Source organism: Cyrtonyx montezumae, unplaced genomic scaffold (assembly GCF_038088225.1).
Source record: "Cyrtonyx montezumae isolate F1298 unplaced genomic scaffold, pur_monq_1.0 scaffold_17, whole genome shotgun sequence".
NCBI lineage: Eukaryota > Metazoa > Chordata > Aves > Galliformes > Odontophoridae > Cyrtonyx > Cyrtonyx montezumae.
Window position 1 is genome coordinate 11679840 of NW_027071903.1, and position 144179 is coordinate 11824018.

At 38.5% G+C, this 144179-nt stretch overlaps 1 protein-coding gene across 2 annotated transcripts; it reads right to left on the minus strand.

Moving 5' to 3' along the window:
- Positions 1-37110: 37110 nt before the first annotated feature.
- TOX3 (TOX high mobility group box family member 3) lies at positions 37111-109198 on the minus strand. 2 transcript variants are annotated; one of them, XM_065734252.1, is made up of 7 exons: positions 109097-109198; positions 62345-62410; positions 58210-58461; positions 44241-44510; positions 42681-42908; positions 41419-41499; positions 37111-38941 (listed from the first exon to the last, which is right to left on the minus strand). In XM_065734252.1, the coding sequence occupies exons 1-7, from the start codon at positions 109196-109198 to the stop codon at positions 38201-38203; spliced, it is 1740 nt and encodes a 579-aa protein (XP_065590324.1). In that variant the 3' UTR covers positions 37111-38200. The 2 variants fall into 2 exon arrangements, with proteins under 2 accessions (XP_065590324.1, XP_065590323.1); XM_065734251.1 differs by having other exon boundaries at positions 58210-58464.
- Between the last annotated feature and the right edge of the window lie 34981 nt (positions 109199-144179).

Below are 144179 nucleotides of genomic sequence, written 5' to 3' on the forward strand. Positions count from 1 at the left end.
TGGAGGCTCCAAAACCAATGCTCCAGAGTGTAAAAGTTGGAAAGAACCCTGAGAAGATGCACTTAAATATGATATTGTCATGGACTCAGCATCCAAGCAAAGTGAAAGTAAATAATACATTAGAAACAAGATGGCAGAAAAAAATGATTTTATTTTTTAAATTAAACACTCTTGCCTAGTTTTCCTTAGCTAATTAGCATCGTTTCCTAGCGGTTTAAGTAACTGCTCATTTAGATCAGTGAATGATTGCTCTGAGATTAGGGTGTGGGAAAAATCTTTCTGTTGGGAATAATCTACTTATGCTACTGTTTATTTGAAGCAGCGATAAACATAGAGATTTTCCTTCCATATGTGCCAAGTATAAGAGAAAGCAGAATGATTAATGAACCCTTGCATTTTCCAATAAATTACTAACTTCAGACAGAAATTTATAGTTTCTATTAGTACAAGACATCACAAAAAATCATAACTAATTTAAATCTGTTTCATTGCAAGCTATTCTTGGGTTTTTAAGAATGTTTATATTATTTCCATTTGATCTGCTGGGAATGACATTTCGCACACCATTATTTATAATCTACAAAAATTAATTATGCTTCTAATTAACAGCATGCAAATAAATTATTGCTCAAGCAGTTATTTAATCAGTTGAAATGTAGGGACTTTAAGACTGCATATATATACATTCTAATCATGTTTTTAGGGTTTCCTAGTTTGCTTTGTTGTTTTGGTGTTTGTTTTTCCCAGCATTTACTTTTTACTTATTCATCTTAGCATATAGGTTTTACTTGATCATTTCTTCCCAGATTTCTAAGGTCCACTGGTCTTTTGTGAAAGTTTTCAGATGCTCAGAATTGTTTGCTCTTCAATAACCAAGAACAGGAAAAACTTTATATGCCTTCCCTTTCCTGTATGAAGGATAACTAGTAAAAAAAAATAATTTAAATAAAAGTGAAACTGCATTGACCAGCTGATACATTCCCTTCTCAATGCCCTTTAAGAAAACTAGAAGCTGTGGGCTATGCCAAACCTAGCTGAAGAGCCAGATATCTAATTCTCTACTGAGCACATAGACAAAATAACCACAGTACAAACCACACTCTTCTGCTCCAGTGTCTTACCTGGGTGCAGTTAGAAGGGCCCAGACAACCCCTATCCTTTGGTTATGTTGTCCCAGAGATACAATCAGTGGCTTATTCTCACTGGGATTTGGAAGTGGACCTTGGGAGCTTCATTCCAATCCCTCTGTCTCCCCATCTCTTTGCAGACCCCCACCAAATATTAGTTGGCAGAAACTCACAGCTACAAGAAGAGGCTGAGAACAGCCAAACTATTACTCTGTTTGTGCCTGCTTTCCATACATTTACAATTTAATGGTAGAAACAGTCATAACAAATATTTTTAAGTGATGTTGCAGAACATTCAGAGAAAATGCACTTCATATCATAAATATTCATGCTCTCATATGTAAGAAATAACTATTCTGGGCAGGGTGTCAGGGAAATTGTAGGTGTGTTACATTCAGGAAGAAGACCTCCAGTTTAGACATACAAACAACCAGGAAAGAATTGCAAAACTTTTTGTAGAGAGCCATATAAGCACAAAAATGATTTCAAACATACAACTAAAAAACCCCATGCAATTGTGTGCTCACAGACAAACATAGGGTAGGGAAAGAAGCTAACTATCAAACACTTGTAAACCCTGAGATGAACATTTTTTTTTTTTAATGCGATTTATTATTCACTACTAAAATAATTTGTCTAAGTTTCAACAAGTACTTCCCTCATTCATTACTTTTAAATGTAAAGACTAAGCCAGTCATGACAATTGATAACCATACCACTTCCACTCCTCAGGCTGGGATCCCAAATGCTTCCTAAACCCCAGCCAAGGAGGCCAGCTCATCTTCATGCATCTCCCAGAGGAGCCCTGCTGGATAACAGCCCAAGGCCAGTGTCATCCCTGCAAGGCCTCCTACTGCAGAGCATAACATCCCTTCAAAACTCTCACATGGAGATGGGATGTCCCTGCTGGCTTTGTCCTGCCCACCCAGCCATATTAATGGGGACAATGCATGGAGCAACTGAGAGTAAAGCAGTATCTGAGACCCAGGTTCTTGTTAAATCATGGAATTCCATGGTGAGGTACAGTAACTTGAAAACTTAAAATAGTACCACAGCAGTTTTGCTTAAAGTACAAATCCAATACAGTAGGGGAAGCCTTCCTTTTCACCACTGATTTTCATAGAATCATAGGAGCTGGGAGGGTCTTCTGGAAGCTGTCTTGTCCAACCTCACTGCTGAGGTAGGTTACCTATGAGTATGTTACTCGGGAGATTACCCAAGTGGGTCTCCTTGGATATCTTCAGAGACGAACACTATACAGCCTCTCAGTTTTCTCTTTTTCACGCTAGTTGTCAAATTGGGTCATGTTGAAAACATAACGAGTATATCAGAATGTATGTTGGACAGTTTAATAAAGAAGCCTAATAAGCAGATGTAGTAATGAACAGCTTCCAAATATATTAAAATATCTTCATTCTAATAAAACTTAACATAAAGTAGATGGATTGTGATACTCAACAACCTCAGTAGCGGAGTTAAAATTGAATTATATGGGAGAAAAAGCAGCTCTGTTCTGATTTCAAAATTATGATGATGTACTATTATGATCCATCACTAGCAGAGCAGAAGGTGAAACAACAATAAATCACTGTTATTTATAATGCAGCAAATCATAAGAAGTATCATGAGGAGTTATAACTCATTTTCACTTCAGGTCATAATTAGACATCTATTGCATTATGTTTTTGCATAGGTATATCGGTATCATGGCAATTCATAATCCATCACACAATCAAAACAAGTGCAAACTGAGAAAAAAGCTATTTCTCTCCCCAGTATATTTAATTTATGGAGTAAGAATACAGCATAAGTGAAATGCAGGGTGCTTTATCCATTTTACTAATATCTTAATACTTTGTGCAAAATTCACTAATGGTTTAGTGAATAGTTCAGTTTAGTTTCAGGTACAAAAAAACAAAAAAAATCTCTGTTCACTCAAGCACACATTTCCCAAGTTTCTCTTAGCTTTTCATGCTAATATGGGAGATGACTTTCCAGACAGATAGCTGCTGGTTTCCTTCTTGGTTTCTGAATGTATGAATGTTCAAGGGAGCCTACCAGCAAACAGACACTGCTTTGCACTTGAGGGAAGAATTCAGGTATCCCTTTTTTTTCCCCTAAAACAAGAATATTTTTTCTATTGATGGTTCAGGAAATACTGTGTTGCTTAAAAGCAGCAACTGCGCCATACACCTGTTCAGATCAGTGGAGTTTATTATAACAGGGATTAGATTGTCTGAGTTGTCTTTGCAAAGAATTCCTCTCCAAAGCAGAGTGAAGCCCATGCAGTTTATTCATCCTAAATAAATACCTTTTTCAGAAAGCAGGACAAGATTCCTTTGGATATATATAGTGTTTTTTAAGGAGCTCTAAGAGAAGCGCAGCTTGCTGTAGAACAGGAGCTATATCTATAGATGGCAGAGCCAAGCATCTAAGGTCTAGGACCATTGTATGCTTTGTTTGTTTTGCTGTACAACCAGGTTTCTAAAGGCAGGGGTTTCTGATGCACAGGAACTGCTCACTACAGATGAGAACAAGGCACTGCACTGTATATGCCTTGGTAGCCCAGCCTGGCAGTCACAGTCCATAGGCAGAGGCAGCCTGGGTGCCCCAAAGGCAAGTAGAGACCACGCAAAACCGCAGCAAACACAAGCTACAAACTCAGAGACATCTGGAGTAAGTTACAGCAAACTGATCAAACTTCACATGGGAGTGGTGCTATGTCTGCCCTGAGTTACCCATCTGAGTTACTGCCCACCTCCATGCCATCCTGCTCTGACCTTTCTCTCCAGCTCTGCCCTTTGCGCAGGCTTGTGTTGCCCTACACCAGCAGTGCCAAACAGTCGTTTCTGCTGTGATTTACTGCTGGATGAGGTCAGGCCTCCACAACTCAAAGCATTGTCCTACCATGCTGTTGATTACAGATTTATTTTCTGAGAACATCTGTCTTCCACTTAACATGCACTCTGGAATGTTTTTTACCCACTCCATAGCTGGAGAAAGCCACACTTTGTCCTAGCAAGGCAACTTTTGGAGAACACTGCAGTAAACATTATGAGTGCGGGATAGGGACAAGGTTTACTGGTTAGTAATGGTGGCAGATGGATGGATGGTTGAACTAGATGACCTTAGACGTCTTAATGATTCTATGATTCCGTGATATCTCCCCATTATCCCCCAGAGCCATCAGGGTTAACCCCATCCCCCTACGCATCCAGAGGGAGCAGGCTCTACACATCGCAGGTTCAGCAGAGACATCTGTCTGATAAATAGCTCATTTTGCAATCACTATCATATAATTTAGTATTTTGACAGGTGCATAAACTTAACATGAGCTTTATATAAATATTAAACAGCCTTTCTAAAAATGAAAGCTCTGAAATGAACACAGTTCCCTAGGCCTGCCTTAATAATTATTCCAAGGAAAGGTTTTTTCTGAAGAAGGAAAGGAAAAAGATTTATCTAGTGTGAGAATATGGGAGTAATTTGGCTATACTGTATCTAGGTTTTGTGACTATCAGTTTCAGGAGCTATCAGGCTGTATTGGTGACTATAGCTCTGCACAACCTTTGCCTTTGGTGTTGTTTTTTTTCTTGCTTTTTTCCCCTCATACAATCCAGATTTATCTCTTCTACACTGCCCTGAAGGGAGATGTTCACTATAAATCTGCACAGGTATCACTGAACAGCATCAAGGCTGAGTGAACAGACAAAAAGATTTAGTAAGTAAATGATAAAATTAATGAAGTTGTTCCCCTCAATTCTCTTCTGGTGGGCTCTGTTCTCACCCTACATAGCCCCACTCTCGTCCACTGCCTCCTCTAGCCCTGCTCCTGCCCTCACCAAGTATCTCTGTTCCCAGAGAGGAACTGAAAGGATAAAACCCAACTTTTTTGTGCTGCTTTTTTCCTTTTATGTTTTCCAGAAACACACATTGATTTTACACAGAGCGCACTCTACTCTCGGCACTTATTGCAATCAACATGAAAATAGCACGATACCACTTCTGAAGATACCTTTCTCTTTTTGTATCCCATTGTAAAAGATCATTTAAAGAGAATGATACAGCTGAAACCTGCTGTTTAACTTCTCAGAAATATTCTCTTCATTTTTTGTTCTTAAATACAGTATTAAAAATAACATTTTAGGAAGCCTTTCTTTTCATAAAGGAAGAACTGAAAAGTAGTGGTCTAAATATTCTCCACTTGTCCTAACAATACCAAGTGCAAGCTTTTATTTTATTTATATATATATTTTAAGATGATAGAGTTTGGCACTTAAACCCTACCACCCAACCTCTGTAAAGGTAGTTAAGATCCCTGTTACCAAATCCACTCAAGTAAGGAGGAGTGCACCTGAGCAATTAAAAGCAGCACAATTGAAGGAGCTTGTCCAAGGACTGGAAATGAAGAGCCAGGAGCTCCTGGACCCAGTTCTCCATACTTCAAAGTAACATTTTTTCTTGTCCAAACGTGATATGCATTCCTTGAGATCCTGGCAGAAGTACACCACACAAGGCATCAACACCTCAATGAACTCCACTGTGTGAGTCACATCATCTCGGACTCTTCTAACCCCATCGTTTTCTTGTACAGTAGTTTTTTTTTTAAAACATCACATTTGTCTATAACCTATTTACTTATAGATGACAGCTCTGTGAAACCCTATGTATACTATATACTCCTCTGAAGTTCTGGTTTGATATCTTTGTGCTATAATGTTTTTTGAGTAAATTTAGCTAGCTTTGTGATAAGGACTTTTTTTTCTCCCCTCTCTATTTTTTTATTTTTTACACATTGGCACTATTTCAGCCTTTTATGTCCCTATTGTTCCTCAGCAATACACAGATACAAAAAGAAATATTCCTGCATCATTTCTATTAGGGACTGAGTTCTGCTGGGGATGACACTGGAGGTGAAATTCTCAGAAGGCAAACTTTTTCAAAGGAGAGAATGACATAATTCTCAAACAGCTTTTTTAAAACAGCCATTTGTTAATAAGTCTTATGCATACACAATTACCATGGAACTGATTTTTGAAACATATCAGAAGTAAAACAAGCCAATAAAATCAGATTATCCAGAATGCTCATTTAATTTATTCTTCAGTATTCAGACACTGAGTATGCTTTATTGTCTTTTTTAATTTGTTTTAGACCAACCAGAAGATCAGATAAGCTCTGATTCCTAATATTGGGCCAGCAGTCATCTTCCTTGACTATGCTCAGCACTGCTTTGTGTGTAAGCTGGATACCCGTCTCCAAAGCACCGTGCCATCACAGTACTAACACAGAGGACAAGGAGAGCCAGTCTGAGCTGTGCTCAAAAGGCTAGTCAAATCAGCTTCATAGCTAATCAATTTCATTTATTATTTAAAAGAAGGCACTTGTAGCACCTCATCACAAATTTTGGTCTCGTGTGTGCTGGTTGTATGCACGTGAGTGGTCTCGTCTATGGAAAAGAATGAATTACCTGTAAATATGTTTCACTGCAATAAGATAATAAGCATAACTGCTCTTAGCAACACACGCAATATTCCCACACCAGAAATACAGCCACAGGCTCATGAGCTGAAACTCCAGACCAGTATAAAATACTTCTACTTCAAAATCCATTTGATTAAGCGCAAATTCCAAGAACGTTTACCAGAATTTTCAAGAAAATTAAATCCATTTCCTGTGACCACTATATCAAATTGATTCTAATGCCTACAAACCTTTATTTGAATGTTTCTATACCACATTACTTTGCCTTCTTCTCTGCGTGAATAAATCCCCTGAAGACTCTCATTATTATTTTACTAGAATGACTCAAACCAAATAGAGTATTTGGAGAACTGACTCTTTGGGCAGATTTTCCCAGTAAAGGATGGGAAAGCAAGAGAGCTCCCAAAATATTTAGTAGCAGTTATTCTTAAGACCTATTTGAATTTCACTGACAGGTTTTATCATGTGTGATTTCCATTCCATTTTCTTCATCTCTGTTATATCATAAAATTTCATCAAGTGTAAATGTCAGATCTTTTCTTTATTATTTGCTAATGTCATAAAAAGTCGAATTGTTTGCTTTGTTAAAGGGCTTACTGAGCATTGACTTTTCTATATTTGTATTTTACTACCAAAATGCTTTAAAAAATAAAATAATAAGAAAAAATATCCCAGCTGAAATGGGATTTAAATAACAGAGTAAGGTTTGCCATTATCATAAATGTATAAAGTGCTTTGTGAGTAATAAAATGGATCATGGATTCTAGATAATTCAAACTGAAATGTTATGTTCAGTATCAAGATTAGATTACATTAATGTAGTTCATTTTAAATGGTTTAAAGGCCATCAGATGCATGTGAAAAGAATCTGTATCATAACTTAGAATAAATAGACTGAGACATTTGTTTATAATGTCAGCGCTAAACAAATCTATTACTGCATTTCTGCATGTAACATTATGTTACCACTGTTATTAAACAAGAAGAGCATGAAGATAAATTATAGCTTTAATTATAAACATTACCTTTGCATATTTATTAATTTAAAATGAAACAATGTTCACTAACCTTGGATTATTTATATTTGCTAACATTTTAATTAACTTTGTTTTATTTATGTTACCTCTTTGCAGCTACCAGTCATACATAGTTACTTATGCAGGCTAATTTATCACACTACACATCATCCAGGAATCAGATGGCACTGTTTGGGCTAGTTTTGCTACAAGATGCATGCAAAAAAAACAAGCAATGACTGATGAGAAAAGCCCTCTCATCTCACTCTCAGATACTAACCCCAACCTTCCTTTTTTCAAATTGCACACATCTACCCAAGCTGCTGGCCATAACACTAAAAAACCTCTCTGCTTACCCTGAAATGATTCCATTTGACAATACATCCTTGATTTGATGTCACAAGCTTTCATTCTTAACATGATTTGGGAAGAATAAAAGTACTTCAAGGACTCCATGTCTATTGTAGCTCAATAATCAGCAGATAATGGGATGCATAGAAGAATTAAGGCATAACTCAGCCTCAAAATTCTCTTTACCTAGCTGAAGTATATCAGAAAAGAAGCTGCTGAAGTTTCAAATCCCTGGATGAGTTTCAAATCCCTCCAACTACCAGCTAGAAAATAAGAAAACAAACTTAACACTAAACTCCTTACTGCTGCTTTGCAACGAACCTTCTTATAACTTTGCATTAGCCAAAGCCAGCTAGAGACAAAATAAGACACAGCTGACTCCACTGCTTTCAGAAACTTCTCCTTAGGGCCCACCTGCAAGCCCTGATGGTGATGCAAGGGTGGGGGAGCAGGACAGCCCCATAGCCAGCACTAGGGGCTCTAACCAGGCTGGTGATGCTGAGATTTGCATACAGATGGTGATGTAAAGGAGCCATGGAGGCATTCCCACATAACCGCTTTGAAAATTTATATTAAGTTCTGCTATGAAATACTCACACTTACATAAATTCTCTTTGTCACACACATCTGAGAGAAAATGTGTTTAACGCTCTCTGGTTTAAATACTAAAAGAGTATTAATATCTTCAGTGCATTTTGCATAATTAAAGTTATACATTATGAATTTTATAACTCAGTGCAGTAAGTGCCTTTAACATCAGTAGCTATCTTTGACAATAAATGTCTTAAAATTTAAATAAATAACAAATACTTTTACTATGCTACTCGCTCCAGAGCCAGAGTTGCCTTAGTAACCATGAGTCAGTGACACTAAAGGGAACCAAATACATGGGCCTTAGAGAGGAATGAAACACTAATAAATTTTTAATATTAAATTGAAAGCTTAAATTAAGTTTTATAATGGATTTCTACTCTGTGATCCTTATCTATATTATGCTACAGCATCATGTATTCTGAAAACACAGGAAGCTCAGTGTGCCCTATCTTCCCTGCTTATCATAGAAGGACACAATCCTGCAAAATTCTACTCACAAAAGTGGTGAAGATCTCTTGAAATCTGTTTCATCTTTATCTAGGACATCCTACATTTCTGCGTATTTATGAACTGAAAGCCCACAAATATAAGAACCATCCTTACTAATTGTAGACAGCCTGTTTTTAAAATCAGTAATTCTGTCTAAGAGCAGTTGAAACCCTTTAGTGACATCACCTGTTAATTTCTGATAATCATTGCTAGAACTGTCTAATTAATCCAACTCATTATTCATTATGACTACTGAAACCTCCATTTCAGCTCTTTTGACCTGTATAGTTTTATTATTCTTTATATCATTTACAGCATATTTCTTGCCAAAGCTGAAGTTGTAATTAACCTTAAGAGTAGCATCAAATGTTTCATCGAGTTCTTCACCCAAAACTTTAGGAAAGGTTGAGAACAATAAGCAGAACTAAAATAGAGTCTGTCCAAGCAATAAGTGAAAAAAATTTACTAACAAGCCTTGGTGGTGGACTTTGTTCTTTCAGGATTCATTGAGGAAAAAAATAAAAAGGAAAATCAAGGTTATACACAAATGATAAAATCAGAATGATCATCTTTCCTTTATAAGTATACTTTCTTAGTTCCTGCATAAGGCAGTATTTTTAATAATATCCAATTAAATTCAATAAGCCAATTAACATTAACTCTCAGGATAATTACATCTTGACAACAATCATACTTTAACCAACGTGCTGGCAGGGGTTGGAGTTGAAATAAATGTGTGGTACACCTTGCAAAGTCATCTTCCTGATGTTATCATCAATGACAATGGAATCAGCACTGCAAGAGTAGACAGCAAATGTACACACTTGTCTGATCATTCTTTTGCCCAATTTTCTTGATAGGCAAGAAACATCTCCTGGCAAAGCTCAGTGAAGCTCTATACCATTCGAAACGCTCTTAACAAAAACAGAGGAGAAAAGCAATCTAGCCATGCAGAAATAAAGACAGGAAGTGCCAAGATAATGCAATTTTACTTTGTATATGCTGCAAAGGCTGGCAAAGCAGAAAGAAAGCCATCCATGTGTGGTGTACCAGGGGAGATGCTGTAACTCTAAGGCTCTTGTTTCTGCATTAGAAATGGTGAATTACAGAAATCTTAGGCCATACTTCCCTGTACTCCAGCAATGCTATTCCTGAGCAAATATGATAGCAAGAGTTAGATCTATTAAAATCTTCTGACTTCATCCCCAAAAATACTCCGCAAAGGTTATAATACCATCTTCAAACATCTCAGAAAATGCTTCAAGACTAAGCAGCTATTGATTTCACTCAATCTAGTTACAATTTCTAACAAAACCTCTCTGTTTAGATTTGATTTAGTTTGGGTTTTGCTGAATTGGTCTCCTACTAAATCAAATATGCAAAATTGTATTAAAAAAGAACGTCAATTTTTTTTTCTTTTACAGCAAGTAGAAACCCCACAAGAATGATTTATGGCACTAAAATATAACTGTTCTTTTATGCCACTGCTAACAGAATCCTCCAAATGCAAGACTGAAACCAGGTGGTACATATTTGTTATTGCAACATGTAAAATCTGTGGGTCTATTTAAATCAGAAATAAACAATCTAGTTGTATTTTCTTAACTAGCTCACTTCTCCTTCACTTGTTCACATCAAGAGAACCTTAGGAAAAGAATTTGGTATGATACTTATCCTCCTTTGAGATATTTAATTTCAGCCCAGACTTGATAGTTGGAAAAAACAAACAAACAAAAACAAACACACGATATCCAGCATGAACCTTTCCATTGCATTTTAAGTACAGAACTTGATTAAGGATTTATAAAGTTACTTTCAAACCTCAGCAGTGAGACCTTCCTATTTGGGAAAACAGAATAATGGTTCTAGCGAGTCCCTGAACATCCAGGGCTAAATCCTCCTCTGAAACAGAACAAGCAGTGAGTTTTTCAAAGGTTGCTGACTTTTCCCCAAGTTTCCCCTGTGCCCCTACGGACACAACTGGTTGCTTTTGATGAGGAGAGGGGAATAATTGCACATAATCTACTTCCATTTGGTTCTCCCTCCTTTTCCCTTGGTGGCAGCTGGTACAAACAAACAAGATGCTGAGTACCTTTATTGCTAGGTGGGAAAACTTACAGGCCTCCTTCAGCTCTATCTGTGAGAGTAGAATCCCTAATCAGGGCTCAGGACCCACATCTGGACAGCTGGGACCCCAACAAACTTGCTCTTCACTTTCACAGCAAATACCCTTGTCGCTCCACAAGTGTTGTGCATATCATCTCAATAACACACTGATTTAATCAGGTCTGTCACTTTACTTTAGCTATCATTTAATTGGCTGCAGTTTATGTCTTGCATATTTTAATTGTTTTGTGGTTTATCCACTTAACCAAAAAAAAGCACGTTAACAAATTTTTATTAAGTCCAATTAAGAAAGATGCTTTTATTTCCCTGGATTTTTTGTTGTACTAAATACAGCTTACAAGCTGAATTTGCAGACAAAGAAAGAGTATTTGTAATTATACATTTCAGGTCTCCTAGAGGGAAATCGAAGCATCGTTGCTGATACGGCTAAAAAGATCTCATTATGCCTCTAGCACCAGCTCTTTTTCTAGTAGCAGACAGCCTTTTGATCTCCCACTTTTTCCTCCAGGTTGACTTGTCCAAAAGGCTGCATTGTGTCTCGTGACATTTCATAAGCTTTATAAATTCCATTTTTCCCTTTAGCTGTTTCCTCTGGTAGTTTTAAATCAGTTTATCTCTCCCACAGAGCAGAGGTCCTGACCTGACATGGACCTTTGGCCATCAGAGCACTAACACAAGAGCTCTCTTATCAGATCCAAGCACCTTGGAAACCCAAAGGCAGCAGGCACTTACTGAGAATGGGAAGTTGGGAAAATTAACGATGCTGTACTGCAGCGCACAAGGTAAATATTTTGATATGTTAGAAGAGCATATATACCCATAAAATTCATCCATATGGACACCGCACACAAATGGGGGTCAGAGAGGAAGCCTATAAGTTTCTGCTCCTTCTCTGAAGAAGGTTTGATTTTTTTCATCCCATGTTTCTATCCCCTATAACTGAGTTTTAAAGTAGAAGGGAGGTCACTCTCCTCATCCTTAGGCATTCTGGCAAATTGGTGAAAGTCAGAAATAAGTGACCTCTTTCAGACATGCTATGAGAGGGCAGCCAGGTGCAATTCTTTACTCATTTTTACAACTAACCTTTACTACAAACATAATTTGGGGGATAATGCATCTGTAAAGAAATTTTTATATCAAATACTAAGCAGAGGTAGATGTTATTTCACCAATACCCATTTGATCATTTTTAGAAACATTAGCAATATTTTTTAAGAATAAAAATATTCAGTAATTTGGAGTTTACTTGAGGACTTATAAAAGCAAGACGCACACAGCCTGAATGTTTTCTGAAGTTTACTCAATTTATCACTGGAGGAAAAAAAAGAATCAGAATGTTTGGAACAACTCTATTTTAATTATAGCCCTGTGCGGGTTCAAGATTGCTATTGTTGCCACAATATCTGTGTTTGCTCAAATGTTGTGGGGTGGTATGTTGATGATATGAAAGAAAACCATGAATAATTATTGATCTATGCTACAAAGAATTTAAGAGGAAGAAGTCTCCACCCTTAAAATTAGATGGCTCTCAGGAAATAAATCAGAAATGACAAAAGATAATTAATCTGTAGCTTAATGGGATAAATTTAAAGGTATAAATTACATAATCAGTCTTCTTCACTGCATTGCTTTGATTTCATATTTCAGTTCCTGACTTCTTCCAACCTCTCTGGCTATGTGCTCTGGCCAAGACAAGGATGTCAGGTTCAGGTTCAGACTTAGAGCAGAGGAATTACTCTCCAGTCACACTGCACAGCCCTACCCCAGCACAGATGCACTGAAAACCAGAATATCTGTTATCAACAGGGAAAGGGACCTTGGGCATAAGGATCTCATTCCTCATCACATCCCTAGGGCTTTCTCACATACAAATAACTGTGCCATTCTTCATATATCTCAATAGCAAGCAAACTGTTTCTTAAAAGCTGTAATACAGCTGTAGATAATGTTTCCAAACTGGTCCTACAATTGGGAACAGAGCAGAGGCCATGATATTCCACTCAATAAAACACAGTTTGTACCTATACCTGGAGTTACACTGTGATTTTAAGACATTACAGATTACTGTACTTTGCTAATCATTTCTGCTCTTTGATTATCCTTATTATATGCTGTTGAGAAGTGGCACCTCAGCTGGGTCTGAGTTCATCTCCAAGAAGCAAAATGAGCCTCTGGAGGGAAGGGAGATGCAGCAACTCTAACTGACAAGGTTTTATGGACAGATTCAAAAACATCTGCAAAGCAAGCAGAAAAACAAAAACACACACCCTTGGCCTTGCAGATCTGCCCTCAGGAACTAGGCCAGATGACCACTTGAGTGATCATTCCACTAATTCAATGCAATAGCCTGCAATTTGCAAACAAGTTGCTCATATACTTCAGTGGGAGTGTTCCTTTTCCTTAAACACAGAAAGAAAAAAAAGCAGCCCCTGCTGTTAATAGCTAACACCATGTCTTTATTAATGACAACTGCTGTTTAAACCAGTAAAACTAATCACTATTTCAGGGCAGTCTTCTCACACTCATTCTGATTTTCCTTCTTGCTTTTGAAATTAAGCATCTTATAGCTTGCTCGGTACAGTTCATATTCTTTTACAAAGCAATCTTTCAGTGGTGCTGTTCTACAGAAATGGATAAATCTCAATTCAGAACATAAATTATAGGAGCATAAATATGAAAGCTCCACTTTTCTCCACTTGTTCCATTTTCAAGTTTGACTTTGATTAGAGTGGTATTGCCAGTGGTGTTGGATAGTTTACAAGCTGTCCCCAAAATCCTGAATGATGTGTTTCTTGCCGAGTCTATGCCCCACAGGATCCGCCAAGCAGGCATCACACTAATCCAGTATTGAACTAGTCAAGCATGTGGGAGTTCAAGCTGTCAAGAACTGTAAGAATCATATGTAAGAACCTCTGCTATTCTCTCTTTCTTAACCAGTTCATATATGTAACTATGTTTATCAATATGTTAAGTGTTCATCTCATCACAAGCCTATTTTGATTTCTTCCTTTGAAGAAGCCATAATCTAAGCCAATCTAAATCATTCAGAGAATCTCACGTGTTCCCCTGAAAAGGAGTTTCTGTGAATAAATTGTTTTTTAAAATTCCACAAAATGGGAATGCAAGGATAAGCAGCTGAAACCAGAAACATCTAAGTGGTTATAGGCCTTCCCTGTATCCTGAAAGTCTCTTCAGTGTAACCACCAGAGCTGCTCTTTTCTCCTTCACCCAAAACAGATCCAACATGGCCTAAGAAATCAGAAGACAGTTTGAAAATAATGAATTTCTGTAAAGTATTAACAATTACAAATTTTTCCAAAATTCTAAGACCAAGGGAACAAACAGGCTCATCCAACACATTGAGATTCTTGGCTTGGAGCTCCTGTTGAGGCCCGCATCCTTGCCAAACAGTTTGATGCAGTATAATTTGTTTTAAATACAAGGTTTTGTTTGGCTTGAAAAATACAATGAGGTTCTGAGCACCTCTTTAGAAGAATCTTGACACAGATTTGTTCCTAGTTTGCATAGTACTACTCAGCATTTCCAATAAAGATCTTTAAGAAGAAAAAGACCCTATATTTTGACCCAGAGTGAACCTGACTGTTGCATACAGCCTGAAAAAGGTGAAGAAAAGCAGATAAAGAGAGCAAGCACTCCTCAGAGTTAGCTGATGCTACAAATGCAAAAGAGTCCAGTTTGAATTCTCTGTAGCAAAGTGGGCAATATCTATTTCAGGAAAATGTTTTTATCATTTATTATGTCATAAGCAAAAGAGTAAAATAAACAGTTTATTATCATGTCTAAAATGCTTTTGACCAGCCAACTGAAAAACTAATTTCATTTTCTCATTACGTTGCCTCAGGCATCCTTTAACGTCAATTTTTATTACAGACAAAGAAGCGAAATTAAAAAGATCTGTTACAGTAGAAGGAAAAAAACAAATGCTTCAGAATTTTTAAAAGTAAGACTAACAAGCAATGAACCTGCTAATCGTTCTTGGTAATTACCATTAATTTTGCAAGCAATGGAAGACAGATTCTAGGGATCTGTATTTCCATGCCCCAGAAGGAACTCTCTTGAGTAGAAGCATTAAGGTTTCTGAAAAACTAGGAACAGTAAAACCAAGCGTCTCTGCAGAGACTGCTGGGTCCCCTTGCACTGAGATAGCAGTGTTATGAGTTAGTTATGGAGATACTCCCTAAAGTAGAATTAGAGGAAGTTTTCTCACTTCTAGGTGAAACCTTCCATGCTCCTTTGGGTACGATTAAATCATCTTCACCAAGACAGTCACATGGCTTTACAGATTTCATATTTTTAAAGTGCAGAATTGCCACAACTTTCTGGACAAAAGAAGAGAAAGCCCACAAGAGAGGTCCCTCAGACACCCCTGAACAGTCTCAGCCATTTGGATCCACAAAGGAGCTGTGCTAGAATAACATCAGGCTGAAAGGGTTCCCTGCAATGATCTCTAAAAGAATCTTATGAAAAACACTGAAAGAGTAGTCTTACCAGAGGCCCAGTAACACACTTCATGTTGTAGCTGTTATCTAGGACTCTACACTTAAAGAAACATGATCAGAATAACAATCAGGTATCAAAGGCTGGCAAAGTAAGCATCTATTATTTTGTGATTTCTTGTTTTGTTCCCCCCCTTTTCCTTTGAAAGATTCTAGGAGAGCTATTTAGGCTCATCACTATCCAGTGCCCGAGAAATAAAACAGTCACTATGGCTCCTGCAAGAATTTCCACGTGCCCCAGCTGCTGGCAAGGAGCACCCTGGGGTAATCTTCATAACAGTAGCCAAGGTGAAGTACTCCCATCTTCTTCCATGACCTACAACTAAGCAATGTGTTCCAGCCAGACAACAACTTCTCATAGGGAATGAGAATTTCACATCTTATTGTGCAACAGTTTTGCAGACACTTCCAATCCTATTTCCAAGTTGCCCACAGATGTACAAATTCAGGCTGTTCATTTTCCTGGGACAGCTTTAGGAGCCATCCTGTCTTCTCCTTTTTCACTCTTCCCTTCCCATCACTTCTTCCTTTTTACAGGACAGCCTAGACTTCAACATCAAGAATGAGTTTCAAATGACAACAGAATACTACCTTAAAAGATCAACTGTCAGAGACAAGACTCCAAGGCAGTACATAAAGTTTTAACTCACCTACGTATTGAAAAATCATCTCAAGATAAAAGCATCATAACAAACAAAGGAAGAAAAGCAGAAGTTTGTGTTACAAATATAGTCAACCTGGTCAATTTAAGGAGCCAAACTAAATGGATTGATCCTATTTAGGTCAAGTTTACTTTCTGTGCATTTCCCAAGACACCTCTGCCTGAAGCCTAGGTGAGGTTTTCTATGGTCTGTACAGGCTTGATGCTCTGGTATTGTGTTTTGATAAAGCTGCTTCTTCAGTAATCAGGCCAGCTGATATCAGTTCAGAATACAGATTGAACTTCCATTTGCAATGATAGACACTGTCAGAACTGAGACAAATTTAGAGGTGAACCACAGACAGGTGCTTGTCTCTTTTGTGCCCCCAAAATTGTTTACTTATTTCTGGCAGGTGTTTGAATGACTGCCATTAAAAGCTAATTTACCATCTACCTCCTTCCTAAATTGCATGTTGATTTAGTACTGCATGCACAACTGTTATGACGTGACTGAGCCTGTCTTAATTATTCTTTTATTTAAGTCTATGCATTATCATTAGGCGTTTCCGTGCCAGGCTAACACTGAGACTGTGGCAAATATCTTTCACTTAAAAATATTTCTGGATTGTATCAGGCACAAATACTACTACTGAATACTAATATGGTTGACTCTAATAAAAGACAGCAGCAAACAGTTAATGCATAGGGATGATGAGCAATGCTTGCTCTTAAACTTCCAGGAACATACCAGAGGCTAACAGCACCTAACAGAGGAACTGTAAAACAATCCACTCTTTCAGGGCATAAAATATAACATTAGATTAAGGATACAAGAGGTGCTGGAATAATACTGCTAGAAAGCAGGTGAGACAGAATGAAATGCAATGATTATACAGAAGTAAATACAGCAGTTTGAGAATACCTTCTATTGTTCTTGTGAATATTCTCAGGGGGATAAGGAGGCTTTATATCACAGATAATTAAATGCAGTCTCTTTACCATTATATCTGTTGTATTCCAGAGAGCAGCAGGTTATAGGGCAATAGACTGAAATTAGATTTTAGAAGAACATGTGTCCTGACCTTTCTTTAAAGCAGATCTATTTACTTTCTAATGCAGTTCATCTTGTAGAAACTGATGTACTGATAGCCAATGTAAAGGTTAAGACATATATGACACTTAAACCCTCCTGCTACTGACTAACACAATTCTCTTTGTTTATATTGTGCAAACAGATCTTTTAAGCAGCCAGTGTTGAAAATAATCTTTTTTGTGGTGATGTTAATTTCAGGTTTCCTAACATTTATATATGCAGTGGAGCAAAGGCATTTCTAAATTGCAAATCTAAGTGGGCTTGATCCTCTCATAGTAAATCAGAATAGCTCCACTGAATCAAATACTGAAGCCAATGAAATTTCACTGATTTATGTCTAGGTACCTAACTCTGAGCTTAAATGGATTAAAGCCAGATTTACATGATTGCAAGTGATAAGATCTTGGCCTCATGTATTTTGATACATTATGGGCCAGATAGTGAAACCCTTATGACAGTGGCACAACTTGCATGACTAACTGCTCACTGATGTGGCTGTGGGCTGCACAATCTGGCTGCGTATTACACAGATGTAAACAAGTAACCAAAAGAAAGTTATTAAGAGGCTCTGATGATATAATAAATAAACACGTCATGACACTAAAGTAGCTTTAATAGTATCAGAACCACATGAAATATGTACAGTCTTATATTACAGATGCTCTGTGTTGAGGTCTTTAAACATAATGGATGAGAGCTGGTTCAACTATATCATGACATGATTCTGAATACTATTTGATTTGCAGAGAAAAAAAATGCATAAAATAGGACAGTGTTACACTATGCAATGAAAATAGAAGGTTTTGCACATTCCTTGGTCCTACTGCTGCTGTTGACTATCGATCACCAAGATCCTTCTCCCCTTGGCACGTGACCTGTTTGTTTTTGTTTGTTCTTTCCTTTCTTTTGTTTTCATTTGTTCTTACTTCAGATTAACTATTATCCTACTAAGACCTCCACATTCTTTGATATAAGAAAGAAGATTTTTTTTTACAATTAAGATGGTAATGCATTGGTGTGGAATAGACATGTTCCTATATCATCTCACTCAAGTTACTATATTAGCTCATGAACACTACACACCACATAAATTATCACAACCAAGCAGGCAGATATTTATCTGTTAAAAACACCACAATAACTAGATACAGAAACATAATGCAACAGAAAGCATAGCAATAACAGCACAGCAACAAAGTCCCAGGCTGAAGAACGTATTCAAACACAACACTCATAGTCACAAAAACAAATTAAAAAAATAAAATAAAAAAAATGCTGCTTACCTTTGGAAGGCCTCAGGTACCCAGGAATCTCCACTGAAATACCCTCAGCTCCACTGCCAACCCTTATATGAGGTCTGGGAAGAATTGGATCCTGGCTACACCCCCTCCAGTCACTCAGGTACATTGCATGCACCTGAGCTCCCCTGGGTTGGCCCTGCCTTCCCACCAGGTGCTCCATCACAGCTTCAAGCTGTGACAGCATTTCCAATAAAGTAGGGAAGAAATTAACATTTGACTTCAGACAAAGGGAAGTTTCTTAAAAATAGATTCTGTTTGACCATTTGGAGTATTTTGCAACACTAAGATAGTATCTGAACTTTCCAGTGGTGGAAAAACAAAATGTCACAAAGAGCAGTCTCTCAGCAGCTTCCCAAACACTGCAAAACAGCAGAAACCATTCACAAAGTAAGCTTCTAGAAACAGAAGAGCAAAACAGCTGGTAGGGATTAGCTATTAGGGCCACCTGGAGAAGCTTTGGGCTTCAGATTCATCTTACCCCAAAGCCACTTGCTTCCTCCTGTGTTTCTTTTGCCATAAAGCAGAGGGGTGTTAACATCACCAGTGCCATACCTGTGGGCAGGAGTGCCCTGTCTTTCCCAGTGTTTATAGGGAAAAGTACACTTCCATTTGGGTTAAAGAAATTTCCAAAAAAAAAAAAATTTAAGGAAGCTGAACAGATATACCTTTGATGAAGGTATTCCATGGCTGAAGTGTGCAGGGGGAGACAAGAGAAAAGGTGAAGTGTGAGAAACAGCAATTAATGCTAAAATGCCACACGCGACTCTTTTGTTGTTATTTCCAGGACATTGCATGAGATCAGTGTTTTATAAAGATTTTTTTTTTTTTTAAACAGTCACCAAGATCTTTCTTATAACTAAAATAAAGAGCGAACAATGAAGCAGCACAAGAACACAGTATCAGTGACCACTCTAAGTAATGCAATTCTAAGTCCCACAGAAATGCACTTCTATAGGCCTAAATCTCAAAGTCAGAGGAACAATTTCTTCCGGAAGAATAAAAGATATCTGCACTAATTTTAGTATGAATAAAATGGCTTTTGTGGTGTTCTTAGAGGAGGAGAAATATTATGGGAAAGGCCTTTACATAATAACCTTTTTGTAAAGCTTGGATAGCAAGATGATTCTGTAAGACACTGAAGTCACATGTCATTAATCAGAAATGACAGTCTTTATTCATGTATATTTGACTGAAACTGCATAATTTTAGCCTCCAATAGCCCTGGATAAATGACCTTAAGTATAGTACTTCTTCAAATTGACAATGATTGATGAGGGAGAAAAAATTATGAACACAGAAAAAGTAAATATAAGAAACAGACAAAAACCTTTCGTATCAAACAGACTTCTTGTTTTTACTTTTCCAGCTCCTTCCATCTCATTTTTTATCTCTATAACCTCATTCAACATGTTTTAATCATTTTTCTCCTACTGCATCTTTTACATTTTGCCCGCAGTACCCCACACTAAATCCTGAGCTCGCTGAAAGATTCATTCAGATAAATGAGATTGATTTCATATTTTTCCATTCATGAAAAGAGTCTTTAAAGTTGGAAACTTTTTATGCAGTAGAAAAGTAAGGAAACTGATTACTTCAAGGAGGCATTCATCTACATCTCTTGACAAAACCACGGCACGCATCCACAGATGAGCAGCATTACTTACAGGATACATTGTTAACCACCAACACCACTTCCAACTCCCTTTCACAAACAAAAGCCACCTGGCTGCCAGTGGGATAGGAAATTTAAATAATGTGCTTAAGTGATTAAGGCCTCACCCTATTGATCGTTTTGTGCTAATTGATGAAAGAGTAAAGAGAAAACAGTACGTAATTACATTTGTTGGGTATTCATTACTCTTTCTCCATGACAGTACCTATTCCTGGAAGTAATGTGCACTTTGGTTGGATTTAAAAAAAAATAAAAAAAAAGATATTGAATGAGCTTTAAACCAATTCTGGGAGACTGAAATTTTGCATTGTGCCACTGAAGAAACTCCAGTGCGTATGCTGCTTGTCTCCACAAAATTAAAAACATTTATTGTCACTTTTCTCTGTAATGAGAATGACTCTCGTGTTGGATTAATAAAACTAGTATTGCCGTGTGTTATCACTTTATGAAAGTTTGCCCGTGAGATCTTGCTGAATGAAGACTCCCTCATTGTCCCAAACCCTACACAGTGGCTCACCAACCGACAGCTGGCCTGCTGCAGGACAGCAAGCAGTCAATGCCAGGGGAGGCTGAGCCTGACTTTCTCACACACTGCATTGCGCAATGTCATTCCACATCAGGATCCCCCGAGTTACACAATGTCAGGCCAGTTTAGGGCTCCATGCAGCATAACAGACAGTGACACGATTGTAATCCAAAGCAATAAGCTCTAAGGAGTCTGCTGCCTCATTAAGGTTCTTGTGCAGCAGGGCTGTGGGACGCCATGATTGATGCTCCCAGTCTGCTTTGGGCAGGGCCAGCATGGGGCTTGGCTCCACTCTCCAAAGCTGGATCTTCAGAATACACCCCACTCACCTGCCCAGAAGATATCATACAATCATAGCATGCCTTGAGTTGCAAGGGAACTCACAGATCACCCATTTCCAGACCCCTGCCATGAGCAAGGTTGCCACCCACCAGATTAGGCTGCTCAAAGCTCCATCAAACCTGGCCTTGAATACTTACAGGGATAGGACACCTACAGCCTCTTTGGGAAAGCTGTGCCTGTGCCTGTGCCTCACCACCTTCTCAGTGAAAAACTTCTCCCTGACATCCAGACTAAATCTCCCTTCTTTCAGTTTAAAAATGCTTTCCCTTGTCTTATCACTATTTACCCATGTATGAGGTTGATTTCCCTCCAGTTTATAATCTGCCTTTAAATACTGAAGTGTCCCAATGAGTTCTCTGGAGCCTTCTCTTCTTCAGACTGAACAAGCCCAGCTCCTTCAGCCTATCTTCATAGGAGATGATGCTCCAGTACCTTCATTGTGGCCCTCCTCTGGGCCCCCTCCAAAAGGTCTATATCCTTCTCAGACCTGGACGCAGTACTCCAGATGGGCAGAGGGACCCATGTGAGCACCATGGGCAGATCCCATATTTCAAAATAATAATAATAATAGTATTAAAAAAAGAAAAAAGACACAGTAAAAGCAACAAAATCATTTCCTGCTCTTTACTTTGAAATTCTGCCTGTTGGCTTGAAAAGGAATGGCATTCTACCAGATCCATAGTTTTAGGTTTGCTTGCCCCGTTTACTTTCACTTGTGCTGACAAAGCATAGTGATGGTCTGGATGTCTGCAGGAAGGAGCTGATTTGCAAGTGGGAAGATGCTGGAGTCATCTGCTATTCAGAGAGCCCTGGGAGCACTTTGTGACTAGGAGGATAATCACAATGAATAGTCAGACCAAGTCCATGGATTTGAGACAGAGTAAGTAAGAGGAAAAATTCTCTCATAACAATTGCAGGAGGCCATCGAACTGGTCTGAAAAGCAATAAAGCTCCATTTTTTTCCTCACTTCCAGCTGTCACAATTTTCTACTGGGCTATGAAGACAACAAGAGAGAAAGCTGGAAAAGTCTTGATCATAATTCTGCATTCCCTGGCACATTTCTCAGCCTTGAAATTATGCAACAGAGGAATCTGTCCTTGAGTGCCTGCTTTTCTCCTGACATAAGTCATGGCTTTTAGTGCTGCATTTGATACCCAAGGAAACAAAAAAAGCCCTTTTCTGTAGGAGGCATTAGGGCTGACTTTAACTGTGAAGGGCTGTGTGCAGGGAGCGATGCTTGTTCCTCTAGGAAGTGATGAATGCCACTGTTTATCCAGCAGGAATCTGGAGTATCTGAAGTTATCTTTTTTTTTTTTTCTTTACTATCTTCTCAACCAAGTGAAAACCTTCAGGGGAAGAGCCACTGTGCAGTTTAAAAAGAGATTAGTGAGCAGATGTTCTTCTAATCCAAGCATCCACCATGAATTTTTGTTTATTATTAGACCTTGTTTACACCACAAGAATAATGAGGGTGTGAATAGAGTGTGCACATGTGTGCTCTTCATCAGAGCCATCCTGCTGAAGGGTTTAATGCAGAAAACCCAGCCTTGGAGGCACAGCCACAGTGACATTAATAGGTGGTCATCAGTCAAGGTCATCAGTCTACCTTCATAGTAAGCTCCTGGTGCACCAGGTAAGAGTCTCCAACAATACGGGGTCATTTATGTTACTGTAGTCACTGCAAAGTGCTACTATCACACAAGCCTCACTACACAGTACAGCCTTTATTGTACTAAACACATTTTTCTAGGCACTGGGAACAAAAGTTCCCGATAGAAACAAGCACATGGTCATCTGATCCTGGCCAAAGTCCAGCTGTGGGCCATTAGTACTCATTTCCAAGCTTATAGCACAGACCATTTTAGATTTACAGTTTGGTTTCTTTTCATTTCTCCTCAGGCTGATATTATTTCATATAACATCTGGGAAATGCATATACCTTGATTTAACGCTGTGCCAAAGGCAGGTGGAACAGGTTATGTAGCTGGTTAGTCAATCCCCAGCACAAAAAGAATAAGCAAAGAGCTTCAGTGTTAATAAAATATTAAAACAAAGCCTCCCAAACAGTCTGCACCTACTGATCAGGTGAGGAAAACCATGGAAATGAGCAACACCCCAGCCCTTGAGCCAGCTTCTAACAGGGTATTCCAGGCACTTGGAGCTCCTTGCTCTCAGTCACACAAAGGTTACTAAGGCATCACTCCGGCAATGTGAGGATACCACCAAGGGGATATAAATATTCAAACTTTAAGGTCCATTTATATAGCTAGAGGGGGGTAAAATGGCCTTAGGACAAATGAGAATTAAGATAATAGATTTTAAGGCCAGAAGGGATCACTGTGATTATCTAGTCTGACCACAGATTTTTACTCAATAATTCATTTATCAAGTTGATGCCTTCTGGTAGCAGGAGTGCCTCAGTACTAGAGGTATTTGCTGCACAGTGAGCCTTACAAACACTTCACAATGAATACACTGAGGATGTCTGATGCCAGGAAGATCTTGTGGTATTTGGGTCTCCTCTTTTAAGAGCTGGGTTCCTTATGTTTGCTCTGGAAGCCCACAGGCTCATAGCTTAGCTTGAGGTTTTTAGTTGGGATACAGCCACAGAGAGCAGTGGGATCAGTCAAGCAGGGAAACGGCTGCTAAGAGGAACTCTTTCTGTTCTTGTCTAGGCAACTGACTTTACACATGTGTAGAAGTCACAGCCAGAAACCAGAGGGAGTACTTCTATTAATCTCATGTTCCATCATGGTCACGACTACAGCTCCAAGGAGGGAGCAATTGTTCCAGCATGAAACATGAGAGGATATTATCACTGACTTTGGGGCTCATGTCCTTCTGGGGACGCAAGCTCAGACACTGCTGGATCAAACTCTAGATGACCTACATGCAAAAAACTGAGTTCAAAAGTAGGGCCTTGCAGAAAAACAGATGCCAAAAGTTGAACAATCTTATGTAATTAAATGTAATTTAAAAATTGCTTCATTCATTAACTATGGTAATTGACCAGAAAGCAATAGGACACCTGCTATGTTCATTATAACTGCCTTGAAATAATTCAGGGTGTAATCTTCATGTGGAACAGGTCATTTAGGTTTAACATGGCTTCAGATTATTGTATTAAACAGCTCATAAATGTCCTCACCTTTTATTTCCAATGACTGATTTCAACAGTTTGACCAAAGATGAATCCTTAGCCCAGAATATAACTGTTTCACCATATTACTGAGAATGTGCTCATCTTCTTTTGTATTTGTTTCATTGCTTCCAGTTCTTCTAGGCCCTGTCTAGCACGAAATGTAATTTTTACAGGTCTCTCAAATTTCAGTGGATATTTCCTATTTTCTTTATTTATTATTTAAATGTGATAATTTTCCTTCTTATTGTTATTGTTATGTGTTATCTACACAGTACTACTGTATGCAAGTGTCTTCCCCAGGGAATGCAATCTGACAGAGGGATATACTGGAGGTGCAAAAGAAGAATTCTGTTTTTCAGTAATTAAATATAAAAATATAAACATAAAAAAAATAAGTTCTTTCCCTCCCCTCCCTCCCCCTCCCCTCCCAGAATGTATTATGTAATGGCAGAGATGCCAATACCAGGCCAATTCTGTGTTCCACTTAGACAGAGTTCTTACTTCAGTAAAGTACTTACCAAGATTACAACTGTTGTGACAATTGGTTGCAAGCATCCAGCAAAACACAATTCTCTCAGTTTTAATTTAAGTAGTAGAAAGTAACAAGGAAAAGAAAGAAGATGAATTCATATCAAGTAACAATTTTGGTTTGTTTTTGTGCTGTCAAAGCTACCCCAAAGCTTCTAAATTGTGTCTACAGAATTTTAGCCAAAGTTCTTCTTGGCTGTGTTTTGTAAGGGCGCTGCTTATTTTCAGTTTCAGCTGTACAAATTGTACAGCACACTGAATGATTTAACCAAGCAGATTTAGAGTTCAGTAGACAGTGTTCTTTGTTAGATTTTAGTCACATACCAAATTCAATAGACTCTCTGCTGCAGGCGTACGTCAAAATGCCAGGAAGGCATGAGACATTGTTGAATATGTTGGAGTTTATTGTTTAGAAAAAATTAAACTTGGTCTCTCATTAAATCTTTAATTAAATAGTCATACTCCACAACTCAAGGGACAAAGGAAAAGAGAGAATAAAGACAGTTGTTCTGTAAAACACAACACAGATTTCTTTATATCTGTATTGAACGAGTCAGTAGATGTCATCTCCTCTCAAAATAAATACAAGTATGTTGGGTAAATGTGTTCCAAGTAAAAAATTACCAACACTACTTTTAGCTATTACCTACATAAGATCATTAAATAAAAAGACAGCTTTTCTGCATAAATAGAGATGTGTTTGTTTCCTAATAAGAGCTTCCATCATGTCCTCAGCTCATGAGTTTTGGAAAACAAGCCTTAGATCTCTGTGCAAAGACCTTACAAAAACCTGAACAGCCATATGTCATAGCTAGCTAAAAATAAGCCATTTCCATGCTCCCTGTCTGCACATTAGTCCTTAAATCTGAACAGAAAGCAGACTGGGCACCAGTCTTGATTGCTTAACAGGGAAGAGCAGCCAGCAGCTTGCTGAGCTCCCAACTTCAAGGAACTCTTTAAAGGCCTAGTTAGTGCTCCAACCACAAACCCACCCAAAAGGGCTCAGAATGGGAACACTTGAATGCCCCAGGTGAGCGGATCTACACCACAGAAATTTAGGAGCCATCGGTTACGTCAGCCCTGACACGCGGCTAGAATTATCTTCTCCAAGGCTGCACTGGGAAGCACTCAGCAGATTTCTCTCTTAATTTTGTTACATCATTTCAGCAGCATTTTCATTTCATATTGTCCATGGGATGTGGTTCCCTGTGCTATGTTCATCCAAAGAATAAATCATGCCATCAACTTACATTAAAATGTTTTGGTTGCTCCCTGGCACTGACTGAGTGGTTGTCAAAATACCATCAGCTGAAAAGATAAACCTCTTTTACCCCAGTAATTGTTATGAAATTTGTGACATAACTCCTTTATTCCTGCTGGTGTAATGAGAATGGGAAACAGTACAAATTCTGACCTATTTAATTACAATGTTTAAATTGTAATCTTGTTTTGCTCCTTGAAGAGCTTGTTCACAGTAACTTGCAGCAAATCAATCAGTAGCACACTGAACTGGGCTCCTTGACATTCATATTCTTAATTATCTGTTTAATGTGGATAGCAGAAGTTAATTATTCCCCTTCTTCACTTCAAATATTTTTCAATACAAGCTGATATTTACAAGGTTATGACCAAAGGACTGTACGCTGAATTGTGAAGGGCTCTAAAACCATTTGAGCTGAGGTGATCAACCAGCAGTCATGCTTCTATAGGTATGTTTTGTTGTTGTTGTTGTTGTTTTTTTTAATAAAATAAGAAATGACTAGCAATTTACTTACAGACTTCTAAGAAAAAAATCAGAAGAAAAAGAAGAAAGTAGCAGGAGCCTGGCACTATATGAAGTCAGTGAGGCACTGGGATGGCAGGCAAAGGGGCTCTACAGACCAGCAGTGCAGGATCTGATCTTTGTTATAAGCAAGTCAAAGCACGTCTTGAGCTGAGAATACAGTAGTTATTCGGTGATTTTGTTCTTTCATTTCTTTTTAAGTATAAGTTAACCTTTTTATCTAGTTGAACAGGCTTGAGGTAAATTCTGCCAGCTCCCATCTCCAAACTACAATGGCCAATAATCATCTACAATCCAGGTGTTGGGGAGGTGTGCAAGAACCTTTTAAAATGTAAAATAACAGGATTCTGTGACGAATAGAAGTGAAACCATTTTCAATTTAAAAGCAGTTGGAAAATTCATGATGTGTACTCATTAAAAGTGCCTTCAAGATATCAAGACAGGCTTTCTCTATAAATGCAAGATGAATAAAAATGGTAAATAGTAGCTATGATGTATAAAACACTACAGCAAAAGCAGATTTTTTTGTTCTATGCTGGTAGTGGTAGTTTTTTGGGTTTTTTTTTTTAGGCAAATCTTTACTGCTTTAAAGAGCTGTATATGTCCTAAAAGTGAGGTGAGGAGTAGGGCAGATGTGAACCCCACGACAATAGTCAGAGGTGCAGGGAGAGCCTGACAGCACTGAGTGTGCAAGGTAGTGTCACTGGGAGAAAGGGACTGGGCAAATTCAGCAGGGTCAGATTGGCTTTGTGATCAAGTTCCAAGGCAGCAGTCCTTTTTGTAGCAAAGAGCTACCTGCCTCAGAAAGTGACACGTGGCACGAACAGGATGTGAATTCATAGAGTCATAGAATCATTAAGGCTGAAAAAGATCACCAAGGTCACGAAGTCCAACACTGAACCATCCTGTTAAACTATGTCTGAGTGCTACATCTACATGTTTCTTGAAAACCTCCAGAACTGCTGTCTTTCTAACTCTAAGGGAAGTGTGCTCCAACTGTTCTCCAAGAGGAAACATTTTAAGGCACCAACTCTTTCAGCATGAAAGACTCCTTTGAGAACATACCCAGACAGCACTAGCCTCCAAGTTAGGATCATTCTTTTAATGAATAGAAATATTAGACCTGCTCTATCAAGATGTTGTCCACCACAGCCACTGAGAGCTTCACAATGTCTTTACCCCCATGAGACCCAGGAGGATGCCTTAAAGAACAAGCACTGTCAACTGCATATGAGCATCCTGGACTTTAATTAATTACCAAGAACAATAATTATCCTGTTCAGCTTTCCCCAAAGTCACTCATTTATGCTGCTGCTCATTTTAACAAAATCCTCCTTAACAAATTTGCCTTCTCACTTCACTTTCATGGAGTGAAATCTCAATAGAATCAAAAACCTAAATAAGACATAAATCCTTTGGGAATTCTCATTATGTCTCTTTCCGAGTCCTGAAGGAAGATATAACTTCTCATAATCCATCACAGGCTTCTCTACTGTTCCTAAATCTTAATTATTTTTCCTGCTCAGGAACATACTTCAAGAGGATATTACCTTTAAGCACATGCTTAAAAGTCATTGAAGCCAGGAAGGGGGAGGCAGGGTCAGAATGCTGCTCTGAGTGGCCACAGAAATCATTTGCTTCTCCCCAAGCTGAAAAGGAACCAGGGCCATCGATGCCTGAAGGATACTTACATAGGTTTGGTTAGATCTGGGCATTTATGAATGTTTATAATTTTTCTTTAAAACTATGTAACTTACACTGGTTTTTACCTCTAAGGGTTCAAATATAATCACATAAGAGACTGGCATCCCATCCTCACTCCTGATCCCAATGTCCACCATCACATCAGCTGCCAGAACATGCATGTTAGCTATGCCCTTCTCACAAATCCCAGTACACTGGTGGGCAGGGTGGTGGAGATCCACCAGGAACTGCTGCCTTTTTCTAGTCATTTCCAAGCAATTACAGCCAGTACTCACTTTTTCCCACATTCCTTTGTTACCTCTTTTTTTCTGCAAATGGGCACAGAGTACCTAGGACAGACTAGTGCCACATCACAGCACTTGTCAACCCCAGACAGGCTGTCCTTGACCCTCAGACATCTCAGTTCAAACAGCTAATGCTCTGCAACAGAGAAAAAACATTAAACAACCCAAATTTTCGAGAGCATAGGGGTACAGCTACAAATCTCCTCTCTCCTGACATTCCTTTTCCTTCCACAGCTTTTACACCTACAGAGGACACATAGTTTCTTTGCACATTCACTGAACTGGTCTTCTCCAATAAATTTATATTGGCTGTAGATCTGGATATTCTGGTGAGAAGCAAAAAATTGTTACCTCCTGGTTCTTTCTGCTTACCCATGGATATATTGCTCACAACTCTCAAGCCTTCTGGTGCTCCACAGTTTTGGGCTGAGCTCACAACCTGAGAAACCTCTAAATGAACTCCAAATAAGGAGATGCTCTTCTCTCAAAGACCTCCTGGGCCAGGTTTGAAAGACACTGTACCATTGACACTGTCTGGTGGGACTATCTGAGAACAGGCTCTGAAAAATGATAGCCAGGTCTCAAGTCTGGATGAAAACGAGAGTGCTGAACCAATGGGAATAATCAGAAAATAACATCCGTCCAGATAGTGCATGTAGTCTATCCCAAGACACAGAGATGCGAACAGGTGCTCACCCCATGTCACGCCCTGGCCAGCAGCAAAGGCCACATGAGGAAGGTGACCCTCCTTACTGCTGACAATGTGCTGCTGCAACCCGTATTTGTGTCATCCCCTTGTGCTCCCTGGAACATCCCTGGAGAGCTGGGAGCTATCACACCATGGACATAAACCAGACAAGACCAGTGTCATGCCAGCAAGGTAGAAAGGACTCACAATCCACCTTTTCTATCGTTGTATGCTAGATGAAGCTCATCTTCAGTTGGGAATACTCCATGTATTTTGCACTTTTTACAAATAAGGCACCTCCTATAGTTACCAAGGATAACCGCATTGTAGTCCTATAAGATAAAATATAATACAGTTCTCACATTTTCACATTACGACAGTAATTGTGAATAAATTAGCAAAATCTCAGGCTTCTTTATGGCTATTTTTAATACTGAGTTTTCAGTGTATACTATATAAACACCATTGTAGAAAATGCAAGGCACAGCTAACTGTGAGCACACAGATACACAGAACTACCTCAGCAGCTACCAGTGGGCAACCAGTTTGAGATACTGGCTGCATCTTCCTCTAAACTCTTTTAGCTCAGCCTGACCCTTCTGTATTTGCAGTTGTGTTTTGCTGCACCCTGCTCAGCTCCCAGCTTGCCTACAGCCCTGCGCATGTATCCCCTGTCTCTGATCCCACCCCAAACCCAATCCCATTGGCTCTGTTCCCTCTTCTGGGATCCTACACCTCAGGTTAGGACAGAGCAGAGGTTTCCAAAGTCTCACAATGAAAAGCTTTTGAGGTGTTCCAGCAGAAGGCTGCTGGCAGTGAATACCAAAGCAGGAGCTTTTCCCTCTGCAGAGGCCCCTTCTTAAGTATAAAGTACAAACAATGAAAATGAAAAGCAATAAAAAAGAGAGATCTGGGCTTTGAATGCTTCTTAGGGTCAAGCACTAAAACCTCTTTTGACAGCTACACAACCCACACTTGTTCTCCTCAAGAGAATTTGACCTCGAGTAAAGCATTGAACAAAGTGCATATTTTGTCTACACTGGACAAATGTGTTGTTGTAAAGCAACAAACAAACCTCAGATAAAACACACAGATAGCACAGGAAAAAAAATGCAGACCCTCCCAGCAATTAAATCTCACTATAACTTATGCAAATTTAAGAAAAAGAACAAGGCATCTCTGGTTTCACTGACTTTGTGTCGTATGGCAGAAGGTTAATCAAACTAAAGTGTTACATTTCTCCTCTGTTATTGATTAACCAAAGTCAAATAACATTATCATTTTGCTTAATGCATTTAAATTATGGCTGTTTCCCCAGATGCTCTGCACAGCCACACTGCAGATTTAGGGGAAGCTGTTTGCATGCTGAGCCTGGACAGAAACACTTTGCTGTGATAGCAACACTTACCCAACAGTTTTCATTTTCTCAATTCTGGAGGAAAATTGAGGTCCCTCCCTCTCCTCAGAATTAGCTCTCTTTGTACAAGACTCATTCCAACATCATTTTAGGAAATGATAAGCCTGCTTCCACTGGCTGCACGGCTGTGCCCATCTTCAGCTCAGCTGTGACCCAGCATCCCCTCAAATCACTGGAATTATTTCTTCTGACTATATGACCTCTTCTTCAGCCCTCCATAGCTGGTTTTAATTTTTACTAGGTCCAGTTCTCAGTGGAGTTTCTTGTACAGAGAATTTGGCCTAATGGCATAGAAGTGAATCCCTCCCTGTTTAAGTGACCATGGCCAAAAATGGTGGGGCTGAGGAGATGCAGCAGTACAAGGAGGACTGACCTTGTCTCCCTCAAAACCACCACTGCTGTCTTGCTCAGACTTTTAACACTCAAAGGAGGTGAGCAGGGAAGAGCCCAAGCTCAGCACTAGTGCTGCTTTGGGCACCCATCCTATCAGCAGGCACAGCTGGATGGGCACTGATCTGCTCAGTTTTGCCAATCAGCAGTTTTGAAGAAGCTAAGACATTATCAGAACCAACCCAGCCTGGGTTTGAAGCCAAGGACAACTAAGGAAGACTTCAACAGAACTGAACATGAAAATACTACATTTTTGTTACTGTTTTAGTTCAAAGATGTTTAGTTTTTCCAAGCCTGCTAGCAAGGTTTGACCATTTTCCTGAAGAGAATAAGGATTTTATTTGCATTCGGATGAAAGACAAAACAAATCCTAGCTGGAGATTCCTTATAGAAACAGAACAAAACAAATCCTAGCTGGAGATTCCTTATAGAAACAGAAGTGTCTGCAAGTTTATACTTGGAATTATACATATTCCACCAGGAGCCTACGGCCAAACCACTTTTAGATTTATCTGACACAATGTTGTAAGGGACAAAATGTCTATTTATAAAAGGATATTTATTATTAGGATCATCTATATTCTGCCAGTGGCACAGCATGGAAAGCAGTGACCAAATCTGACAGCCCTCACTACCAAGCACCTGGAAAATTACTCCCAAAATCCATACCTCATTTTTACAGATATACATTATTCACATAAAATTATGCATACACATCTGGACATTTCTTGATTTAAACACCTATCACATGTTTAAGCTGCCTGTTTTTTATTCTTTTTCTCGTGACTGTGAGGAATAGGCTGAGGAAGAGGAGCAGCCCCTCAGGAGAAGCTGTCCATGGATGGTGAGAGATGGGAGCCTGGGGCAGGAGCTGTTGTAGCCAGCAAACACAGGCTGCTCCTGAGATTGGAAGGGCAGGGGGATGAGGATGGACCAAGAGCAGAAACTGCTCTGAGAATGTCTGAGAATACCCCACAATGGTGAAACACACATTTGAGTCTGGAATGCATTCATGGACTGCTTGCTATGGTAATTTACACGTATATGCACACATTTGTACAGTGGTGCAGCAGAGAATCCCCCGGTGAACAGCTGGAAAGGCAGAATTTTCAGAAGTAACCTTTGATTTTCAGACACTGAATATTCAGGAGGAGCAAAAAAGAAATTAAGCAATGAAACGACTACTTATCAATTTTTGAACATCCATGCCATGTGGTCGAGTCTCATGATTCATAGAACAGCAGTTCCAAAATTAAGCACCAGCAAGAGAAGTACAATACGAGGGATTTATCATTTCTTTACTTTGTGTTAATGCAGTGTTTATGTTTGTCATCAGTACACCGAGGGACCGAGCATTAAAAATTAAGTCGTCTCAAATAGTGATAGCCTTTAGGTTTCACAAATATTGCCAGTAGCTTCAATGATGCTCTGTTTGCCCACGTTTAATTCTGTTTTGTAAATGCAAACATTTGGTCACAGTATCAACTTAAGAACTGTGACTGCTGATCCAGGTGTAGATTTTTAGACCTGTGCACAGTAGAAAGACCTGTAAAGGGCTGAGTATGCAAATTCCCAATCAGGTGGTTAACTCCTTACACATCTATGATGATGCACAGCTGTTGAACCTGCCCAAAGGTTGGATACCTGTACTTGAAAATAAGCCCTGTAACCTGTTCAGAGTAGAATTTAATGAGACAGAATGCAGAAAAAGTATGTCCAGCTATATTAGTTTTAGGTTCTGATTATTGCTACTTGGAATTGTTTGGGGAAAAAAATGTAATATTTTTGCAATTAGACCCCTGATCTATGAAAGCACTTGAGCAACTGTCCAACTGTAAGCATCTGAGCAGTCACTTTAATGAAATTACTACTTATATTCTTGAATTATCCACTCATTGTAAGTGATTTGCTGGATCAAAGCCTTTCTTTTTCAATTAGAGCAGTAGATTTAAATTAACGTCACAACTCATCTTTGGAAAAAATGACAGACCAAAGATATCTGTATCAATGCAGATATTTCAGAAAGGAAATAAAATAAACAATACCTGTAGGAACAGCCCCTCTAAGTACCACCCTACATCAAATACTGTTATTGGTTCAAGTTGTTTTTTTTTTTTACCTAAAAGATTAAAATACATTTCATTTCAAACGTCGTAGCAAAACTCTGCGCTACTTCAGTTTGTGTAGCAGTAGAAAATGTTAATGTTGAGAGAACTTGGACAAAAATGAGATTTAAAATACAACTTCTTCTTTTTAGCAGAGGCAAACAGTATATTATAAATCTCAAGCACAGCCTATTGAAGTGTCAGAACAGCTCATTCAAAGCCACACATTCTCTTCTGAAAGATTTTAGTATTATAATCGAAAATACTCTCCCTCAGATGCACCTGAGAAGCATTAGCTTCTTGGTGACTTTAAGAACCAAATCCTTTAATACAAACCTAGCTTTTCCCACAGGCACTTGAAAATATTTAGCATTTTTTCAGCTGAATGCAATTTTCATAATAAAGTAGCTCACTTGGCTACCTGACACCACAGACAAAGGCAGCGTGCAGCAGCTCCTGCCAACGTGGGCAGAGCACAGCCTCCCCCGGCACACAGAGGTCGGCCTGAAACACCCAATGGCTGTGACAGTTCCTGCTAGTTATTTGTACAAGCACATATGTATTTTATTCCCTAGCATTCAGCTACAGCTCTCGCATACCGGATGCCTTTCAATCAGCCTTCACGGAGGATACAACACACCCTACATTTCAGTAGCATTTCAGTTCCACTTTGATGGCCAGTTTTAGGACACTGAAGAAGCCCTTGGCTGCTTCGAAACCAATTTGAATGACTCATTTCGATGTCTGTGTTTTAGAGGCTGGTAATCAGAATTTGCTTAATGTAATATCCCTCCTGCTCTGGAACAGATTCCTGCACACACACACAGCCCTTTCAGCACTGCACTGACTCATCTCTAACGAGGCTGCCACCAACTTCTAGGGAACTGTTCACTTACATTTCATTGGCAAACCTCTGAGAAGAGGATGGGAATGAGGTGTTTTGTTCATTTTTTTTTTCTTTCTGTGCCAGAATACCCAGTTCACCCTATCAAATCAGAAACGTTTGTATTTCACTCTATCACTGGCAGTTTTAAGGTCATCGCTTTAAAACTCGGGTCTGTTTTGTTAAATCAAGCTGCACGATGATCCCGTTTTACTTCCATCCACTTAGCCTACTAATGCAGGCTAATACTGCATGTTCTTGTGGCAGCAAAACCTAAAGCGTACCAAGAGACTACAGTGATAGATTACATGTACATGCTGTGTCATATCCAATTAACTCAAATTGACTGTGTACTGCATTATGCTGTTAGTGCATGGAAGATCAATAAATATGGAGGAAATCCAACAAGGCTCTCTCCATTCCTATCCAATTCTAGTAGGTCTGAGACAGATCATGCTCCTATGATGTGTGTGCTGCTGCTGAAGAGGGCAGGTGGTGCATAGACACCATTCAAACTTGGCCTATTCAATCTAAACTCCTCTAACTCTCCATTCATGCATAGCAAAACACCATCTGGTCCTATTTTGCCTCCAGCAATCACAGCTGACCAAAAACGATAATAACAGCTGTTGCAAAACAAAAGCCAAACAAAGGGGGGAGGGAAAGGTTAGAATGAAGTCCAGTGCTGCAAAATACTCCATGAAGTGAGAAATGGAAAAGGAGCCATTCAAATGTCCAATCCCCATTGAAAAGAGTCAGTGCAAGACTACTGGTTAAACTTCAGATATTTAATCCATCTGTCCTATAAACCACAATGGTCAGGTGATAATATAAAATTGAGATTATGTTGCATAAAGGTATTTAAAGCCTTTGTTCTTCAAGTTAGAAACCAATGACCCTGTGTCAGCTAAAAATTAAACCTCCTTATGTTCCTTCATCATGTGTCAACCTGGGTTAATGTGAAAGTAGAATGTGGTTAACTGGGGTGATAAAGCATCTGAAACTTGGGAAAAGAAGGGAGCAGTTAAGTACTTGTAAACAATGCAAAGAAAACAGTCTTTAAAACATGTATGACACTGAAATTGTGGATTCGGCATATTTTCCTGTATAAATTGCATAGTAAGGGATTTAAATTAACACTTTTATTTGTGCCCTATGATTGCAAAGTTATTCACTTAGATGTAGAGAATATGAACTCCAACTTGCACAATTTGAAACTCAAGATGTTCTGCAATATGCTATTGTGGGTAATGGAAAATATAATTTTGTAGCAAGCAGGGGGATGCTCCAGTTTCCCATGATTGAAATAGCGATGTTTAAAATGTTCAGTCTCGCTTGATGATTAATTTTTTTAGCAGTGGCAATTAAAACTTTTTTTTTTCCCTGGAATTGACCATCAGTAGTTCAGCAGCTCTTAATCAAATGTGATAAAACCCAGGATTTATGAAATCATTAAATGAGTATAATAACACCTGCTTCTTGCCACAAATAGTTGAAAACAGACTTCAGTTGTAATTAACTCTTATCACTAGTGACATTTTTCCCAACGATACTTCATAGGTCTTCAAAATGACAATTACAGAACTAATACACAATTACTGTCACATGCAGTTTAGCAATTATTTCTGAAGGCAGTTGTCTAAAGGTTTCAAAAAGACTATAAAATGGTTCTCTTTGTTATGTAACATTGGTTAAAACTGACACAAAACCATCTTTCACAACCAGCCTCTGCTGTGCCATTTCCAATGCACACAGGCTTCCTTGTGCCTCAAAAAAGCCCCCTCCTTTCCAGACACAATTACATATCATACGAAGGCTATTACGAGCATGGGTAGCCGTCAACTAACACATATTATGAAAAGCTTCAATTTATACATGATTTTTTCTGCTCCAAGAAATCTATAAATTTCTAATTGGAATCTCTTGCTGTTCAATATTTGTAGATAATAAACAGAGTACCAGAGGACTGAAATATTGAAAGCTGAATTCATTATTAATAAACTCACACAGTACAGTACCGTTTCCCTCAAGACTGGCTGCAACTTTTGGGGGATCTATATCCCATTATTTTGGTTGGGGCCTGATCGGTAGCCATGGACACGGCCTGAAACAGGATTAGGATTCTGCTCGGGTTTGACACTTGCTGTTCTTAATTTTCATTTTATCATAAGCAGTTTAAGATTGTTGCCAGTGGTAATTTGCAATTTTTATCAAGACCTCTTCATTATAGCTCCTGACAGGACAGATGCTGTAATTAATCATGCAAGACAACTGGGGATAGTGGTCAGGCTGCACCCAGCACACAGATACAGGCAGGGACGGGAAAGAAGAAAGGAAGAGCTTTTTACTCTTTGTCAAGCGTAAAAATGTGGAAAGAACACTAATGTCTTACCAACATGTTGGGTGCAAATGTACCCAAATCTTTCCAGTAAAATAACTCCCTCTCAACCCACTGCTCCCTGCTTGCTCCATTCAGCACGAGCCACAGCCTGCGACAAGCCGGGGGCGCACAGGCCCAAGGCAGCGGTTGGGCCTACAGCAACAAGGGCATGAGGAAAACCCCAATCTGTGCTTATTTTCATCCTTGAGTGGCTGAGACAGGTTCCCTACCCCGTTCCCACCAGCAGATGCAACAGGGGGCAGGATGAGTGCTGTGTGCCATCACCTGCTCTCACCTCAAAGCCATGAACTGCTCAGAGGAGCTTCGTGTCACCCTCCAACCTACAGACACCACAGCTGACCACACAGACCAGTACCTATTTACACAACCTGGGCGATAAAATCAAATCCAGAAAGTGGAATAAAGAGTCCAAGAAAGCAGTTTCATAAGGAAATAGTTCTGTTGTTGTGTTTTTTTTTCCCATCAAAGACTTGTGGCCCATCGGTTTTACTGAAATGTGTTTATTCTATAGCAAGATAAAAGCATTTATTTTAGATAAGCAAAATACAAACAACTTAATTGCTGCTATCGTAACTCATAAAAAAGTATAAAACAGCATAAAAACACAATAAGCAATGTAGCAATTAATAATTCATGTTACCAGTGTTTACATTAAAGCCTCATTTATGAAAACTTTACAACACATGATATGAAAACTTACAACTTTTAAAGAAAATATTTACATTGATTATTCGGTCGTGGAGTTTCTTTTAAATATTCTACTGGTTCTACAGCGTATTAAAAACTTGCATTTTTCATCTTAGCTTTTTGTAATAACAGCCTTAGTTAAGTGCATTTCCCTTTTAAAAATACAGTGTATTAAATCTGAAACTCATCACTTCCACACAGAATATAATATCCACATTTGTTCTGTAATCAGAATTAACGTAATAGGGTAACTGTCAATATATATTTTGTTACAAACTATGGTAGGTTTACTGGGAGAAATGGAGTGAAAGGATGGATCAAATATTGAAGTTCAGTTACTTGCATTTGCTTTTCTGAAGATGTTTAGGACAGAAATTTAAGAGCTTTGGCAAAAATCTGAGACTTACTCTATTTTTTTTCATGACAAAAAATGCCATCAACTAACTCATGTCATACAAGTATGACCGTATGAAATCCAATCATCATTTTACAGGTAGTTACAACTGTGCTTTAAGGGCTTCATGAGTTCATACTGCCTTGAAGTGCATTATTCACTTTTAGAGAAAGTATCTGTAACTCTGAAAGGCCGTGTTGCAGTCATAAGGTCCAGGTATTTATTAGGCCATTTGATTCACATATTGTAGGTAAAGCTTAAATAAATTAAAAAGGCATCACATGAAAGAGAGCACAGCTTTTTTTTTTTAACAAAATGATTTATAGTCAGCTAAAAGATGATACACAGCTACATTGTAGTTCTTTATTGCCTATCTAATAGACACTTTAGAGGATCATTTGATCTGTTATGCATCCCTGCATAACTACCATCAACAATTTACAGTTTTCAGCCAAATATGGTTTACCCCTACCCCCTCCATCAACACAAAGCGATGCTGCAAGATCGTTTATCTTCAGAAAATACTGACCTGTGATAATACTTGAGTCTGTGTCTGAGACTGTATTTGTGACTGGTGCTGCTGAGGTGCTGGCTGAGGGCTCCCAATGGCAGGGATGGGAGAAGTGATCTGAGAGGCTACTGGCGAGTGCTGCTGAGGAGAAGGCTGTGACTGGTGTTGCAAATGCTGCATCTGCTGCTGCTGCATCTGCTGAAGCTGTATGTGCTGAAGCTGCTGTTGCATTTGCTGTTGATTAATTTGCTGCTGAAGATGCTGCTGCTGCTGCTGCAAATGTTGTTGCATGTGGTGCTGAAAATGCTGTTGTTGCATTTGTTGTTGTATCTGCTGATGCATTTGATGCTGGTGTAGCTGCTGTTGTTGCATCTGCTGCATCTGCTGCTGCTGGAGCTGCTGTATCTGGTGCTGCTGGCTCTGCATTGAGGGACTAACTTGAGATGAAGACGGCGTTCCCACCATGTTTGTTCCCATAGAGCTTATCAATGGAGCTGCAATGTTTGTCGGCATGTTTGATGCAATGGTAACAGAAGCCACAATCTGATTCATCGGCAGTCTCATGGTCAGAGGTTTGGGAGCAATTGCTCTGGGAAGGGACTGTTGAAGAGTTTGAGGAGATGCTGATACTGTGGCATGTTGAGAGAGAGAAGTATTCAGAATAAGAGAGGAAGACAAATTTGTGGATGCCAACGTTTGCTGCACAGAACGAATTGTCTGGGCCTCAGCAGACTCTGCAGCAGCCTATGTTAGGAAAAGAAATTAAAAAAACAGTTATTGGTAAAAATAGACATCATCCTATATTGAGCTTAAAAAATCATCAAAATCCATTTCTGCCCTCTCACATCTCACAACGTGCTCAGTGGAAAGACTGCTGTAGAGAATTTGTCCAATTATTACAATAGTCTATTTAGGAAATGCAGTTTAAAACCTCCTTTGAGTTTCCTGTTTTCTTCATCCATTATAAACTTTTACCATCTCAGTTCTTAGTTATCCTCTCTCAGTACCTAAATCTAGCTGCTCAGTATATGCTTAAGAGATTTTTTTAAGAGAGTTTGACCTCATCAAATGAAGTTACTTTGTGCCCTGAATAAAGAAAACTTTGTTACTGTCAACATGGAAAGAAAAGTCACAGCTATAGGGAGACTTTTTCATCTTTTGTTTTCTATCAGGAAACATCAATCAGCAGTATGAAAAAGGTCACTGATCCATTACATTACACCTTCATCTGTCTCAGCACAAGGTACACCCAGCTCTTACTTGGATTCCAGTTCTCATGCAACAAACTAACTTGTGCCCTGGTCCAACATCAGAAATTTGTAGTACCTCATCTGGCTGAAAGAACTTAAACAGTTTCTATTTATAAGTTAAAAAAATAAGATTTAAAACTACCTGTTCTGAGCAGAAGCATATCCCACTGCACTAGTTATGATGACATGAAAGTAATGTACAAGCACCAAAACATCTCAAACAACTTTTAGATTAGTTTATTGTACTTCTTCTACAGCATCAAGTCCTACGTATCTTCAGCAGAAAGAAGTCCCAGGGAACATTGGAAAGGCAGAAGTCCAGACTTGCTGGAAGCAGCATGCCCTGCTTAGGGCGTCCTGCCTAATTCCAGTGCCATTGAGCTTTCTGATGAGACACACCTGCAGGAAATCTTCATTCTGAGGCTTTCTGGTATCCTTGATGATGTAGTTCTATCAGTATGTTTAAATATACCGAGTATGTTTCAATTAGGCACAATTAAGCACCAAAAGTATGGTGCATAGCTTTATACATCTGCAGTGTATATTACATGTAATATAGTTGCCTAGAATTCCGTTAAGGTGACAGAGAGAAAAATTCCCAGTACAATAAAATGACATATTTTAGACATTTACCTTAGAATGCAACAAATCTTTCTCAGAAGTGCTTATTCTGTACCTACTCTCAACAACACCCTTCAACACAAAAGCTACAGTAAGGACATCTTAAGCTAGTGGAGATGAATTCTGGACATAGAGCATAATTTGTACTCAAACTCTTCTCAGAGGTCACTCAGCAGCACAACTCCCACGGATTGGGGGGCTGGGGAGAGGGGGTGGAAATATGATCTCTATTGTTTTTGAATGGGAAACTTAGGACTGACAAGACAAATTCCCTCAAAGGTACTTAGAATTGCTGCTACCACTGAACTTAGCATCATGATATTAAAGACTGAAGACATTATCTACGTCCTAGAGACAACAGAAAAACACAGCTTCTCAACGCAAGGAAAAGAAAGCTTTCAAGAATGCAAGTCTAATTTCTGTTCTTGTACTTCTAAGCATTAATTAAACTATGCAGCAACTTTCTGTACTCTCAGTACTTGTACATTCCAATAAGCACTCCCTGGAACTAGATATCATCGGTTTAGTCTATCGATTTCTTGTAATCAAGGGCATTTTTGTGGTTGATCTTTATGAAGTGTTATTAGAGAAATGACCACCTTGATTTCCTCATGTATTTTAGATGGACACAAGCACGTTTCCATTTGTAGTGCTCAGAAGCAGCAGGCATACAATCAGCCTTGTGCTGCCAGCTAAAAAGGTAAATTCTCAAATCTGAGAGCAGAGCTTTGTTTTCTTCACGTGAGTTTCATGCTAAGCAGGGATCTGCTCTAATACTCAGCGTGGCTCGCTGCCAGCTAGTCCATTTGTAAATACTCTCCAAATTCAGAGCCACCATACACATCTTTTCCCCCTCACCTGCACAAGAAATACTTAAGTTTTGCCATACAATAACTGCTCTCCAAGCCTAAGCAAAACAAGTCTGTCTTTTGGGAAGAAGCACTTGAGGAAAAAAACCCACAAAAACCGAAACAAAAGAACAACAAGAACAAAGAAACAACAGCAAAAACCAAAAAACAATTCTGCAAATAGCCTGTAAGTGTTATTGTCAGAAGCTAGGCATATTTTTCATGACAGAACTTTACTTCTGTAGTGAAGTGCATTATTTTTCTTCCCAAGATAATGGAAGATGTACGTTTAACAAAATTCTTGTTTGGTAATCATCACAGTGCCATTAAACAGAACGAAATTTCTTGGCAGTGGCCACACAGGGTTCTAGCAGCAGCACATCTTTTAGAATTGTATTATAGAAATCTTAGCATTCTACTTTCATGCACTCCTACTCCCATATTTAAGAAAAAACATTGCCAAAAACTAACTTGTATTCATAGAAAGCATTATCAGGCTTACCTTGGAAACAAGGCTTGCTCTATAGGCCGCAAGTGCCTTTAGGTATTCTTTTTTGGCAGCTTCTGTTTTTCTTTTATATACCTATTAAAAGAGACCATAATTTCACAAACTTCAATTATCAAGAAGTTTTTGCCAGAATGCTCTCAGAATCACTTGCAACAAAACTGAAAGCACGGATCAAAAATCTGAAAACATTTTATGAGGGCTTTTTCTTCCCCGGAAGTTTTAAATATTCCTGCAGGTGGCCACAGACTTTCAGGTCCACTTGCTGGAATGTCACCACAACATTTGTCCATTTGTCATGCAGAAAAAAAACTGCTAGAGCAGCCAACTGTTTGACAAGACCAGTTATGCACACTTCATCTTCCTAGGAAATGATATTTTACTGTCACTGAGTATTTCAGGTGCTGAAAAGTATTTGAAGAACTACAATGTGACCAAAAAAAAAAAAAAAAAAAAGGAAAACGTGGTTTGTAGAGTTTTGACAATTCACTCCCCAGTGTCAGAGAATCCCACAGAGCTTCAGCAGAGCAGTTAAACAAAAAGTGAATAAATCTGTATTTCTAATCAACAGTACATTTAAAGTTCATCCTTAAATCATGATCATCATCTGCTAGATATCATCATCTGTCAGACTGCTAAGTATGACTGGGAGCTGCACAGTCAAAAATCAACAGGCAAAGAGCCCCAAAGGATTTTTTTCCAATCTACGTGTAGGAGTTACATGTGTATAGCAAGAAGAATAACCCTCAAGGAAGAACAAAACTCATCATTCTGTACCAATTTTGAGTTGGAGATAACATTTCACACACAACATTGTAATGAGGCACAGAGGACTGGCTTCAAAGGTTTGAAATCAACACGCTTTGTAACAAATTCATAAAGCAGATCAAAGGAAATGGTAAATGTGCTGTACCTTCCCCTTTTCTATTCTAACTTCTGATTAATAGGAAATAAGAGCTTTGAAACGAGAATCATCAAAAGGTGGTCTTAAACAGGACTCCAGGACGGTATCACTTGAGCCTTTTATAAACTGCCCTCTAAAATTTAAAGACAAATACAGTAACTGAATACAACCTACTGACTCTCAGAACAAAATGCTTTTAGATGTCAGATCTTCAGCAAGTTCAAAAATAAATGCAGCTCTGCAGAGCCAGAGGTCTATATCAGCAACCGGTGTGCTCACTCTGCTCCAAGGATTTTATTTTACAAGGAATAACTATTTTACTTCTTGTAAAACACCCCAGCATCCATTTTTTTACCTGTTTTTGTTCTTCTCCTAAACTGTCCCACATAGATGCCACTATTTTTGAAACCTCTCCAAACGTAGCATTGGGGTTCTGCCCTTTAATTGCAGCTTGTGTATCCCTGAAGAAAAGGGCATATGCTGACACTGGCTTTTGTGGCTCGTTGGGATCTTTCTTTTTCTTCTTCTTCGGAGTCTTGGGCTTCTTGCCAGAATCTGGGGCAGCTCTTTTTTCTCCAGTAGCCTAAGAAACAAGTAGTAACAGGAACAGTCCACATATGTGTGAAATGTAAGGTAGAGGAATTCTGAATAATTATTGTCAATCTGGCTTATTAATGTATGGATAAAAATTCCTGTGTAGGTAGCATTTTGGAGAGTAATGTTGTGCGAGTCTTTCTCCCACGAAATAGCACTTACTCTCACTCATTCTCATCAGAACCACTGGAACTAAATACCAAAACTATTACCACTCACTATAAGCATAGCTCAGGATCATTCCTAGAAGCCTGACCTCAAAGAGTACACCATAACTAATTTCTATTTAATATATACATATATATGTATTCAATCTGTAGTGTGCTTTGAGGAGGTAATCTACGTTTTCCCATTAAAATGCAATTTTGGCAGTCAAGACTCAAAAGACAAGAGCTTGGAGGCATTTCCTTATTCCCAGTCTAAGGCTGTCAGATTAGGCATGGGTCAGGGTTTAAAAAACCTTGCCCTTTAGGCAAGAAGCAGCACCAGTTCTGCAGTATCTACCCACATGCAATGAACCACCCCTGTGCCCACCACCTTCTTCCAAGGCTCCTCACAGGGGGTTAGGTGCTCACGCAGCAGCATCCCCACACCTACATTTCCTTCCACACTGGGAAGGGGAAACCTTTAGAGCAGCACTTCAAGAACAGCCAATACCCCCAGTCCTCATTTGCTCCTCATGCCCCATACCCTTTTCTTCTGGACTACACATAGATTGTTGCAGCAAGGGGATAGTGTGGCTGTAACTACATTTCTGTGCTCGTTTAACTCTGATATTTTAAGAATCCTGTATGGAATCTTCTTTCCTTATACACGACTTCCATTAAGGTAACGAGAAAATCTTTCATAGAGCAATCTGAATTACCCTGTATATATATGCTATAACATTTTCCTTTTGTAACAGGTTAATTTGAAGTAAACTGTAAATTAAGTAAGCTTTCAGAAAGAGGAAATTTTTTTTTATTTCTGTTTAAACACATTTATATTTTAAATGACTCCAGAGAATATAAAAATGAATAAATTCCCAGATTTGAAGAGTAAAGAGATTCGCCAGATCTATAAAGTCTAAAATGAACTGTGAGTGTATTCAACTGCAAACATGTGAACAGATATGTATGTTATAATATCTATTATGTTGGAGATATCATGGAAGCTTCCTAAGTCAGAAGCTAAACAGCAAATAAATCACATAGCTCACCATATGTTAAAGCTTACATATTTTATATGACCACAATGCAGCTGGGACACTATTGCTACATCCATGAAAATACAGCATACAGCTGTGTAAAGCTTATTCACTGCTACGCATGGAATAACTTACTCTATTTGATTCATCTGCATCTTCTTCATTTATAGAGCTGGAGGGGGAAGGAGTGGCTGATTTACTGGCAGGAGGGGAGGGAGAAGTGTGTGGCAAGTTGGTGCCTCCCAGATTTAGCCCCAGCTGCGCACTTAGCTGGGACTGGTTAATGGTGGTGAGCTGAGAGGGAGTCATAATTCCCGAGTGAGTAGCATCCGTCATGTGGACAATGGATCTCATAATCAAAGAGTGGTCTTGGCGGTACTGTGACACTTGGGTGTGACTCTGATCCTAAAAGAGAGTGAAACATTATTTAGTCATTAGCATTAGCAAGACATTTTCAGCGACTCACAGAACTGACACTGTCAACTTCCATTTTGTTTGGTCTCTTTTTAACAGATCAATAAACGAAACACAGCAACAGTTACAGACGCCTCAGATTTTGCTTCTCCCTTTGCTGGCTTTTGTTGGGTAACAAAAAATGTTATTTCCCTCTTTTTAAGTATTTTTTTTTCTCTTGATGCTGTGCAAATATCCACAAAAACAACTGGTTGACTGATGACACAGGGAAAACATTGCAACAGAGTAGAGACAAACTGCTGTCAAATGCAGAAAGCAAACAAAATGGGGAGGGAGCCGGGAGAGAAAAGGCATCTTCCTCTGACATTCAATTATTCACAGCTGTTACCAGTAACAGTAGTAGGTATAAAACAACTCTCTTTAAAATAACTTTTAAATCCCCTTCAGACAAAGAATGTTGCCCTGACACATCTTGAGTGCAGACACAGCAGCACACTGGAGAACTGTTCAAGTAATCCTAATCACTCCTAAAAACCCCTTTTTGCCAGCACCACACAAAAGTATACATTTTTATCTTTAATCCAACAATCAAACACATGTGGAAGTAGCACACTATGCACCCACTTTATTTTTTGTACTTCATGCCTCAGAAACTCAAGTGTTTGCGTGTTTTTGTCTCTGCTGCTTCTTGGGGGCTAAAACTAAGTCATCTTCCCCACCTACACAACGTTTATCACAGTTGTAAACAAAATGAAGTCAGACCCCAAAGGTAGAAGTCAACTAGAATCTTACTACGAAGAACTCAGTTTTGTTATTTTAAACCACACGCAGATCAATAGACACATAAAGAACATTTAAACAGATTTTTAAACCAGCCAGTAAGTAGGGAGAATAATTAGCTCACACATTGATTGAGCAATTTGGCCAATCTATATCCACTGTTCAAACAGTCAGAACCATGGGAAATAAAATAGATTTTGAAGACTTTTGTTATTAATAACCCACAATGCAATCAGCATCAGGTACAATAATCCTTAGTGAAATACCACAGTAGAGAATTTCAATGCCCGGTTCCAGCATAGAGCCCAACTGACCTCCACAAGGCATTGTGCCTTTTCCAATGATCTCAGATTTTAGTTAGAGTGCTCAAAAACCTGCACCAGCATTGAGGTTTGTCCTGAGTGACTTTCCTCTTGATCCTACCCCAGCAGAGGCAATGGGCTCAGTGCTCCTAATGCCTCCTAGCCAGGCCCAGTGCAGCAGTATGGAGGTGCAATGTACTTGTAAAGGAAGATGCATGCCCTGCCTCATCTATATATTGTTGTCCCTGTTTCCTGTAAAGAGCAAGTTAACTGTACATGTTCATAATCCAGATCCTATACTGGGTCTTATCCTCATTTTCCCCTGCCTGCCAAGACACTGCCAGCTCAGTTCATCATCAATACTGCAACCACATCCCTTTTCTTACTTTAGAGGCTTTTAATATTTTCAGCAAAGGAGTGTAGTTCCTCAGAGATGAATGCCTGTGCCAAAAGTGGAGCACTGATACAGAAAGATCAAAACATCAGACTTACTGGCTGAAATATCCATTTGCTTCAGGGCACCCTTCTGTGAAAATTTACTACCGTTAACTAGAGGGTCATTTTGATTCAAAATTGTATTGGCAGCGGCATCTGGAAGTCATTCAAAGTATTTTTAAAAGGATATCACTTTCTGCATATTAGCCCATTCCTTTCTAGTTTACAGGCATTGCTTTATTGCATTAAGAAAAAAGTGTGCTGCTAAAGCAAAGGTGGAGATCATCAGAATTACCTCCTCTCATAACAATCAACTTCGATGTTTTGCACACAGCACTTTCATAGTGGTGTCTGATGCCTAAAAGGCCTTTGCCCTCTATTGTTACACAAAACAGGCCTTTTTGGCCTTTACACTGAGGCAAAAAAATATGATGACACGGGTTACAAGCGATTTACTCCAAGTCTTGTCATTTTGGTTGCATCTGTGATTTTATTGAGACTAAATTCTCTTGACTTGTACTGACCCAGAATCTAATTTTATACACAAGCCCATGAATTCTTAACTGCCCCTTATTCTGATACAATTTGATGCTTCTGTGTTTATTTTAATTCCTGTTTTTCGTTTCTATATTTTTTCCTAATTTGTTAGCTATTTCATAAATCTTAAAACAATTCACTGAAGTCTAGACATAGAAACAACAGTACTTTGTAACTGACTACCTAGCACCACACAGATAAAACCTATTATTTATATATGTGAAGAAAAAGATTAATATAATTTCCAATCTCTTTTCATTTACATCTATGTGCATATTATAAATATTAATGAGCTGTTTTCTGCATTATGAATTCGAGTTGTTTGATTAATCAATATTTAAAAAAAAAAATCACAATGAAAAGAATAGGAAATTCATTTTTATTTTGTGGCTTGGTGGTGTGGGCCTCTGTAGCCTCCAGAACCTGCAGTAGACCCTTCAGACATGGAAGCACAAGTTGTTCATATCTGTATAGCAGTGCCTAGCAAGAAGGCATGGGAGACAGTCAGTGAAGTTAGATAGTCACGGAAGTTCACAGCATTTGTGTGGAAACTCTGAGTATTCAAAATCTATCTAAGGAGGAACATACAATCAAATAAACAAGTTTTTCATTCATTTTCTCAATACTTATTTTTTCCCTTCTATTACAATGACCAGTAATGAACCAAAAAGAGGAGCATTTCATTATTCATGAAATGTTTAGCAAAAGAATGTTGAACACCAAAAGCATATCATGGGTACGAATGGAAGTACAATTGCACTAAAGCATCTGCTAGACACTCTAATTACATTACCACATGAAAATTGAAAACTGAAAAGGCAAAGCTTGTCCAGTCAAAATAATCCACCAAGAATATTGTGAACATTTTAGCGAATTTGGCATACTCATTTCTTACATAAGCTTAACTGGAAGTAGAAGGGATATGTAAGTATTATACGCGTTTAGGATTTTCATAGCATAATGCAGAAATGACAGATCAGTGCTTAAACAAATTAATGAGCTTCTTCAGTGAACAGAATCATGTGTTGAGTGTGCTTGATCTGCTTTATTGTTTTGAACTAAAGTTAGGCAAAACTTGGTGATTTTCACATAAAGCCAGCCAAAACTCAACCTCTTGTTTACTCGACTTAACCACCTAACAAGGACATAAAGGGTGGAAAGGAAGAAAAAAGAGAAATTACTTTCGTAATTCCAGTGACTATTTCAGATCTCTGCTGTAATCCTACACGAGTGAGACAGTATGTAGGTTTATCATTTTTTTTCACCACACTTGCATATATTGAAAAGCTCCCATTGTGAAGACTTGCAGCTTTTGATGTGAAGAAGACATCATCAAAGGCATGATGAGGATATCCATCCACCCTACTCTCAACTTTTCTAATTTATTTGGATAGTCATTCCAAGAAAAGTCCTATTTAGTCGTATTTAGATGTCATGCCAAAGGATATGTCACAAGGCACATGCCAAGTACATAGCTTATTTTATGTTGACTCGTAGAAGTATTAAGTTTTCAAAATTTGATAGAAATTGCTCAGCAGTCAGTGGAAGGCAAACAGAATAATGGGATTAAAAAAAATGAAGTGTGAACTCAAACACTTCAGTTTATACAGTGTATACTTTTAACGGTGTTTTGCAATAATCCAGCCAAAGTGACACATACCACTGATATACAAACAGTAGCAAGCCGTGACATCTAGAGATATCCTGACTTCCTCCTGGCAATTTGAGTATCATTCAACCAGTATTAGAACATTCTGAGCGATAATGAAGATTAAAATCAAAGCCCACAATATTCAATCATGTAAACAAGCAACATCTCCACTAGGATTCTTTCTAGCTGCGTCAGACTTGAGCCCATAGAAGTGCCTGCAAGAAGACACAAGCGTAGGATCTGACCCTAAACTACTGCTTGAACCATTTTTTGAAGGGACGTGGTTAAGACTGAGATAAATCTGTCAACAAGAACAACTATGCAAAAGCTAACATTTATGTTTATGCTCACTGTGCCCTGGTTTTGGAAGTTGACTTAAAACATTATGTATTCTTTCGCCTTAGGAATTTGTCACTGTCAATGTAACATAAGCTGATGCAATATTTTAAAGGATAAATTCAAGTTGAAGCAAACGCACTGCAATATGAAGAGTGGAATCCTCAGTTGTCCCTGTCTATAAATTACTCCTGTTACTTATGGGCAAGTCAGCATATCTCTAGAAGAAATCCTCAATACTCTTTTCATCTGCAAGTGAAATAGAGATAAAATAATCCATTAAATCTAAATTTTTAGAAGATTGGAATTCACTGCCAATCAAAACAAATCAAACTAACAAGATGCTTTTCTCTGTCAGAGATTAAATCCTTACTTAATAGAATATAAAATAGTTGCACTTGGTACTGCCACTGTTGAAGAAGTATCCTACCTCTTCTCTCTTCAGCTGCTGCAATCAGTAATGATCTGTCAAAGCACACTTATCAGGAGATTGTCTACAAGCAGCAGCTTCTTTTCTCTAGCAATGAGAAAACTCCCATGTTTTCCCCTGTGCCTCTGCAGTAAAGTAAACCTTACCTAATTTAATTCCCAAATAAAGGCTACAACAACAATCATAACATGTCAGTTTAGAAAAGAATGTCTGCAGATGGATCTAAAAGATTGGTTGGTGACAGAAGGCTTATGCACATTCTGCTGCCTGAAAGACATGAAGAGTAAGCAATCTCCCAGTCTGCGTGTTTCCCTAGTCCCAATACATCAGAAATTTCTGTTTTCTGTTCACACAGAAAGAGCACAAAGCCAAGAGAAGGGATATGAAGAAAGAAAAAGGAATAACACAAAGGCCCACTGATTTATTCCTCAAAACTGAGTAACTATCTCCTTTTCTTTTGACAATCTCAGATGCCTGTAGAAATACATCTTCCTGGAAATTCACCTCTTCCTATAGGACAGAATTGGCTACCATTTCCAAATTAATTTACTATGTTTTCTCTGAAACCTTCTAATCTACCTCCCCTAATTTTGCATCCCTTCCAATCTTCTCTTTCAGATCTGATCTGTGACCAGGTTTGCTGAGACCCAACTGATGGACACAATTTGTTCCAGCTGCGAGAGAGCTGTGTCATAAGTTGAAGTCATTTCTTCCATGGAAAACACCTGGGGAGCAGCAGGAGGAGCACACTTTGGCCAGCACCATAGACACATGGGGAGTGGCTAGGGATCCACCATGCTGACATGGTCCCTGGGCCTCTGCAGACACCAACAACCAGACCAAGAGATAAAATATTTTTCTCTGAAACACTCAAAATTCTTAAGCAGGACATCCAACCAGCCTAGTGTGAAACCTTTAATGGCTTGGGAGCCTCGTTCTTAACCATTTACTTTCCTGTCAAACTGCACCTGTCTGAAAGGCCTGGCACACTCCTCTTGTCAACCCCAAGGCGGGTGAAGGTGTCAGGCTTCTTGCTGGCCTCAGTTGCATGCTGAATCTTCTACTCTGGGATGACCTCTGCTCATGCAGATGGACATCATCACAGGCTTCCTGTAGCCCAAAACCATCCACAGTGGTAGATACCGATGCTTTAGCATCATCTAATCCACAACTTGTTTATAAGACTTGTACCATCTTGCAGATGCTTTTAAAAACAGATATGCCGCTCATTTTTTTCCCAGAATACCTGCCACACTTTAAGCCATACTGAAACACACTTCTCTTGGACAAGTGATCCAACAGCATGCTCACAATACGCGTAGCTCAGATCACAGATCTGGGCTCTGATGAGATCAGTATGCTGGCATGAGAAGCTTCTATCCAAATTAGCAGTACAAGCTTAGATCTGCTCTGTTTGCAAACAGAGAAGGCACATTGCAAACAAACACTGGATAGTTCAAATGCACAGTGTCAGATAAGTGCTGTTAGCAGTTTTGTTACAACCTCTGCAACTCCAGGTGCTTGAGCTTCCAAATCAAAGGCAGACTTCAAAGGTCCTTATTATGCAGCAAGCAACATGGAAAGAGAAAAAAAGCATGACAACCAACAGACATAACCAGAAGTAACACAAACGGTGTAGGGAACCTGGCGGGGGGGGAACAGACTTGGGTGGAACATGGCATTTGTTTGTCTAACAATTGCTGCAAGCACTTGTAGCTATGTACTGGGCTGTTTTGCTTTTGTCTTTGGGAATGCTGTTGATTTCTGTTTAGTTTAGGCTTTTGTTTTGTTTTTTAAGCAAATCAGAAAACTATGCCTCATCATCCATCCTATTACGAGAGTGAAACTTTTTTCAGATACCTGGAAACATAGAATAATTTAAAACTCTACAGATACTTAGTATTTCTTTACACCTTGAGAATTTGAGGTAGAGATTGAACAGGAGGTCAGCTGCCCAAGAGAAAACTTGGGTGGCAAGAGCTGAGAACAGGAGGAATTTCAAAGAAATTTTTCAGCTGACCCAAGCATAAGGGTAGCTGGACCCAACAAAGCTTCTGTCCAGGTACAACACACTGATACCAGCTTTGGTATCTGCCTTGTCTGGCTGAAAAAGCAGAGAGAACTGTTTGCTCACGCTGGATTTTAAATGAAGGAGGCAGAATAGATCAAAGCTGTGGCCTAAGCTTAAAGTTCAGCTGATATCCACAGTCATTTGTGTCCACAGACCTTCTGAGTTTACTTCTTACAGTTATCACGCATTCAGTTTCTGTTCCAATTCCTGACAGCAACCTGGGGGGTGTAGCATCTTCCATGTATTCAATATGGTACCTCCCAATATTTTCTGCAGTTGATGGATCTTGATGTAGGCATTATTAATACATAGCAGTCAAATTCTTTCCCCATATTCACGTATTTTTTTCTTTCTCCATGCTGAAGTCCCTCATATATCTGGGTATGTAATAACCTATTTGCAGGATTATTGTTTTCTCTTAGTACCAGCAATACCTGCTATTCAGATAGGTGTCTTCATCAATAGCTGCCACTGTTTCCTATGGACAGTTCTCCTCTTGTGGTTACCAGGACGTGAAATATAATTCATGCTGACCAACAGACTATGAATAAAGATTCAGTTAAAGATTCTGTTCTGCTCTGAATTACCAACTTCTGAAAAGAGCGCCAGAATACGTTTCCTTCTCTGACCATAACAGCTCATTAACAGATGGTCTATTGTCTCCCTATCAATGAGAAAGGAGAGAAGAGCACGTCTCACAGAGCAGTGACTATATTATCCACTCTGAGCATTACAATGTCATTGAGGACATAAGAATCTACACACTATTAGAAACTCCATTATTCAGTGCACCATCAGGCTGCACTGCCTCCATATCACATTGAAGTTGTAGTAGTTTCTGTACAGAAGCTACTGCTGTCTGAGGCCTGTAGGGCTGCCAGCCCACTGTCCATTTCCTCCTGGGGCCGTATGAAGTGGACATGTGCACTCTCTGACACTAAACATGCACAACTACACTGTTTGTTATAAAATATTTAACCAGCCACTAAATAAATAGAAAAATAAATAAAAAATAAATAAACATTCTGTAAAGACTTCAAAGCCCATCAGCAGTGCCCACAGCTCAGATGCACAGTAGAAACAAGCCCATCCCAGTGCCTGCCCGACAACAGGCACCAAGCTGCAAAATCCTAAATGAGTCCTAAAGGTCCAATTTCTCAAAGCATCAGCCACCACTTGAAAGGTTTGGTATTTGACCAAATGTCACCAATTAGAACCATAAGAACATTACTTCATTTGTGTTTGCTTAGTTTTGAGATTATTTCTTTCCTGTTACCACAAATTATTAACAACAGCAATGGTAACAGCTGCCATTTACGATGGGAATGTCTGATACAAACCAGATTAACACTGTTGATCTGAAACCTGACTTCAGTATTCCGCCCTTTTTCAAAGGAAAAATACAGATAAGAATACTCTGAAGATAATCCCTCTTTCTAGTAAGAATAGCTGCAATCCCTATAAATGAATAATTTTAACCTTTCAAAATTAGTTGTATGTTTTGTATTAAAGATGGCAATAAACATGTTTGTAACAATAACAAGGGCTTGTTTTAATAGGCTGTTCCAGGCGTTAAACACACTAATGACCCATGAAACAACTGCTTCATCAGGAACACATTAAACAATGTTGTTATAACACTGTATTAATTGAAAGCCTACTCCATACTCTCTAAATATAAGATTACAGATTGAATATTAAAAGAGAGATTTACAAAGTAGTTCCTCTATAAGGGGAAATTAAACATAAATTATAGGCATGCAGGTGAGTAGAGAAATAGCTGTCTCGTGCCAATTCTAAAGCATCTCCTTTAGCTTTTATTCACCATATTCTGTTAAACTGTTCATTGAAAAGTTAACTTAGCAATTTCAAACTATTTTGAAACATCAATAATATTTCTGCTGCACACAGCCCTCAACAAGCTAGCATTTGCAACTCAGATCTTTACAGCCACATCATTGAGCTGTTTATTTTAAAAGTCTGCTTAAAAGAAAAACAATAGCCACCATCACATCTTTAGCTTGAGCACAGTGCCACTCCTGAGTAGTACTGTAATTAATGATGAGCTTATTCCACCATGAATTACCCTTATCTGTGCAGAATCCTGAATGCTCTTAAAGCATTGCAATAGTTATAAAATATAAACAGGCTCAAATCTTCATCAAATAGGGAACGTTTTATCTAGCAGCATAAGTAATGGAGGGAGTAAAATACATAAAGTTATCAGCCTGTTTTTGTAACATCTGTACTTTTATGAATAAAGAGAAAAATCAGACTGAAAAGAGACAATTATTTTACTGTCTGTTTCTTAGATATCAGAAAGAGAATTTTGAAATTCATCAAAGCTAACCTTCTGTTATGTACAACAGGCTAAGCTGAAAAGAATGTTAACAAGTTCAATTTTCATTCAATCAGCACTACTGCTCTCTGAAATGTTTCATTGCAGGAAAGAAATAAAAATAATCTATATGGTAATTATGAGGATGAATCCCCCAGTAACTTTCAGCTACATGAAAGGTCAGTTCTATTCAAGATATTTTATCAGTCCCCTGCACATACTCCTGTCCTGTCATTTTAAATCTGAACAGCATTTTATTTTCCCATTTACAGCTACCTGCAGAATTAAGTACTTAAGCCAAATAAGAAAAAAAAAAAGTAAGAAAAAAAAAAGAAATGTTGAATGCTGGCAAAGGCTATAATAGCATGGAGATAAATCGTTCAGCTGCTCTCTCTCAAGCCTCTGGGGCTGCAGATTTTTCTTCTCCTGGTGCACTGTGGGTATTCAAAACTTGTTCAACATGATTTCATTTCATTTCAGGCACTGCCTGAGAAAACTAAATTACAGAATCAATCATACAGAAGGTCAGAGTGAGACTTCATTACAAGTATTGCATGCTTGCATGAATATCTTTCATTTATGACTGACCCAATATGTCACAATAGCTGTCTAGTAAAAATAATCCACTTTCTGAAATTGATGTACTACTGATGTCAATGCTACTCAGCAGGCTGGGCAGATTATAGAGAGGTGTTAAAAAAAGGAACCCTCAGGAGCACAAGTTGTAGTTTTATAGAATTGCCACAGTTTGCAGATTAAAGTATTTTTTTTTCTATGGTCAGCTCGGGAGAAAACAGAGCATTAATATAAAATACTGGGGGTTGGTTTTTGATGAGGATGTTGCTTTTGATTTCTACTTTCTATTCAAGTGTTTATAGGGATAATATTTGCATCACATAAATCCGTGTATTATTCTTTGGAGTCAAATGTACTTCAACGCTTTGTTTTTCAGTGATTCATTTTGGAGTATAGGGATTTTATTTGTATGTTTTTTAAATAAGAAACTTAATCCCCACTGCCTCAATATTATCTCCTTTTTCGGTTGCTTTTTTCTGTTTTTAAATGTAGGAAAATGCCATTAAGTAAGATAAATGTGTTGTGCTTGCTGCCAATAATAATGAAGTTAATCAGCATTGTGACAAAATGTCACTCTTTCCTTTGTATAAATCAGCTCCTGTGTATCAGAACTTCCTTGTTCTTAATAGTATGAGCAATTGTTCACTCATCAATACAAGCTTTTAATAATTGCTAAGCCACATTTATTCTGTGAACAAATATCTCTCTTGCACTGTGAATGAATTTTTCAATATAATACTGCACAAAGAATATGTTAAAGAGAATTTTTTCTTCTTCTTTTTTTTTTCTCCTTTAGTCTGCCTTCCTGTGGGAAATATGTGAGATACTTGCAGAAGTATTATGAAGTAGCTAGCCAACTCCATACCCTGAGGGAGACATAGGAAAACCTTGACATAACCTATTTTTAACCATGCCTCTGGTGATTCTGCATTCAAGTTTATAGGTGAACATGTCAGGTAGTACATAGCAAAAAGCCAAAGACACACAGTATTAATCATAATTCTGTCCGAGCACATTTTATTTTTTCAACATTTGTGATTTAAAATCTCATGACATTTCTTGAAGGTGAAATTCTACTACTGGACTTTTCAACAGGATAGGACTATATTTATCTAAATTAAATACTGCTTACAGTAAAGCTCACTAATGCTTCACAAGATAACCAATAAACTCAGTACAGTTCGCATTAAAATAATTCAAGTTTGTATTCAGCTGAAGAAGCTTTAGTGATTAGCAATACATTATTAATACAGCCCTTAAATAAGACCATCCTAGTATTGCTGGATAAGAACACTGTTCTGGAAGTGTATACGAACATCATAATTATTTTACAGCCCCATCTTTAGTTCTTTCAGATATAGTAAATTCAATTGACCATGAAATGAAATTTCATAGTCAGAATGCCTCCTTTACATTTTTTTTTTATTGCCGTAATAAAGTTTTTATAGCTCCAAGGCAAGGTAATTCATGAAATGTCTAATTTAAAGATGAATTCTAATATTATTAATAAATATTTACCAGTTTAATAAAGTGCACATTTTTCACATTAAATATGATACACAGTTTTCATTTTCTATTTTTGAAATATAGATCAGTGGCTGGAAAATTTGAGTATTGAGAAGCATTATGTGAGCTCAGAGGAAAACTACACAAGGACTCTGTCAGTATTCTTAAATTTCCTGATGTTACCCAGCATTTACGAGCAGAGGAGAAAAAATATTACTGACTACAATGCTGTGGTGGGGGTCACTCCATCTCAAAGTATCACACAAATCAAGCAGTTGTCGGGAAGTGCTTGACACACAACCCTCCCCATGTTGCTCCTCCGTATCAAATCCCACAACTCTTCATCAGCTCTCTGTGACAAAACTACACACAAGTCCCAGAACACAGCTTTGAAATGGCAGTCACCCCAGAAAATATCACCAGATTATGGTACACAAAGGCAGGAGCTCCTCTAGGTCTTCTTTTTGACCAATGTGGGAACAAATCCTTACCACTGGAGGCAATGTAAACCCTTACTCCTGGAAGAATAACATACAGTGGAAGCACACAAAACAAAAAGGCCACTCTAGGTCAGGTAGAAAACCACCTGATAACACTGAAGGGACTTGTGCATGTAACGCAAGGCTGATCTAGCTTATGGCACTTATTATATATTCCTGAACAAATTTCTTTGGATCCAGACTACACACACTCCATTGCTTCAGTTTCCAGGCATAACATGCTTGACTCTAAGCTTTTATTATTTTTTCTGTCTTACCCACTCGACATATCACCCAACACATTCAGGGCATACAAAACCCCATATCCAGAGAGATCTGAAATGTATTGTATCCTTCATGGCCTGATTCAGGCAGTCTCTGCTTTGTGACTGCAGACATGATGGACTCTCTATCTCCTAAATAGTGAGCAGCTTTAGCTTTTTTTCTGTATTAGCACTAGCTACTCTCCATTACCTCAAAGGAAACATTAAAATTAGCAATGAAGCTAGAAGCCTGAAGAATCCCAGATAAATTTGCTGTGTGATAATTTGTAATTCTTTAATTAATTCTCACTCACCAGAATAATAGAGAAAGAAAAGATTTACATGAAATTATAACATGACAACACAATGACCCTTATTATAGTTCAGTAGCAAATCTATTTTCACTTCACCAGATTTAGGAAAAGGTCTATGGAGTAGCTAATCAGAATAACTACAGCTGATGTAAAATATCTGTTCAAGCTAATCGTTCACCCTGGCTTTAATACCCAATAAGAAACTCATTCTAACAGTAACCTTTGAGTTTAAAATGCTAAATATGATCAGCTGACTTACAGCTATGTCTCACACCAAGCACTGACAGTGTTACTGTCCAAAGTATAAGGAGCCTAGGCAGGGAGACCCTCCAAAGCTGAAAGGGGAATGTACCAAGAAAGTGGAAACTGCCCTTATGGAACGTCCCTCCATGACCATAGCCAAAGAGGATGGATAGATTCTGGAGAAGTCTTGATACAGCTTCACTTTTTATTGTCTAATCACCAGGAATGACCAGTTGAATTAGCCTAGCAGACCCATCACTCAGTCCTATCCCTGGCAAGACCATTTCCCCCCTTTCTGGAGGGCTCCGGTGCAGTCCAGAAAGATAGACATCAGCTCAGCCTGCCACAGTCTTTGATCAACAGGAGCTCTAAACAGCAGAAAGTCTTTTCATGGCTCTGAACTTCTGAGTATGATTCAGGTAATGCATCCCTACGTGAGTTGTAAAAAAATAGATTTCCATTTATAACTACTTAGCCCATGGAGTATACAGAAAATTGGGAGATATACATAGATACTTCTGGTGGCGTACTGTGTCTGGCTCCCTTTCTAAGCTACTCTCAACAATGTGCCTTCAGAATATCCTGCAGGCTGTGAAGTGTGGGTCCTACACCTGAAATGTAAATAACTGTTTACATGGTTGATAGTGATAAGACAAGGGAGAATGGTTTTAAACTAAGACAGGGGAGATTTAGGTTAGATGTTAGGAGGAAGTTTTTCACTCAGAGGGTGGTGACGCACTGGAACAGATTGCCCAGAGCGGTATTCAAGGCAAGGCTGGATGTGGCTCTGGCAAATTTGGTCTAGTGGTTGTCAACTTAGTCCATGGCAGGGGGTTGAAACCAGATGACCTTTGAGGTCCTTTTCATCCCAGGCCATTCTATGATTCTATGAAATATTCCTTCTCGTGCTATAGTACATTCTGGCTAACACAATGGTCCTTCAACTCATTGTGCCAATTATAAACTGTAAAACAAATTCTTGAAAACTGACAGGAGAGAGGTAAATTATGCCAACGAATACAGGCTTCCAAGTCTGTTCCCAAAATTAAAATTCTATGTTTATAAAGCCTGAGTGCTTTTTTACAAGAGATCTGTTTACAGACAGTATAGCATTGTGCTGTACATTAACAACCATGTTTATCTTCCTGAATCCACCAATAGTAAACCCTTAAACATTTGCCAACTGCCTTAGGGAACTGAATAATAGCATATCATTGTTCACTGTGCAACACTGACAACATGTGTCATCATTCATACAGAATACGGCTGCACACAATGCAGAACATCGGCAAACGCTCGGTTGGACCACAGTACCAAGAAATCACACATCTCTTTGGAGAGGTCAACTAAAACTGATACATGATGCAAAGCTATATTATTATGCTTTGATAGACAAGATTTTGCAACTGAAACACAAAACTGAACCTACCATGTGCAGTCCATTGCTGTGGATGACGCCATCTTGTTCCATGAGATTTCGGGATATAGTAATGGAGGGGAGATCCAAGCTCTGAGGGGGAAACTGGGGTGTAAATTCATTTCCTTGCGCTGGTAGCTGGTCGCCAAGGCCCTGAAAGGGCAGCAGGATGTCTGCCATCCCCAGTGAAGGGTCTGACTCTGGCGGGGGTGTGATAGGTGGGATTTCAAACTCCTCATCCCCCAGGCTCGGTGTGTGGAACGTCTGCTAGAAAAGGACAGGACAAGGCAAACCACATTAGGGCACACTCTTCTCACCAGCCACATTTGACCAATCATTCAAGTCTTGCTTTGTTCTCAAATGCAATCTCAATACACAGGAAAAAATAAAAAAATAAGTTTCATATACTAAAGGGGTTTGTGGATCATTCTGATTAAGGATTTAAGTCTAATTATCATATGGTTTTAATAGAGTATCAGTATTAACAGTTTTTTAATGCGTGCTTAATTAGCAACATCTGTCTTTGTTGTTAGTCTGAGTATCAGCTACACTGGATTTGGCTGTATAACAAATTGCCACTTTATTGATATGTTAGCGAAATAGCACAAACAGCTTATATTGCTCTCATGCTTCATAAAATACCGACAATTTTGTAGCACACACACAACATTAATTCAGATCCGACCATGCCACATCTTTTGTCTCCTTTTTACCTTCTTCATAAACGAGAAATACAATAATTCTGGTCCACAGATCTTTTCCATCCCAAAAGTGCAATGCATCCTTCTACAAAATTGTGTTATAATTTGGAAGAGAGCAATGTACGAAACAGCTCTGGTGATTACTGCAGCTTTGTAAAGCCAGCCAGCTTTGTTTAAACAGTAGGTTTGTTGCAAACCAAACACCTGTTAAGATGCCTTTAGCAAAACATTTACTGCCAGTTATCTTCAGTGTCTGTGCATGTTCGTACACGTGCGTGTGTATGTTGTAGAGGATCTTTATTCAAGCAGAGCCTGTAACTGGCTTCAGCACTGCTGACTTTTATTTGGGAAACAAATGAGCTATGCTTATTCAAATTTCTTGTGAGTTAAATGAACTTTCATATATTATTTCAGGTCCACTGCTACTTGATAATAGAAATCCAGTACTTGAAATTAGGCCATTTTAAATGGACCCAAATCAGGACTGTCTTGATCAAACTGGGCAGTTGGCAATCCTAAAATAGGCACTCTGTCTTGTTCTGGACATGCAACGCTGCTCTGGGATTTGTTTGTTTGTATTAGTTCAGGATTCTAGATGGGGGGGGGGGAATTGTTTTATGTATTATTTACATTGTTTGAAAGAGTGACTTAATGCCAGTTAATTTAAAAATGATATGTTCAGTGAAAGATCTCATTAACTGCCGCAAATTGTCATCCTTCAAACTGTTAATGATGATATAAATTAATAACCGCTTGAGAGAAGATGGAAACCGAAACACAAGAAAAACCTTTGCTTGCATATAGAACCTGTCAGCTGTCATTATTGGTCTCGCACCAGAAATGATGAGGTCCCAGACTGCTGCAGTCTGCAGTACCGTCAGCCCTCTGAGATGCGAGTGCAATGCTGTAACTTAATTCTAGATGTGAAGGCTGGGCCTGGATGTTTGACTCCGCTGTATCACAAAAAGGTGTTAATTTTTTTCTCCCTGTAGATCCCTTAGTCCACAAACACAAAGGATGGATTGGCCACAAGAAGTGGTTGGCTAATGAACGTAACCCTACGGCTGCATTTGCAGTTATTTTGGCACTAATGTGGTCTAGTAACAGATGCAACTGTAATTTGTGACTCATTTGCTACCCCATTACTGCTTAATGAAATCTAACATATCACATTAACAATACGGATAAACACTCATTCTTGATATGTGGCATTTGGCTGTTTTCATTACCACTGTAATTAACACTTGAAATATTATTTCAATAAATATTTAAGGTGCTTTAAAATGGGTCGTGGCAATCATGACATAGAGACAGAAAACATAAAGCAAATGTGAAGCTTCTTAGCCTGAATGTGCTCTAGGATTACACTCTTAAGGCATTATTTACAGGAATAAAATGGGCTTCTAGCTTTTCTAGCTTAGTGGTGCTCGTGCCCAAAATGCTAGCGAGAAGTCTACAGTCGTGTTAATGTAAAAACACTATAATTAAATCCATTGTAATACAGTAATTGCAAAGTTAGGTTCATGTTTTAATGCAAGTGCTAACACTTAATGATATTTTCATTCCTTTTTCAAGCAAAAGGGTTCAATGAAATCAGTATTATAGTGCATTTGAACCTCTCTTTACTTGTCGTATTTATGAGATAGTAGTAATTATAAGAATTGGATCTTCTTTCCTCATCTAATAGAACAGATCTAGGACATCTGTGTAAATATATAACAGCTAGAAAATAATACTCTATTTCACTTAGAGAAAGCATGTTGATCTTAACAGTCACAGATTACTAAAAAGGGAATATAAATTGATGAGTACCAACAATTTTTAAATGCAAATTTAATTCACACAGTATAACTTTTCCAAGTGTGTATGTATCTTTAAAAAAAAACATATCAAGGACCCAAGAATGAAGATGAAATGGATGTAATCTAAGAAGAAAGAAAGCCCCATAGTGAAGAAGTCTTAAATCCGAATCACTAGGCTATTCAGACCACAGAAAGGCTCTGAATAGTACACAACATAGGATTTCAGAAAGGTGCAGCTATGCCCAAAAGACAGTCGAACGTTTGTGAGATTCATCTTACCAATCACCTTTTTTTTATGTTATTAACTTTTCAAATATTTATATCTTACACACTTTATAAAAACACACAGACACAAAAACTGTGAGCATGGTTAAATGCCATCTGTACTGAAATGTTCAAAACATTTGTTCCTTTTGATAAAAATGCAAATCTGGAGAACTGTTGTATCAACATATAACAGCCAATGTCTGACACGGTGAATTATCACAGCTGGAATTAAATTGTCTCTGAACAGCTGCTGGCAGCAGAGCTTTCATCAATGTTTGATTCAAATGTAGGAAAGAAATTCTACAGAAAGAAACATCATGTTGTCATTACAGATGGGGTTTGTGTTCATTATCACAAATAACACTGGAGCTAGTGCCAAACAATATTCCCTTATCTAAGCAGTCTTGCAGGGTAAAAAGAGATGGTGACCATTTTATAAGTAATTCATAAAATAAGACTCTTAATTCCGACCTTCATATTTATTGTTACACTTTTCTACTTGTTTTCTCTGATATCACTTTTTTTTTTTTTTAAATATATGTCTAGAATAACTGCAACTAAATTACCACTTTCAACATGTGAAGCCTTTAGTGCCCAGGTTTCAACCTTCTCTTATGTCCGAAAGATCATTTATGGGATACACTCAATATAAACATGGACTTATTTACATTGTCACACAGACTACGAATGCTTCTTGCACTTTCCATCCTTCCACATCCTTTGGAATAAATGTTGATTTTAAGCAACAAGCAGAAGGTGTTCCTGTCTGGATCTGGGGTCAATATTAGCATGTTGACGGACTTCTAGCTGGCTGGAGGCCCCCCACCATAACAACAAATGCATGCAGGACAGAGCTGCCTTACCTCCCTTTCATCTCCCATCCCAAAGCCAGCAAGCACACCCCCTCAGCTCCCAGCCCAGGAAGCCCTCACCAGCCCAGCCCAGTTTTGTTCCCAGTCGTGTTCCCTTGTGCAGCACACATCCTTCAGGAACAAAGTTATGTTTGTTCTTCTAACTTAGCTGACTATTAAGAACCCAAATTAAAATATTTGTATCTATAGCAGAAATTAGCACATTAGCTAGGATTGCCTATTACTAAGCTTGTTTATTTGTTTCCTTCTGTTTATGATTTTTTTTCTTATATAAAGCAGCTTTGTTTCTATTGACATGCTATGTAAGTAACAGCCTTACGGACAGCTAAATTGACTAGTAATGGAGAGCTGTCAAGTTATTTTCTTTCTCATTAAAGTCTTTATTTTGTGCTCCATAAAACACACAGAAATTCAGCCCTTCACTCTTTACCCATTCAAAGTCTGTTAAATTATCTAAGCAAACAGTAGAATATAAGCATAGATTAAAAAAAAGAAAAACATCTACCTCATTTGCAGCAAGAAATGCATTATTTGCCTCTGCCATGTTCATGTAGTTGTTATTGTTTCCAAACTGAAAGAAAAATAAATATTTGGATTTTAATGCATGCCACCATATCCTTCCACTTTCCAGCATGGAGAAAGTTTTAAAGAACAAAAACACAAGATAAACAGATAAGGCATCATTTTACACATACACTTCGAAATCAACATTAGATTCCATTTAACAGCATTATGATTATTATATACTCTGCATCCCCAGGCCTGTACACAGAATATCTCCAAGCACATTTCTTCAACTTTCTGTGTAGCACTCCACAGTCTTTGAAAATCAAGGGTCCGTTATTAGTACACTATACCCCAGAAAAAGCATTTTAAAACTGCTATGCCTCTCCTGATGTGCATAATTATATTTTGCAGATGATCCTGATCTTGAGGACAGCTGTAGCTAGAAGTAGCTGCTGTATTAAATGAGATGAAGAAGGGGAAGAAAGAACATCTGCAACATTGCTTTTAAAATCCCATTCTTTCTCCAAAATTAAAAGGCCAAACAGTCCCCTTCGTCCATCATTCATTCCAGTTAAGCTCCTGCTCCCAGCGAACCTGAAGGCCAGGAGTTTTGCCCATCAGAGATGTGCCCGAGGCAGAGGTGCCGAGAGTTTTGCTCGTGCAGTGCAACTCCCATGGGGGCGAACAGGAAGAACTCAACAGATGCCATCAAGCCATATCCTCCCAACGCTCAAGTATGAACATTTGTGACTAAGCCTAAGTACTTTTTCTTCTATAGACTTATTGCAGAAAGGAAGAGATTGTCAGCATTTGGCAATAGGCACTGAGCATGCCTTATTCCCATAAAAGGCACTTCCAAAAGGCAGACAGGTGTCTGGAGTATTTACTTTAAGGAACAGACCACAATTGCCACACAGCTACCATATAAAACACTAAATCATAAGCTTTCACATGTTTGAGTTTCCAGTCTGGGGCACAGCACAAATTGCAGGGGACCCAGTGAGAGCGAAGCATTGCCAACACGACACCTTGCCCTGCTGTGCTGCCACTGGCTCCACACACAGCAACTCCCTACACTCCCATTTGTGACTTCTGCCGAGCAGCATTTTTCATCAGGCTTTTGTTTTATCTTGCCAGACCTTGCCAAAGAAAACAAAACAAAGCAAAAATCACAACTCTTCCCAACCTAAGCCAAACAGCAACAAAAATCCACTCCAGCCAATGCCACCAGCACAAGCTCTGCATGTTCATGACAGTGAGTAGACATCAACCTGCAGAGGCTGTTTTTCTTTCCAAACAACAAGCCCTGTTGTGCTCCCAGAGCAGAAGAACCTGTCCTGAATATAAAACCACTTTGCTCCAGCCCAATTCACTACTGCATTTTTTTAGTGGGGAGATGCTTCAGACTGTGACTCTCTGCAGCTCCTGCAGTGCCCAGGAGCAGAGGGGTACCATAGATTGACTCTTTCAAGAACATTTATTTCCCAGAATAATCCAAAATCCAATTCTCAAGATAAGACCAAAAGGCAAATGAACCAAAAAAAAAAAAAAAAAAAAGAAAAAAAAAAAAAACTGTAAGGAGAAAGGATGAAAAAGGTGCTCAGAGAAAGAAAGATGGAGACAAAGAAATGGAGCCTCATGCACCTGATAAAAACAGTAAGTCCTGGTCAACAAAACAAATTGATATAAGATATTCCTTACTTCATACTCCCTAAAATGCTGAATCTTTCAACTTGTATCATTTTAAGGAACAGAGATGTTTACATATTATGTAAGCTGCTTCATGGCTATTTAAACTCTATTTTCCTCAGCTACACAGGTACTCAAATAATGTCATCCACTTTCAAATCTCAGATGTCACTGGGGAGGGAATTAAAAAAAAAACCAAAACATCAAATTAAATTGTACATTCAAGTTACTGCTTTGGCACAGAAAGATGTGTGGGTGGATTTGGGGCACCAAGACATAGTACTTCTGCTCAACACCAAGATCAGCAAGACAGACAGATTTTTTTCATGTCAGTTAGATACATGCTAAGAAGGATTTACGTGAAAAAAAACCCCTTACACGGTCCCAACAGAGCTGTTGTTTCTACAGCAAAATAATAATTCTATATATAATTCTATATCAGTTTTTAAAACTGTACCTAAATGCAAAGGTAAACCAGACTGATATAACTGCAACACTGGATAAATAAATAAGAATAAAACCAATCCTATTTTCATGAGCTCGGAGTCCAAGGGCCTCATAGCCTCAAAAGCTGAATTTTACCTCAAAGAATATAATTCTATATTCTTTTGATCGACATCCACTCCTCACATCACAGCTACTGATGGTTCAAATGGCAAGTGTTATTTTTCCTTTTTGTTTTATAAAAATAATACATTGGAGAAAGTAGAAACAGACTATTCCATTTTTTTAAGGCTGTGAGAGTAAATGATATAATGAGGACTGTCAAAGCTAGAAGCTGCTGCTATGTGGCCCAGGATTCCTTCTCTTATGAGGATACGATATTAAGGACTCTATGGTATATGGCTCAGGCACTGATGTCAGAACCTGACACATTTAAGCTTTTGTTAATATGGATAAAACTACATTGAAATTTATTTTTTTTTTTTGTCTCTGAATTAGAAATCCATTTAAGGCACACGACAATAACCAGTGAGTATTTCTAAGATTAACATTCCTTATTATCTAATGGTACCTATAACAACAAAAGGAAATAAAATGGTTATTATCTTAAGGACCTAAACAATTCAAAAAACAAATTAAGCTTAGAGTGAAATAAGAACTGGGTTAGAAATCCTCTTCTGAACAGTTAGTCTGCGAATGTAATTACTGAAGAAACTACAGCTAATCAGCTGTGAATTGTATCCATTAATTAGTATTTGCCCTGGAGAAATGAGAAAAATCAGTAACAATGTTAACACTGCAATGCACTGATGAGTACTGAAACACAGGGCCCTCAGCGTTTAGTCAAGCAGGTGGCTCCAATGGTCCAAGTAATTTAAAAAGCTCTCACCTGAAGTGCAGAGCTGGAATTACAAAGCACTTCTTGCATATCTTTGTATCTATATAAGGCTATAATTAATGGCTTTTAATTTAGAAATGCTTTGTGATCAGCGGGGAACAGTTATAAATCATTCTAAATAGAACAAGGGGTTCTTGTCTATTTTAATAAAATAATTTGGGAAAGATGTTTTCTGTAAAATGATTCTTGTTACAATCAACACTTTTCTCCATTAGTTTCTGAAGGATCACTCGCCCAGACCCCTCATAAACATGATAGAGCATTCCTCCACCTGAGAGCAGGCATTCAAATTAGAGGGCCAGATCTAGCAATTGTGTCTGCCCAGGTACAGTCCTATGGGGTCCCACCTCCTCTATTTCCCCGGGTCAGAGCAAGATTGAGATGCAGCACCTAGTTCAGCTATCTTTGTTTCATGCCGGCTTTGTGATGCTTTAGCCATAGCTATGAGCAAGGATTTGCATAAACTTTTTGCATCTAAATATCACAGAGCACTCAGCTCTGTATCTACAAAAGAATAGGAACTTTACAGCTTCCTTTGTCAACACCAGCACATGTTTACAAAATTAGTTTTGCCCTTTCAAGCAGCATCTACACCGTCAATCAGAGCAGAGGCAAAGCAGACTACTGCTTGTTTCCTTTGATTCTAGGAATTCAACGAACTCCATCTTAAGGTTAAAGAAACATTATGCCTGAGTGTCATATCTTATTGCCACAGCAAATCAGTGGAAACCAAACACACACATACACTGATTTTACAGAACGGACTGCAAACAAACAAAACCTCTTCTGAACTTGCTGTGAAACACAGCTTTCATTCTTCATGCAAACTATTGCATGGAAAGTATGACAGTTCTGTTCTCTACGCTTCAGTTACAAGGGCCCTCGAAGTGGCCCTGCTGAACTCCACAGGCACTGAGAAGAGTGCTGTTAGGAGGCTGGGTGTCTACTTACTAACACCTTGTATAAAGAATGTCAAGAAAACTGATTCTTTCTAAAATTGTTCATTGATGCTCTTCTCTCAGCCTTGACTACTCAATCCAAAGCCCAACACATTGGCTTAATACTCCTTTGCAGGAAGGGTGTGCAAATGTAATACCAAGATAATTCATATCCTCTATCTTTCCCCAGCGTATGCTTTAAGGAAGACCAAATTAGCTCCTGCTTAGGTTTAAAAAACTGTATCATTGCACCACTTCTGCAAAGTACACATTTTCAAAGACCGGACTTTGGCCAGACCTTACGATAAAAGGATTAGCCACCTGTAGTCAAAGTATGATGCTGCTTGGGCTTCCAAGCCACCCTTTTTAGCTGCCAGAGCTTAAAAATTGTTGGGCTCTGAAAGCACCAAAATGACAAATTCACATATATCAAGGCAACGATGTTTTAAGAAAGAAGTGTGATATGGTTGGCTTCATTGTATACAATTTGGCAGCTGGGAATATAAATACATATAGCCACCAAGTCTGAAATCCTAAAAATGAAATAACAACAACAAAACCCACTAAAACTAAATAAAAATCACAGAAGGTTCAATATGGGCTACTGTTTGAGCTCTTTTGCAACTCTGATGAGTGAAAATCCACAGCAAGAAATAACCAAAATAAGAGAACAAAAGTTTACACCATGAAAGCATAATATACAAAAGAAGAATAAGGACCAAATCTAATTGTTATTAGTTATGAAGTTTTAGACACATTACAATTTTGAACCTATTTATTTAATGGGAACTTTGCTACTGATTTTAATTGACGTATCTTATTAAAGCTCTGTACGTTTCTACCTTTAAATCAACCTAATTGTGATGCAACTCTAATCTAAAAAACATTTGAGCTCATATCCACTATTCACTGGCAAAACAAGGGTAATTGGAGGCATACTTAAGGAACATAAAATTAGGCATACAGCGACCCAGATTTTTCTCTGAGCATCTCAGTGAAACTAACAAGAATTTTTATAAAACTGATATTTTAAGTTAAAAGGTAAAACTAGATTCATCAGGCAAACACATCAGCTTTTTAAAGTAACTCCTTTAACAATAATGCTGGTTACTTTAACAATGCAAGATAAAAAAAAACAAACAACCATTGGATAGATTATTGTCCCAGCATGGAATAAAAGCAAAACCATATAAATGTTCCAAATGAAAAACAAAAACAAAAAACAAACAAACAAAAACATATATACAAAATGAAACACATTTTGTCATCTTCTCAGAACATACCAAGAAACTGAGAAAATATTTGTCTTGAACAGTGATTGCAGTTCTGTTCTCAAAGATTACATATTATAAATCTGAGAATAAATAAAAGATTTATTGGAAATGACTACAGAATTCTTCCTCACCCTCCTCACGACTCTGTCCTTTCACAATTGTTAGTTAAACTTTAGTCAAAACATGCTTTCTAAAGTTTCTCAGCTCAGATACTCAGTAGTGCCTTCAGACAAGAATTCTGAGTGCCTTGATGCTGAACTGCCCACAAACTCATGCTAAGTTCGTTATGTTGGAGCATTACAAGTGCACTTGTTTATGTATTTTTGATAGTTGCATACCCCCCAAATTCTATCATTCCTAATGTCGATTTACTGCAACAGCATCCTGAGCTGATCACAGTTTCAGTAGTTCTGCAACAAGATTAGAGACCATGTCCTTTTTTAAATAAGGACATTAATAAAATCATTCTTCTATAGTGTGAACGTGCTCATATGTTCTATATAGAATACTATCCACTTGCACAAACATACATTATGGCAAGGATCACAGTTCTATCTCATATCTGCTCATATCTGGCACAATAATTCCTCTGAGGTTGCACTATCCTTATGAGTAAAAAGAAAGATAATGATCCCAAAAGATGTAATTACAGACCAAAACTAAATTACTTTGCAGGTCTAAGTACTGTATCTTAATAATTTCACTTGAGAACATCTTCACTGCATTTGGGCAGATTTGATTTTGCTGCCCAACCAATAATTACAGCTCTGGCAAATACAATGCCTGATAAGGACATCAATTAAGAATGAGCATTGTGTTATTTAAAAAAAAAAAAAATCATCATGTTCACAGTCTGTCTGATTGAATGAAATGCCAAATTAAATTAATGGAGATTGCTAAGTCTAGCTGGCTGGTGGGGAACCATGCAGAAAGTGGGACAGCATAGACAATAAACTGTCTGTAATTAAAAGATGAGAAGCTGGACTAATGCTACTTCAGCCTGATTACTGCAAACAAAACAATATACACTAAAATTACTCTGGTAACAGTAGATGGGGTGGGAATAGGTTTGGGAGAGGGTTATTATTCTCATCATTTCAGTAGTATCTAAAAACACCAATGTATCATCAGATGTATTACGTTAAATACTGTTTCTTCTCATCAGGAAACACAATTTATTTTCTTAGTGAAAGTAAAAATTACATTTCTATTCTAGATGGATATCCAGCTAATCTCTGTAGAGGCTTTACTTTTAAGTAAGATGTGTTCATAGCAGGAGCAGAGTGCTCTTCTCTAGAAGAGCAACTACTTCGTGACAGTTTCAATACTTCAGAAGCAGTAGGTGGCATTCATATTATTTTATAAAATATAAGTATCTATTTTATTTTTGCTACTAGAAGCTAGGAAGCAGATTTTAGTAACTGGTTCACAGATGTAATATCACTACATTTGTAAGGGATTTATACTCATAAATGAAGCATATTTCAAAACTTGAAATGTAAAGCCTTGTAAATAGATAAAGCACAAATTTTATCTCAAAAGAAATGCAAAATGATGTCCTCAATTTTGATGCTACAGAGCTACCCTCAGAAGTATTTGTGTTTCTCTGGCACCGTTCTGAAATTTTTGAAGAAACATCATTCTCTGCCAATTGCAAAAAATATTGTTTACCATGGACAATGAGTAGCTTTTAAAGTTTAGGCATTGATTCATTGAGTTCAGAAGAGATGGACAGTTTTACCAGATGCAGCCAAAGAGCTCTTCATTTGGGACAGCTCATGATCAAATGTCATCAAGCAGATGTTGGAATCCTCCTCCATTAAGGTCAAAACCACTGTACTTGTGTATGTTTAGGGTATTTATATAAGCACAGACACAATACATTTGTCACCCAAATACAGCACCTCTGATGAATTTCATGTCGTGTTGGAGCATCACTTAACATGCAAGATTTATATTGGAGTTATTCCATTCATATTTCATCAACAAGTTTATGATTAGTGATTGCTGTAGGAGAGCAAAGTAGAAATCCACTTATGAGGCAGATTACAACGTTCTCCTTATTTCCAGGGGAAGATATCTTCTAGAAGTAGATTCATGTTCTTCTGAGTTCTACTATAAATTTTCTAGGAAATCTCTTAGTACATGTGCAAAAAACTACTTGGGAAGTATTATTTTTACTGGCTTTGCCTACCACAACTTATTGCACCACGGTTATTTTTATCATTTTCTTCCAGGATTTAGAAAATCCTTCTAAGGATTGTATTAGGATCCTCATCTTTGATCGGGGTTCAGTGATGAGGAGGAAATGCAGGCTCCACTGAAAACAAAAGGAGTTCCTACAATGGCTCCAGAAGACTTATTTGCTTAAAAACACACTGCTGTTGAGCAACTGGCCAGCAGGAACATAAAATATTAAAATAAGTGCATTGAAACATCCAGCTTTGCAATCACATCTCCAATGCTGAATTTTAGGCAAATTAGTTGTTCATTTTAGGCAAATTAATAGGAATAATTAGCATTTCATTAATTATTGTACAATCATGTATTAGACAGTCTTCTCATATTTAAAGTCTTAAAGGCCTTTAATTTAGGCAACCATTCAGATTCTTATTGCAGAGCGTTAAACATCTGCCACACTAATTTTCATATAGATGTGTGTCTATATATACATATGTATGTATATACACGTTTTTACTGATTGCTTATAGCAAAAAAAAAGAATCTCAGCAAATAAAATACTTTAGTAGGATCCTAAAGAAAACAGACACTGATATTTTATTCATACATCCTCAAATCTCCCTCAGACACACTGTTTGCAAATAGCACAGATTTAAAAGTTTTCGGAAAGCAATTAGAAGGAAAATATTTGAAATTACTTTAAAAGCTTTCAGCCAACAAATAAAAACTTCAACAATAACAGTAAAAAGCACTGTCTTAATCTCTCTAATTCCAGCTAAACTCTTTAATATGAACTTCTTCAGTGAATTCCATGGCCAAAAGCAGTAACTGAATGATATTTTGCCAAGTATGATACTGAGCAATCTAAGGAACAGTAATGAAAGGAATATTTAATGGTCTCATGTTAGACATTTTCAGATCTCTTAAGAAAGATACAGCCTATAAATGTTTTTATATGCAAGAAGTAACTTTATATGAATATAGGCAGTATTATTCTGCTGATTGACAGTCAAAGCAATTTAATGTATGCCAGATCCTTAATGCTACTTCTTCTGTATTTAAATGTATAAATATTAAAAGGTGTTCTAAAGTGCAGTACTAGTCCCAGTATTCATACAAGAATAAGGTGTTATAAAATTAGTATGAATCTTGACATTTCTCTCCAAGACAAATCTACCAAATGCTTTGCTCACACGTGTTCAAAGAGTTTTAATTCACCATGATAGCAAACTGTAGATGAGGATGTACTTTCCATTCCACTCCCTTGGCTTCAAAGGTACTAAAACTGAGAATCAAACATGTAGGCATCTCTCTGCATCCACCTACTTACATTAAGACTATTTTTCCTCCAAAAAGGGTGAATAAAATTATTTAATTCAGACCAACCAAGTTTACCACAGAAGAAACGAACAAGAGCACCACAGGATCTACAGATGTTACTTCAAGGAATTCTGATGTGAAATCTTTATCACCATGCCTTCTCACTATCTGAAGGTTAAAAATTATGAGATATCATATATTGAGATAAATACGATTGATAAGAAAGCCAAGGAGAGGCCACTGCAATTTTAAGTATTTGTTAAAAAATATTTGAAGAACATTTTCTTTGTTTTTTAAGCTAGTGTTGCTTTTGATGATAAATTACAAAATGATGTTCATGAGCACTCTGATGAGACCCAGAGGTGTTGCTGGAATAAACCAGATTAGATGTAAACACCACAAAAAGTATATTTTTGCTGAAATGCAAAAAGAACTTATAGGGATTTTGCTCTTGCTTATTCTTTTTTTTTTTAAACAACTTTGTTGCTATTTAGATTCCACGACAAAAAGGTCCCATCAGATGAACAGTTTCATGGCATCTATTTCATGTATGTATTTTATGAGTCACAGTCATTATTTAAAAAAAATCACATCATACATAAGGCCTTATTTCTGATAGCACCAGAGGACAGAAGGCACTTGAATTACATTTTTTCCACAACTGCTTTGAAGAACCACTGCAAGGATAAAGCACAATTGATCCCTTTTCAGGGTCCCGTGAGAGACTGGAAATGTCTCTATTCTCCATGACATTTACCAAACAGAAGGAGATCAACAGCCTCTTAAAATGGCATCAACATGTACACATGGATAAAATTGCTTGCCAGGACTATATCTGAGGACCTGATTTTGGGACAGCCCCTGCAATCTATCTCATGCCTTGCTCAGTAACAGCAGCCAACCAGCACACATGGGGCCCAAAGCCAGCGTGGTTCCACACACCAGGGTCAGGATCAGGGGTTCTTTGAGTGCCCCCAGCAGGGGTGAGACAACCTTATACCATTTTAGTCTCCTTTTGCACCCAACAGCTTGTTTTTAACTGCTGTAGGGAATATCTTCAAGATGGGAGAAAATGCACAAACACACAACTGTTTTTTGTCAAAATATATTTCTATTTCACCTTCCTCTTTCAGGTATTAAGATCATGCAGCCAAGGTGTTAATCATGTCTACCCCCATATTTATTTCATATAAGCTGTCTAAGCATTGAGTTTGAACGTTCCCTAACATAATGACAGTATTTTATTCTTAGAATCCTAAGAAATAGTTTTATATCACTATATTCAAGATTACTGTAACATTTTCTCACATGAATTTAAAGAGATGTGATTATACTGCAATTGGGCCATAAGTAGCTTTTCTTAGAATCTTATATCAAATTTCACTCACTCTAGCGAAAATCGTAAATTCCATTCTAGACTGTGATTCAGCTCTACTACACTAGCAAATTATATCAGGTTTTAAATATAAAATTGATAGAGAAAGGGTGAAGCAGATGTAGACATTTTATTATAATCATAATGGAGAATTAGTTGAGACACTTTCAGGCTGAAGTCAATGCATGCATGAATTCTTACATATCTCAGCTCGCAGCCATGTAGATACCACTGGTTCAAGTGGTTTTTTCTGATATTAAACACTCTCTACTTTAGAAAATATAATCAAAATATAATCAAATAAAAAAATGACATTTTTAAAGACTGTATTAATTCTGCTTCATTATATGGAAGCCTGTACAAAGCGATACCATCTAGTTCAAAGGCTCTGCTACGATTATATGTCTGAAGAAGAACTGGAAAAAAGCCACCCAGAAACATACTAGCTCCAGAGCTGGAGTCAATGATTGACTCCCAACCAAAATGGGCTTGTGGGCAGTACAGGAGTTATACACTTGGTTTCTTTGTCCCCTCATATGCTTTCTATGGGAATTTTCTCACTTGATTATTGCTGATTTCCAAAGCATTCTTTACACAGAAGGCATTTCCTAAACACACAAAAAAAGTGATGATTCCTGCTTTGCAGACCTCATAAATGAAGAATCATCTCACAAGCATACACAGGAAAAAGGAGAATCAACAAAAGCAAATAGATAGATAGACAGACAGACAGATAAATAAATAAAATTGTATAAAGCCTGCTCCATTCAGCAGGCAGACCTGTGAGACACACAGTTGTTGTCTCTTGGAGCTTTGCTCAGCAATAACTCCACTGCTCTCACCAAGCTGTGCTGAAGCTGGTGGGGCTGTCACTGCTCTGAGCTGAAAGCAGTGCCCTCCGATGTGGAAAGAACTGGAAAGCACAGATGAGGCCCAGGGATTTCCTAAGATAATCCCATAAGAACAGGCACAAAGTGGTTGTATGAGAAGCGGAGTGATAGACAAAAGGTTCAGGAATTTTGCTCAGGTGAAGAGGTTTTCCAGTTTTGAATATGTGTCAATATATAATAGAAGTAAACAGTTGTTTGAAACAGGCACATAGTATCGCTTTCTCCCATTTCTTTATCTTACATCAACTTTAAACCTGGAGGATTTCTCTGCTGTTTTCAGCTCGGGTTGGATTACAAATCCCACAGCAGGAAGGCCCCTGGAGAGTCTTCAGCAACAACTAACTTTATTTAAACAGGCAAGATTGAATTGGATGCAATATTCTGCAATAGCAGTAGATGAGAATTAAATTTAAGAGTGGAATAATCCCTCATGCTAGCTTGTATTCCTATTTATGCCACTGAGACTAATCAGGCTTAATTTATCTATTTTTAGATTCCCATTGCTTCGTTCCATCCTAAAGGCAATGTTTTGGGCAGCAGAAACTTATTTTGTAGGTGAGTAACCTACTTTAATTGCATTTTCAACCATTACTGAAGTCTAGCATTTTCCTCTCTTAATTGGGTCACTGTATTTCTTCTTTCAAGTGGGGACAGAAATTACTCTGGATATTGATTGCAGCCCCCAAGGTTTGCAGAGATGAGGACATACAAAGGGAGTGCTGCAAACTCCATTCACAAGTAGTGAAATGATTGAAGGTTCACTCAAAGCCTCAACTCCAGGTAATAACAAAAACAGATAAACCAAAAAACACGAACATGAAAATCCCAATGTTGAAATATTAAAAGTGTATAATAAGCAGACTACTGTCAGTTATGAAAATTCCAGCTGCAGCCAGCCCAGCTTCTTCACATATGCATCACACAGACTAGGCCTTGCCATGCATCAGGTGCTGTTCAGCACCAATATTTCAATGAGCTAACCACTGATTAGCATGAGAATTAAAGTGCATACTAAATAGCACACCAAGCATCTGTGTAATGTAATTTCTCCTCATAGTTTTTGGATGCCAGAAAAAAAAAGTTTTTTTTAACATAAGACTAAAATGGTAATAAAACTTCTCCTGAAAAGTGCTATCCATCATATCTTGACATAAGCAACCCTGAATGTTGATACATGAAATTTTTGAGTTTCTTTTCTTGAAGTGTAAGAGACACCAGACCATTCTTCTGCTGAGTTCTTCCACAGCTCACGCTCCGAAAATACTCTCCCAGTTTAGCGGACTGAGACATTTCAGTGTCTTATGCTATTCACACTAAAGATGTGAAAGAAGTTGAATATTTCTTAGTTGAATTCAAAAGCATCAGATTTAGCTTTAGAATGAATTTCAACTATATCTACGAAGTTAGATGTAATCTTTCCAGATTTAAGTCAACCTTCCTTGCTTGAATGTTCAGCAACTATTTAAACTATTCCTAGGAACACCTCTTAAACATAGATTAAGTCATAGATTTCAAGTGGAGAAGTCCCAAGCTTAAATTCATGTAGCAATCCTTAAGTTTTCCTGTATTTTTTTTAATATTTTGAAGAATTGAAATAAAAGAAGTATTGCTTGCAACAGTAAATATGAAGTCTGAATTAATTTTCTAATTCCAGACTACTGGAACTTGTACAGAAAGGTGTTCTTTCCTTTTATCTCCTGTACTGTCTTATTTTTGCACCTTTCCCAAACCATGTTCAAAAGCATCCTGGGAAAATTCTGGTTAACATACCCATGATGACTCTTTACACATCCCTCTCTACCAACCCTTCATTACTACCACTGAAACCTGTCCAGATAAATGGCAAGGTAGTCAGGAAAGTGTAGAACAGTGCTGTAATGTCACCTTCATCTAACCATATATACAAACCACTGGTAATAAAAAACATCTTCACTTTGAGATCCTCTAGGAAAACAAGGAACAATGAGAAAACAAGAAATCTGCATCAGTATTTACCAGGCAGGAAATTGGTGAAGGGTTGTTTGCCAATATGAATCAGATTCCACTATTAGATGCATCTGGTGGTGGTGGTGGCTGTCTACTATACTCCAGTAACTGTAATATCCTCTGTTGCTAAGAAGCTACTACAAAAAAAAATAGGAAAGGAAAAATAGCAAAGGAAAAATTTCTGCCATGTTGCAGTATTTAACCATGCATGTGTGAAAGTGGGATGAGTGAGCATGCATCTATCGATTACACTCCTTATAGAGACATATCACTAAATGCTTCATAAACAGAATGCTAAATTGAAAGACTACTCAGTCTCTGTAATATGGCAAGTCTGACATTCCCTATATAAACCTTCCAGCATTTTCAAATGTTAATTCTTTTTCTACTGTGCTCAGTCTTTCCTATGTTCTGTTCCATAAATACAGATTTGGGGAAGTCAAGTTCCTTTCTTCTCTTCCTCCTCTCTAATGTATGATCCATGCTGCTGGCTCCTGAACCTCTGGGTCCTTCAGAGGTATAGAATGGTGTTTTCAGTTTGTTAATCTGACAGTACTTCAATCTCATTCATGGATATAGTTATTATCAGGATCTAAAAAATGGCAATTTCAAACAGTCCTTTCACACCACCAGAAGTTCCCAAGTCATCTAAACAGTTATGATCAACAACAGTGAAGGAGATTTACAACTTATCTCCAGCTTCCATAAAGCAGTTACACGTAGGGTTCAGTGTCAGCTACCAGCAGCAGTGAGGACCAAAGTAAGGGACGTTCCAGTGACTACAGGTCACAGCATCAGCATTGACACCTGCAAGAGCAGCGTTGTTGAGTGACATCAGGTTCTAAGAAGTATTTATGTTGCATCATGCTTCAAACCTTCGTCTGCTTTTGCATGTTATTCACTCTATAATTCACTATCCCTTGCTTATGCCCTTACAACTTTTGTTGAGGTCACACTGCAAAAATGACGCACTGAACTTATTGGGATTTGGGGGCAAATGCAATTTAATATAGGACACGAATAAAGAGCTGAGGAAGGAATTCCTTAAGCTAGTTACAAAGACAAACCTTGAACATTATGAAACTACATATTCACTCATACAAATGGTCAAAATTTTAGTAACTAACATACTTGGCTACAGGAAGCTGTTTGGAAAAGTCAGCTTTTATACAGAAGTTGAATTATGAGAAAAGTTGCCTGAAAAGGAGATATGAGGCACTTGAAAATCTTATTCACTCATTAACATTTATCAGATATTCTATAGACAATTGACTCCTACTAGGGAATGAAATATATGTGGTCTATTGAAAGCAATGTTGATTAAATTTTACATTACCGCTAGATAAAAGTTTGCTTTGCTATCAGGCACTTCTGAGAAGCTTATGGGACAGAAACAGGATTACTTCAAGACAAGGGAAATTATACATGCAAGAGTTAAAGCTTAAGAAAAGAGATCTGGCTTCTATCAAGTTGACGCCTCAGATAAGATACTGCGTTACAGCAGGTTATAGTTGCAAAAATGATTTTGATTGGCATATCATTTATATGTACTAACTACTGCTTGGAACCCATCCAGAATATGCAGCGCACTATAAACTGTTAGGAAATATATCTGTGTATTGTTCAATATTTACAGTGTGCTTTATTTTGTAAATATAAGACCTGGCAAAAAAAAAAAAAAAAAAAAAAAAAGTTGACTGTTAAAATAGTTCTGTTCAAAACGAATCCCACTTTCCCTCTAAAAAGAAGTATTTCACTAACAGCAGTTGATAATTCTGTTCAAAAATGTTCACAGTGGAGCTAAATAAATTTTCAATGGGAAAAATTTGATTGCTTTGTTCAGCTGCTCAAACAGATTTCTATCTCTACTAATTTGCATATTTCTGAATATTCTCTTTCAGGCCCACACCATTTTTGCTAGCAAAATCCATTTTCTGTTGGACAATAAGTGAGATTTGGTCTAATGATTTTAAGCTTTTAAATAAACATGAACCAAATCGTGTAAAGAGCTCTCCTTTTAAGAAAAGATCCTTGCTGTTTGGAAAGAAAAGAATTCTTTGCATTCACAGATATCAACTGACAGCAACACATTCTAACATGAAGAGAGAAAAAAATATACAAGGGCAAAACAAAAAGAGCTGCTACCTAATTATGTAGCTACAACACAGATTGCTGCTAAGGTTAAATTTTGAGGAACACTGCATATCTACACCCATGGGCAAAGCATAAGAAATATTACGCTATGATATGAAAGTATTATTATTGATTTGCTAAAGCTCAAAGAATACTCATATTTATGATATTTTCTTCTGTGCCCGAAAAGAAAAATTGTTGTAAAACTCTGCAGAATTCATAATAAACCCCAATCAAACGCAGCTTTTCTAGGTCTGTTCAGCTCTGCTAATAGTTATTGTTTGCACAACTGTAACTAAGTACATTACCAACTAGTTGTTCAATCTATATAAATTTAAGAAACACGCATTGCCAAGGAGTGACTCATATATCAGTCTATTATATGCTACAGAGCTGACTGTATTAAACAAATCACTTTCCCTACAGCTGAAGAATAGAAGCTATATACAGAGCAGAGGTTATTGTCTAATTTAAATCTTGGCTCACTTCCCAGAGCTGTACAAGATTCCAATTTGTGGAAATGTTACTCTCCGCTACTGCCAGAAAGGCTACAGAAAATGGTATTGGGTGCCTTCCAGAAATATGTCTGCAAAATGCCAATCAACAAGTCACTAAAGATTAACAGTATGACTGTACCAAATTAATTTAAATTATAGAAACATATGGCTAGGATGTTTGCACTGCACTTAACACAACACCTGCTTCACAAACAGCTACGTTTCCCTCCACGGTTATAAAATAATACATGTCAAACACCTTGAACCTGATTCTCATAAATGGGAAAAAATCAGTTAATAAACAGTAACCAGGGGTGACCACTATTAGCTAAAAACCACCATTTTGTAATGGTTAGGTTCTTTATTTATTTAAAATCTTAGCATCAATCCATATTAAGTGGCCTTTTCCCATTACTGTAGAAGTAATTAGTGAAAACAGAACTAAAGGAAAAAGATGACAAAAGAGCAACCATCTTTATTTCCAATTAGGCAATCCAGAATTATATGTTGATTTTGCTAAAATGAGCTTCTCACAACCATTCAAATACGGTTTTCTCATTACATTACACAAAATTTGACATTCTTAGGCAAAAGCCACTCCTGAATTGCACAAAAAGCTCCTGAAGAGATTAAAAATCATGCACCAACATTCAAGTATTTTATATTTCCTTGATGATGATTTTTCTATTATATTTATAAAGCTCTTTCATATATATGGAGTCATCAAATAAAAGTATAAAAAAATCTGTGACAGTCTTAGAAATATTTACACGTTGGTGTATGCCATATTTCAGTTGAAGAGGAAGGGAGCTGTTTTATGTTTCTCTCCACTGCTTTTCTATTATTGCCTGGCTAATGGAAATACATCAAACAAATGTTCTACAAGAGCAATAAATATTAAAGTTGACCTATCCATCTGGAAGAAATGAGAACAATACTGCTCACTTTTAGCCCAAATATGACACTGATAAATGAAGCCGTGAGATTCCATCACACTTTCAGCAACCTGGGCTAAGCGCCCACCACGTGATTATTGTACCAGCAATTTTCTCCATTCATCTTCATTAGGCAGTCACTTGACCTGCCTCCTAACATCCCTGTCAAATTTGAACCTTCAGGGGGCTGGCTGTACTTTCTAACAATATACTCTGTTCCCTTTTGGAAAAAAAAGGGGGGAAAAAACCTCAGATGGACATGAAAGAACACAAGAGGCATTTCTTCTGGAGAAAGAACCATCAGATGTTAGTCATGATTATAAAAGGAAATCACAGCACTGCACATGTGATGCAACACACAATAGTGTCCTTGCTGGCAGAAAGCACAAATAGGCAAAAGCAATCCCTCCTTTTTGCCACCAAAGGATGATTAAACATTCAAATGAGAATAAAGATAACCCCTTGCCACAAATGGAACATCTATTTCATCAAAGAATCGCTGCTGGAAGCAAGCTGGAAGGAGCAGCCATAACATCCTTAACCTAGCAAAATAAGAGCATTTCATTACATTAGCAGTTTTACATTATGTCCCCATTATTTTCTAACAGTACAATAATAACAGCACTGATTTGATTATTCTGTAATAGTGAAAAGGAACATCAATTCAATATGAATTTGCCAGTATAATAAAAGGCTCCTAACAGGATTCTTATAGACCTCCTAGAAAGACAGTTTATGACTTTATGATCACTTGGGGAAATCAGAAAAAGTAGAGACACCAAGAGGCATTAAGCTTATGATACTAAAACTATCTCAAACATTCATGCAACTGCAATACCTTGGTTATGGTATCTACGTTTATCTGACAAACACTTAAAGAATTAACTGTTTTTTAAATGGTGTACAAGCCTCTTATCTTTCTTTTTTAAAGAAGTCTTTAGAATTATAAATAGTGTGGACTATCATGGTAATGTAGCAATCAAAATATACCCGCATAGATTTCCTTTAGGCTTAAAGTTCTTCGGCTCTTTTTCAGGTTGATCAGGTCTTACACAAGTGGCTCTATACAGCTGCTAAGCACCAGGGACTTAGTCATCCAGGAAGAAATTGCTGAACGCAAGTAAAGACCACAGTTAAAAAAGAAAATATGAAACTACGATAGAGGCAAAATGGATTTCACTATGATCACCAGAAAATGACCCAAGATGACTTCTATGCAAACCAAACAGCTCTTTCATGCATGGCGACTTCAGTCATTCTGAGTTGGATTTAGTACTTCAAAATGTTTACCTTTCTTCTTAAATGCATCTTCTTTCCTGCCATTGTTTCACAGAGCTCTACAAGTATCAGAGACTATGCTGAAATACTAAGTACATTTCCAAAAGCGTGGACAAGCAAATTTATTAACATGATGTAAAACTTAAGATCGTGTATTTATGGTACCTACTTAATTTCTTGGCTACACAAGTTTTGTAGGTAATAAGGAAGTAATAACTGATAACATGCTGCACTTTCCTGCATAACTCAAGAAATGCTTGTCTATATGCTTGAGCCTGGATGTTGATCCAGACTTCTTTTTAATCATAATCGCATATTCTCACATCTGCATTAAAGCAATCAAATAACAGTCCCTGGCAACATTTTCATCAGGTTTCTACAAGACAATAAACAATTCACAAGAAAGCCACCAGTGGCATTAGTTTTCACCCCAGCCCATCTGGTATTACACCGTGATAGTATTATCTGCATTAGTATCTGTGACTGCAAATGCCTTTACCAATATAAACCAACCCTTTTGAAGTGAACAAAATAGGTTGTCTCTTATTTGTTTGTCTGAGATGCTGAAGATTTCAGGCCCTCTGCACTGACTCCCAAGTTCAAATTTTGTCATGTTTTCTTCCCTGATGACAGCACAGACCTTGGCCATTTTCTTCATATGAGTGGATTCTTCTCAAGAATGAGCAAATGCTTCTGTGATGACAGAAAGATTAAAAACCCTACATGTGGTTTTCAGGTGTGAGTAATCTACAGCTGCAGCAGACAAGTTATTCTCAACATGGATTTGGAAAGGTCAGCTTTGGGATCCAGTAATTCTCAAAACCAACCACAAGTCCCTCATCTACCACTTGTCTGACTAACTTCTTCAGTATAACTACCATAATGTTCATAATGAAATAAACTACTCTAAACAGCACCACCAGTTACAAGAGGACAAAGACTTCTCAATATTGTACCAAACTCAGCTCCTGAATGATACCTGACCCCAACAAAATTAAAACAAGAGTTATGCCAAAGCTGAAAGCTAGAAAAATCAAAGCACAAAACAATGAAAAAGAGAAGCCTGAGGATGTTTCTGAGATACTTGCTATAAATTAATAAATAAATAAAGTGACAGATCTCAGCACATCTCCAGAAATGATTCTATGCAAAGCAAGAGATGTAATACTACAAGTGTAAGTGTATGTCAGAGAAACTACCCTCAGGTCTCAGGAGACCTGATTAAAGGAAAAGAAGCAATCACTTCAAAAAAAAAAAAAAATGTATTTTATATGCATATACAAAGAACCCCTTTATGCTAGAGCATAGGAAACAAGCAAACAGCAGATATTCCAAGAAGAAATTTAGTTAAACAAGAAGAAATACAGATTTGCACCTCAGCTAGCTGATGCTTGCTGTAGAATGTTTCATCAAAAGTGATGGTGATGTGTTCTGATAATGTCAGCTTTACCACCACCATCATCTGTCATGCCAGAATTATTCTATGGCTCTTGATGATAAAGTGGCTCTTCAATTCCTCAAGATTGAATGACTCTGAAGCAACTTGTAAAAGTATTTGCTAAACAATTTCAAAATATAAAAGAAAAAAAAAAACAAGAAGAAGAACCAAACAGCTGCAATGTTTGAATTAGGCCATGCATACATGAGTACAAGATTCTATATGAATTAGTTTTTTTCTGAGCAGAATCTTCAGTGAGCAGTTCTACCCTGACAGAAGATGACTCATCTTAAATTTCACTAACTTCACCATTACTTTCTTAGCTTTACTCAGAATGCTCTTTCAAATGCAGTACAACCACTGATAGTGCAGCATTTTTTTGCATCAAATCTTTGCAGCAAGGTTATCGTCACAGGTTAATGGATTTGTGTTCTGAGAAGCCATGATTAGAATAGGTTTACCAGGAGTGACCCATGTTCTGCATTATACACTGAAAAACATCTAGCAGAGTGATTGTTATCAACCATCAAAAGAGATAGCAAGAGCTGTGTGTGTAGACAGCACTAAACTCCAGGCACTAATGCTTTTATTACTCTACATAGGTATTGTGCAGTGGTTAAAACTGACACATACAAATTGCAGAAGGGAAGACTTGCTAAATAACAGTATCCATCTGGATGCAAATAGCTTAGTTTAGAAAATGACATGCAAGATTTCAAACTCAGCCTGAATATGTATTTAAGTATTTGTGGCACTTAAATGGACATTTTCATTAGCAGAGATTACAATGGGAAAAATCTGAAATGTAATACAAAGTCTGAAGTTACCATAATAACTTCACAAAATGAAAATGAAAATAAATACTTTTACTGTGGGAAAGTACACTTAAAATTAAGCCCCTTTTTCTCCTCTCCTGAAGCAATAGAAAATCAAACACAAACAAATAAAAAGGAATATGTTTTCATATAGACTTGCAACTTTTTTGTTCCTCCCATAAAATTTTTAAATGTTGTATGACAAAAATAGTAGAAAACTTAAATTGTCATGGTATTTCTCTTCTTTCTTTCCCTATTTTGATACACCTACTGGTAAAACAGAAAAAAAAAAGTAAATAATACATATTTATATTTTAAGTTGAACATACTACTGTCATACTAGCAGAGCAACAAAAATACGGATCAGAAGTGCATTTAATAGTAACCATGACATCAAAAAGAATAAGCAGCATAATCAAGGTAAAACACCAGCTCTTCATCTGGTGAACAGTAACACTTGCTGTCTGAATAGATTGCTCATACAATGTAGGCTTGGACTTCAGTCTGTTAGGTATGCACTGCCACAGCCCTCCCTTGTTCAAAATTTTACAGATTGATTCTTTTACCAAATACCATGATGCTGAGTTCTGATACAGAAACCATTCTGTTACAAAATGTGCACCAATAAAGAAAAAATGCAAGAGACTTCAGTGTACAGGTTCAAAAGTTCCACGCTTCACAGCACCATGCCTAGAAGTTCATTGCCTTCCTGAGAGCTCTACCTAGCAGAGGGCTGCGTTGCTGCAGAAGAAAGAATTCTGTCCGAGTTCCCTTCAGTCTGCTCAGAACAATTGTGAATAACTGACTATTCCTGATCTTCCAACGGTAATTTGTTTGTGCCTGACACAGGATGTAATTTCACTCAGCACCGCTATGCCACTCAACACAGTAGCTCTATCTGCCTCAGTTTTTGTTACAGCTTGTTTAACCTGTTCTCAGGTAGACAGACAGTTTTTATACCTAATAACTGTTACACTGGCTGTGCCACCCCTTGCGTAGCTCACTGCCTAGGAGTTGCTGATGAACATTTCCAGGACATATTGTTGTTAGCAGCACTTGTAAAGCACTTCTCTTTAGAGGTGGCTGATCAAAAGGTGCTGTAAATGCTCCTTTTTCTGTTGTACCTTCAATAGTCTCTTAATATGGAATGTGACTGCTGTCCACCCTGCACACTCACCAGCTTTGATCTGAAGCACCCGTTGATGACCTGCCAGGAACATCACTGATGGAAGCACCTTCTTTTGGATTTTTTTTTGTTTGTATTTTTTTTAAATCTCTGTAATAACAAAATAATAATCTCTGCAATAATAGTAATGACACCAAAATAATAACTTCTGTGAAATATCGAAAGATGGAGCTTTTAGATAACCATCCTAACTGCTGCTGTTGCCATAGTTACACAAACTGCCCTAAAGGCTGCATTTTCTGAGCCTTAATGTTGTCACACCATTAGGCAATATACTGACCAACACTTGCTAGACATGAGAGGACAATTCAGCCTCTTCTGCTCAAATAAGCTCTTTCAGGATTTTCTTTTGAAGACCATTAAACACATTTCTGTAGAGAAGATGGCAAGTGCTGTCTAAAGAAGAGCATTTTCCCACAAGGAATGACAAAATGGTAAAAAATAAATAAATCACAAGCAGCAAAGAACTCTGGAAACTGCAGAACTGAAGCACAGCCCTCCCCCCCCCCATGTTTTTGTTACCCCATCATCCAAAGGCTATGATATGACTGGCCATGAGACATGCATTCTTCCAAAAAATCCCAGCACTACATGTGAAGTACCTTGAAAAAAAGCAGTATTTGGAATGCTAAGAAAATGTCTTAGTTTAAAGTGATGAAGAATACAAACATCAGTATTTTTCAGGCAAATATTCAAAACCATCATCTTTTTTAATAGGGCTTGATATATTTTGGAATCAACATCAGAAAACACAAGCAGAAAATCAGACTTCAAAAGACTGTCTTCTCCTACTTCAGTAAATAACTAGTAGCTCAGGAATGCTTTTATTTTGGAGGAAATTGATTTGTATCTTACTGGATGACAAAGTCTATTCTTGAAAGTAGGAAAAAAAAGCAGATTAAAAGCACAGACAAAAATCTTCATTTTGAATGATTTTTGAACACTAGTATGTGTCATTTAAGTTGAGATCAAATCTGAAACTCTATCCCTGAGTAATAACCAACAGGAACATATTACTGAGAATCTTTTATTTTCCTGGTGCAAGAAGTTATCTTCACATCTGTTAGAGCTGATTTGGAATCACAACTCTTGAAAGACAGATTCTTGTATTTATTTAAGCATAACTCCCCAAGGAGGCCTCAGTCACACAAATGGGGTAACCCAGGAAAATTCGGTATGTGCCAAGGGGCAGGGGGAATAGTTTTGATACCACGATGTCATCCCATGAGACAAGAGAACTGAAACCAGACAGGAGATGGGGGGCGGCCGATTACAGTCCAAAACAGCTTTTTGGCCTCTCCCTGGGAGCCACTGATGCACAGAACAGTCTCAAGGCAGTTGCCTACAGGTTTCTGCATCTTTTTAGGAAACACTGGGAAAGGAAGGAATTACAACAGAGAGATAACGTGTATAGGATTTAATTCTGCCACTGCAGTTGCATGGCCTTAGTCAAGTTTCTCAGCCACTTTGTGGCTCTCAGTACTGAGTATCTAATGACAGCAAAAAGCATGTTACATCACAGGGGAGAGATTTTTATGCAACACTAATAAGGAAATAAGAAAATTTGAAAGATAGTTGCTCCAAAAGCAGAGAATAAGCCAAAAGCTGTAAAGTCTACAGAGATAAAGGCTCTATCAGGCATCAGAATTTAATCACCATGTGCTAACATCCAGTTGTGTATCAAATTAGAAAGGAGAAATCGTGATAGTACTCATATTGTCACAACAGGTGAAGTTAAGAAATAGTTGTCTTTCTCTGGAGATCCTCTTTACTAGCTCTTTAAGTGCAACAGAACCAAATGAAAAATACCAAGTCCTCTTTTATTGGCACAGGGCTAGATCAGCAAGACCTGTGCACTAATCTTGCCTACACATAACTTTTGCACATTCAAGTTTCAAAACAGAGGCTACAGCCCTGAATGAAGCTAGGATTCACTGTCTTAAAGATCTTATCAAGCCATGGTTTTCTTTTTTCCACGCTCTCTGCAGAATGTTGACATTATTGGCTGCCTGTACAATCAAACGGGTTTTTTTCTAGATTTTTAACACTCCTGATAAAATGTCAGGTTCATAAGGGCTTGAGGTAAAAGAACACAAAAGCAGACATTCTTAAAGCATGTACTTCTTAATGTAGACATTTTCTGCATAGATCTTGGTTCTATGCACTAGGGTATAGGCTCCTAAACTACTCCACTTTCCAAAGGACAGAAATATTACTTGGCGAATTAGCTCTTGGTACTGCAGAACCACAGAACGAAACAATCACTCCTAAAATGTGACTGAAGGGCTTTATTCTGGTACCTCAGCTGGCAGTCACATAAGTTCAGCGTTTTTTCTTCAAGCATGAGGATGACTGTACAATGCAGAATATTAGTGATATGAAGCTATTTCAACCGCACATGTCCTATAAATGTGCAACACAATACCTCACCGTAACTGCACTGAGCAGCAACTGCTTTTCCTTTCAATGGTGGCACCAAAAAGAAAGCTAAAACTTAATGTTCAGTGTTCTTTAAATATGTGCTTAATTATCTTGCATGGAGAGGTGGGATTTTTTTCCTGTTATTCACCTTTTTGATGTTTAATGTAAGTGACAGTGACTCTGTATTTTGAGTTAATGAATTCTACAAATGGTCTATAGAGCTGAAGAATGGCTGCTCCCTCAGAGCCAACAAACAATCAATGCTAACACTAGTGTGAGATCGTGGTCACTGTTCACAGCCTTTCCTCCATGTAGGTACGATACCAATGACACTTTGCTGCTGTTTAATCGAGTTCCATCATTCTGTGAAGTTTTTTATCTTATTCATATCTAAAGATTACATAAAGGTGTAATTTCACCGCATTTCCTTGAGTAGAGAACACAGAAACAATCATGAAAAAAAAGTCATGTAAAAAATCTCTGTATCTTGACATAATCGTTCTAACTATGACATTTGCATTACATATGCTATTTGTTTATATTGCACATGGCACAAGTGGCAGACAGATCTCACAGCAGCTGAAGCCACTAGTGACATGCAGCATCCCTGTAGATGCAAGCCAAAGCTTTCCAGAGCAAGAAGCTTTCGCTTCACTCCTGCAAACTAGATAAGGTGACACTGAAACTTCCAAAAGGTTGCTGATGACAGAGGAAGGAATTGTAGAAACTGCTGTGCTGGAAAATTGCACTGCAACAGAATAAATCATGGGAGAGTCACAGGAGCTGCATTTTTCCCCTTTCTATTTTTGCTAAGAGAATGCAATAGAGCTTGGCCCAGGAGACTAATTCCAGATTGCCACATAAACTGTAAGCACTACTGTCTAAGGCTCTTATCAATTACCTTGCTGGCACCTTGCACTATCCCCCTATCTAAGAATGAAGTATCTAATAAGTAAAAACAACTTCCTTATTTTAAAGAAGTGAGAAGCTTGCATTTTGTTTCTCCCCTAAAATGTAATATATTTGTTTTTACCCACAGTCTTTGCTAAACTGACACTCAATGCAGAACTCTTTACATTGCTCTAGATCATTGGTTTACAATATCTGTTTTTGTATTGAACAGGCTTCACTACAAAAGGAACATCACACAATGAACTCTTTCCAGGAAAAAGAGAATTAGGATGTACAAAAGATGTTACCTTTGCAAAAGCACAGCATTCATATACTACATTATAATTAGGTTTCTATTCCAAGTATTTCAATGCATGCTGCTAACTTCAGACAACACCCTATGAACCTTTTAATTAGCATGTTATCTTCAGTGCAATTAATATCTTGTACCTAATATGCTATCTTCAAATTAAAACTTTTACTGTCTGAGCTGTATTAATTAATCAATGCAGCTCTAAGAGGGAGCAGACATCATTCACAAGTGAGTGTTTTCAGAATGTCACAGCCACTGACATTTCAGAACAGTTATTTAGCTGCCTTCAAATAATACATGGCTATCTTGCAATGTCCCTGCACAAAAAAAAAGGAAAAGAAAAAAAACTTTGCAATTACTTCATACATTCTTTTGCATCTGTAAACAAAATTTTTGTAACACTATGTAAAATGTCCATTTTTTCAGTAAATGTATGTATAAATTATATTTAAATGATTAAAAATCCCCTCAAGACAGTCAAGAATTTTTCTCCATTAGGTTTTGTAGCAAAGCATATAGCCAGTAGCACCAATTCAAAGTAAGAAGTGATGAGATTGTTTGACCCTGAAGATAACAATATAGATGATGACCTTTCAGAAGCCATTGTGCCAACTTGACTTGCTGTGATGGATGAATAAAATCACAGCCTAACAGCTTGTCACAATACTTGATATGAGAAGTTAAAAGAGAAAATAACTTCAAAAGATTACTGTCCTTATGGAATGCTTTTGAAAAGATACATAGTTTTATAATTACATACCAGAATTAATAAAGGTAAATACAAAGCAGCATAATGTGTTCTGTCCATCAACAAATGAAGTTATCTTTTTAACAATAAATTTTCTGAGCTTAAAATGGGATCTCTTTTACTTCAGTCTGTAAGCAAAAGACCCCTTAATCTATACAAAACCAAAGGAAAATAATTTATTAAAAGAAAATGAAGCAGTAGACATCAATTGCAAAACACTGGATTTCCTTCAATTGCCTTAGAAAATGGAAAGTAAGACCTAGAAATACTTAGTAGATGAGATTAATATTTTCTTAGAACTGCAGCACATCATACTCCAACTTTCATTACACAGATACTTGATTCTGCTGATTCTTAAACCAAAAATGTAGGACAACTGGACACTTACCTACCATACTGTTTTGCTTTCTGCATAATAACATGCTGTAAGCAGACTGCTATTCTAACAATTTCACTTTGCAACTCTTCTTTTAACAATATTACGAGTTTTAATCAGCCTTGTATAAATTAAGATCCACGTACGTTGTTACAACATACTTATTTTCAAAAGAGATTCTGAAACTACACATAAACAGACATTCTGAATTAAAACACATGAACTTAAAGAACTTGCTCCTACTTCTTACATCTGTATCCAACTATAATGATGAATGAGAATGAAATCACCAGTAATGTCACAGCATGACTCACTAATATAAATTGCAGTTATACAGGAGTGTAGTCAAACACGATGATACACGTTTTATATTTGTACATACTCCATATCTAACAACATATTATACATTTATGTATAAGGTCTGCAGTGGTGCCTTCGACAGGCCACCCATAAACAGCAATGAATTAAGGTTCAGAGCATTACCAAGGGGTTCCTATACATTACCATCACTATTTTCATAGAAGAAGTCAACGAGGAACAGGTGCAATAAATGCCTTGCCCAGGGTCATATAGCAGCGTAATAACTGAAATGGGATTGCAACCCAAACACCCTGACTTTTATTTTAACAAAGTGTTTCTTCTGTTGGAATAAAGGACAGAAACAGAGCATCTGAGGCTTTGTTTTGTTTTTTAAGAGAACACTCTTCCTAGCTTGAAGTAATCAGGTTACACTCGTTTATTTAGAAAAATCAATAACCATTTTGGAACTGTAAGTTAAAAGAAAGTTGAAGTTACTAATAATAGAACCAACACCAAATTGATAAACACAGAATTGAATTTGAATTGCATCCACATCAGTGTTAATCTGTGGGTTTGGGTTTGTTTCTGTTTGCTTTTTTGAAGGAACTGCTTAGGAATAAACTTTCATCTGAACAAATACCTTTCACTTTTCTTACCAAAAAGTAGGCAGCTTTCATTAGATGCTCATAATAAAATGCAGTAATATTCTGGTGATACTAACTGTACGTCACTATAATTGTCATACAAATGTATTTTTTTTAATATATATATTATACATGTATTAAATACATACATGTATCAAATTTTCTCTAGTACAATAAGCCCAGAGAAATGTATTTGTTGCTGAAATTACTTCATTTCTTTCAGGAGACAAGGATAAATGCACACTGCATAGTCAGAATGAAATCCTCCTCTTTCCAAAGTCCCTAGCATAGCCCACCATCCCAAGGTCACGTTAGCTTTAAATCACACTCAGGCTCATACATAACAGGCAGTCTTTTTGGTTAGTCCTAGCTTTCAGCTATTCCTAGACCATAAAAAGCATAATAACGAGTTATTACACATTATTGCAGTATCAAAATTACAGGTTTACAACTCTGACTTCAAAAAGAAATCTGTTGTAGACTGAATTCACAGAAGATAGATGAAAAACAAAGTGGTGAAACCCATACATAACCAAAGAAATGGTATCTGAAGACATCTCTCGTTTGGCTTTCCAGGAAAACTGTCTGTGTAAGACCCAGAATGTGAAAGGCGAAGAACAACCCAGCTGAACGATACATCCCCCAGAGATGTAGGAAAGCTTCCTCAAGATTCACAGACTTGAATGCTTTCCTTTGTGTCCCTTTGTCTTAAAACGTACCTGAATCATTTTGCCAGGAGTGATGAAGAAAGGGATAAAATATATGCTGTTGTTCCTCACACACACTCATCATTGTTCCGTTTGTCCTTCTTCCATATTTGGTGTCAAAATTACCATTCAATACATGTCACAAGCTTTGATATTCTGAATAATTTTATCACAAAACGCAGAAGTTTCATCCAAACCACAGCTATTCCAGAAGGTATGGCTGTCACAAGAATTTGGCTTAATCTGTAGCCATTATTTGGGTTGTCCTTTCCAAGGATAGGTTGATTCCAATTGAGAAAAGAAATTTACAGAACTTTAAAGCAAAAAGTTTTCATTTACATTTAATGAATTCATCTTCTTTTAATAAATCTTTGGTATAAATGTAAATAAGTGCTTTTGCAGATGAATAGCACTAAACAACTAATTAAAGGCTATCAAGCAAATGTCTTGTTTTTGTTTTTTTTTTAGTCTTCATGATTAGTGTTGTTGGTAAAGGACATCTTGAATATTTAGGGTTAAAAAAGGATGAGGCTCGTTTCTTTATACAACAACAAATCTTCAGACAGTACTGCTGTCTGACTGCAGAAAACTACAATTGATATCTTTTCCATATATACTTAACCTCCTACAGATTTATTTGATTCTCAATAATTACCATTCTCTGGTAAGAGGCATATGTTATTATAGCACACTGCACTCCCACAAGCTGTCCACTCAGTGTATTTTAATAAATCTCCGCCAAAGCTGTATAAATTTGATCCTGTTTAAATTTAATAAGGATCAGAATATATCAAAGCACAAATTCCCAAGGGAGAAATAGATATTTTGCATAGTTATTGAGTGCCCTATTCATAAATACAATGTGTAAGACCTAGACCATCAACCTTGAATTAAAAAGAAAAAGAGATTAATGTGTGCAAAGCTAGCTACTTCTTAAATAACAAGTAAAATTAGTGATTAATAAAACATTTTTCCCTATACTACTGTTGAAGATAGGAGCACTGCTACAGTTTCAATGTAAGCATTCTGAATGTCAGCAGTATACAAATACCTTTTCAATTTCGTAATTCTTTGTTTAAAGATACTCAAGGGCACAAGCTGCTAAGCATGCTACAAATGGTTCTTCTTGGGTTACGCCTGTTCTGTCACATTCAGTGGGATCTCTGCCTTAAGCACAGACTGGATCAGCAACTAAGAGGCATGGCACAACCAGAACTCACTCAGGACTAGGAGCAGCATGAATGTATATTTGGCATCCATTTTCTTCTGATGTCTAGGAAAGGCAGAAAATATTCAATGCTCTATTAATTCAAGATAAATGCTGGTGAGTCTTCATAATAACCCACAAAATTTTATGCTCTATTAAGGAGAACATTTTCGTGCTTGCTGTGGCAAAATACCTGGAGTCGTGACTGTGCAAAAAGTGACCTACCTATCTTATGAAGAATTACGATGACCATGATCATAAACACAGTGCATGCCTTCTAAATAAGTACATATGCACTTATATAGTTATTTCTTATGTTCCCAATGTTTTCTTTTGTTGATGTTGTTTTAAATAAACAAGCTTTGCATATAAGGAAAATATATTTCAACCAATACATGTAGAGACCATACCTGACAGCTGCTAGTTACAAAAATGATTCATCAGTCTTTGTTAGGAAGTCTGCACTCCTTATCACTGGTTTTGGTTAGTAATTGTTATGTAACTGTGTATACAGCCTGCTACTTTCAAAACAGATCCTTTTTCTCCCATCATCTTTGATGGTTAAATGATAGGAATGAGAGAAAGAAAAGAAAAAAAAAATAGACTGTTTTTACCCTGAATTAAAATTCTCATTCTCAGAGTAAGAGAATAAAAGTTAAAAGATAAGTCATTTAACATGGAGTAGAGACCTTCCTCGAGGGAAAAAAAAAATGTGCTAAATCAATTTACCATTGTTTTACAAGTCAGCCACTGTGGATGAAATCACAGACTGCTGAAATTAATGGGAGTTCTGCCATTGACTTCAGTGGGCCAAAAATGTCATCTCAGTATTTTACTACACATAGAGGCCTGATGTCAGAACTAGTACAGCGTTACAAATATGATCCAGCGTAATTCAGTCCGTCACAGCAAAGCTGATCATACCATCACTCAGTCACTGCTCCAACTAACATCTATAAGATTCTTGCTTTCTTTTCACTTAATCATCGTATAAGTGTTGGGAGTAGAGAAAAATCTGAGGTATGTTTGAATAAAGAAATATTGGTGACTAAGTCGATATTATGTTGTTATGGTGAAGCTGCAGATAAAAATGAAGTTAAAAATTCAAATGATATCAATGGAAGTGGATGGAAACCACAAACAGCCAGTATGGCATCGCCAGAATATTGCCAGTGAGATCATAAAAACACAATTACTTGTATTTATATTAAACAGTACCATATTAAAAAAATCACCCTGGGTAAACACATGACCAGATCTTTCATGTGGCATCTGAAGAACAGGGGTACGATCTTTCTTCATTTTCAAAAATCTCAGAAAATATTGCACACTGAACGATGACAATGTTGTTTCCACTCAGAAATTTCATTCTTAAGCACAAAGAGCACTGAGGTGAGAGTACAGTGCCTTAATTTCTTTACTTTTATGGGCTTTGTCTTTCAACTTTAATGTTATTTCAACAGTACTTTGTTTATTATGGAGATATTCTGCTGTATTTCCCTTTTCTCAGTTCATGAAATTTTCAATATAACAAGGAAAAAAAAAACAGTTCAAATCCCTATTTTGAAAACCATATTGCCATTTTTATTCAGCCTGTATTTTAATATAGCATCAATATTTAACTACTTCATTAAATGAAGTGTGACTTTTATAGTGAAAATGTCAGTCTTTGCAGTTCATTAAATTCATTTAAAGCATAGCTGCTTGATTTTTTTTTTCCTGAAGGAATAAAGGACTATTAACTGAAGGCATAAACTTTGCATTAGCATGCACTTTTTTCCTTCAAATTAATATTCAGGATTCGTAACAGTCTTTATAAATTTAAGGGATTGTTTGTATCCTTTCACATTATCTTTATTTTTATAATAGATGTCATTTTTATAGCGTATACAAGTGTTTATCACAGTTGGATATGACCAGTAGGATGTCACAGAGGATATTAACATGTCATATGCTATTATGGAATCTGTAGAATTCTGCAAGTAGTATTAAAAATTCATTATTTTGAACTGTGGCATCTGGAAAAATAAACTGTATATGATGTAAAATGTAATAACTCTAGGAATCCAATGGGGTTTACGAGTACTGCTTTTCTGTTTCATAAAGCATACTTTGACGAGTACCCTTTTTCAATGAGGGTTTCTATTAACTAATACAAAAGAGTATAAGGAAAGCTCAATTTCCAGAAAGGCAATGGCATGTTTCTGCCAGATGTAAGAAATCCTGGCACACATTCTCACGGACCTCTGCATCTTAAGAAATGATCATTATTTCTCATTAATAAATAGATGAGACTGTACTTTAATAAGAATAAAGAAGCTGCTTTGAAATGTACAAATAGAAGTGTTAAAAGTTTCTATTGAACCTACTACTCCTTTAGACATTAAAAGTAGATTTCAGTGACAGTGAAATCTTTGGAATTGAAAGAAAAATCACAATTTCTTTTCAATTCATAGTGTTCAGGTTTGCTGCAGCCCAAGCAAGGTGACTTGATCGTGTTCCTCTCTTCTATGTAGGTTGCTCCCATAAGCAATGCCTCCTACTTATTTCCATGATAACTATAACAGACACAAAGGTCAAACTAACACTATTTGATAGAGTAAATTCTCAGACAAAAACCTATTTTTCCAACAGTCACCACAATTAGATGCCAGTGATGAACAAGAGCCTGTATGTTACACTTGTAAAAATCTGTACCAGCAGAGGTGACCACTGTTTCACAGCTGCTACAATGTCATAATTGATAAGAAAATATTGCCTACACAATCCATCTTTCTTCTACTCAAAAAGACAGAAGCCAGAAGGTACCAAAATTTAGTGGTTGTTTTCTTCTCTGACCTGATTCTGGACATTCAAGACTCCAACTTAGTCAGTGTCACAAAGTAGGCATCAGAACTGATAGTTTGTTTGGGTTCTAGGAAATCCAGAAGGATCACCCCTTTTCCTAACCCAAAAAACAGTGCACATCACTTTACCCACTGAGAGTTATATCTTCAACCTTATCTTCAATGGGGAACTCACACGGCATCACTCCATGGACTGCTGTTTTATTCCAGCTTGTAGTGATAACACCACATCTCATCACCGGTAATGATGAGTTCAAAAGGTTGTGCCAAACACTGCTGCCATCTGTCAACCAGCAACAACATTTAATGGGATATTGGTAGGAAGGTTCAACCTTTACTGCCACACCACCAACATCCAGTTTTGACACTGTGGGCCAACAGAATAAAATAAGATCCTCTCTTTCAGAGCCACTTTCTCTTTCACAGGCTGCACTAAATAGCCGATGGTTAATTTCTTATCATATAGAGGGCATCTGTAGGTAGGGGACTGGACATGGACAATGTGACTTCTTAAAGTGTTTCAACTTCATAACTGCAGTATCCATCCTCTGAAAAATCCAATTCATTTCTCGTGTCATAAACTCATAATCCAAAAAACCCTACTACTTGTAAACACTTTGGGTACTGCATCTCAGTAGTATTGTGTACTACAAGGATTTAGGACTTTAATTTTAAACGTCACCATATTCCCCATTCCTCACACCCATGGGCACCTGAGCCTCAATGCAACCAACAGTAGACACCAAGCAAGAGATGAAGAGGAAATGAAGACTGCAGTAATTAATGCCCACCTAAGTTAAAGGCTTCCTTAAAGAGATTTTCTTCCACAGACATTGTGCACAACACTTTTATCTTCTAGGAAAACCATTTTGCATCTCCAAATCTGTGCTCAACTGCTGTGATTTCTTCTTTAGTGTGTCGGAAGTAACAGGGTTTACAGAAAATTATGGTGTTTGACTATATTCCCCCGATATCTTTTCCTCCTGAAGAGAATAAAAACAGAATTACTGCATGATGCTCATTCTGAAAAAGAAGGAAGGAACTCTAGACCTTGATTACAGAAGCAACAATTGGACATACGGCTAGCCAGTACCAAAGACACACATTGCAGATTGGAGTTTCTGACAGATTCAGGCTTTATGTAGTGTCATTTCCTACACCGTCACATCTGCCAGCTCAAATTGATGGGCTCTAAATATCAGTCCATTGCTGCAAGATTACATGAAGCTAAACAAAATATTGCTTTTAGGATGCTGCGAGTCAACACAATTCAAAGGCAGAGGTCTCCAGCTGGTTTGATAAAATCCACATGCTTCAGCCAGGTCACAATCATCAGCTCGTTCTCACCAATGCATGCACACCCTGCAGACTGGGACTGCCATCCCCATTCTTTATTTTGAACTGTTATTTTAACAGAGTCAACGTAGCTATCCTGAATGAGAATCACGAGCTCTGTTTCCCCACTGTACAGAGCCCACCATTGTGCTGGCCCTCAACAAATTTGCTCCAGAGTCAATTTAGCCAAATATCTACTGCTACTCACAGATTCTCTTCAACTGGCAGACATCTCTGTTTAAAATGAACAAACACATTACCTACAGTTTCCTATTATATGATAGGCCAGGAAATAGAAATGAATCTTAAAAAAATCATGAGAGCAATTAGACATAATAATAATCATAAAGAACAGCAGGAATTTCCCTTTATAGGTAAGTAAAAAATTATGTAGTTATTTTTGTACACTGGACTAAAGACAGATGCAAATGAACATCATGGGATAAAGCATATTTCCTGGGAATGCTGCTCTCTGAAAAACATGTGATTTGCTCAGAGAAAATTGATACAACAGCTCTTTTAGAACTAAATTCCTTGCAATTCCAGCCAAAAATATATAATGCTTCACTATGGTTGCAAGCACAAATACTCTATACAATGACAAAAAGAGTCATGCAGAATACACCAATTTCCTACATAAACAAGATTATAAACTGGACTGTTCAAGGAAAGATTGAAAGAATGGAATTAAGCTGCTCCTCTGTACTTTGGATATTAACCAGTAATCCATAATTTACCTCTAATCCTTAGTTTACTCTACTGTATGCAATTCCACTTTTATCATATCTATAGAAACATCTGGTACTGTCAACAGTTTTGCTTACATCTAAAAACCAAAGAAGCCATATTCTACAATGGTAAAACACACTGCCTAGATAAGGAAATGTGACTTTTGCTAGTCCTTGCTGTACAATGAGAAATTAAGTGTCCAAACCTCTGAAGGGGAAAGAGGGAAGTGGTGCTGGAAGGTAGTTGCAAAGAATTGTTTGGTTCAATAAGCAGCTCTTGCAAGGCTGGAACATTTACAACAGTGCTGCCAGGTGAAACTTCTTCCACAGACAAGATGACATACTCTGTATTCATGATCAAAAGGAAATCCACCAATATCAAGTGGGATCATTTTCAGTATTTATGACAAACAGATTTGCTCATGAAAACAAATGGATGCTAAGGTCAACTGCAGACATTTTGTATACCGTCTGATGGACTGCTTAGCTCTACTCTCTAAAGCTCTGTTTGAAAACAAAGTTCTTGTTCAAATCCCCAAGAAAAGAAGCAAGGCAGTTACCATCTACTAGAGCACAGAGGTGAGGAAGCAGGTGATTGCAGGTGCTGTGCACTGTCAAAACACTCACATTGAAAGAAGCTATTTAATAATTTGATATCATGCTTGTTCAGGCTGTCAGATGTTCAGATGCATTATCCTTCCCCTCTTCCAGAAGCTCAAAGACCTTTCCTTCCATTCCACACCATTCTCACCACCAGCAAGTAACAACAGACAACTTCTCAGGAAAGAAATGAGAAATCTCTCTATGTTGACAGACATTAGATAATTCCACAACCTAAACCTTATTAATAACCCTTTTCCACTACAAAATTAGACCTCAGACCAACATTCTTTACTAGTTGTCGTGCAGAACTCCAAAAACGTTGTTGACTTCAAGTAACCATCCCATCTATGACTGTCATGTACATAACAAAACGTTAGTGTCATATGGCCAGTAATATAAAGAAGGAATCTAAAAGAACCAAGTTGGACAAGATTAACAGTTCAGACAACCAACCGGAGGTGACTGTTTCTTTCAGCCAAACAGGCAGTATGATATTCAGCATCAACTCAGCACTTTAGAAGTGCCTCCCACTCCTTTGTCCCCACAGCAACAGCAAGCAGCCTTCAGCACCTGACTCTGGAAGTTAAAGGCTTTGTTTCTCATTCCCTACTTAAGCCCAGAGCCAGCATTTGTGCAGCCATGTCTGTATCGACACCGTCTTCTCTCTCACCTTGCCACATTTCTCATATTACTGCTAAAGCATTGATACTTCAGATTTCTTATGTCTTCTTTTCATAAGAAAAATCGATTCTCCAACTGTGAGGTACTTATTTAAAAAAAATAAATAAATCTTTGCTGCCAGACCTGCAATTTTATGTGTCAGTTCTTTCACACTTCAGAAATGAAGATTACCTACACCTTCCCAACTTGAAGCAGATGAGCGTAGCTTCATTTTTGTTTGGTATCTAAGCTGGAGAAAACATCATGATGATTCACTTGTTTAGTAAAAACACAGACAAAACCAACTCGGGACTGTTTTTATGCTTTCTACTGAGGCAGATGTATGGATGAGAGGCTGCACAGAACTGGTGATTTTTAGCAGCGAGAGCAGTGCTTACCAACATCACAGCCTGTCCACACATAACGTATGATTAGAACTGTTTCTTTTGTTTTGTCAGCAGGTATGAAGAAGTGGCTTTATGCTTTTACAAAATGAACAGTTCAGTGCCCAGGAAACAACCACTTCAAAACACATCCGCCAAGCTGAATTTTTTCCAGCAAGTTTATGAAGCTCAACTAAGAAGCAGAATCATCTCTCTTCTTCAAAGAAAGTATATTCCTATGCGCAAGAGCAGGACTGTACTCACTTCTTTAGAAGATTTTGGAAAGTAAAGATGAGAAAGAAAAACTTGCGAGTGTTTCAAATCACTTCTTGATAAAAAGTTCAGTTTGTTTGTCTCACTGATTTTTATTTTTTATAAACATAAATCATCTTCACAGGGAAAACTTCAGCAGATGGGATCAATACAGCAACTGCCCTTTTCCTAGCATTCATACTGAGACTCATCATCTAAAACCTTGTTATTCTTTATTTCTACATGCAAAGATCCCAGGCAAAGGGAGTTACAGGAGGAGGCTGCAGATAGGAGCTCCTTCACTTGGATAACATGTCCATGGTCAAAAGTGAAAGATGAACCTATGAACCTCTCTCCTTTTCATCAGATGACCCGTTCCCAAAAGTTAATGTGAAATCTTCAAATGCAAAGCGCGTGTATTTCTTCCTTCTTTCCTGCCTCCCTCTTTCAAACACATAGCATCAAAACTACAGAAAGTTGGGAACTCAGGCAGACTGAAAACAATCCCCAAATTTTAAATGCCCTTTGCCATTCTTTTTCTCAATTAACAAATGGTCACTTCCTAGGGCATCAGAGAATACAAAGAGTGCTTCCTATCACAGCAGAGTGAAAGACGAAATAAAAGCACTAATATTCAACAAAATCAGAAGAAACTGAAAAATGATACTTAAAAGAAATAGAAAATTTCTCACTGTTAAAATTCTGTGCTAGGACGGTGTTGTGCCTTGCTTGTACTCACTGCAGCTGCAAAGTATCACTGTTCATGATTCTGAAGGAACGAGATTGATTTCCCTCCATGAACAGTGTTCCCTTTTTTTTTTTTTAAACATTCACATTTATTTTGACAGAAAAAGGTTACGTCCAGGAGGCAGAGAGCAAGCTGTATGCTTGATTTCAGTTCTTTCCCATGCAGAGAATAAACGAAACTCAGACTACCTACAAATATATAGTCTCAAAATCATAAAGGAAGCTATTACATTCTTTTGATTTCTAAACTTTATCCTTTCTTATGCATTTTAAATATTCAGTATTGATGTCATGGCATTTTAATAAAGTTTTGTTATCCTTTTCTGAGACACAGAAACAAAGTTAGGCAGAACAGCATAATGTTCACGTGCAGTTACTTCATCATAATACAGATGAAGCTCTTGATCGTTGTCGCTCGCTTACTCTTCATGATGGGTTAAAACTGAGAACTTCCATTTAGAAACAATTTTGCATAAAAACAGTTAAACAATATGGAACACTATGCAGAGATAGCCATGGTGAAATTCAGTTAATTAGCAGAAGCGTAAGCAGCGACAAGGAGACCCGTGATCCCAAAAGAGGGTGCACATATCCTAATGTATACAACCTGCACAACAACAAATAGCCTCTCCCCACCTTTCCCAGTAGTGGAACATTGCTACAACTTGTACGGTGTATTATCACCAGCAATATATTTGTGCTGATAGAATTCAAAGCTAACCTTTGTCATCATTTCTCAAATGCTTTCCAATAGAGAAGATGAGAAAGGCTGCTAATCTAGAAGTTGTTTGCAGACTATATTTAGAAAAACAATTTTCTACTTAAACTATGTAAACTATAGCTGCAGAATGAGATAAAATAAACACAGAATCATACAACACAATGATGTGGTTTTTCTTTATTAACTTTTTTTTTTTCAGCAGAGTTGCAAGTTAAAAGAGCAAGATTTGTTGCTGAACTCTATGCTGGACTTACCACAAGTGTGTATATGCAAAATTCTGAAGAGCTATCACTTTGTCTACTCACTGAACATAACTAATGTTTTCCTTTTGTGGTATCTCTCAAGGTTATGCTTAGCCCTATATTGCACTGCTTGCCTCTGGCCTTCCTAAGCCAGAGACGTATGTCAACAAAACGCCTGTCCCACCAGCAGTGCCCTCAGAGACTCCAGTCCGCCCAGGCCAAAGAGAGCCAAGGGGATGCCAGACAGCATCCCCAACAGCCTCCTGCCCCCAAGCAAGCTCTCACAGAAAAAGCACCCACTAAACAGGCAAAATCTCAGCAAGTCCCAGACTCAAGGTGCTGGGAAAGAACAAAGAGACACATTTCCCTGAAGCCACTGATGCACACTATTTTTTTTAAAAAAGACCAAGATGGAAAAAAAATCAAAGCAGAGCACAGATAACGTACATCCATATGGCCCGTCAAATCTTTGAGACAACAATTATGTTTTTCCAACAAGATGTACTACACTTATGCACCCTACAGGCATCAACTAAGACCTGAGCACAAAACTGTTTGGTTAAAGAAGGTGTAACAAGTACTAGCCCCTCTAAGACAAAGGCACAAGAACAAAACAAAGGAAGCTTTTCCTTACCAGTGCTTCTGCTACTTCCAAAACAACCAGTAGGTAACAAGAAAGCAATGCTGCAAGTCACCATCTATAAAGCCAGGCTGCCTAGCATGATATAACACCTGACTTAGTTCCCATGTGTGCTCTTTGGGCTCAGTTTCACCACCAGGTGATTGAATAAGACTAATTAGGTAGGGTTTTAAAATGTTAGAAGGACAGGATAACTGAAATATCTTGTACTTGTGAACTACTTAGCAGAACAAAATAAAATGTAGGAGCTTGTCATTGACTTGTCATTGCACACCCTTAGAAAACCACAAACAGGGAGCCGTGTACATATAAACATATTACTTAGTTCAGTTATTACTCTGTAGTGCAAACACTTTCACCCATGTATCTAAATTGAACTCTCATGTTTGCACCTCCTCACAGGTTAAGCTTGGAGGTGTGCCCAGGGCAAAGCCTTGAACTCAGTCTCATTTTTCCTATAGCTCCACCGTGAAAAATGTGCAGAAATGTGTCAGTGTATTTCTAACTATAGTAAGCAAAATAATAGGAGAAAAATGAGCCACGATGGACTGCGGTAAGAAACTGCAGCTATCAAGTTCTTCACAAGAACAAATCAATAATACGATATCCCCATATTTCCATGAGCACCCATAATCATAATCACTTTATCCACACGTTTACTAAGAACCCACAAAAGAAACTGCAGTAACCTACTAAAGCAAACACAGTGACTATTTTCCCATGCCTAATACAATTCATATTTATTTAATAAAACAAATTCCTCAAAAAGTAGAGGCCTTCTAACCCTCTATCAGTAAAACTATTTACTGATAAGAATATTTTTTTTTAAAATATGCTTTCATGAATAACACAGTTGTAGTGAAATACAGTCCCCTAAACCATTCAAGATTCAGCTATTTGTATAAAGCTTTGTGACTTTAAAAAGAGTAATATAAAAAGCGGAACAGGAGACAAATATGATTTGCTCTGAAAATAAGCTACTCCACTAAGTAGCAATTGATTTTTTTGCATGTTTTTAACACAATTTTTCATATCAAAATTAGACAGCTAATCAATATTGAGGTGTTTAAATACATCCTGAAAACTACAAACCTTTAATTCACTGATTTTAAATATAAGAGCTGCCCCACTGGGATAGTAAGGGTGGTTCTCAAAGTTCAAGTTGTTTCCACGCATGGGCTCCTGGCAAGATGAAAATGATTCAGTATTACATTGATTTATATATCTAAGAAACTGTAATGTTTCTGTAATCCCTAATTTCTCCAGCATTTTCTGTTTACAGAATTGTAGTGTGAATTATATGTCATTTTCAGTGCTAAACACAGGAAAGTTTCTCTTGACAAAGTCTCTTCAGAAAGCCAAATGGGGAGATGCCACCTTTGTACCAGCTCTCAAAAGGCCGTGTCATAACAAGGCCATGGAAAAGACTTTTTCAGAACAACAACTGTGCCATACTTTGACTGCTATAGATTTTGTGGAACTCAAATCTACTGAAAAGCAGTAATAATCCCAGTAAGTGTCAGAGGACTCTTTAAAAATTAGAAGGTAGTGATTCCAAAAATTGAGAGTTGATCTTTTACATGTAGATGAAAGCAAATAGCTTCAAGTGACCAAAACAGCCTGAATGCAAATCTTCATCTTGCACACATTCTGCCTATCAGTAATTCTACATATTTGGAGTCTCTTATTCAATTGCCCAACTGATCCAAACTCTTAGAACACTAGATCTATAGAAGAGAAAATTATGTTCCAAATGTGCTTATAAAAGCAATATTTTGTTTAGCAAGATATTACATCACAATCAATGACATCCTTCATGAAATGAAAGAGGCAAATGAGGAGATACCTATGCCTCTGCAGCTGCCACCTCCACCAGTAACATATAATGTCCAAAGAAATAGAAATGAAAAGTAGAATTAAAACAGATGCCTTATTTCAGAGACTGACAGTCCCAGTCCCAACCTTTCATCCAAACTTCCCCTACATTTTTACCTTCACTATGTCACAACCCACTCATCTGCATAAGGTTTAGTCTCAGCATGCACAAACCTGTGACCAGGAGCGATGATATATGGTCACGGTGACCCAGACAATGTGAAAGATGGCAACTTTACAATAGGAAAAAATAAAGCACTGAATTGCAAACGTTTTTCCCAAGAAATGCCAAGGGCAGGCCTGACCTAATGTCTGTATAAGTAAGTCAAAGATGTCCATACTGAGTAAGTCTACAAAGTGCATAAACAATACGGAGAAGCAATTGCCAAGAAAATAAAGAAATAAATAAGAATGAAAAGAAAGAAGGGAAAAAAAATAAAAGGAAAAAGAAAAAAAGAGATACATTATTCTATTTAAGATTTTTTTTTTAATCAAGCCTAAGGGGATATTAAGGGATCAAGTGTCTGTTTTTTTAGAAAAGACTGCTTCAGAAAACACATTTAGTTTTGACAGCATATCCTCAAGTATGGATTAGAATTTGGAGGCTTCTTCATCTTCCTAAAGATTTTTTTTTCCCCTCTTGATATTTACATAGGGATTTTCAACAAAATGCAGGTTGCTGGGCAGGAAGACATGCAGAACACTGATGCCAACAGCTGGCACATGAGCTACACAAACAAACCAAAAAATGAGAACTGTTTGCTTAAAGTGCTTTTTCATTTTCAATAACAAACTAATAATTGCTACATCTTTTCAGATGAAATGGAGTCTGCAGTCCCGGTCAGATGGATCTGCAGCACCCTGCTAAGAAAACTCAGTTGTTTTCCAAGTGCTGAAAGCAGTCTGTGTTTTCAGCTTGCCTGCCCATTACCACCACGCATCTGAAAAAGTTGGTGCAGTCCTGAGTTCAGGTCCCCAAGGTGATGCTGCAGAAGCCATTCAGCAGCAGCAGTCTCCCCTCTGGTTCTTGCTAGTTCAGCAGTCCCACAAACACTTGTGTCTTTCAATAAATTCAAACAGAGGACACATGCAAAATGCAATTTGGATTGGTCTGACAGGTGCTAACACACAGTGGAGAAGATATTAAATCGTAACCTTGTTACAGAAACAAACAATGAATAAGGCGGCAGCAAGTGTGATCTCACCAAAGTTCTCATCGGAGCACAGCAGAGAGGCAAAGACCAGAAGGCTCTTGTGTGACATTGTTATCTGAAGTCCTGATTAGATTTTCACCTCAGAGTTCTCAATTTTGGTAGCAATCATCGCAAAGATACTATGGTGACTGGCACTCTATAAATACATCATACAGACAAGTAACAGTACAGAGACGGCTATCAGATATGAGTTTAAAGCATCTGAAAATTCAGCCCTGCCATTAGGTCCATGTAACGGTGCAATTTTATGGCAGAAGAAATGTGATTACAGATAAAAAGGTAAGATTAGTGCTGTGCAAATTCTTTTCCTCCTAAATTAGATTATCATCACTTAGTTGCATTAGTTGGGTTTTTCAGGGGTGTCAGAACTCAACAAATTCATAGGCATGTGTTAACTGTACACGTGATAGCAGCCTGCAGCACATCCCAAAGGTCACAGTGCAGAGGACCTCACTTTGCTGGGACTGCATGCAATGGGGACCAACAAGCCAGACAACTACGGTCTACGTGAGCTACCTTCACTTCAAGCATCTGCTGAAGAACATAAGCTGGTGTTTCCCATCTTTCACCTTTTATTTTGAACTCGTGGTCATTACAGCATACCTCTGCCTGAAGTGCAGGCAGTGCTGTGGGCTCTGCTCACTCACTTGGTGATCCTGCACTGTAGAAGAAGAGGTGTGAGTGGGTCCCTGACACACACAGCAGAGCTGCTATTGCTACTTTAAACTATCGGTACTCTAAGAACACACCTGCTTATCCTTTCCCTGCACTGTGAATGCACTCCTGATTACTCAAGCACTTGGTATATTGCTGTGCATTATTACAAGTATCTTACTGATACAACTGTAATCCATTGTAATGAAAACAACAGGTGTTGGGTTGTTTTCTTTTAATCACCAGGAAGAAACCGTTTCTCCTAAGTAAACTTTGTATATCACCAACTCCTCCTCATGTCCTGATAACCAAGGGCGCATTCATTACAGTATTTGCGGCGTTAGAGCAGAAAAGTTGCAGTGTACAATCCAGTTAGTGCCTCCAATATAGGAACACATTCCAAGCAATGCAGGGTCTTGCACAGTTGCTGTCCTTGCATATATGGGTTTCCTTGCAAAGCTCTCTGAGTCACATCACCAATCTGGAGGCGACTGCACCCACAGGACAGTGCAGTGCAAGTTGGGGTGGTGTTACAAAGGGCACACTCAGGGGATCCTCACACTTCTTTAAAGTCCAGGAAATCACGTGTCCCTCATGGACAGACAAATATTTTGGGATCTTTTTTCTTTCCCAGTAGTAGTTGCCTGCATAGTCCCAAAGTTTTGAGATGCAAGAGGCAGGGGAAGGCTGTTCTGGGAAAGAACCCATCCAGCACACTTGCCACGTGTGCCAGGAGATCAATGGGAAACGCCGAAGATAAAATGGCATTTACTGAGCTGCTAGTCAAAACAACAGAAAGTTCCCAAGCCCCAAGCCAAAGCCAGGCACCTATCTCCCAGGGCCAGCCTCACCATGGTCAGAGCAGGACTGCTCACACCCACAGCACACAGCAGCTCACAGCTCACAGACCACTCTCACCAGGAAAGAAACCGCCGCGTCCGCACCACAGCACAGCCCAGATGTGAACCAGCATACACGCAGAGCAGATGATGAGTGAGCACTGAGCTTTCTGTCTTAACAGCATACATGCACTCATTGTCTCTCACCATCTGCTGTATGAAAGAAAAACCTATGCATATATAGCCACACTAAATCTGCAAGGAGAGTAATTTTCAGTCGTTTGCATAACTGTAATCCATTTTTGCTACCAACGTGCACTAATAGGAATGGCTTATAGCCCAGCTGCACATGCTACTATCCTACTGCTATCTGTGCTTTACCTCTGGAAGAACAAGATAACCTTCCTGAGTTTCTTTTGTAAAGTGCAAAATTTTTTCAGCCAAAAACATCAAGCTCTAACATTCACACATGTATGCCGGTGCCTAAATTAAGGTAGGGATGTTTGAAATTTGTATCCTTCAAGGACAATCTGTACAGGAGAGATAAACATTATAAAACGTAGACAGCTAAATAATGAAGTAAGGATTCTGGAATTTCATACAATGATAACTAATGCGCTGAGAAGTACACAATTAGGGTTTGGAGTTTTCTTTTTCTTCTTTCAAAGTGCATCATAAGAATTATGGTTCCTCTAAAATATATATATATAAATTTGCTGTGATGAATGGTAGTTCCCGAAATATTTTTAGTACAAGACATATAATTTACTCAATAAGTGCAAAAGTTTGTTTAGAAAAAAAAAAAAACCTACAAAACTATAGTGAATGTCCAGAATAACACTCCATCAGCAGAGCCATAAAAGGGCTCAAAACAGAAGCAGCATGTTTTACAACAGCTGGCATCCTTCAACTTTCTGTAGTTTTTATGGCTACTTTTCAGTGATTTTTTTGTACACAAAGCAGCAGGAGCCTTCTAGAAACAGATTGTGCTCTTGCAACTCCATGGCACAGAGGTGCATCACTGCTATCCCAAACCACTAGCAGCCAGACACATGTGAGGTCAAGTTATGGACTCTCACACCAGCACTGAAAACTTATCAAATATGGCCCTGATCCAGCAGAGCACTTAAGCACACGCTTTACTTTAAACATGTAAGTAATCCTATTAGAACAAATGAGATTCAGCATAAACCACTGGGCTGGGTCTCAGAATACCTTGGTTGTGGCCCTGATTATGTCAGTGACTGACAGCATAACCTTGGAGAAATCACTCTCTTTCCATCTCCCTGTTTCCTCTTTCACCCCTTCTGTGTGTGTAGCACCTTGCTCACTATCCAGACAGAAATAATCCCAGCCTGGGCACTTGTAGCAGCTGCACCACAACTCATGGCCCCTACCATGCATACTTTAGGCACTCAAAAAGGGGCTACCTTGTGCTCAAAAGTAATGCTAACCCCACAGAAAGACAACACGACAACCCCTAATCTTCAGTGTGCCCATCCACTATGGACAGTGGGTTTTAAAAGCCTAAAAAGAAGCCGTGGGGCAGGAGCAAGCTGCAGGGCACCTGCATAAGGCCACAACCTCTCGTGGCACTACCTAGAGGTCAGGTCTGGTGTGGGGCCAGGCTGCCACACTGCTGCTCCCACCCAGGGACCAAGGTGCAGCCCAAGGGACAGCCGCCTGTGCAGCAGCCCTGCTCCTACACTGTGGTTACAGCAAGTGGCCTCATTGTTTGTAAACACTGTGCTACAACGTACAGTTTGCCACAGGTACACCATCAGTGCTGTGTCTTGGTGACCCTGAGAGTGTTTTCACATAAACAGCTGGACTTTCACGGATACATCCAACCAGGTAACACACTCACCCCTGCCTATACACTGCCTGCTGCACAGTGCTTGTCACAGGCAGTGTCACGGAAGCACACAATGAGGCAGCACAAACAGGAAGGATGCTCAGATGAGCTCCAGAAAGATCTGAGGTGAAATACTGTCCCCAGTGAAACCAATAACAGTTATCCCATCTACTTTGGTGGAGTATCTATCTCAGCTCTCTTCAGCGCCTTCTGAGCATCTCAGTGCCAGCTGGAGAAATCATTTGTTTTCCTTAGAAAAGCAGAGAAAATAAAGGGAAGAATGGATGGAAAGCAAAGCAGGGGGGTGGGGAAATCTGCAAAACAAATGCTCTCTTTTTTTTTTTTTTTTTTTTTTTTGGTGGTTTAAAAACACAAGCAAACCAACCTTGCCATATCTGCTCTGGTTACAGATTATAAAGAACAGAAACGATGAGATTAGCTCAGTGCAGATAAGGTTTTCTAGGAACTCACTCAGATTCCACGCCGTCCTCAGAGCACCTGCACCCAGAGCACAGCAACACAGCCCCGCTCCGCATGCCCTGCTCACAACCAGGCCTGCCACGTGCCAAGATAACCATCACAGACACAGGCAGTATGAGCTGTGCTCCCCTCCCTGAGATACGTTCTGCCACAGACTGAAAGCCTGGCCTGCAAGAGACTTGCCAAGATTTCATTCAGGAGCACAGAAACCAAATTGTATTTTTAGATAGGTCAAAAGTTGGTTACTTCTGACTTATCCTGAATGTGTGCTCTGTTCTCATTGTATGAGGAAGGGAAATACAGCCGAAAGGTTATAAATAATCCTGCATTTGCTGCAAGTTAACGGACACAATAAACTTCTGGTTTTGAAAGCATTCAACATTTTGGATATTAAAAAAATAATAACAGAAGGACCCATACGGCAAACGGTAACAGCTCCTGAAATAAGCACACACCGTGTGTAACAACCAAGTTCCTGAGCAAGAGATTTACAGTAAGCAATGCTGTCTGTCAGAAAGTGCTGTAAGTTTCCAGAATTAGTCGGCATCTCTGACAACAGTGAATATTTACACTGTGTTTTAGAGCTCTTGAAGTCCTTAGCAGCGTTCGAGGTTAAGGTTGACGTTTCATCTTTAATTCATGCTCCCGTGTCTCTCTGTATTAACTACTAACAAAGCAGCATGCTAATGGGGCCGGCACCGCGCATGCGCAGTGCTGCTGCACGCCGCACGAACGCTGCTCTGCATCCCCGCACCGTACGTGCGCGCACCTCGCAGGGGGGGGATGCAGCCTGCAAGCGGCACCGACAGGCTCCAGCGGGGCAGCAGCCGAGACCCGGGTCATGAAGAGCAACCGCGAAAGGCACTCACGACATCTAGTTAGGAATTCCTCTAGGAGAAAGTTTTATTCAGCTGCTAATCCTTTTCACTTGAACCCGCGTTATTTCTCCCTCTGAAAGCGATCTTTGCGTTCCACCAAACTTCGCCTAGCGATTTGGAGAGGGGGACTAAAGCAGCGGGCAGATTCTCGTGCGAGTTCAGACTTAGCGCAGCACCCTTCCGCCCAGCATCTCACCCGGCGCCTCACAAAAGGCCCCAGAGGTTGGACAAACACAGCACCAGGAAAACACGGCGTGAAAGGGATCTTTATGTGCATGTGTGAGGGCCCGCAGCTAATAGCTCAATGTGCTATTGACACTTCGCAGTGCAAACAGCGAAGTCTTTGGCGAAATAGCGTGAGTCACAGCTCCGTTCTTAACTTCGCCTTTCCCACATTCGGGTAATTTGTGAAACAAATCACCTCCGTGTTATTAAAACGTATTTCTAAATGAAGGTAACCGCTGGGGAACCACTGTTGCTTCCGACCTTAAGAAACTACACGCGCCGCAAAGAAGGTGCGAATAAACAGAAGTGGTACCGCAACTTCTTTGACGCCCCCGTCACATTCGGGCGCCCGTTACCTTCAGCGCTGATGCACTTTTAGCTAAGCCCCGGCCGCTCCAGTCCCGCGGGCACGGAGCCGGCATCGCGGGGAGGAGCAGCTCCGGCTCCATCCCTTCCCTCCCTGCGGGGCTCTCCCGGACCCGCGGAGCCGCAGCGCGAAAAGTTGAGCGCGTCCCGGAGCGGCCGAGCGCCCATTGTTCCGCGGCGGCACGAAGTTGCGGCGGGTCGGGCCGGGCCGGGAGCTGCGCCCACCGGGGAACCGAGAGCCGGACCGCGGCCCCGGAGCCTCCACGGAGCCCCGAGCACCCCCGCCCCCAGCCCGAGGAACGACCGAGCGCGGCGATAATCACCTTGTTGTAGTTATAGTAGCCCAAACACTGGGCAAAGTCCAGGTTGGAGGGGTCTCCGGGAAGAGAGCCGCCCGCCGCGGACGGGTAAAATCTTACATCCATGCCGGTGCTTTGGTCCCAGAAGTGCACTTGGAGAGCCGGCCGGGAGCTGTGATAGATCCACCTTCAGGTGCCTTCCCCGGGGCCGGGGCAGCGCGGGGATGCGGCGGGCGCAGGTACACGGGAAAAGGGGGGGGAGCGGCGGAGCCCAGGTGGGAGCCGTCCGCCCGGCGGCAGCAGGGCAGGCAGGGCGGGAGGAGGGCTGCCGGATTTTAAAAGCTCGGTGCCAAGCCACGGGCTTCGCCTCCGCATTCAGGAGCGGCCGCCGTACACAAAGGAGCCACGCGCCCGGCGTGGACGGACGGACGGACGGACGGAGCGCCGCAGCCTCCCCGGCGGGTGCGGGGCGGGGGCACGCGGCGCGGTGCGGCAGCGGTCCCGCCGGGCGGGAGGGGGCGGCGGTGGGTGCAACAGGGCTCCGCGGGCCGGGCGCGAAGTGCCGAAGGAGCCGGCGCCGCGCTGGCAGCGCTCCCCGGGAGGAGCGGCCGGACCCGCGCCCCTCCCCGCCGCCGCCCCTCCCGCCGCCCGCCCGCTGCCGCCCCCGGCGGTCGGTGTGGGGCCGCGCCGCCGCTCGCCGGGCTCGGGTGGCCCATGGCTGCCCTCGCTCCTCGGAGGGCGCGGGTGAGGAAGTTTCCCCGCGCCCCGGCTCGCTGCCCTCGTTTGGTCTCTGTGTAGTGCACTTTATCGATCGGTACCGCTGCCTCGCGAGGAGGGGGCGGTCGCAGGGGGAGGCATTGCCTAACGCGCTGCCGGGAGCGGGACTTTAACACTGGTGCCCTGCAGAAACCTTCCTGAACTCCCGAAGGTCCGTTCGGAAACATCCCCTAATAATCCGCGTCTGTTCGGCTGTACCCGCCGCAAACTTGCGGGGCTTCCGGGAGCCAGCATCTTGCTCCAGAACTCTTGATGGAAACGCAGAAGCGGCAGGAAAGGCCGTGTAGCTGTAACTTGTGCCCTGCAAGCCAGGTGCGAGGAGGAAAAGGATGGAAACGTGCCCTGTACTCGAGGCTTTGAAAGTTCTGTGATGGGGAAAGGATGGCCCTTTGGCTCCAGTGCAGTTATCACCCAACTGGAAATGTACCTGCAGCTGTGTTCCCTTTACTCCAAAACAGCCATGCCACCACAACTGTGTGAGGTTCAGCTGCACAGACCCCAACACCTCCCCTAAAGACAGCGCTGTTGCATTGCTGTGGCTCCAGCAGAGGATGGGCAGCATTGCTGTCCCACTGCTGACCACAACCAGGTTTGCGCTGTGCAGATGCATTAGAGCAAATGGTAAAGCAGGCAACAACGACAACATGGGAAAGGGAACATCTTTCTGATTCAATTCTGAGAAATGATACTTGCAAGATTTATTGCAGCACAAATGTTGTGGCAAGCTCCTGCTAGCATCAGGGATGCCAGATCATAGAAAGAGGGATGCTTATTTCGGGGTGTGGATTCAGAGGTGTCGTAATCTGAAGCCAAGAAAGATCTCTAAAGTGATGTTTTGCTCTAAGAGCAAAATTAAACATAGCATGGATATACATCTGTATTTACATGGAGTATTTATAATCTAGATTTATCGACAAATGTGCATGAACTGGTAATGCCTAAGCAGAAAAGAAAGCAGGCACATGCAGCCAAATACTTAATCCAATTGCATATTCATTCAGCATCAACCATTTCTAACCAAAGGGAAGAAACTGCAAAAAATCTGCTCTGTTGCTGCACGGGGAATGGTTGAGGAACGCACAGTTGAGTGTTCTCGCAGGCAAACCCCATACCTGTGGCAAAAATTAATTATGCTCCTTAGAGAAAGAAATTGTTCAGAAATAAAGACAGCCAAGTACTGAATCTGCTTCAGAATGCACCACTGCACTGGACTGTTGCTCCAGCAGCAGCAAAGTGGTCACACATAGGCACTCTTTTCAGCATTGAGCTGGGGCTAATAAAGCAATCCCTGCTTTGCTTTATTTGTCAGGTGGCAAACATTTCTGCAAAACAAGTGGATGTGCTGGAATAAGCACTTCTCAGGTAGCGAGGGCCCAGGTGCCCTGCTGTATGAATATGAGCATTTCCAGATCCCCTTGCTCTGGTTCTCTGAAGTCTTGATGCAGCCTGAAAGCATGCTCCCATTTGAATTCAGAAGGAAAGTGCTTGAGCAAGAAATGAACAGCAAATGATTACGAGTTCAGGATTTGATCCCATTGTTGTACTGAGAGGAGACCCTAAATGTGGCAGATTTGTGCAGCATACAGCTCTGGGCTCTGCACAACCTGCAGCATGCTCCTGCCTGGCTGGCAGGCCTGGGGTGGTCACCAGGCAGCTCTCCCCCCGGCCAGCCCAGCTCCAAGCAGAGGATGTGGAGCAGGATGAGGGGCAGCCTCTGCCTTGAGGGCAAGTGATGGGGTTCTGTTGCAATGGAGCATGCTGCTTCAGACCCTGTTTCTTCTGAAAAGAAGAAGTAAAATGGAAAAATCACAGCGTACTCCACCTTGTCTTCAATGTGGAAAGAAGTTAGTATAAAATTGAAATGGTAAAAATAGTCAGATATTGCTTTGTCTTTAATTCCAGCAAGGTAAGATGCTTATCCTTAAAATATTACTCGAGGAAAGGCTTTGAAATACTGCATATTTTTACAATCAGGAAACATAAACACAGAAATACAGTGATTTTTTCGAAGAAAAAAGAAATTCAGTTCCTGACCATAATAAACTGGGATCTCTGCCAATGCCAAAATTCAGCGTTTTGCAGAACTGGTAAGACTGCAGTGAAATAAATGGGCGATTTGAAGAACAGAAGAGAAACTGGGATAGATGTGCTAATTTGCTTTTTCTCTTTAAACAAAATATTATGTTTTATGTGATAATGTACCAGAGGGAATTTTACAATCTAAGAAATTAACATGTGTGTGTTTTCCTTTCTTGACACCTCTTCAATGTAGTTTATTAAATAACTAAACTTGAGAAATCTCTGCTATGCTTTAAATCCATATACAAGAAGTCAGAGCTTGTTGTTAGGAACAAAGTATTTATCTCTGGAGTACATTAAAGATGGAATAGGAGCCAAAGAGCATTTATCTTTCAGTACATATCACTTGAAAAGAGGCCAACAAATTCTCAAATTGAATAATTTGAGATCCCTCAATAAAACTATGCTTTTGGAATTTTACATTTTCTGTCAGAGTAGTTGGAAGTCTGAAGTACTGTATTTGCAAGTTGTGGCATTGCCCTTCTTTTCTGCTGATTTAATGACAGTAAGCATCTACCTGCTCTAAAAAGGTCACTCCAGTAGTTTCTCTGGTACTGGGCAGTCTCAGTCTCAAAGAAACCTAAGAGCTTGAACAGAACTTGAATAAACTTGAATAAAACTGTAACGTATGCCTACTAATGCCAACAATGATGATTCAGGCAGTAACACACAAACTGTGACTTTGTTCCATCTTCAGTTATACTTTCTTCTGAGTCATCATCACAACTCAATTTTAAAAGCCATTAAGGATACTCAAACTGCTTTTCAGATGGCAGAGCAGAAATTGGACTGAAGTGAATCAGTCACATACAGAGCTGAAAGTGCATACGAACAAATTCTTACTGCTGCCCAGTGCTGCACTTCCCTACTTGCATTGGTAAATACCCAATGTTCCAGGTGCCACTGATTTCCACAGCAGCCTGGCAAGCCCTTTTCTCTGTACTGGGACACAGCAAGGCAACACAACACGTTCAGTGGTTAAGACTTATTTGCTTTATCCAGCCATCTTCACCGTTACCCTCATGGACCTCCCAAAGTGCATTGTTGTAAGCCCTGCATCAGGCTCCCCGTCTGTAACACAGGCTCTGTGCCACAGGTTCAGGCTCATTCTTTTGAAGCCAAAAGCACTGGGTCCACATCTGTCAGCTCCTGTAAGACCTGGGTGGAGCGAGAGGTGGGGGAAGAACATGGCATCCTCAAGTCACCTGGTGAGTAGAAGTGCCTGGCCCTTCCCAGCAGAGCAGCCACAGAGAATGGAGGGGCATAAAACTAAATGAAAGGAAAACTGGATGGAGGGAAGATAGAATGCCAACCCGGTATAGTTGAGAAAGCAAACTATACCCTTTTAGAATCAACGGGAAATCTCTTCAGTTGATTGCAATGGGTCGTGAAGCAGACCTATATTCTACTTATGAAGTACAGCTGCTGAGAATCAATAATATTTTGACTTGCTTCTCAAAGCAACAAATGCTGTGGTAACATTTGGCTAAGAAAAAACACAGTTAACAGTATATTAATGAATTAATTAATCCCACTGTTGTCCCCATCTCCTCAGGGTGTAGGGTCAGCTGGCATTCCCAAGTGATCCTACAGGCACAAGAACTCTACGTAAATGAGGCAATAGAGAAAAAAACTTGTTGTTTGCATTAATTCAGATCAAATATTCATGGATACCCCCATTTCTCAACAAGTGTCTCAAGCAGAGATAGATAAATACTTATTCATCACTGACCATGTATCCTGCAGTAAAGGAGAGATGGGAACAGCCACATCACTTGGAGACCTGGAGTTTGTTGTCATCTGCCAGCTGATCCTTTGCCTTCTCCATCTCCAATGCTTCATGTAGAAAACTACAAATCAAATAATATATTAAAATTTGCTTTTTGTATTTGTTCCCTAAAAATGCAAATAATTTTTTAAATATACAAATGCAGAGTGATCTGGGGGGGGGGGGGGGGAAGCAAAAATAACATTTACTGGTTTGTTAAAATTCTGTTCTTCTGGGCTGAAGTCGAGAAATATAGGATTTTTTTGACAAAAAACAAAATACTGAAGCTTTTTAAACATTTACATGCACCTGATTCAATGTTTCTGTGCATTATTGAAATCCCGTTTCACCTTTAGTACTTCACAACCTCAACCTGTGCTTGGCAATTTTAACCTTATTCCAACACAGAAAATACACATTAGGTTTATTGGCTGTTTACAAAGCACAGACAACCACGATGCTGAAGCATTAGTTCTCTCTGAACGCAAAAAGGGTTTTGTCACTTTAAAGAAAGTATTCCACCACACTCCAAAACAACCTGTGTGCAATGGATAATATAGGATTACTTTTTGACAGCGTGAATATCCTGTTGCTATTGACTGCAGTGCTACAGTATCCTGACACACTAGTATACAGCTATTGTGAGATAAAGACCACGATGAAAAACAAACTGACTGTGCTACTGAAAACAGAATAGGAACTGTCTGGTAATATAAAAATTAACTTCTTTAAGAGAACAATGACTGGAATAGTGTCATTTCTAGAAGAAGCATTAAAGAATAAAAGCTTTGTCTGAAACTAAAAGGATGCTACAAGCAAGGTATTACTTTCTTCTGCAGCTGCCATTTTAAAGCAAGATGGAAAGACCTGGTTAGAGACAACTGTAGATACTTTTTTTTGTTATTACCTGTTGATGTAAAGCCATCAGTATGTGTTAGGTTGTTTTTTTGTTTGTTTGGCTTGGTTTGGTTTATTTTTTCCCCTCTGGCCCTCTTCACATTTGTATACTTACAGAATTTAAATGGTTAGATTTATTAAAAGAGGGGCACCTACTGTTTAAAATGTACGTGCAACCTTTCAGCAGAAAAATGGGCAACAAAAGCAACCCAAACCCTTCTCTACAACTCTGCATTAGTCATAAGGAACCTGTCAGGAAGAAACTTTCATTTTGCAGTAGAATCAAATCTAATCACTAAAAGAATTACTTTAATGAAACTTATCTGAAAAGTCTTAGTGAGATACGGTGAACAGTATTTCCCGATGAGAAAGGTTACATTTAATCCTCATCACTGCACAAGATTCACTCAGACATATTTTTCAGTTTCCATTTCATCCAATGTTCTATTAGGCAATTGTTTGAAAAATACAGTAACATTCTATAGGGGGGCTGCCATCCTCATGAAAATGAGGTGCAGTGAGATGCTGGGCCCCAACACTGCTGGGAAAGAAAGAGATGCCATGTAGGGTATCTCCCTGGTTTTTGTTAGCAGGGATGGCCATCTGCTCTCATCTTCTTCCCGCAGTTACCACTTCCTGCCCCACTGTTGTGCTGTGGGAAGAAGCAACACGTGCAAAGCTGAAGTTTTCATGTTCCTTGCTAATGAGACAGTGCCTCATCATGGTACAAATGTCACCTTCTACCAGCCCGGGTACAGGACACAGTTTAGTGAGGAAATATTGCTGGTAGGTGGAGGCAGTTGGACTAAATGATCTTGGAGGCCTTTTCCAACCTTAATGATTCTATGATTCTATAAGGTGACTTGTGATCAATGCTGGAGAACATATGAAGATAAACAAAAATTTATCTATCCACCTTTGACAGGGCTGTTAACAGACAGCTTCACTGGGACAGAACAGATCCATGCAATAATTGAAAATCATCTTTCAAAGGACTTGCTGGTTATTCCTTGTGTCTAATTAATGCAGCCTTCTGCAAGCCTATTATTAAGTTCAGTATTAACAGCAGGAAGATTCTAGCTGAGAACCAGAAAATAAGCGATTTTTTGGTAAGTACTGGTACCGTAGAGTTTGGGATTTAGTAATTCACACATACATAAATTCATCAGATTAAAAATTAACAGATTTCTAGAAGTCTGATCTAGGGACTGCAACTTCTCCAAACAGAACTGCTGTGCTTTCATTCAGGAGACTTAAGCTCAGTTTACAGAGTTGAGCTCTATTTTTTTTTTTTTTTTGATGCTTCAATGGACTGGGTTTTCAGCATTCAAAAGCTAAAGACAGATTTCGTCCAGTTCTCTAAACTATTTCCCCAAGCTTATAAGCAGTATGTACCAAGCTTATTCTTACAGAATCAGCCCTCATTTCCACGAATGGCTAATATTTAATAAAACATCTGATCATAAAACCAAATCTAAAAAGCAGCAGTAAAATAACACTCCAAGTTGCTGCTAAATACAATGTGTTTTGATATAAGTCCATTTCAACTCCATTTATTTCAGGGTTCTACAGCAGTCTGAATAATCAATGCGGAATTTTCCATGTGATTTACACATTGCTTTTTAAAATGAATTGACTGAAACCAAAGATGTTTATTTCTGCTGCCTTGCTCGTTTTCTAAAACATATTCTCTTTCTTTTAAAGTGAGAGAACGACCTCTCCTTCAGGAACAATTTTCTGAGACAGTGTGTTTATCAAATGGCTTCTCTGCTTTCATGAAAACAATTTATTTTCACTGAACTCTTCAAGATAAGCATCAAAGTCAGGAAGAATGTACAATGACATTTATAATTACATTCAAAAAACAAATATTTTGCTCAAAGAGAGGTTTTGGATTTTTATCTTCCTTTCACGATACAAAATATTTTTCTTCCTCCAACGTGCCATTAAAAGATATTTTCTTCCTGAAATTACAAAGTGTATTTTCATATGCATGGAAAGACAAGCCTGGGACAGTAATCTTCTCATAGAAAGGCTACAGTATGCATCCTAAACAATGAAAGCTGTAGCATAATCCTTACAACCAATTTGCCTTCCCTGCCCCACTCTTTGGAAATAATCTGCAGACAAATGACAGGGAGAGCAGGGGGATTCGTGACCCTGCACAGCCTCCTCCAAACACACCCATATGCCCAATCCTGCAAAATGGACAAAACAATTGTCCCATGGAATGGTGCATCCATTTCTCTAGCTTTCCTCCCACATTTTCCCCTTGCTCAGAGAGTTTTGGAAGTCCTAGAGTGTCTCTGCAGAGCCTATGGACACTGGCATGGTGCCCCCCTCCTCCTCCTGTCTTTGGGGAAGTAGATCTTGCTAGAAAAGCTCCCCCTGTTTCCCTTGCGGATTCAGCTCCAGTTCCATTTTCAACTACCAACAACAAAAGCTCAGTCATGCCAGACAATTACTGCTTCCTGCTATATTCTCAGCTGCCACTGAAATCAGGGTAGTCCATAATATAGCTCATCTTTCAGGACAAAGCAGTCATAAATTTATCCCTTCAGTTCCTGTATTTTCTAATGTAAATTCAAAAACTACCTATGCAAAAGCTGCCCATACATATATTTAGGGCTTCTGTTTGGGCTGCATGGAAACACAAGTGTTACTGGATTAAAAAGAAAGGCACCAGTACAATGCTCTTTAATTTGTGGGAATTCATTTCGAAGTAAAAATTTAAGATCCGGTTCATTCCTTGTCAGTCAGACATCCCAGCTTTCATTATTCCATTTTTCAGAGCATGGAGTTCGTTCTCATCATAAAGATTCTCTGATAAAGTTCTCCTCTGGAGACATACTCTTTTTGTAGGCTCAGCTAGTGAAGAAATATCATCCATTTGTAATACTCATCAAAGAGAAGTGGAAAATAATCAAAAGCAGCCAAAAAGAGATTGCGTTTCACTAATATATACCGAGGCTTTATTTAAAATAGAAAATGTTAAATTTGATCAAATATCAGCCCACCATTCAGAGTGAAATAATCTCTTTTAATTTGCATGTATCTGTGTGTGCCAAAGAGAAGCGTGTTTGCTTTCAAGCAGGTGCACATCCTGCTATGACTAAATCTCTAACTCATCAAATTGCTTTACCAGTGTGGGACATGCCCTTTTTTCTGGAACAGCTTCAAGCATTTTCCCCAGCATTTCAGCCACCTGTTTACTGAGTTCATACTCCAAAGGAGATGCATGCAATTAGAAACAAGGAAATGAAAATAAATGACCTTGTTTGTTATAAATAACAAAGAGACTCAGCAAAATTAATGCAGTGAAGCCTGACCTTGTGACCTGAAAGAAAGAATCACCTCATTCCTTTGTAGCAGGCTCACAATGCGCCAGCACCAGGCATTGTTATGCAGCTTTGCTTCTTTTGATAGATCTTAAAGGAGTATATTCTAAATATTAAATGTTTTACAAGTTAGATTAGGAAATTTACATTAAAAAGCATGATGAAACAAAGTCAAGAGAGCAACGATAAAGATTATCACTGCTTTTTATCCAAGAGCACAGGTAAGTCATGAGTGTGTTAGTTCCCTATACTACAGTTTTTTCCACTGGAAACAAATGGAATTCCAGGTACTGAAGAGGTGTGGAAAATGTCCCCTTTGGTATTCAGCGAACTGATCAGGAAGAAAGTTTTTAAGGAAACATTTTTCCTTTGTAAATTATTTGTGTGATGATGATCTGACATGTGAGAAAAAAGCAATGCACTTCCATTACTACTACAGAAAAAAAAACATTTTTTTTCCATTATCCTTTGATTAGGCAAGCAGAAATATCTTCTTTGTGCAACGTCTAGTGAATAACATTTCTATGGGGTACATTTTCACTTTTGAATGATTCATGTCATTGTGGTACAGTGTCCAGCTGTAATGGAGGGCAAGGTGTTAGAAATTTGTTTCGCTGCTTGTCTTTGGAGGCAGTGAGAACATACAGTTGTTTTTGTGGAAAAAGAACCATGTGTAATTACAGTGCTGATTCCCATCCTGTCACTCCATAAAACGAAGTCCCTTATTAATGATGCAACTCGGAACTGCTGCAGAAATGAAAGGATAACACATTTGCATCTCACTGAAAGCAGAGCCCACAACAGGTATTGTTTGACAAGGATTTTTCCAAAATTTGTTTTCCTACTTTTTCCTTCACTCACTTTTCAGGACACTCACCCAGCAGCTGACGCAGGCTGCAAGGCCCTTGGTTCCAGCCAGGGCCTCAGCTCTGCAGACTGCCCTTTTGGGTGAGAGGGGATGAGCAGGGCAGCTCCTCCTGCAGCACTCACAGGGTGAGGGGCATCTCATCTCCTCCCACCCCTCTCATCATTCTCCTGGGTAACAAAGCAGGGAGTCTACATGCCATGGAGCAATTTCACGCCGTGACAGGTTCAGGTTCAGACTCACCTGCTCCCCTGCTTTTCCAGCAAAAGGTTGACCCAAGCAAATAATTTCCAGCAGGAAAATAGTTGCTGAACGCTGCCTCCCATTGTGTTTGTGAATTCAAAGAATCCTAAGGGACCCAGCAGGATCACTGTGTCCAACTGCTGGCTCCACGCAGGAGCACGTAACGCCGATGTCTAAGAGCACTGCCCCGGTGCTCCCTGTGTTCCAGCAGCACAGGACCACCACCCTTTGTTGAAGAGCCACTAGGAGTACCATCAGTAAACCTGGAGCTTCCCACACAGACTGAAACTGCTCACATTTCTAAATGGTGCTCCGTGAGGCCCCACAGAATGAGAAGTGTCTGAGGAAGTACCACATGCCAGCCTGGCAAGCTGAGCCCAGCCAGAGGAATTCTGATTGTGCTGCATGGAGTCCCCATAGTAGGAGACCATGCCAGACTATACATTGTATTTCTATGAGAACCTATTGAGAAAAGCCTAGCCTGGATTCCTTCTGTTGGTTCCTAATGACATCAGCAGTTACTTTTGTGTGGGATAAGTGGAAACAATTGATCATCTCTTGCAAAAGCTCGTTATTAATTCAGAATTAATTCTGGATGAGCATTCTCCAACAAGCAACCAAAAATTTACACATTTAATATCTGCCCTGAAACTTACTCATTGAAGCATATGGGGAAATTCAGCTTAAAAAGCATTTTATTCTGGGCAGAGCAAACTCAGGGCTCTCAGGGAAAGTCTGGTAGCTCCCCTGCATTTTACTTATTTCAATTTCAATATAGGATGGCTTAAATGAGAAAAAAAATAATATCGTAAATACTGCATTGTTATGTATTTATTCAAGAAAGATCTCTCTGATAGCTGTGAGCTGCCTGAACAATCGAGTAGAAAAATTAGAAAAACAACCAAACAAAACCAACAAAAAAGGAAAACTGTCAATTCCACTTTGTTTTAATTTGTATTTAAGCAATTACCAGAAAACTGATACTGTGCTAATTAATAATTTTCCAAGACCACAGCAGCTACAAGCTATTTTCATCATGCCAGATAGATCTCCAAAGTTAAATTCAATAACTTCAGTCCCACTTTGGTATTATTTACAGACAGAAGAATAACAATATCAGTCCTACTACGTACATTTCTGCCACTAAAGGAAAACTTGCGTAGCCTCTTTAGAGATGGCAGAGAGTAGAAAAGAGCAAAATCCTTTTCCATGCCACAAAAAAACAGTGCGATCTGGCTCAGCAATTCTGGCCCCTTCTGGACTGGGCTGAGCTCCAGCATGTGCTTTAGAGCCAAGCTTCACCTGAGACAGCTGAATACAGGCATTTTTTCTCTCTTGCAATCTTCCCAGACTCATGCTGCCTCCTTCAGCTGATAACTTGAATTTAGAGCAATTACTGCCATCCTACACCCTCTGATAAGCTTACTGCAAATTGTGCAAGCTTCACAACCATGTTAAATGCATAGTTCAGACACGCAAGCTGGTTGTGCATGCTCAACTTTTAGTTCTGCACCACACACTTAAATGCCCTTGCACTGCACAGGTGGGACACACCAAACTGGTCTGGCCTTTCTGTAGCAGTCACCTAAGCGAGATTTTAAGGCAGGCAAAAGACACAGTGGTGTTACGTCCAAGAATCAGTGCTAGTCATGATCAGCATGCACTCAGAGATATGCAAATAAAAACAGTATTCCAAATGGTTGGAGATCATCAGTGTCCAAAATGAGTGATATTACAAACTTAGATTAAAAAGAAGCAATTTTCAGGAGCATTGTTTCTATGAATTAGAAATTCACCTGAAGTCAGGTCTAGCTGGAGAACTGTGCACTTTAGTCCTTGGTTTCTTCAGCTCTCAGGAAGGCAGTACCCTGCACTGGAACAGCAGAGCATATACTTATTGTATAAGCACACAGCAGGCACATGGTTTCAGAGAAAACAGTTCTGGAGAACAGAGTTCCTACACGCTAACGGGCTGAGGTTTTGTAGAAAATCACATTGTCATACATTCCACTGGTAAACAATATCTTATATATATATTAAACTGGCTTATAGTAGTCATCTGTTCTTTTCAAGATGTGACAGGACTTTGAATTATTTGCACTATCAGCTGTAGTAAATTCCCCAGTTCTGCTGTGCATGGCAGGCTTGCGGAAACACCCCTGACAATGAAGTGAGCAGGGAACTCATACATGACAGAATCCACTAAGCAGTCTATTTTGGGGGACAGTTGGGCCTCAACAAACAATCCTTTCTTCTCATTCTATAGAGGAGCTGCACTGGGGCCTACTTTGGTCATTAGTCTAAGGAAAGCCTTTGTTGAACATATAGCTGCTTCTCACATTGAAAGAATAAATCACATTCTTATTCCGAGTATGTCTTCACTGCATTCACTGATGTGAATGTTGTTTCATGGCTGGAAAACTGGGTAAACAGCTTGTCCTGTGCTGACTCTGTGCTGCTGAGGCAGCATCGCTGGCTGAGCAACCCAATTTAAAGCAGGCCTCGATGTGCCTCTAAGAGCCACAGCCCTGGATTAGAGCTGCTAGCAGTGCACCCTCTCTTTGGGGTTATTTAGTTCATCAGGCTGCATTCACAAAATCACAGAATTGAAGGGGCTGGAAGGGACCTCTGGAGATCACCTAGTCCAATCCTATTGCTAATGCAGCATCCCTGTGGTAGGTTACGCCAGAAAGCATCCAGGCAGGTTTTGGATATCTCCAGAGAAGGAGACTCTACAGCTTCTCTGGGCAGACTGTGCCAGTGCTCTGCCACCCTCAAAGTAAGCAAGTTTTTTCTCTTGTTCATATGGAACTTCCCACATTCCAGTTCTTTGCTCCCAACCGGGCCAACGTAAAGCAATTCAATAATCAATCATATTTGCAATGACATGCTACTCTGCACTCTTCAGTGTGTGTCATCGTTTGGTATTAACTTACATTTTTGCTCAACTTTCTATCCTCAAAGACAAGAAAAATGGAAGATCCAGGTTTTGGCAGACCATAGGGATCTCTGCTGACAGCTTCTGTGCACTCTTTGGGTGAGCAGAAGTGGTCTTATGTGATACTTGAGCTTCAGTCATTCAAACCCAAGATTTATAAAACTGGATTTGATGGTCCCTCGCCAGTCTGGTGGGAAGGCTGCCATTACTAAATATGGCACTGCAGCCACAGCTGAGCTTCCGAGTATCTCCTAGGCACAACTCACATCAGCCTGTGGCACCCACAGACATAGTCCTCCATTTTATCATTTCAACAGCCATTTGTCTGTCTCATAAAAGAGATGGAATGAGGAGGTGTCCTCTCCATCAGTACTCAACCAGCCGCCGTGTGGTGCCCTTCTCTCTTCACAACAAAGTAGGAAAATCACATTGTACATGAGGGTAATGGAAACTGCTATGTGCAAAACTGAGGAGCCATAACTAGCCTCCTGTAACTACAGGCTATCTGAAACATCTGCCATGACTTAAAATCTGCCAAGAATTAGAAGTTTTCAACCATACTTCAAGTCATGAAGCTTTTCCAGCCAGCCACAATTTCCCATGACCTGTTCAGCATCTCTGTTTCCCCCTGCGTGTTATAACTTCTTCCAGAAATCTCTGTTGATCTTTAAAGTCCTGGATTTTGTCAGTATACAGAAACTATATTAATTCCTTATTCTTTTTCTGTTTCCATGTCTCTTTTATTTGTATTATCCTTATCTTCATTGTGAGAACTGAGTCAGAATGTTTAACACCTGAAAAATACATTTCTGTGAGTAGGTTACCTTTGCTATGTCTAAAACTCTACTGCTTTATCCGGAAACCTCATTTCTTTTGTATTCAGAAAGTCTTTTATCTTAGCCCTTTGCACAAACTTATTTTGTACCTTTTGCTTACACTCTTCACTTTGTTCTCTAATCTTTCAATCTTTCCCACCAGTTTTATCTTGGAGATGATTGACATACGGACTTCAACAGTCTCAACTGCTCTTTTATTTCTCCCAAATAAATATCTTCACTGGATGGCAGGTGTAATTCTCCAGCTATAAAACTTTAGCTTTGAATAGCTCCAGTTTTATTTTTCCATATATACTTTTCAATGATCCTTGTATACTTTTTTTCTTCATGCAATTTTTGATGTAAGTATAAATCTAATTTGGTTATAACACTTCATATCAAGATATTCTTCTGTTCTTACATCTCTAGTCATGCTATGTTTATTATGCACATCTACGATGAGAACTGTTCTTTTTAGTCTATCCTTTTAAATTGTGTAAAGAAGCAATATTGCAGAATTCAGTCTGTGATTTAGGCTACACACCCAGACTGAATTAAAGCTAGATGGAATGACAATTCAGGTATGTTGTGTGTTTAAAGGTTTCTGTGTGAAAGAAAAAGAAATCTATAATGTTACCCTTGGGATTTAAGGCAGTGATATTCCGAGTCTGAAAGAGAGGGAATAAAGAAACTGAAAAAGGATACGCACCACTGACCAATCAATTGAAAAATACGATAAATGGAAAACAGAAAACTCCCTGGATTTTCCTTGTGGGCTGATAGCAGCAGCTTTATATAAAGGGAGAGCACTTATGAACCACTTTCTACTTGAAACATAGAAACTAGTTTTTTGGAAGGCATAACCCACGGTAGCAAATTCTTAGATGGTGAGGAAAGCCCTGCTGAACCTTGAGAAACCCACAAGTGATCGAGGTGTACCAGCCCTCACTGAAAACTGAACCCCAGTGAGCAAAGCTACAACCTTCATAAATATCAGCAAACATCTTGGTTAGTTCTCTGCTTTGGGTTGCATCTGTGGGGAACAAACCTGCCTACTGATTGTTGAATCTGGAATTTGGATTTTTCTCTTGTTGCTCTGCTTCAGGTGGGCACCAGACATTCTCCCACATACATAGCATTCTTGAGTGTATCCCAGAGGTCTCCGAGGAAGCTGGACAGAAAGGAACCTTCCCTCTCCAAGCACAGAAAAGCTGAAAGGCATTGAAAGGCATTCTTGTGATAAAGAGAAAGGGAGCTCCCTGCATTGCACCTTACAGAAAGGAGTGGGCTTCCAAGCTCCTCCTCGACACAGGGAACAAATCTGCAGTAGCACTTGCACACAGCTCCATCTCATTTTACTGACACAAAGTCCATTTAATTAGGGAAAGCTCAGAATGAAAGAGAGATTATCTGGGGCAAGGTTTGGGAAGAAGCTGCTACGCAGCTAGAAAACTGCAGCAGTCCCAGAAGAGTCCAGGTGTGGCATTTAGTCATATGTTAGCAAGGCCTAGAGAGAGCCTCTCAGAGGGTTAGTTGTTTTAGAGCCATGTAGCAGTGAAGGGAGCATTCTCTAACAACTTTTTAAACACATGTAACACAGTTCCCTTCTTCCCTGCTTCAAATTTCCTCTCAGCTCCGGGAGAAGACCAGTGGAATCCGTCCTCACCCACTGGGCTTTCTAATAATGTTAAATAATCATCAGCAAAATGAAAAAGAATGTCACACTAGAACCAAAACAAATGTGAAGCCAAGCCTCTCAGTCTTGTTCCCTGCCCATGCAGGCAGCCTGGGCTACTGGAAGTGTTCTCCAATCAAACCGATGCACATATTTAACCTCAGCACAACTTCTCCCAGATACTAATGGTGATTGTTTCACAGTAAAATTCCTTGAAAAAGAAAGATCAGGGCAGGCTTTGCATGATCAGCCCTAGAAGACAGTGAAATGCTCTCTTCTACAATGTTTTTCTCAAAAAAGTTGAACTTATTTAGCAAAACCACAACTCACCTTTTTAGTACAGGAACACTTCAGTCCATAAAAGCAAATAGGCAAATATTAAGTGAGGTGACTCAAATGTTTCCACAAGCAAAAATCACTCTTATTTTGTCAGAAAATAAAGTTCACTGTTGACAGAGTTTTATAAGCCATCTCACTTCACTTTGTTTTTCCACTTGCTTTTTTCATAGCCCAAACTTGAAGGGCGACATAACCTTGGTGGTTGCCAAGGGTGCACGCAACTGCTCAGGACTGTCCCTCAGCTCCCAGAACTTCTTTTGGCCAGGACATGAGGAAGATAAATCCACCACAAGTACTGGTGGCAATAGCAGCAGTGCATGGTTCTCATTAGGCATGTTCTTGACAAAAGGAAAGACCAAACTAAATCCCAGCCTTTTTTTTTTTTTTATATATATATATATGTAGAACATGCACAGATGATAGTCTTTGTTTCTTAAATAACTTCAATGTCTTTTAAAATATCAGAAAAAGAAAACCTGAGAGCCTGCAGTAATTTTGTTTTTACAGGAGTTGAAATCTCCTACCTTGATAGCATCATTTTTCACTATTTAAATCAATGGCTACCAAGTTTCCACAGCTGGAAAGGGAGAATAGAAAGAAATTCCAATTCAATTTTCTTTCTATTTTCAAGACCTTCCCTTAAAATAATGCAAAAACTATAGAGGAACAATACAAAAACAATTTAATTGTAATGAAAGAAATACATCAAAATAAATCCAGTTTTACTGAAATGCTTAGCTGTTTTAGCTTGTGACTTCCTCTTTTTGTATATAATTTAAGCCTTATAACTTGAGAGGGAAGCCATCGAATGGAGACTAGAAGCAGATAGCTCTATTCCTAAATAATGCACGTAGAGGCTGTATCAACGTTTAGTGGATAGTGCCCTAATTCATTACAGAATGGGATTCGTATACTTACACAGTAAAAAGCACGGATTAGGCACACAACATAATTTCCATTATGTTAATGTTGCTTTAAAATATATTGCACGGAGTGCTGCAACAATCAAATTATCAATTATAATGTCTACTCAGAGTAGAAAAGTGTTGCAAACAGAGGGCTGATTACTGCTTCAGTACTTCCAATCTGCATACTCATTGTTTAGTACAGGGAAAACAAATTATCTTGTGTTGGCCCTAGTTCAAATTTAATTAAATGAGTGCAAAGCAATTATAATAAAGTACAATAGTATAGTAATGAAAGGAAAATAACTCATTAACCTATTAATCTTTATTTATGTTCCTCTCAAATAAGTATGTAATTTCTTTATCACTGCATCCCATAAGAAATAGGCTCTCAGTGCTCACGGCCTGCTTTGGTGGGGTTTATTTTGCTGAAGATCATTGTATGACTTCACTGTTACTATTTATACAGATTTTATTTAATGTGTCTGATTTTTCTCCTCTCCCTTACACAGTATATTTTAAAACCCTTTCCCACATATCTGTGATGTAGATTATAAACCTGTTCTCACCCCTCTTTTCTTTTAACACTTGTCAATTCTGAAAGGTAAACCTCTCTAGGAGCACTGGTATGGCTTCTGTCATTGCATAAGGGAGAGAGTGCTCCCAGAACATCTGCTACAAAAGTCAGCCTTACATTAAGACATAAGATGAAGGCATATTATTTTTAAAAGGACCTGACACAGCTATCTCTTTACAATCTATCATTTTAACAACATACCCCATATTTTCAAATGTGTTTTCCTTGTTCTTCATTCCAAGTTCTATCTAAGTTGCTTGGTTATTTTGTTATTCTGATAAATCTCAAGATTGAAGAAAAACAGTACTTTTAGGCTATTAGTCAAGTATTGGATGACGGTGTATTTTAACCACTCCCACTGTATGCTGGCTATCATTATTACCTACAAAACTGGGTTTGCTTTCACTGGCATCTCACATTCTGGTGTGTACATTCAAGTGCTTAGCTTATTGCAGCCAGGCAGGGTTGACTCTGTCCTTTCACTAAGCTGAGCCATGCAAAAGGAAAATGAACAATAAAACAAACGAAGTTAAGCACAGGGGAAGCTGCAAGATTATGAGCAAAAGCAAGCTGCAAAAATCGTTACCAAATATCTTTTTTTTTTTTTAAGGCAATTAATAACATTGCCATTAGAGTTTTCTCAGCTAAATAAGAGAAGAGGTAATACCGTACCACAGGCAGTGACCTAATGTTATCCTGATAAATAGGCAAAACCAAGTGCTACATAAACCATACGAAAATTATATTAGAACTATATTTTTTAAATATAGCCTTCACTTCTGCAAGCACAAATGTGATTACTGCACTTACAGATGACCTGAGGTACCTGTGCAAAACAATGATTAGAAATACTGCTCTGAACAGACACGAAGGCTGGATGAAGGCTCCTGAAAACTGGGAAATAAAACCCTCACAAAGAGTTTGCAAAGTCAAATGTCCTGAGGCTCTTTCCTTTCCTCTGCAGACCCAGTGCAGAGTCCAATCTTCCCATCTTATAAGACTCTAGCAGAATAGCTTCCAAAAAGTTATTAACAGATTCTCTGAGAGGATTGTAAAGGTGCAAATTTACAGCTCAGATGGCTGAGAAACATACAAGTTCACCATATCTTACTTCTTCACACATAGCAAAAATCTTCTGCCTTGTAGAGTATATTTCTGGTTTCACAATCTGCTGCTGAGAACTCTGTTAGCAAGAAATGGAACTCTTTAATCTTAATGACACTTAATGAATCACTCTATTCTTTGCACATTTTTAACACTCAGTTCTGTATTTCACACTTATTGCTCAGTTCTTGCTTTTATATTATCACAGCGCTAGTACTGCATTAATACAGCTCTCCGCAGAGCTGTGTGCAGAGCCACTCTGTTGGGCAGTAAAAATGGCATTGCTCATCGTGACATTGCCTCTGACCTGCTGGAAAGAGCACCAAGAAGTGCAAAGCCATCACCAATAGGTGGCACATTTGCATTTTGCAGAGCATAAGTGCTTCAATTCTTTTCACTTGTTTGTTTTTGTTTATTTGTTTGCTTTCACAATGATTCATGTTTTAATTACAGTATTTCAACATGTGAAGTAACCAAATCATTAAAAAGAGGGAGAAAGCAAAAGGAAAAATAAAAAATCTGCCATGTACAATCATCAGAATCTCACACAAATTGTCATCTTATTCAGTCCAGAGTTAAGTACTTGTCATCAAGCTAAATTAATGTTTATCCTCTTTGTAGAGCAACCACTAGAGGGGAGTTTGACACTCGTGTTGCAAGTTCTCAACTAGATACTGAACTGCGGGGAAATACAGAAGATGAGAAATCCACAATAATTAAAATCTACTATCCTGCCAAACCCACAAATTCTCACCATCTTTCCAGATTACTGACTGAGATGATTTCTGGCTTAATAAAAGTCTGAATCCCAGTGCCAGCTGAGCTGACTTTGTCCAGTTTCCTGATACAGAAAGTGAAAAAAAATGAAGCTGATCTGGAGAAGAGAACATGACGCATGCTCAGTAATGAAGACAAATATGAAATAGAATTGGCTGAGGCTGGAATAGACCTCACAGCCACTGGGTGTCTGCAAGCCAGAAAGCAGCAAGGAAAGAACATTTCTCTTTCTGCTGCCTGCAAATCACTTGTCTAACATGGTATCTGGTATCCCTTGAAAATATACAACTTTAAAATATATAATAGCGTCTGCTATATGCACTTAAAATGCATACCTAGCTGTCCTTGACATTTCCTCCTGTGTGTAATCTTGACTTTATTTAAAGTGAATTCCTACTGTACCATGCACCACAGAGTGATGGTCAGATTTACAGAAAGCATCGATGGGTATAACGCACATCATGGGTGAAGATTTCCTTTAATGCAAACAGACACAGTTTCATCCAAGTTGCCTCACACCTGCAAAAGATTTGGCCATTATCTACATAACTCAAGAACATCCTGCCAGAACATCAGACCTGTTGCAGAATGCTTAGCTGTGGTGGGAATTAGTACACAACTCCTCAAGTGCTTGGGTACAGAAGTTACTACCAACACATGATGACCTTCTGATGCCCTACACCTAGCACTTCTGCCAGAAGAAATACTTCTGATCGATTCATCCTATTAACTGCATGCAGTCTGATCATAACACAAGATTTTTTTACCACAGCATAATATGGAGACAATCTAGTAAAAAGTAAAAAAAAAAAAAATTAATTAAAAAAATAAAATATAAAATAAACAAATAAATAAATAGAATATAGTCTGCAATTTCCTTGGAGTTGTCATTTGTATGATTGTGGATATTTTTAGATCCAACCAAATATGTCACAAGTAGAATATTTGTGTGCGTGTATTTGCAGACAAGCCATTTTTTTCATAACTGTTTCAGATGTACTTCTACTGATCTTCAGAATAATGGAGCAGTGCAGATTCAAAATAATAAAAAGAATAATATATCTTTGAGAAGAAAGAAGTGAATACACTGCACACTGCTTGTCACAAAGAATGTATTTAATCCCTGCTCTTATTTACAGCATCAAAATGCTTTTGACAGAAGTAAAGATAGTAAAAAGTCAACAAACATGAGACAAAGACATGAAACAAAAACCCTCAATTTAAATCAAACAGTGTTTAAAGGAGCATTGATCATGTAAGTGTATAAAGTATATATTTACAAGTTAGAGCTGTCACAACACTCCTGTTGTGCTCCACAACATACTGTTCACCTAATTTACTCTATCACATGCCAGTGTAAACCAGGAGTTATTCCACTGATGACAATGGAATTTTTCTGGCATTTTATCGATAAAAGTAGACTGTATCTGAAAACCTTCAATTAAAGAAATAATTAGTGTACACAGGTGTTGTTTTTCTCTGGTAATTGATGTGGAAGCCTGAACAGTTCTAAAGGCTGGCCATTTGCTTGACAGACAGGAATTTATTTTCCTCTGTAATGAGCACAATTTCATATGGATGGGCTTTTTATTTTTTTCTCTGCAAAATGGAAATCTACATTGCAGCATTCAATCTTGCTCAAGCCAAAACCTCAAATGGCCCCAGAAGATCTTCTACAACTCCACTGAATTTATGGAAAGTACCACAGCCAGCATTACTGCAAGAGGGCTGGAAAACAGTAATTCCTGAATATGTGGAAAAGTGCTACGGTTGCCAGACACCTGCTGACTACTGCCCATGGTGTTCATACCTGAAAACAACCCAGAAACATTCCAATGCAGGCACAAGAAATAGAAAGGCACAACAACCAAAGGGCATTTCTTCATTTTTATAGCCGAATAATGAAAAAAAGTTTGCACACCAGCTCTCCCTCCCAGGGATGGTCCATTTTAGGACAAGAGCAGGAACATAATGCCTGGTGATGGGACCAACCTTGCAGAAAACAACCCACCTTGGCCTGCAGCTCTGGCAGCAGAGAGCGGTGAGTACTTTTGTCCATCATAAGAATTATCCTTAAAATGATGCTGTGAATTAACGTACAAATAATTTCTACAGTAAAATGGGAATTAAGGATCACAGTGTATTAATTGATCATGAAAAGATTATTACTCTACAGTACAACCTTCACTAATAAAAGGCTAAAGGCAATCCTAAAATATTTCACAAAAATAGTTAAGGAGCTGTGCCAGTACTCCCATTAATCTGCTGGCAACCCTTAATCTGGAATATTCTACAGGTATTATTCTCTTCAGTACTCCACATACTGAACTGGTTCAGATGTGATGAACACAGACATGGAGACCTAGTCTTACAAGGACAGCGCAGGAGTGTGCCAGCCTCACAAAGCAAGTAGCTCTAGCACAAAACCCTTAAAGTCACTATTTACAAAGTGTGATTCATCTGTTTAATGGTGACAGAGAATTCAGTACATAGTCCAGATGGTAGCACAGCTAACAAATCTAGCCTGTTTTTTTGATGCTATGGACAAGCTGTCTGGCTCACACTGAGATAGGTAGATAGATTGATAGGCTGACAGACAGACAGACAGACAATGGACAATGACCTCTTCTTGCTATGATTTTGCTGTTAATACACACTTTAGAATAAAACACCCAGGAATGCACAGACTTTAATAATCTAGAGAACTAGCATAAGAATGACCTGAAAATACAGGCAGATTTTTATTTTGTATTTACAAGCTCAGATGTTTCCAAGGTCCCTTTAGGAAAGAAAAGAGCAAGGCTGGAGTTTGAAATCCTATTCAATAATAGATCTTAAACTCAAAGCTAGAATAGGACAACCCTGGGCCAGCGCAGTAATTTGCCAGCAGCTGGTAGATGTACTTTGTAGTACTACAAGCTTTTGGCAAAGAAACTCATCTGACTCTGGATTCTATTCCCAGTACTGCCTTTCCCCAACTTTTAACCCAGGGCAATTTACCTAACTTCTGTCTGTTCCTGGTTAGCCATCTGGTAAATAGACAATATAATTGCATCCTTCACAGGCTCATTGCAAGGCTTAATTATTGAATGTCTTTAAGATAAGTCAAGGTTCTTGGTGAAAACTTGTGCAATCCATTAATAAATAATAATGGGGGGGTGGGGATGAGGGGGAGGGTGGTAAAGATAAATTGCTGCACAGAAACAATGTTAACCCAATGGCAGCAGGAGAAAAACAGGAAAGTAATTAGCTGACAGGATCTAGAAAGGAGAGTAAAATCACTAAATTGATTATACCAGAAAACATATAGAAAGAAAATGGGCTAAGCTGAAATGACAAAAAATGTAAATTCGCACAAATGAGAAAGGATAGAGCTGGTAAAAAAGAGAAAATTATTGTAGAGGTGTCAAGACTGAGCCAGGAAGCACACAATGACTGGAAGGAGAACTCCATGATGCACAATCCCTGCTGCATCCTCTGTCCCAGCTTGCTCATTTCTGTGCAGCATAGATCACATTGCCACAGGGCACGTGTCCTCCTCTATCTCATCCCAAGTGGGTGGGACTGCAGAGAGCTGACAGCTTCTTCTGGAAGTGTGGTATTTCTGGGACAGACATCTGCACAGACATCTCACTGCTGCCTAAGGGAAGCAGCAGACTCCCATCACCAGCCTGATCATCTGCAAATTGTATCACAGGAACTACTTGCATTTCCGAAGCATAATTGCCATAAGTGAGCCACTGATTGCTATCTGACACCTAGCTTTTCTGCTTCCATTTCCCAGATGTTTCTGGTTCTGTCATTACTCTTAACTCCATTTCATCAGGGACATGACATCATATATTAAAAAGACGTGGCCGTACCAAAAAGAACTATACCTGATAAGTACAAATTAGAATTAGTATTTAAACAGGTTTATCAGTAATTTAATAATTGGCAAATGAAACACAATTAGCTTGTTTATTCAGTTCTCATTGGAAAAAGTTGCTTTCTATACTGGATTTTTTCATTGCCAAGAGTATACAATGTAATATGGCAGAAAGAAAAATCCTTTCTTTAAGTACTTTAAGTTCCTTTATGTACTTATCAACTAATTTAAAAATTCTGGATATTCATTTAAAAAGGGCTTTTTCTGCAAGCAGATGTTTGAATTAGAAATCTTTGGGTAAAATAATAACTGTAAAGCCATCAACACTGTTTTCTGTTTGTTTGACACAGTATAAAGTTATCACCTCTCCCTTCTATAAATATAATTAGCACCCATTGGAGCTATCACTGGATTCAGTTATCCAACCTTTATTTGTGTTTACTTTTGTAAAACAAAGACACCAATGTGAACAAAGAGATGATTTAGTCTGCACAGTAGGAATTTAAAGATTTTATAAGGGTCTTTCTCTCATACCAAGTCATACCAAGGTCCTAGCCTTCAGATTTTATTTTTTCAGAAATCATCTTGTTTCTGAATTTTTCAAGAGTATTACATTATGTGTGGAGTATTTCAGAAATCATCTTGTTTCTGAATTTTTCAAGAGTATTACATTATGTGTGGAGTATTTTTTAATTTAAAGAAAACTGAGAGACTGGAAGAGAAAGTCCATAAGCCCCACTCCTATATTAGTATTTTATTATGGTATTCCTCTCTACTAAAAATGTGCAGTTTCATCCGAGAAGGAAAAAACACAACATATTTTCTACCAATGCGGGTAAGATCTTCTCAAACATACAAAGACAAGCTGTGGGTTTCAAGGAATTTTTCATCAAACTGAGAAATGTCCTCCAAAGGAGCATAAAGAGTCACTAGCTGTGCTATAAGGAAAAATATTTGATACTGATCCAGCAAGAAAATTAAAAATGGTACAGATGGAATTTGTGGTGATTTTCCAGTCCTAGTCCATGCAACACACCCCAGGATACACTGAGGAGTTAAATTATTTTGTTCCATTAAATACATTTTGAAAAATCATTTGGCCTCATCACTTGGTAGAGAACAATGAGACTTGCTCAGTCTTGCTCTTAAAAGTATGAGTGACTCATAAAAATTCCATGCCTTTTTTTCTCTAAAATATTAAGTATGAACACTTCAGCTTGCCTTCTGCCACTCCACTACTCATCTGCCTGCTACTGACAATAAAGGTGTGTCATTTCCCATAAAACTTGATTCCAGCATTCATGTTTTTCTTGGAAACACAAGCAGGTGAATCCTTGATCTGCTGAAGATAAATGCCATTTTGTTCTAGTCCATCTGACCAGTCTGTCAATGACAGTCATTCATCTGCTGTGGAACAGTAAACAGTGCCCTGTGAATTTGCTAACACTCATCTGCCAGTACATTTTCCTTTGATAGTAAGTGAGATATAATAAACCTTGATCTTTTTATATCCTTTGTTGTTGTTGTTTGGGAAGTATGAAGCATTGGCTACTTACTACTACAATTTTTCCCACTATAGAATCATATCTGCACTCTCAACAAATTTCTTTCTTTGAATCAACATAGATAACTACTTATTACTCCTAAAAAAATAATAATTTAACAGTAAGATCTCCATGTCAAAATTTTAGGCCCTCATTTACAGTGCTGACACCTGCTGAGTGATGCATCAAAGAGAGGCCTATTATCACCATAAGAACTCAAGAAAATTCTTCCTGAATTCCAATAAATAACTTCCTTTTCAACAGCTTATTCAAGATATATGAATGTGATGAAATTCTCTGTTCTGTGCGAGTGAAAATGTTTTCATTTTCATTCAGCAAGTAGCAATCTGTAGCCCACAAAGACATTAGAAAGAATGTTCATCTTTACAGTGCTCCATGGAAGTTGTTAGAACACCTCTGTCAAAACTTTTCAGGCTAAAAGCTCTACCTTGCTGACCAATTAAACACACACACAATTGATCATTTAGGGGCTGGAAAAGTATTATCAGATCTTTCATTGCCTGTGTGATGGTATTTTGCTAACAGTACATTTTTCAGTAAGTCTGCTTCTGTAAGAGAGCACACTGCTGAGCTGCTTTTTTCCTATAACAGTAATGACTCACGTTCTCCGATCATGCTCCTTCCAGAACAGCCAGCTTGTGTTTCACTCAGCATGGATGAAAAATTGACTGTATCACAGATTTCTTTTTAGCTAAGTTTGTTTATACACAAATTGAGTATCTTTGTTTTTTTAAGAAATAGAAAATAAGCAAAAGAGGAGAGGGACAAAGCTAATAAAGGTACAAATTAGCTTATGTATGGGTGTCCTTGGATTAAAGAACAGGTTTCCACTCACACATACTGCTTTATTACCTATTATACTGCTTTAACTCACCTGAAGTTAATGGACTCACAATAATTGACACTTACTATGAACCCAACCAGATAAAATAGCATTAATTGAAGGAAATCATGACAGAAAATAGCAGCAATGCTCCCTGTTAAATATATCGTGTCTGTATGTAAGAAAGCCAGTACGAAGATAATTTTGACCCCACTGATCTTTCTGATGTTGAGATGCATGTGAAAGGTTTTAAAACAACATGAGATAGGCTTGTTTCTCTCCAACAATGAGATTCCTTTGAAAAGCAAATGAGTATGTTTCTGTATGAGTAAAAATTACTTTTGTTTTAGAATATTATTACACTCTGTCTTTTTCAGCTTGACTGGTAGAAAATTATTATCTATAATATAGAAGCACACAAAAAAAAAAGAACAAGGTACGTGTCATTCTCAGTAATGTAATATATAATTACTGGATACGATACAAATTAATACTTTTTGTGTTTACTGTGGGAAACAGTTTTTCAACACTGTGCCAGCAATTTCCAGAACTCTAGTTCTATTTTTTCCATTCTTACAAGAAAATTCCTCTTTGAACGTAGTCGCTCTCTAGAGGGAGACTGCAACTGCATTTGTAAGTACACAAACAATGATACTCACTGACACCATATTCTTAATTGATTTGAGTCAGGAAGATTTGGAACAGCTTAGCTCGCACAGTAGGTGCATTGTGGAGCAACTTCCACTTATTTAAAGACAGAAAGATAATTACAGTTTATACAATAGCAGAAACTCTCTCCCGTGAGCTTTATTTTCTCAGTTAATATTAGAATTCTTTCAAGTATTCACCATATTTCAGATTTTCCTTCTTGTGCACAGAGAACTGGCTAACTTTTTCCCTAGCTGCAACATTCCATGTTCAGAACAGCAATGTGAACAAGACAGAAAATTGTCTTGTAAATAATCTAATTGACACACATTTTCAAATTCATATAAATATTGTTATTTAGCTTTCATTTTGTGGCAGCACCCACTAGCATCAAACACTGCATCAGTACTCACACAGTGACTTGTACCAACAACGGCCAAGCAATCCTTGCTCCAAATGCATCACATGTGATCAATTAAAAATAGTGATACTGGCTATTATGGTCTGTCCGTAAGACTGTATTGAAATTAAACAGCAGATGCCCTATCATGCACCACATGATCATAAATTGTTATATCATCTATTCAAGGACACAAGATTAACACTTCTGATCCATAATGGTGGGCTACCTCCACTGACAGTACTTGAGAAAAGGGAACTCAGAGAATGAGCCCAACTCCTCTTTTGGAGTAATGGCGAAACATAAATATTATCTAGAGTAGTACTAAAACAGCCTTTAAGTCTAAGGCACATGAACTTTTACCACGTTTCAGCATTCTTTCTTTTTGTGCTACTACTCAAAATTTCGTAACCAATAAATAATATTTCCTTCAACAATATTTTCTGTTACTTTACTAGTCTTTTACACAGATCCAGCTATCAGCGGTTCTCACTTCAACAGTTAGCGAGATGCATGCCATCAGCTGATAAATCCAGTCACTTGTGTTAGCAAAAGTACTCTGTAAAACATTCAGCATCCAACAGCTTTGAAAATCCTAACTTATACATCAGTTTGCTGTAAATTTAAAGGCTGAACAAGACTGAAAAGCCTGTCTAGCCCTAAGGGGTAAGTGGGTGGCCAAAAGCTATATTGATATCTGTACTTAACATCCTTACCAAAAATAGGTCAAATAATCCTTTCTGGGAATTACACAGTGATGAATTTAAATAAACTAGACCACACAATTCATAATCCTAAATGGAAACAACTAATTTTCAGAATCTGTCTCCTGTGAAAGAAAGCACTGGTGTTTCAAAACCTGATCACAGAATCTGACTTGCTTGTACCACAACACGTAATAGCCTACTTCTGAACAAGTCTGGAAAACTAAGTAGCTGGGCCTACTAAACTATACTCTGTGGATTTCATGAGTCCAAATGTAAACAACAGACCATACAGTTAATTGTCTTTCAGATAAAGCTGACTTAAGCAATTAAGATAACAATTCTACGATATTTCAGATGAAACATACTAAAAATGTTCATTAATAACTTAGCTGATACTGAGCTCCAGATGTTTCTTACTCTGGCAAGGTTCCTTAAGCGATGATAAGCAGATTTACATACTTAACTAATATGTTTAGTTAAAGAAAATTTCCAAATCCAGACTAACATCCAGATTTCTTATTTGGCTTCTGATCAAAAGACATACTATCAATAAGGATGGAATCCAGGAAAAACCTTTTAAACATCTGTTTAGAAGTAACCAACAGATATTTGATTTTCTCCAAATTCAATTTCAGACAAAATTTTACTTCATCCAATATTTTTTTTTATATCCTCAAGACAATTTGACCCCATCTTTTGCATATTTAAATCTCAGAACACAGCTCTTGTGCTGGCAGAGACAGCAGTCGCTAAGGAAAAACTGTTAGTTTGCAGTTCACATTTAAAATGCTATCAACAATTTCACTCATAGTGAGAACAAAGGCTTGGAAGCAAAGCCCTTACCACAACAACAGCATCAGTGATTTAAACAAGCTGGATCAAAAAATTCTCTTCTCAAAAAATACATTTCAGTTATTGAAAAAAAAAGAAAATACTGAAGCTCTTTTCTTTCATAAAGGCAAAGGATGGAAAATAAAGTTAGTGTTATTGTATCATAGTTGGTATTCTTTGGAACATTTTCTTATGAAAAGAGTTTGTTGTTATCTTTAAGAAAAACTAAGAAAAGATCAACAGCGAGCAAACACTTTAAAGAAAATATTTGAATGAATAGATGCTGTTTTGACTTCCTTCCAAATTGCAGAAATGAAAATACAAATGCATTGTACTCGCCTTCCATTGGAAGGGCAAATGTGGATTGCAAGAGGGAGTGACCAGGAAATATGGTCTTCATTATGAAAGTTATTTGAAATGAACTATTTCAAACAAGTTGAGTACTCCTATACGCTTCTAATGAAAGCCAAGATAACAACTATATAGACATATGAGAGGGAAATGCACAACATTGTGTTATTCCAGTAGGCACAGAGGAATGATGCTAAGGATTAGGAGAAACTACCCAGTGTTTCTTTCTTGTCCCCTGGGGTACATGAGAGAACAGTAAATATGCCTACCAGGAATTTGGGACAGAAGAAAATCTTTTGGATCTGGATAATACTAAAACATGATTGCCCTCCAGTATTTTACACCTAAAGCTTTCAGCCTTGTTTACAAAGCATTTAAGGATGGGAAACATGCTAACACAAATCATCCTGGAGGTCTGCAGCAGAGTCAGAAATAAAACCATAACAAACAAGAATGCATTGCCCAGAGTAGCTTCAGCTGGTCCCCAGTCTAACAGTCATCTCTCACATCTCCTCCCTATGCATGTTCCCAACTCCTCTTCCATGTACTGTCCATCTTTTGGCACTCAGATTGTTTTTTTTTTTAGCATTTTATTCCACACAAATAAATTAGTCCCTACCTCTTTTGTATTGACCTTTTCCAGCAATGATTCACATCAGTTACATTAGGCACAATTATAAAGTGTCTTGAAACATCAATTCTGTATGTTTCTCTGGGAATTCTAGTGACCAGTTATCTTCTTTTTATGTGAATGTAGCTTTCCTGAGCTTTCTGTAATTATGTTCCTCAAATCCCTGGACCCTCCTAGACTGCTCTCCTTAGGTCCTTCATCAGCACTCTTCTAACTATGGTACAACATGTGAAGTATGAAACAGATTTGGTCATTTAAAAATGTGGACATAAACAATAGATTCAAATGAAAAAAAATGGGAACATTCCCCAAACTATTGAAGTGACATAGAAGCTGCATTCCCTCTTTCAAAAATGACTTAAATACATAGGAGATTTTGAAAAACTGTAATAATCTGACAACAATTATGCATTTGTGTGAATTATACTTTTTATCTCCATTTAATTACTCACTTGTACTCATGTCTGTGATTAATTAGATTGTTTTGAAGCAGCAGTATACAATTCCTGGAAGCTTACTATAAATGGTATGCTAACCACTGACATAACAGTGTAATGAGGTTTATACAAAGCTCTTGATCAGGCTCAGAGCAAACCCACCCTGTGACAGAGGCAAAGTCTGGCAGGAAGGATACTTCCAGGGGCAGCCTTTGCCCTGGGAGCAGTTAGGACAGCTGTTAATCAGGAGTGAGAAACCCGTACAGGTGTGCCCAGGCAGCTTCCATTTCTGGTCCCCTTCCCCAGTTCACAGAACTCCTTTGCAGTTACAGAACCTGCTTAGACCGTGGCATCCCCTGCATCTCTCACTTACTCTGCATGGAGTGACCAAACTCTTGTTCCTCCCTCACCTAGAACACAATTCTCTTTCTTTCCATTTATTCATGTTTAGTGCCGTAAGATACTTCACTGCTGATAAACTCAGTATGTTCAGAATATTTAAATGGAAATGAAGATATGAATTTAAAGAACTCATTTTTTTTTTCTGTATCAGCTTAGTTATTTTCCTACTCTGACATTCTAATAAATGAGTGTCCTTTAGTGTGAGCTTTAGTATTATAAGGGAAACAAAATCACTTATAAACTCACTTGGAGACTTTCAGCTAACAGCACAATTACACATGAATCCATGCCAGAAAATAGGAAAGCAAATATTAGGAGGGTTTTTACTTATATGTATTCTGTCTATGCAGCAGTGTCAGAGATGACAGCTGAAAAGTCTGCACTTTTCCAAACTCTTACTTTTTAATAATCAGCAAACATGATTGAAGGAAGCAGTAAGAAATCTAATAAAAATGAATGCAGAAAGGATTAAGGAGACAGCTCTGTGACAATTTACGGTTCTACATAGCAGTCTCTTGCTATGAGTTGTGATAAGATAAATCTTGTTTACAGTGTGCTAATCCCATGTCCCAAATAATGCTAGTAAGCAATGGATTCAAGCCTTAGAAGAATGGAGCTGCTTGTGCATTAAATGAACAGCCATGGGTAGCAGCAGTCTGAATGAGAGAGCAGAAGGTCAAGGGTTATTCTAGATTACAGTTTTCAATGAGTCATTCACATCTCACTTTCTTCAGAAAATGTTGGATGTACATTATACGTAAATCTTTATTTGAGCTTTTCTAGGTCAATGATTGACTTTTATTGTTCTTTGTAGAGAGAAATTTAGAAGTTGGCTTTCAGGTTTTTCACATAAGAGAGATTTTATGCATTTTTTATGACTAAAAAGTACTCTCACATAGGGAAATAACCTTACTCGTGAACAGACTGTGTGTTTATAAAATATCAGATTCTCCTTTATATCAGTGTCATAAATGAAGGTATAACTTTGCATTTCTCCTTGCAGAGCAAGTGAGAGCTCATGGACTATTACTTCTTTTTTAATCTCTTTAAAGGCGGCAGGTAATTTCACTTCTTACCCAGGTACTATTACTTCAAAATATTAGCTAATTAGATATCATCTGACCTATTGCCCCTGAGAGGTAATGGTTTGGCCCAGGTTGGACATGAGAATGGAACTCAGAAGCCAGATTATATTTCTAGATATGATATTGAATTTACAGGGCACTGGATGCAGCTCACTTCACTTTCCATGACCAATATTTGCTACTGTTGACTGTAAGATTTGAAATACTTTTTCTACATTGGTATATATCTTGTGGGGGTTTTTTTGTTTGGTGTTTTTTTTTGTTTGTTTGTTTGTTTTTGTTGTTGTTGTTTTGCATCAGTAGAAAAGAATGAATGATAAAATTTATCTGAAAAGTTACAAGAACTCTATACAAGCCTGATATTTTCAGTTGTTGCTTAGTGGTAATGATAATTGTTCTGTTGTAGTATTCCACTTACACAAATTCCCTGTGTTCTGCACTATATGCCAAAAGTGAAAAGTTAGTTCTACAGTAGTCAGCTTCTATTTCTTTCTCCCTGGCTTGTTCTGAGAAACAATAATCCAAATTTCTTTTCCTTCTGCCATTTGAATGCCTACATCTTGTATCAAAAGCTAACCAATCTGGAAGCTATGAAGCTGTATTCTTCTTAATCACATCTGTCATCACAGGAGATGGTCACCTTAGCAGAAAGATCACTGTAATTGGTTGCTAATGGGCTATTAAGGGGCTTTCAAGTAGCAAAATGATCATCATAAGTAAGAACCTACAGCCATTCTTTATTTCTCAGTAAGATTAATTTTTTCCCCAGTAATTCCATGGATTAATAATTCAAGGTTTGTGCACCTCAGGAACTGCTTCATGGCTTCTTACCATATGCTATGCAAATTCAATAATTAGCTCTTGACTTGAGATTTCAAAAATAAGATACTACTAACTCCATTTATGGATGGGGAAAATACCAAGGTGAGTAAACCTGAAGGAGAGAATTAGATGATGCTCTTGAGAGAGTCTTGCTTTGATCAGTTTTCAGAATTACCTTGAAGTATATTTACTTGTAACCCATAAACACTTTTAAGTGAATGCACAAGATATTTGTAACCTCAGCCCTTGTTATGTTCCTTCTTTGTTCTTAAATGAATTTCTGGATACTAACATATTAGAAAGCTTTGCAGACTAAACAGAAATGCTCTGTATTCTGTCTAAGCTTGTGCTCACAGTGCTGGTTTCCTTTCAAAAGAAAGCAAAAGCCATGGAAAGTAGCACAAAATACTCAAATATGAAATATTGAAATTGTGTTTTTGATTATATAACAAATGAAAATGAAGAACATGGGCTCTTTCCAATCTCAAGTGGTTACATATCCTACAACTGTCAAGCCATTTGACTTACATGTTGCATTTTGCTCACATACAGCTCTCAGTTTCTCCTGAGTTGAACAGGTACCCTTTCACTGGCAGGCAGTGGAATGAAGAGGCTCACCTTCACTTGGACCTTCCAGCTTTAAAGGTTACTTTTCCAAAGTTGTACAAATGTATTTGCATAATATATATGTAATGTATATACAATTTTTTTGCCAGTAATACCCTTATTCTCAAACATTTCTTTCCAGTTAGATACCTTTTTCTGCCTACTTCTGGATCTGCATCCTGACCAGCACAGTCAGCACACCCTACAGTTAAAACAGGTTGATCTTGTGATTGTGCCTGTGTTTTCTGACAACACAGCCACCCTATGTTGCATTTCATGCTCTCCTTTACTATCCCGACAATATCTTGCAGGACAAGTGTCAGCAGGTGTAAACAGGAAAAAGGAAATGAGCGGCACCATCATAGCACTGCTTTCACTTGAGAGAGGCTACTTTCAGAAGAGAAAGCACTTGCAGTGACTCTTATTTGATTGGCATCATTGTCTAGTGAAGCTGGCACACCATCTTGTGAGCAGGCACAATGCCATCAGAACAGATGGGCGTGTGGAGAGGAAGCCAAAAGATAATGTATGAGTACCAAATGTGTGTATGGAGGGCAAGTTTCCCAGTCAGGAACACCACAGTGGCACTTTATGAGCTTCTGCACCTATGCTTAAGGGAGATAATGTACACATTGCACCTTCACAATAGGTGCATGGGTAATACACTGCAGCAATAGGAAGGGACCTGCAAGTACAGCAGTTCAGTGATTTCAGGACTGTGGAACTTCGTGTAAGGAAAAGGGCTATGTGAAACCCGAAGCCAGTATCTTTATCTCTGCAAACTGGAATACTGTTTACAGTAGATCATACTGTAGGAAGATAAGAAATGCTATACTGAATCAGACCAGAGTTCTTGCTCTTGGCTGATCAAGAGGGATAACAGACAAGCAGGAACCTGGAGCTGTATTAAGGGGCCTCCTCAGAACACGCATATATTCATGACTATGTCTTTCTGAGCTGGTGTTTCCATGTGGAGCATCATATTTAATAACAGCTGGACTTAAGCCTATAAATTTGTGTTATATCTTTGTGACTTCATCTTTACTTTTGACCTCCACAATATCTTACGAGTTCTACAAGTGAATTATTCAGCATTAAATGACCAAGCACTTCCCTTGATTTTTGTTAAATATGTCACTTGATCAGTGTCTCTGCATACCAGTACAGTTCCTATGCTGTTAGAAATGCTTTTCACAGGCCTCCCAGATTTCCCAAAAAGGGAGACAGCATATGAATTTTTAAAAACTTCATCTCAAATCTCCTCTTGGCTAGAATTTGGTCTTAGTATATTGTTGTCCTCCCAGCACCACCAAATCTATAGCTTGTCTGGTCAGCTGCAACACTGCATGGAATATAATCCAGGAAGCCAAATCATTGGCATGATAAATATTCATGAGTGACTCCAGTCAATTCAGACTTGGCGATATTGTGCACCATTTTTAACTGGGCTTGAATCACAGGAGAAAACTGATCACATCAATTAATGTCATGCTGCACTTCAGTAGGAAACTGCATTCTTTCATCCCCTATGGAACATATTCTTCACGAGGCCCATAAGAGTACTAGTGGAATATAAAATAAAAAAGGATGAGGGAAATAGTAGGAGTTACATAAGAAAGTACATGTCTCAGCAGAAGACAGAGTCCACCTTCATCCCAGTCAGTCCGTTGCATGCCAACAAAACTACACAGAAGTATTCATTCACATTCTCTTTGCTATATACTCTCTAAACCACAGCCTTTTTTACTTTATTAGCAGCCATAGGCAAGGATGTGACTGTAATCTGTTTCCATACTTAATGGGAGTTTTTCATACTTCTGACAGGTGTATCCCCAGTCAGATAAGGAAGGACACAGCAACAATCTCCTTTATTCCCAAGAATAAGAAACAGAAAACTGCTCCTTAAGTCTACATGCTTCTATCTTGCCTCAGTAAAACAAGCTCACACAGCACAGATATTTAACACAGTGATAACTGCTTTTCTTTACAAAAAGGACATTGCCTTGTCAATAAAGCATCACTGTAGGATACTGCAACACAATAAATCAAATTAAAAATGTAAACTTTGGGTTTTTAATCTAGTGTAGTGTTTCCTTCAGTGGATTTGAAGATTCACAGTATACTCACTTTACTGCTTTTGTGCTGCTATTCAGGCATACAAAAACTCTTTGTTTTAACGCCTCTGACTTTTTTCAAACCCTCTTTATTATACCTTGAGATATCTTAAAAGACATTATCAAGCTTCACCTCCCTAGCTTTTTTCCCCTGACAATAGAATCCAGTCTGATCCGTTTCCTTTCTTTTATGCATGTTCCCACACAAATACATTGAAGCTCATTTTAGTCCTACTCACAAAAATCTGAAAGAGAAAATCTTTGATCCTTTTTGGTATGTATTGGACATTTTGCTATCTTCTTTAGTACTCACAGTAGAATAAATGATAATCAATAGAGATATCTACTTGAACATAGATGGCTTGATGGAAATGCTTTGAAACACATCACAGAGCCTGATTTGGTCAGGTGTTACCTCTGCAGCAGCCCTGTATCTAAATTATACCAATTTTTTGCTGAAATTTATAAAAGGTGCTATTATCATTTCAAAATACAGTCGTACCTACATGGCTTCTCTCTTGTTGGTATTGACCAGCTGGCTTAGCTCTTATAGCTTCCAATTTGAAGCAAACTATCCACAGAGGCCAGAGATAGGTGCCAACTGCAATAGTTTCTTTCTGGGCTGAGAAAACACTAAACATTTTTTAAAAAGCCAAAACAATCAAAACAAACAAACAAACAAACAAAAAACATTCAAAATATTTTTACCAATATTTTCTC

What these genes read in the sequence shown, in the direction of transcription:
- TOX3 (XM_065734251.1), bottom strand. Translation starts at nt 109,198, where the DNA reads ATGGATGTAAGATTTTACCCGTCCGCGGCGGGCGGCTCTCTTCCCGGA. An exon ending in CATTTCTTGCTGCAAATGAG is followed by an intron (nt 58,465 to 62,344) that starts GTAGATGTTTTT and finishes GTCCTTTTCTAG; the next exon opens with CAGACGTTCCACACACCGAG. An exon ending in ACAGCAATGGACTGCACATG is followed by an intron (nt 44,511 to 58,209) that starts GTAGGTTCAGTT and finishes ACTCTCTTTTAG; the next exon opens with GATCAGAGTCACACCCAAGT.